The following is a 144,179-nucleotide window of genomic DNA, read 5'->3' on the forward strand; positions in this document are numbered from 1 at the left end:
CACTTGTTCAAATATTCTGTTGGTTGCCTGACCAATTTCATTCCAAAAAGAATTGCAGTTATTTAATTTTTTGTAGTGTTGGTACATAGGCACTATAGATCAACGTCCAAAATATATTCAAAAAAACCAGTTTCTAAAGAGCAATTTAGAGTTATTAACTGTCAAATCCTTCATAAGAGCTAAGTACTTCAGATTTTTTTTTTAATGGAAAGGTTTAAGTAAAGTAAAACAGCTTACATTGCCTACACCACGTGCTCAAAGAAGAGCTGTGGGAAGGAGAAATAATTTGTTTCTTAAATACATTACCACTGTAATTTTGTAAGAACCTATTCAAGGTCATAATCTTCTGGTAAATCGGATAAGGGCCTGCATTTGAGCTCACTCAGTACATACTTCTGTAGAGAAAAACAAGTCATCCCAGATCAGTTGGTAGGCATCTCTATTTTAGAAAAGTGTGTAGCACAGTACCTGAACTTACAGCTACTTAGATACTGTGATTATAATGCATTACTAGATAAGAAAATTTTTCACTACTATAAAGATTTTTCTTAAACATGTTTTAATAATTCTGAATGCTTGGGCTTTTTTTGAGAAGGAAAATTGCAACATGTTAAGTAAACACGTTGCTGTCATCTAGCAACCTGAACTAGGCTTCCCTCCTCAAGAGCTTTTACATCATATTACAAAATTACACTTCTCTCCACTCTGTGGTCAAATACCACTCATTTGACCATAAGCTTCCTATTTGTTTTTCCCTGAAAGGACAAGCTGCTTCCATTGCCCAAGCTTTTTAAGAAGATACAGATTTGTGTGTGTGTGTGTATGTGTGTACACATACACAGATCCAAATTGTTGAAGTTTCTTGGTAATTATCTTTAATAACCTCCTGTCTCAGGAGAAGCCTGTGATCATTCCCAACAACTAAAACATACAACTCACAAAGCAGCAGAAAACTAAAGTTATTCCATTTGGAGGGCCCTCAATACACATACTAACCTGTGATCTGCAAGATCATCCACTGAGATGTAGATTTTATTTCCTGGACTGTGCAGTCAATTATGATTGCTATTAAAAATCATCCCCAACATACATTTACCTTTATAATGGATTGAACAGTCCATACCAGGTGTATTCAGACCTTTAATTAACTGAAGTAGGAGACACAAGGAGACAACCTGATCAGGAAGAAGCAAAGGCCTTCTTCAGAGAGCAGGAAGAAGCCTTATGTGTACAAACCCTAACACTCAAAGAATACACTTTATCCCCACTGGTATCTTCTAAAAGTGCAAAAGCAATCCCAGGGATTTCTACATTGATGAATGCAATTCCTGACACAGGTGATCAACAAGCCAAGGAGGGAAGTTGTTCTGCTGGACCTGATCTCTACAAACAAGAATGAACGTGTCAAGACTGAAGTTCAAGGGCAGTTTTCATTGCAGCAACCATGAAAAGGATAAACTCAACATCCTGAGACAACAGAACAATGCAAAAGTCAAGATCACAATCCCAGACATCAGTAGAGCAGATTTTGTCCTCTTCAGGTACCTGATTGGATGAATCCCATGGCAGGTGACCCTAAAAGGAAGTGAGGTCCAGGAGAACAAGATAATTTTCAAGGATCACCTCATCCAAGCTCAGTATTTGGCCACCCTGATTTCAACAGAAAATCATGCAAAGGCAGTCAAAGGCATGCATGGATGAACAAGGAGTATATTTGACAAAACTCAGACATGAAAGAATATATATAAGTGGAGGAAACAGAGACGTGTCCAGGAGGAACATGGAGACTATTAAGCATGTAGTGATGGTGTCAGGAAAAGCAAAGCCCATGTGCAATTGAATCTAGTGACAGACACAGAGGGTAACAAGAAAGGCTGCTACAGGTATATTAGCTGCAAAAGGAATAGCTTTGGTCCTCCTATGGAGTGTGAAAAGGAAGATGGTGACAAAGGATACAAGGCCAAGGTGCCCAGTACTTTCTTTGCCTTGGCCTTTACTGGTAATACTGGGCCCTTAGGACTTCCAAGCCCCTGAAACAGGTGGAAAAGAAATATTTGGCCTTGGTGGAGGAGGGTCAGTTTAAAAAGCATTTAAACAAACTGGATACGGTGCCCTCTTCTCCCTTCCCAAATTAAAGTCTCCTGGACTTGATGAGATACAGCCATGAGTGCTGAGGGAACTGGCCAATATTATTTTGTGGCCACTCGCAATGCTCTGAAGAATCACAGCAGTTAGGAAAGCTTCTTGAGGGCCGTAAGAAAGGATGTAGTTCCTATCTTCAAGAAAGAAGACCCGACAAATTGCAAGCCAGTCAGCCTCACCTTGATGCCATAAAGGATGATTAATCGGATCCTTCTGGAAAGAATTCACAAACATACAAACGACAAGAAAATTATTTGGAGTAGTCAATAAATTTGTGAAGAGGAAAATTGTGCTTAAATGACCTGGCAGCCTTCTATGAAAAGATGACCATTTTGGAGGATGAGTGCATAGGCTTTAAATAAGGCTTTGACATTGTCTTCCATATCATTATCTCAGACAAAGAGATGAAGAATTGATTGAAGTGAATTGATTGATTAATTCAAGCAAACAGGGAGATGGATCAAAAACTAAGCAAGCCTAGTGAAGGTGAATAATCACCACAAAAATAATCAATGGATGAGAGGATCTAATCTTAAAAGAAAATATTCTGAGAAAGCTGGTTTTGTTCCCCATGAAGAAAAGACAGGGGACAGGGAAGGAAGGGAGAGTATCTTATTAATACGTATAAATACATGGAGGAAGTAAAGATGACATAGCCAGACTCTCCACAGTGGTATCTAGTGAAGTGACAGGCAGTGGACACAAACCAAAGCACGGGTAATTTTATTTAAACATTAGAATTTTCTTTTGCATCTAGTGTGAACGCTAGAATAGGGTCCCAGAGACCTTGTAGAGTCCATTCAAGGTACAGAAGATCAGACTAGAGGAGCTCCAGAGGTGTCTTCCAACATAAGCTTTCTATGTTGCTATGAGCACTTATTGCTTTAATAACAGTAGCACTATAGCAAGAAATAAAAAATTTCCAGTGATCAAGTAGGTTTTGTGCTTTCCTCACTGTGATCATTCAACATAGTTTTAATTCAGTTTCTAAATGCTATCACATGAGCTGTTACTGCCATTAGTTACAAAAACTTGATCTTTCACTGAGGATCCAATAAATTCATATCTCCTATGGACAGTGGTTGAGCCTGCAATGTATGCTTGTCATGAGACTATACACAGAACATCCACCTTTCCTTCCTCCAATTTTATTATTCCCATTTGCATCAGTATACATAGCATCAGCAGAAGTTATGTGTCTTTGGAAACAGTACAAGAGTTAAAAGTAAGCCTAGGTCCTGTCATTTTCAATTTTGCCACGCAGTTCTGTTTGTGTATCATCATTTCCACTACATATCTCCTCTACTTTTCCAGGAGTCCCATGCAACGTTTGAATTAGAGCACGCAAATTCACTTGAAAGGGTAAAACAGCTCAAAGCAATATTACAAGCTAGTTTCTGAATGCTATAATTTCAAAGTACTGTGAGCTCTATTGCATATATACTCATTATTTTAGCAAGATGAGACAAAGAATTTTGCTGCCAATTGCACCTTCAAGGAGGTTAAGATAGAATATTAACACTTTGACCTAGACTAGACCACAAAGCACATTACCCTTAAGTATGCTGGGGCCTCTGATAAACACAGTTGGTCAAACCTATGCTTCTCTGCCAAGAAAGGGCCAGTTTGCCAAAAATAACCATGTAAGGAAAACTGCATCCCACAAGTCGAAGAAACTGCAGGAGTTTGAAATCCTCTCAAGGAAATTTTCCTCCACTAACCTGCTCCCCTTTGTGGCAGGACAAACTGGGTCCATGGTTTTGGGATGTTCCCCCTCCAAGGGAAAAACCCTGATGATAGCAACTCTGAGCAATGTAGGTGACAGTTCTAAAGCAGAGCTGACATACAACACTCTAGGGCCAAGATGTGCCTCAGAAACACTTGCTGTATCCAACAATCCCATTAATTTATGCCCCTAAAAAACTTGAAGAACTTGTCCATAAATAGGAAGATCAGACCATTTTTATGATGCATTTTACCACCATTTCATTTGTCCATACTATACACAGGATAGAAGAAAGCAGAAGGCCCACATAGCCTAAAGCAAGTTATTTATAAGAACATCCTTTAAGCAGATGTGAGCCACTGCATTACTTGAGTCAAATTCCCTCCTTAAGTCAGGCTTCAATGTCTTAAACAAAAAGAAAAGTTACTTTGGGGTTCAGCACAGTACAGCTATCAGTCACTAGGAACAGCAGACTGCTCCTTCTTACTATACCACAACAATAGGACACCAGCTTCATAGAAATGGAAGAGGCTTACAGACTAAGCCAGTAAAGGGCTGAAATAGCATGACAGCAGCAGAGTAAGGAGGAAAGTCAGATTTTCTTGTATTTTTCTGTAGTACTGTGTAATAAACCAACATGGAAAGTGAAGGCTGAGGGTACTTCTACACTGGACAGCGATATTTCACTGTCAGTAATTTGTTAGTGGTCACTGTGCACGTGTTTTATAATGTACAAGGGCTTTTCAATCAGACTTAAGTATGTGCTCCCACTCATCATACACGCACTGCAATCACCTGGCTGAGAAGTAGACACCAGAAACACACACCATTATCAAACTGCAAAATGTAATACTTACATCAGAAAATGAGAACACAGGATTAAGGTTTCTATACAAGTAGGCATTACATGCCATTTTTTCTGTCAAATTTAAACTTCAGAATTATAAGAAGCACCCCTAATGAAAGTTAACTAGCTTAAATTAATTTGGGAAATGAAAGGTGTCTTCACAAAAAAGCCCTCCTAAAACCCACAAACCAGAAATTTGATCTTCAGCCATATCCTCAAAAAAAGTGACGAGCCAAGTTACCTGCCCCTAATTTCATTCCCAAGATTTTTGAGAAGTAATTTATTGCTCTTCTTAAGAAATCGAAAAGGAGGAGAAAACCACATTTGGATATTGTATTCACTTTAGAGATCAAAACTAAAACTTATTGCTCCTTTCTATAATTAAGGGGTTAAAACTATGCCTTCACCATAGTAGAAAGTCACAAAAACACATCCATGCACTGAAAATCAAACATCAAAGTAAGTTTAGTATTTCCAGGAGTAAGAAATATTGGGAAGTTTATCTTGAAAAGGTGGCTTCTTAGACAAGCATCTTTGCAACCCTCCTTCAATCTTGAAGGGGTTCAGTCTCCTTCACTTTTTGACATCAGCAAATGACAAATAATCTTTCAGGCACACCTCGGTTTACTCTACACAAAACAGCAGCACCTTGCACTAACACCTGGGGCCACTGGTAGACAGTTTTACAGTCAAGCTTTGCCCTCAACTAATCATAATAGTGGATGTTAATTTGTTCTCACCTGGATGTTAATTTGTTCTCACCTGTTTTGTATCTTCGTATCACCTTCTATGTCTAAATTGGACATTCAAACACTTTGAGGCAAGACTTACCTTTTCCTGTAGGTTTGGGTTTGTTTTTTCAATTAGCACAATAGCATAATTCTACAGTAATATAAGCAATAGATTAACTTGAAACAAAATGTTAGCTCAGTCCTCCTCTGGTGAAGAGCCAGCCTAGTGGACAAAATGTAATGACTTCGATTTAATAGTCCTTGGAATTAATTTATCAGGCACAATTTACAATACACAAATACTGCTAATATGACAGCTATTCTTTTTGAGGTCATTACAAAATCTTCTCTGCAGGAAAACAATATGCCTCAAGAAGCTGTGTGTTATTTCTTGGAAAAAGCGTACAGACAATACCTGTAAATCAAAATTCCCTAACCTCCAGTTCAACTTTTTTTTTTTTCCACTTGACCTTGTAGTAAGAGATCAAAAATAGGTTAACATCTTCAGAGCTAGAAGCATGTGGAGAAACAGTATCAGAGACATTTTGTTTCCATGAAGGCAGAAGAAGATATAATTGCTTAACATTTGTGTGTTCCACAAATAAGGAGATTTACCTCTTTTACAGGTTCTTCGTCTGGAGCAGCATCTTCCACCACAGTCTGGTGAACAGAGAGGAGAAAAGAGAGGAAAAGTCATGCAAATATAAGTTATCAAGAAAGGCAATTCTGAGCCAAGATACAGCACAAAATGCAGTTTAGTTTTAGGCAGTTAAGTTGCTTTTAGTTTATACCACCACAGAAGGCATGTTTAATCCTTCACACTTAGCACAGTTAAATTAACCTCTGAATCCATGGAGACTTGCTTTCACCAAGATATCTAAAATGCTAAGAGAAGAAAGCAAGATCATACTGGCACTATTAAAATTGCTGATGAATAGTTAAAGACATTTGCCACAGAATGAATAAAGAACAAAACAAGATTATTCATGAAAAAAACTAGAGAACTGGAACTGCATTTCTTGCTTAGAAAAGAGAATATAAGTGTATATATAGGACAACATTTTCTAAATGCACAAGTTCCAATTCAATATTGAGCTCAGCTGAAATCTATTAAGTGATGAACCTTTTGGAAAATAGGTAGAAAAAATTACGTAGAGCTTGATCACACAACCCTTCCTCAGGAAAAATACTCCCAAGGCTGTAATTCACTATCCCCTCTGTCCAGCTTAAATGGGATCAATACTTTGCCTACTCACAAAGAAATTCTAGACCCAGCAAATATCTCAAATTTCTTGCTTACTTGTCAAACACAATTAATGACCTCCTGAGTCAACAGGTGAAGGAAGCAGGATTTCACTCTAATCTTCCTTTATTCAAACATAATATAGAACATGCCCTCAATGCACTCCTCCTTATCAAGTGATTGATTTACTATAAAAGCTGCCTTTAATATCTGCAAGTCATTCACCTGAGTCATGCACAGGCACTCATAAATGCCTCTGTTTTAAAAGGCTTTTTGGCATTAAGGAAGGGAAGGAGAAGGAGGTCCATATGCATCGAAGAATTAAACTGTCTCCCTTCTTGTCTACCAAACTGTGAAAAGCTTCCGTGAAAAAGAACAACTTGCAGACAGTGATGAAAACATTTTATCCCACACAGATTCAGAGACCATGACAGCTCCCTTGAATCAGTGCAATCAGTAGTGTTTAAGCTGCATTCAGCTCATTAAAGAGTAAATGTTTCTGCTGTTTGAAAGTGTCTTCATGGAGAAGAGCCCACAAGAAATTAAATAATTTCTATGTACCTTTACTAGATTTGAGCAAATGGTACTTCAGGAATTCTATCTACAGCATGATCTAAAATGGTTATAAGTTATAGCATATCTTTAATGTGCTTAGAGACAGCAATAAATAGAGATAATAAATGGTGCTTTATCTTTTGTTCTCATCTAAACCACAGGAGTTTATGACTGCAATTCATTAACCCTCTGCACACTTTTTGTGAGTGAAATCTCTGCAAGAGAGTTCTGCAATAAAGCAGTGTAGCTCAGCTATGGTATTCTTTAAAGCAGAAAACAACAACACAAACAAAACAAAACAAACAAAAAACAAAAAAACAAAAAAAAACAAACAAAACCCAAAACAAACTCCCCTCCCCCCCCCCCAAAAAAAAAAAAAAAAAAAAAAAAAAAAAAAAAAAAAAAAAAAAAAAAAAAAAAAAAAAAAAAAAAAAAAAAAAAAAAAAAAAAAAAAAAAAAAAAAAAAAGCCTGCTACCATAACCTACAAACCCGAACCTCTGATCAACCGTAATTGCAATGGGGCAGTTACACCTGGTAAGGAGATCCACATAGTTTTTTCTGGAAGACAGGTCTAAACAGTCCTCTGCCAACAAAAGAGGTGACAATACAAAGATGTCCCAAGCTATGTATATTGGGCTTTAGTGCAGGACTTACCCTATGATCTAGGGAAGTTTTTCCCAGAAGTTGACAGCAGAAAAAGCAATCTAAGCAATAACTGAAATACCTTCTGTCTAAGCCAGAAAGAAAAACACTGGACACACACAAAAGAACCTGATTTTAGGAAGAAGGGACAGAAGAAGAAAAAGAACAAGCATGTATATGCACTTTGAATACTGCAGTCAGTGGAAAGGAAGACTTGGAGGGGAGCACGATTTTTATGATGTTCAGCAGAAAAACGTTCACCATAGGTACAGTTATACAAATCTTGTTGTTAAAGTGATTTAACTAGGAGTCAGCTGACTTCTCAAACAAAATCAGGACTGATACACTGTTTCACAGCTATAATCTGTTTATTAGTACTCAGATTCCCTGCATCACACAAGGGGGAACAAGTGTCAGCATTCAGAAGTGAATTACACCATTTAAACCTCTGTAACTTATCCTTACACCTCACAACTTATCCTTCACCTAGAGACTCCAGAGTGAGCTGTGCTGTGATAATAAATTACAGTATCGCTTCTACTGTATTGTTTATATGTATAAACTAAAACCTTGCATGAAACCTTTTCCACAGGCTAGCAAGTCCTTTTTTGAGGGAGATGCTTTGTATTCCCCAGATCCTGGCTGCCTCTCTCACCAAACTGCTGTTACAATACTTCAATCAAAGAATGGGGCAGGGTGTTAAAAAAAATGCAAAACCTCCACACCTCACAAGTTTCATCTGTTTCTACCATCCCTTACAGATATGCATGATGTGCTGTAAATATTTGACCTGAAATATTTTATTTTTACTACACTACTCAAAAGTCCCAGAAACACTCAGGAATCCCCTTGTCCCGTTACTGTACAAAAATCATAGAATATCTAACTGAAATGGAAGGTGTCCACAAGGATCACTGAGTCTAGCTCCTGTCTCTGCACAGGACAACCCCAAGAATCACACCATGTGCCCGAGAGCACACTCTGAATATCTGAACTTGAATGATCCCTTTCTTGACACAAGATAACCTTACATTGCAGGTAACGAAAATGCTACTAGATAAATCTTGAGAGTACATACAACACAGCAGCCAGGTAGTTACCACAGCACTGGGTTTCCAGTATTATCCTGAAAGCACAGTCTTGTGCTTAGAGGCAACGGGAGAATGGGTAATCAGAACCCAGGTGAGGTCTACGGGCTTACGCGAACCTCAAATTGCAGATGACATAATTCACGTTTAAATGTGAGCCTGAGCCCGACTCAGCCCGCTTTGCTGGTATCTGCTGTATACGCTCTTTCCCTTTCAGCCGCCCTAGCCCGCCGGGGCAGGTTCCGACCCAATCCCCGTGCTGGGCGTGAGGACAGGACAGGACAGCGGACATCCCGCACCGCCGCGGCACCGCGCACCGCGCTCCAAACCGCCCCGCGTGTGGGGCAACAGGTTCCCGAGCCTCGCCTGGATTCCCGCTCTCAGCAGGGAGCGGACAGGGCAAGGTATCCTCATGACACCCCATTTCGCGAGGTTCGGGGCAGAACCGAGGTGGTTTTCCCCGGCGGGAACGGGGTGGGGGGGCCGGCAGTACCGCTGCTGCCGCTCACCTCCGTCTCCATGGGCTCCACCTCTATCCCTTTCCATAGCTCCAGCAAGTGGGCGATCGGCATGCTGGGCGATGCGCGCCGGAGGACGGGATCAAGCAGGAGAAGGAGCGCGCCGTCGGCCGCCGGTGCAAGCGGGAGAGGAGAAACGAAGGTGCCAGCGGACGACGGGACGGCGTGCCCAGCCCAGCCCGGGACCCTCAGCCTGCCCTACCGCCCGGCAATATGGCTCCCCGCCTGCCCGCCGCGCCCCGGGGAGCCCCGCGGGCGGGGCGCCGAGGCACCACAAGACAGGGGCCGCCGCTCCGCAGCCACCGACCGATCCCCGCCGCCCTGTCCCGTCCCTCCCGGCCGCCGCCCCCGCCTCGGCTCGCTTTTATGCCAGCGGGAAAGTTGATCCCGAGGATGCGGCGGCGGGCGCTGCCATGGTAACGGCAGCGCGGTCCCCCCCCCCGCACGGCCCGGCTGAGCCCCCCCCGGCCGTCCCGCAGCGCTCCAAGGAACCCGGGCACTGTGCCCGGCAGGGGAGAAGGGCGCCACGGCTGAACTGGGGGCTGGAGCAAGCAATAGAAAAATTAGGCAGTTTTTTCCCCACAATTCAAAACGTTGGTATCTTGATGGCAAGTGCAGCTAACAGAAGGGTGTTCTAAGGTTTGCCAAGCTCGATATTATTCTTGTCTTAAAAAGAATTATCTCACTTATTTTCTTTATTATTTTATCTCTGAACTATGAAGCCTGTAGTAAAGTTGATCTATTCAGATGCCATTTCCTCCTTCTGTTCTCACAGCCTATTACACCCTTACTATATAACAAGGATGGCACATGTCCAGCTGCAGAGACCGTGATTTATGCAGATGTTGATTTGAATCCTCCTCAAATTGAGGTCAAAGCATGCATGTTAACTTGTTCAGGCAACTTTGTCATGGTCCAAAAGCTTTTACTGTTAAATAAGTCACTGCTCTTCAAAGAGCCATTTTGGAACAAATAGTCAACATGCAGGGTGAATTTTTCTTCTATTCCATGCTCAAAAAACCACAGCTTATTTCCATAAGCAGTGCTGTACAAATTCAGGACAAGTTTTAGTGAAAAATGAAAATTGTTCTACCAGTCTACAAAAGGAACATTTAAGCAGTGTTCCTCCTCCAGTCCCATCCAGCTTCTCCAAACTGTATTCAGCATGAATAAGCTGCCCTGTAAGTCCAAATGCCAAACACAGCTAGGAGAATTAAATTCACTAGCCACAATAAAAGAAAAACAAAACAAACAAACAAAAAAAAACAAAACAAAAAAAAAAAAACCACAAAACCAAACCAAAACAACCACACAAAACCAGACCTTAACTAGAGTCACAAATAGAACCATGCATTCAGATACCACTGCAAGAACTCAGTCCTTTAATTGTGTTGAATATGAACACTTTTCTTGACTTCTGTGACAGCACTTAAGTAACAACTCGTAACACCAATTATGCAGCTTCATCTGCTTTACAGATTGAGCAATTAAGTATCTAGATTGTTGCCTTTACTCATGGCTCACCAAAAAAGTGTAGTGGGAGTGATGTCGATCACATAACAGACACGTAATTGGAATCAGAAGCCATAGAACCTGGCTGCTACATACTCCCTGGCTCTTGTATTCTGTCCCTGCTTCTTCCCCTGCAACATGAGACATAGTTACCACCTTTAACGTGATGTACAGGCTTTCCCAAACAGCCTCATAGCACCAACAAATGCGAGGACAGAGATAGGACCAAATGCAGTAAATTCAGAGCAAAACCACACTTGTTTTAGAAGACCCTCTTATGAAAGAGACATGTGGTCCCAGAGAAGACACAAGAAGATTGCACATGATTATATCATGTCATCTTGATTTTTAAAAAACTGTTTAGCTCTGATTTACAGGACTGTATTTTATCCTCTGAAATGCAAATAGATCTTGGGGGCCATAGGCTGAGAGAAAGACTAAAGTGTCTGTGACAGCAGGAACTGGGGAAATGGGACATGTCAAGATAATCCTAAGGGAGGCAAATCCAAGGTTTAGGATCACTGCACCTGCAGTCAAGTTAAAAATATGTTCATTTAGATCTAATCTTTTTTCACATTTTCCAAGAACTTCACTTAATTCTTGAGACATACAGTTACATGCTTCCTTAAGTAAGTATTAATCTATTACCAAACTGGGATATCAAAAACCACCAGTACATTTCCAGATCAGTTTGGTCAGTCTAAACATGCATAAATTAGAAACAGAGGAAACCAAGCAATGAGATCTTGTTATTGCTTTAGCATATTTACTTCTGTTATAAGCATGATGCATCTATCCTGCAGTGGACTCATTGCACTCTTTCAGCACCAAGATATGAATTGGGCCCAAATTAAGTGTTCAAGTTTATTGGGTTAAGCAAAGCATGCATTTCATACTCCATTTCTTAACCCTACATAAAGAAAAGCAGAAGTTTTCAATCTCAGCTCAAAAGAAATAATGAGGGTTTTGGTAATTCCCTCCACCCCTTTTATTTTGCTGCATTTACTCAGAGTAATCCCACTGAACTCTCCAGGACAATGTTTGACTAGAGATTTTGAAAGAATAGGGTCTCCTTCATTAATAAGGATACCTGATTTTCTTCTTCATGATTTGAGTACTCTATCATAATTTTCATATGTGAAAAAATCATCTCTACTTGTCCACAAGCTTCAGAATTCTAAGTATTTGGCAAACTAAGCTCTTTGGCAAACTTAATTACTGTTGTAATTAAGCAGAATCTGAGACAAAAGATTAATCATGTAATGCTAGAAAAAATTGTGTCACTGCAGAGTGACCAGTCATTTTCATTACAGTAACATGTAAGGGACAACCAGGACAGACATTCTATTATATGAATAGAATAGCAGAAAAAGCCATGCTTCACTCCACATCCCCACACCTCCACTCGATCCACTTAAAGATATTGTGTCAGAAAAAGACTGAATATCACAAAATTGTGAATAGTCCACTTCTAAAAATATCACATTAGGAGTGGAATAAAGAAATAGAAGGGGAAGAGGGGAAGGCATATGTGGGCCATAGAAGCAAATAACACACAATGGAGGAAATAGAAGTTCAAAGCAATTTGTCTCTGAGGACACACAAGAAATCTGGTCAGAGCAGGTAGTAGTTAGAGAATTTTTTTCCTAAGAAAGTTAGCAACTTTCAAATTTTAGCAGAAGTATATTGGCAGATATGCTAACTAGCGCAAGAATTGCAAGAATATTAGTTCTACTTGCATCAAGAATACAAAGAAGCATTTTTATCTACTGTGTAACAAAACACTGGACTACTTGCACGGTGATTTTAATCTATTTTTACCTGTCTCCCGAGAGGTAGATAATGGGTGTAATGGTTGCTACCAGATGCAGACTAGGGAACCAGAGACATCAATATTCTTCTGAGTTATGGCAACTCCTACTCTAGCAAGAGATACCCAAATACAGAAGCAAATTTAAGGACATTGTGTATAAATTACATTTTAAAATACTTTAATAACTTACATGTCAACTGCTTGGTGAAAAAGCAAAGTACTGCTTCCCCATTTGATGCACAAAAGGGAAGAGGCACAAAGAATCACTGTTTCTGTCAGTAGGTCAGCACACCTATAGGTCCGTGACTCCAGTGTTCAGATTAATGTAATCACCTTATGCCAAAACTCAGGCATTCATCAGCACACATCTTCACTCAAAGCTTGAGCTAGATAACTTTCTCCCTGGCCAATAGATGTACTACTGACACAGAACTCAGGAAAAGAAAAAATCCTCTGTCCTTCAAGAGCATTCCTAAGGTCCCACTCTGCACTTAAATGCCTCTTCCTGGTTGCTGCAGTGCAAACATCATCTGGCCCAACTGCCAGATCAGCATCATCTGCCCAACATTTTTTTTTCTTTTCTAAATTTCAGTCAAGCCTCCTTCCCTACACATAACTTTCTAGGACAAGGTTGGCACTTGCCCATCTGTTCAACTGCAGCACTACACAGGCAAAATGTAAGCTCCATATTTGCTATATCTCAGGAAAACAAGAGCTACATGCAACATTGTCTTAAAGGATGGAACCCCCCAAGTGCCATCACTGAGAAAAGATCAGGTCTCTGAAGTATCAATACCACTAGTAAAAGGGGGAGGAAAAAAACCAGCTAGCAGCAAAGGAGTAACACTTCCCTCTCCCTTTCAGATGTTGCACTAGAGAACATCTATCCATTTGACTCTATCATCTATTTGATGTCAGTTTTGGCTGCTAAAGGACTCCTGGAAAGCCTTGAATGCTCAAGTATAGAAGGCCCAACCACTGATCATCCCTTAATGTCCAAAGCAATCAGATTGCACAGGATGGACCTCCTGGGGCAGAAAGAACTCTGCCCTGCAGCACATAAACACACAGATTTCAAGCAAGCAGCCAACTTTTAACCTCTTTATTCTTTTGAATATGTACCTATGGAATAAGCACATGTGTATTGTCCTCTACAACATACAGGTAGATTTGGGAGGAACAGAATCATTTAGGTTGGAAAGACCTCTGAGATAAAGTCCAACCTTTGACCAAGGACCACCTTGTCAACTAGACCATCACATTAAGTGATATGTCTAGTCTTTTCTTAAAGACCTCCAGGAATGGTGACTCCACTACCTCTCTGGGCAGTCTACTCCAATGAAGACTTTTCATGAAGAAATTACTCTTAAAGTCCAAAACACAGAAAGACTGAGACACACTAAAAGAACACTTCAAAATACATCATTTGACAGTATGTGATTAGCATAAACTGAAGGAAAACACCATAGAAATCCTTCTGATAGATAGAGACTATGTAGACAGAGACCCTTCAGCTAACAGATTGTTCATCCCTGTGATGAAGAAAACACTGATGGCAATACAGTGGCTGAAGCCAACACGTACACAGAATCTCAACAGCAAATGGTGAGGTCTGAGCACATCCCAGACCACTATCATCACATGCAGATCCATCAACAGCCACTCTAATTTACCATAAAATGCAGCCTTATGGCAAAGAAGTAGAAAGCATGAGCATAGTCCCGTATTAGCCTCAATCTGTCACTACACCATCCCAAAAATGGAAGAAACATGCTTTGCATGACTAGTTTCCTATAATCTGTGCAATCAAGCTTGTATTAGATGGATGAAATCTGTAGTGAATGGGTACGTGTCAAATGCTAGAAGTAACTAGTAAAAGCAGGGCAGGACTTAAACTGCCCAAGATCCATGCTTCATTTATGGAGCAAAGCCTAAGTTGCCTATCCTGTTTTAGTTTTATACTAAAGTTACCAAAAGCTACTCTTCCTGACTGAAAGCAAGTAAACAAATAAAATCCCCCACATTACTTTTCCTCCATGAGAGCAGACTTTGAAATGCTTTACACTCATTCCTAAAACAAAATGACTAAATTTCCTCAGCAGAAGCTGTCTTTGTTCAGTGCCTCAGTAATAATTTTTTCAAGCTCAGCACTTGAATGTTTCACCACCACTTGTGCAGAACCTGGAGATTAACACAAAACAATACCTACACACTGATTATCGTGCCACTCACAGGGGAAATGTTGTTTACTCCAACAAAAGAAATGTTGCTAGTGCTGCTGAAACAATTTTCTTAGTTTAGCTGTAAAGTACATACCTGAGAAACACAAGAGGAAACAGTGGCAGATAAGGCATTCAGTATGTTATAAGCAGTACTCATAACTTACCATGTTCAAATGAAAACCACGTCTGCTGAGTCCCATGAAATACAAAATGCTCAAAGCTAGATAGAAGGTTGGCTAAATTTTTAACTTTTTCAAAGCTCTGGCTTCACCATTCCTCTTTAATGGGAAGGTCTAGACTGACCATTAAAATCAATATGTTTAGAAAGCAACAATAGTTATTGGACGTCTTCGGTTTAAAGGGTGCAGTGGACAGCTATTATAAGCCAGCCTGTTCTGCCTCTACAGAACAGGGATGAAGGCTATTAGGAGCTGTAGAAAAACAAACACTTTTCTCGTTTGTTAGTTATATGCATCACAGCTGCAGGTACTTAGCATATCCTACATTAATCAGTTCTTACTATTAACGAATAGGTAAATACTGTAAGGATTAACTTGGAAAACAGAAAATCTAGTTCAGATATTTGTGGTAGACTAACTTTATTCAGTACAGACATGGCTTAGCTGATGTCCTCAGTAAGGCTAATTGGCTAGCACAGCAGGGGCCTCACTGTGTTCCTGCACTGAACCATCAGTTCAGCTGAGATACAATGTTGGGTCTGGCTTCATAACCTATGCACCTTGGGGCTAGCGAGCCAGTGCACAAGACTGAAAGCAACACCAAGTGACAATACATGACATCATTCAAGTGCTACAATCTACTTGAGTGCCACCTACACTAAACTAGGTGGTGACTGGTTTTTCTACAAGGCATTTGGATACTTTCGTCATGTTTGCACTGCAAGCCCACACAGCTAGAAAGCCTGAGCTGATTTGCTGAGAGTTTGCCCAATATCCAAAGCCTGCCGTGCAAGACATTAAGCACTCATAGAGCTGAGTTGCCAAACACAGCCTTACCTGCTACATCCTGTACCTAACAAAAAATGAAGACATTTCTTGGGGCAAAGATGCTGACTCTCAGAAGCATTCAGTCAAGTAACCTCTTACACAATTCCCTCTGCAACCTTCTGGGATATTCCTCATTAAGGTGGTAAAATGATAATTCCCCATTACACACTAGTAAACACCAGTTAAAGATGTTCAATAAATATTAGTTCTAGTAAAAGTTTTCCTGAAACACAAGGAAAGTAACTTTTGTGACTTCATATTTTCATCTCACAAGCACAGGAGAAATTGTTTTCCCAAAAATACACTAGATAGCTCTTCAGGGAGCAGCTTACGGTGCACTACAGCAGAGATTCCAAGGACACATTCCCATCTCTGCCCTGTTCCTATTGCAGCAGCAGCACCTTGGCTGAACAAAGAGGCTTTTGTTTGCCTGCTGTACGCAGCCACTTCTGTCAGAGATTGGAGAGGTGAACACAGCAGCTCCAGTCAGGCTGGATCAAGGCTTCTCAGCAGCTGCAGCACAGCTTGAACATTTACTGCAGCCAAAATGAGTGGATGGGAAGAAATAAAAGGACAATCACATTGCCCTTAATTCAGGGCCGGAAAAGCTGAACTGAAGGCAATAAAGCAATTCAAGCGGTAGGGGAGAATGTCTGAGCCTTCATTTACCCTGCCACACTCACTGCATCCAGAGACACCACCCGCCAAAATACTCTCCTTCCCTCCCCAAGGACCAAGGAGTAACCCCTGTCCCCTCAATGCTATAGCAGTGGGGCAGATGGCAAGGCCCCTGAGGCAAAAGGGAGAGAGATGGTAGCTGAAGTCTATTCCCTCTAACTGCTTAAACACTTTCTTACTAAATGAAGCAAGAACAGCTTTGCTACCTCAGTTGGACCATGCAGAAAGGGTCAACTTTGGGCAGAAACACCAAGAGGATGATAAAGTGACAATGCTGTATCTCACTAGGCTGGACGCAGCTGCAGTGAAACATGGTAAGAGCATCTGTCATACTCCAGCATACACAGACGGAATTGTACCCAAGAAATAAATTTCAAGTCTTCATTAACTTTCACTGATGAAACAGTGTATTTTTGAACAGGTCACTGTTTCTGTCAGTAGTTACAATTAGAAATACAAGCAAATCATCATCCTAGTTACATAGTGAAGTTATTATTTTAGATCTAGAACAACATTATTCTGGTTACAGAATATTCAGGAAATTCTTTTAAAAAATTGCAGCTTACTTCCTTAATTTTCTTTCTGTAGTGTAGACTGAAACACTGTGATAGCAGAGAAGGTAAGATTGCTTGGATGCATAGAGAGAGCATAACTTCAAACATAAATCAGTAAGAGTAGCATTAATGTGACATAAGATTACACATCAAGTAATAGAAAACCTCACAGTAACTTATCCAGTGACTGTGACACAGACACTTGGGGTGACTGAGGATCAAGGCACTAGTTCACTTGTGACTTCAAGCTAGATCCTGCTAATGATGCACTCTGCTTAAGTACATCAAATAACTGAATTATAGTGTTCCTAAAAGAAGACCCATTTTTCAATCAACCTTGGGAGAAAAACTCAAAGTGTCAAGAAAATAAACGTTCTAAATTACATTTAAATAGAGCATGTTATATTCGCTAACTGTCCACTTTTCTTTTAGTATGTCAACTCAGACAAAAGGCACTCAAACCTGTACACAGGAAACATACGAGCTTTTCATCAATTGCAATAATACTTGAAGAAATGGTAGAGAAGCAAAACAACACCCGTTGAAAAGATTCCCGGAGAACCCTTCTGGCTTTGACAGAGTGGAAGCCCCACCCTTGAACTGAGGAAAGGACCAGAACATTGGAGGGTTTTGTTTACAATTTTTCAAGGTTTGTGCATGCTGCTTGGTTTTCACTCAGTAAATCATAACCTCACACACTAAGAACAGGAGTGAATGCAGCACTAACTGAAGTCATAGTCACATACTTCAGCTTCATAAATTCCTCTTCAAGGGATCAAACCTACAGTCTGGAAACTAGTCAAGTCTATTCAATGTAAACTGCACCAATCATCTATTATTACAGGAGCTTTGCAACATCAAGTGTTCTTATTTCAAAGGGAATTATTATCTCTCTGGTAGAACAAACATTGAAATCAATAAAGACCACAGAAAGCATGCACAGTAAATTAATAGGAAATAAAGAATTTCTAATCTGAACACAAATATGCATTATGACTTATTGTCCTTCAATCAGTTTGCATTTGTCTTTTTAAAGATGACCTTAGCTTGAAGATGAGAAAGCAAAATAGAGCTACTAAACACTGAAAGTGTTATGTGAATGCCCTTCTGGTTAAAAAAAAAAAAAAAAAAAAAAAAAAAAAAAAAAAAAAAAAAAAAAAAAAAAAAAAAAAAAAAAAAAAAAAAAAAAAGAAAAGAAAAAAAAAAAGAGAGAGAGAGAAGAAAAAACCCCAATCCCAAATTGAATTAATTTCTCCTGTGTTTTGAATTTTAAACAGACAGAACTAACATTTTTTGTAGATTTGGAGTTTTTTTAGTATGTGGCATGCTGTATTTCCATTACGTTTTCCAAATGAATAGCACAGTAGCTGCTTATTTTTGCAGACAAATGCATGATATGACTGAGATACAGACTTGCATATCTGAGCTCAAGAAATGAAGTACATTATGAGCAATGATTAAAGGCTTTTTTGAAGGCTAGCCTGCATTTATCAATTGTGTAATTCCAGGAAGAATTCCCCTTCATCACTGCAGTTGCTATTAGCAAAGGCAAGGACTGAGGGGAGAGCTGAGGGCAGAAAGCCATGGACCAGAGCTAAAATCCTGTCATGCTGTGAGATCCTTGGCTACACAGCACAGCTGTACACCACCTCCACATAATTCACATTTCCTATTTCTTTGAGGAAAAAAGAAAAAAGCCCCAAAAAGCAGCTTGATGGGCAAGTTAAAATTATGCTGCATAAGGGGCCAAACAGTTTCCTACTTCCTGTACCCACTAGCAGAGAGAAAACAGCTATAACATAGTGACTCTCCAAAATAGACATTAAAGGTCAAGCAAATGCTTCCCACAGCAAAATCACCTAGAAGAGTTACATGCCCAAACCAGAATTCCTACCTACTGCTGGGACACAAACACACAAGGCTGGGATGGGGTGCTCACAAATTATGCCAGTTATGCCACGCAGCCAGGCTCCTACCCCACAAGGCACAGCAGAAGGGCCCAGACAGAGACAGCAAGCTTGCTTATATGGGGCATGCATTTTCCACAACCTTTACCACTTTTTAAAGATAGTAAGTCAGGCTAGTACCTTTCTGCCTCGAGATGCCCTTCTTCCCTCTCCTGAGGAGCAGTAGAGAAATGATGCCACTCAAAGCCACTTTCCACCTTCTCAAGGTGCAGCAGTACCACAGCCCAAGAAGCCCATAGGGATGATGCACTTCTCTACCCAACACCAGGCAATGTTGCTTCCCTAGAGTACTGCAGTACCACCACAAACTGCAGAAGAAATCACAACCAGAAAGGCAGGGAGGGTTCCTATATACCCAGCCTGCACTAATTTATAGCTCCTCTTTCATGTAATGAGGGCCACCTGTGGGAGAGCCACTTGCTCCTAGACTCTAGAGGGAAAGAACAGTATTCCTGGTGTTAGTGCTGGGAGCACTTTCAAGGAATGGTTTTCTGGCAAGACTGCAGCAGTTACTTCCCTTGACCTGTTGTTGCAGGTAAGACACACATCCTCCTCATGAGCAAGTGAGAGAGCGTTTGTAAGGGAGGAAACACAGCATGCAGACAGCCATGTAGTCTCAAATCTGACCCCTGGGGCTGTCAGTCAGATGAGTGCTAGCTGACTGTTATTTTGATTCAGATGTGTATTTTATTGAACTGTAGTAACTTACAGTTAGGTTTTAGTTAGAATTAGTTACAGTTAGAATTTCTTGTTGCTAGCAATAATTACTGAGAGAAAGAGGGTACAATAGAATAAATCCCATCTAATTAAACAACCTGATGTTTTACGACATGAATTTCCTGGGTTTTCTTTTGTCATCCTTTTGCTATCTTTACATCTAGAGACTTTGAAAAGGTCTGGAACAAGTATTGTATAACATTTGTTCCAAAATTAATGTCTTTCTTGACATTAAATAAAATAAAACCTGCAGTATAATTTTATATTTTGATTATGTTTGATATCCCCTTATAAATTATGATCCATGTTCTGCTTCAAGAACCATTGTATGTCCCTAACTTGCTTTTGTATTTCTCAAAAAAATGTAATGCACAGTTTGTGAAGCAAGGCTTGAAAAGCAAAAGCTTGCTAAAGTTGGTGTAAAAGTACTGATCAATAAAAATTTACTTGTATTAGAAAAGAAATGCAGCTGTTCTGCAAGAATAGCAGAATTCATTATTATAAAAGTTACTTTTAAAGCTAAAGCAAATTCTAAAGAAGTTTCAAGGCCTCATGCGCAGGTGACCAAATGAACCTCACCACCAACTCACCAAAGGCTCAACAAAAATAGACAAAAAACAGATGGGAATTGTAGCACTTCCATAGCAGTGCTCAACCAGAGGATGCAGGGCAATGGTGACCAGAGGCAAAACAGACATCTTTGCTTTGTGCAAATGAGACAATTTTCCTTGCAGAGAGCAAAATTCTTCAAGAGCAGTCATGCTCCTAGATTTCAAAACAAAGCTCCCTTGTCCTCCTTAGAGCCTTTCAAACAGGCAATAGGGGTATTTGCAGGCTTTGAGCTGCTATTATCCACTAGACTTGCAATTTGCTTTTCAAGCTTTAGCAAACTTTTATAACACTAAGGTCACAGCAGAAAGAATAAAAACAAAAGGTTCAAGCTTAGCTGGATTGCACAGTCACTCTGTCAATTCAAATCTGGAAAAGGGTGGTAAAAGCCCCTCACAGTGTTTTCATCTATCCTCAATAAGCAGTAAAACAAAATGCAAGTGATAATTCCTCCCTCATTTCCCAGCTTCATTTAACATATCCATACTTGTGTTTATTCTCTCAAAGGTCTAGTATTTCTCCACTCTCTATCTTCATCATGCCCATCTGAGTCTTCAGGGTTCAATTAACTTCTACACAGAATGATTGCCTTCAGCTGATTTTCTGAGACTTAGGTTGGGAATTAACCCTAAATGTTCAGCTAACCTGGATCATCCTATGAATGCCTCTCCCTACTTTTTTACCTCTAGCGTATTCTTTTAAATGAAAATGTTTCCTTGGAAGCAATCAGACAGAAATGTGTTGCAGGATTTACATTTCCTTTTCAGCGCTTAAGATCCACTGTCCTCTTTTTGCCCTGGTGACGCTTTAAGCCACACTTCCCTCTCTCCTCCCTACACGTCTTTAACTGTTATTCTCTGGATGGAGAAACATCTCCATCTTGCTTAAAAAGCTGCCTAGCCCTTCACCAAACATCTAAATTTTCACTGAGATGTAGAGGAATGGCAATTCATGATTGAGACCCAATGTTTAAATTGTTTGGAAATAATAGTTTTATCTTAGAATTTTGCTGGTTTTCAAATCCCTAGGTTCCTACCTCACATTTAAAACCTACTGTTTTCAATACTTTCTTCTACTGCTTCTACTTAAAGTACTCCTAAACATGTTTCTACTGCTTAAATGGCTTAAGTAACTGCTGGCTTGAATGTTTGAGAAATAATTATACATTTCTATAGGTCACCAGTAATAACCTGCATGTAGCTCTGAATCTCCACTCAGCTCATTTAATTGGAGTTTGAAAAATGTTATTTTCTCTTGTCAGGATATTCTGACTTGAGTAATTACTGGTATAGTTTCCACTCTAATATCATGAACCTCATTATAAGCAATAATAAAGCTTCACAATAGCCTGCTGAAAGAAAAAAAATTATCCTTTTTGAGCTGAGTATGAGACATAGTATTATTTTCAAACAGTGTCTTAATCACCTGTCTGTTGTTACTGGAGAGGTAAAGGCTTACTTGAGTAACTGAGTTCTCAGTATCACTAAAATCAGAAAAGTGTTGTTTATGACATCCTTGCAAAGCATTCTTACAAGCTTTGCTGCAATTTACCTTGAGACATCACTGTGACACGGTTGACTAGAAATTTCCTACATAAAGCAATTTAAACTACTTCTGTGACTGTATTATCTTGCAATATAACATGACCCACTAGCTGTCAGACAGCTAAAAAGAAAAACCCAGGCAAACAGCTGCCCTGACTTGCATGTATATCTAATTACTAGACCTTTCAGACAGCACCCTCCAAACAGTTTTAACAGAGACAATTCTCTTCCTTTGTCTGCTGCTTTGCTTGCTTCCAGCCAGAGAAATCTGTTCCTGATAAAGACATGTAAATTCCACCATAGATCACTGGTGGAGTCAAGTAACTACTTTAGGTTTTGCCCACCCTATTCGTTCTGGTCATGCCCATTTCACTACACAAGCAAACAGCTATTAAAAATTCCTACAGTTTATTTACTTCTTTCTCTCTGGATATAATTGACCAGATAAATCCCTGTTAATCTGCTACCTGTTTTCAAACCTCTGATGCTCATAGAACCTAGAATCAGGAGGAAAACATCCTCCAGGAAGACTGGTTCCTCCCAGTCTCAAAGCATTCCCCTGCCTCACAGTAGCTCCCAAAGTGCAGAATTTATTTCAAAGAAAACCTCAAACCTCTTGGAAAACTGTAGGGAAAACAACCCACATGCGCATCAGGATTTGCATCCAGAGGCTGCAAGGAGGATCTCAGTTTTTGGAAGAGCCTGATGAAACAGCTTATTTTGCTTGCTGAGGAGAACTTTTCAATCCTGAAAACCCCAAATCAAGCAGTAGGGAAATTTACAGCAGTGTCTCCCACAGGGCAGCACTGTTTGTGAAGTTTAGGAAAGTTTTGTGAGGGGTCAGTGTTCTTAATTGGTGAGTACTTCATAGAAACACATCCTTTGGGATGACTGACAGCACAGCTTTCCACCAGCTCTAGTGTACAGGCTTTCAAGGACAGCAATTATTCATCTCCACATGGACAATGCATGTTGTCTGGGAGAATTGAAAGTCTTATAAGTGTTTCAAAATGCATGCTGGTTTGCCTTAATGTTATAAATTAGTACATTTTAAACTCAGATACATAACACATTATTTTCAGACTGCATATTGTTTTCTCCTGCAGTCATTTTATTTGTAAACCAGCACCTGGAGGAACAAAACATTATTATTTATAACTCTGTGACACAAACAAATCTTTTGGCAAATCCCTTACAATACTGTGCAACAAAACAGAGCAAATAATGCTGCAAATCTAATTTAAGCTAATACATACAGCCTAAATGAGGTTCTGGTCATGGGTGATTTACTTCTCTCTGTAATCTGCAGCAAGTCACTTGGTCTTTCGGTTTCTTTCCCTCTTCTGTAAAATCCAGAATAGGAAGGTTAATGTAAACATAGCAGAAGTTCAGATCACAAGTACAAGTAGACTCAGAATTTCAGAACTGAATTGTCTGGAATGCTGATGTTTTGATCCAGATACAGAATAAAGCATAGCTCTGCACTGTGATACTCCTGGAACTGCAAATATCTTGGCTGCATTAGGAATGCTTTCTGGTGGTTGCTGAAGTCTAGGAAAGGCTCACAGGAAAATAAAATTCAGACTTGTAGAAAATGGTTGGCTTGGGAAGTTCTTCTTCCAAGATAGAAATTAAAATGTAGCAAATAACTGAGATTTAGAATTGTTCTGGATGGATCCTGGAACAAATTGGCTGTTTGGCCAACCTGGACAAGGCTAGCATATCAACTGAACTGATGGCCTTCTCTTCTGACCAAATCCCACTTTTTCTCAAAACTAAAATGTTGCCCAAAAAAACTACAGCTAGTAGAATATGGAACTGCTTATTGTCTCATATAAATGACACCAACTGTACAGTTTTCTCTATTTTATAAACTACCCTGAAACACTTCTGAGACCAAGTCACATGGTAGCTAATATCAGTAAATATATAAAGACCAGAATAAAATTTGGTAATAAACTCTCTGGTGCAGTCAGGCTGCATCATGGCATGTTCACTGTCTCAGTGTCTTTATATAGATTTCTCTGTGTGGAATAAAGAAAATGAAGACTAAACTGCTCCCTTCTTCCTATGGAAACATAATACTTTTCTAAGGTAAAACTACTTCATTAAGGTGTTTTTCTCTGCAAACTTTTCTGCTCCATTACTTGAATACAAATTCCAGATGTCTTGTAATACCAATGTCTCTTAATGAAACTGAAGTTGACTGTAACATTTCAGGAAATGTTCATGTAAATTATATCTTCAAAAAGAGTGACTGCAAAACACAAAATCTCAGTCTAGACACAGTTATTGCCAAATACCCTAGAAGAGAAACATGCTGTTATCAAAAGCAGAGAGTTAAAACAGAAGCTTTACTGTAAATAATTCATGATGCAAAGCTTATTGATTAACAGAGTTTGAGTGTGATTTGTTCAACTGATCTCAAAAATTTACCTTAAAGCAATATGACCCCCTAGTGCTATAGGTGGAGCCAATACCACTGGGCTCCTGTATGTAAAGAAATAAGGGGGAAAAATTGTTAAGCAAGTTTCTGAACAGCAGCCTCAGCCTGGTTTCTGTCTCTAAATCTAGTCTTGGTGCTACTTGCTATTTCATCTGAAATCCTTGGCTAAATGGAAATAATTTTATTCTAATTCCTCTGCTACAAAGTATTAGTATTACCCCAATATTGATAATTGGCTTTTGGCAGCTTATTACAGCTCAGTCAATCTTGTAAAAAAGATAAATATAGTACAAATCTTACAGAGATGGGTGGAATGAACATCATTAAAAATTGCAATCATAAATAATTGAATCTCTGTGTTGTGTATTTAACGAAGTGCTCTTTGTATTACTTGTGTTACTGAGCTCTAAAGTACTGGAAAATTTCCAGCGTTTTCCAAATTAGGCAAACATGACAAACTAAGCATACCAAATCTTACTATTTCTTCCTTTTTGTTTGTTTGTTTGTTGGAGTTTTTCTTCTGTCCAGTTGAGTGACAGTCACTGGCTTCTGAATCAATTCCTATTGCTATTATCTACAGTGAAGTTTTCTCTCATACTAGGCATTACAAAGGTAAAAACCAAAAATAAATTGCTAAGAAATTGCCAGTATAAGACATATTTATCACGTTCCCTCTCTAATTTCACAATGACCTATGGTGACATATACAGTCTGATTACCATAAAACATTAGGATTGGAAAATGATCTCCTTAGAAGTTCTTTATAAAGAAGGCAGAACTTCTACAGAAAAACAGAGCAGCAGCTTTTTCTTTCAAAATTGCTAATAAAATATTCTTTTGAGAAACTGTGATAAATACCAGCAATTTAAGTTTGTGTAATTCTTCCTGATTGACTGTAATGAGTCTCCATTTGTCTTGTAAACTGAATACTTAATTGCTGTGTTCAAAATGACATCAGGTAATTACACCGTTCAGTACATTTAAACCAAAAAGTTATTAACTGGCTGATTTGCAAGCCTGAAGGGACTTTAGAATCTCTATTAGGTAATATATTATTTATATTTCAGGATTATGGAATTAGCTCTGTCTGGCTCTCTGTGGCTTGTAAAATAAGCTGCCAGTAATTAAAACTGCCACCACTGACCACTAGTGGCTTCCAGCAGGATTCAAATGGAGAAGGGGAAAACATGTGGAACGCTGCTTATCAAATTTTAAGAGATGGATGTGAAAAAGCATGTATGCTTCTTATGAGATTTGAGGGAATTTAGGCATGAAAATCATAAAGCCTTGGGTTCTCATTTCTGCTACAAAACCTGCTTCAGCATTTTCTCCAGAGGCCTTTTGTGGGAGCAGAAACCTCTCCAGGGTGACTGAAAGCATGTGACTGTGCCATATGTGACTCATCAGTGTGTATTGGCACTAACCAGTGCTGTCTGGGCTCCTGCCGGGAATGCCATACCTGGTTTATCTCAAAAGGCTTAGAAAGGGCAGCACCAGAGCAGCCAGACACCCCCCTTTGCCAGCCTGGAAAGAGGCTGGATTTAAAACAGTCCAACTATTGCATTAGCCATCTCTGCAGCGCCACATTGTTCCCACCATGTAAGCACACGGAGCTCAGCTGTTTAAACCAGGGTTTTATTTCCATTGTAGGGACCAAATGTTCTAATTATCTCCAAAAGCCGTGATATTTTTAAGCATTTAGACTTTAATTACTTGTCCAGGGCTAGAGCGGATGAAATGCCCTTCTACAGCCAACAAGTGCATGAAAGTCTTAATTTGTGCAGGACTTAAAATTTTCATCACATTTCAAGTTGAATTTCACTTGCAGAAGGATAGTTGCAGAACTGAGTAAGAAAACATACCGCAGTTTCCCTGTTCTCCCATCTGCTGGACAGACCAACCTATCCATGGCATACTTCCGTTTAAGTAATTGTGGAGGTCCCAGACTTATTTAATGACTGATTTAATAAGTTTTGAGACATTGTTCTTGGTCAGGTGTAACAGTAAGCCTGTTAATCAGCCAGAGAGGCCAAAAAAAAAGTGCCAAAGGCATAAAAGATTAGATGCTGTCCCTCAATACGCCTACCTTTCTCCAGAACTCCAATGATCCTTGCAATCAGAATCCCTCAAAATCATAGATGGGTACAATATCTATGCCTAAATAGTTTGGTTACCCTGTGAGATGAAAGAGCATGATCCATTCATCCCTCAAGTCACTGAGGATAATGAAGGGAATCAAAGAGAAAACAGCATGAGGTACTGGAGATGAGAGGGTAGTTTGTGTCCCAGAGCTATTTTGTTACAGTGATTATCATGCAGTAAGCTTCAGAAATGACAAGCTGCTCACTGAATCCCACAGAAACTGTAAGACTGAAATCTCTGAAGACATCCAGGGGCTGAAGGAGAAAAAATAATTGAGGGCCAGCTGTTATGTATAAAACAACTGCCTCAGTAGGATACTAGTATTCTAAGCCTGTAGCATCTGAGAGCCTGGAAGACAACAAAGTGGTTCCCACTTCACGCATTAGTCAGCCAGCCTCCTAGCTAATAAATCCTTGACAAATGCATACCCCAGGCTTTTGGCAAGTATCTGCAAATTGTGGTTTATGAGGTGGGACAGCTCCTTCAAAACGTTCTTTTCAACACAAGCCCACAACAGCCAGGAATGGAAACTGATAGCGCAAGTCATCTGGACATGATCATAACCTGTTAAATCTCGGTGAGGGAGGTGGATCTGTGGAAGGCTGATGGGCTAAAATGACAGCAGTCAGGTGACAATCTCTGCTACAAGTATGCACAGCTTCTCCACCTTCAGCTGAGTACTTCGGAAAGAGAGAAGCCTCTTCAAGGCTGACAGCAGGAAGCTTTACTCAACAATGCTAAGCAGAAATAAGTGATCTAATGTCGGGTAACTGCTGGGATGCATCATGCTTGTTTAGAGAGATTGTAGTTATTACAAGGTAACTGCTGTGCTCTTAGCTCTTGCTAATTTTGTTTTGGCTCGTCTCCTCTGATTTACATGCAGAGTACGGGTCTCTAATGCAAACAGCTGTGTGAGTTATAGAAAAAACTTAAGTGAACAGCCTCTTCTCTGGTAAATGATGCTGTAGTCAGAAAAGTATTTCTTACAGTTAGCACCCTGGTATGCTTCAACTTCCTTAAGAATTTTACGATACTTCCTTAAAATTCTTATCAAATGTGGTAATTTTTCCTTCTTTTTTATAGAAGATTACTAAAATATCAGTCTCAGACTAAGCATTGTGTATGAATGGCAGTGCTGTGATTTTCATGCTGAGTATATTGATAGATTTTGTTCCACCAATCTGTGAGCATGGTTGGGCTTGGCTACTTATCTAATCCTCATCTAGTCTGTGATGCTCCAATGTATTTTGAAGTAAGGAATAATGAAAATCACAGTACACAAACACAAAATACCCTGCCCATCTCCCACATCAGGTCTCACTTAGCCTGTATACTAAAGCTCTTATTCTTTAAAGCACAAGACATTTAAATCCCTTCTAAAACAAATTATTTGCATCAACTCTATAGCAACTCCTTGGAGCAGGGAATACTTAGAAGGATGGGAGGCATGCAGTGACCCTTGTGAAGGAAGCTGCCTTAGCAGCATGACAATCTGAATTTAGGATAACATTCCTCATCATCGATTGCTCCATTCCTAGGAATGCGACTTGCAAAGTCCTGACAATTTACCTTCGCATCATCAGTACCATCATCAGGCATCAATAATGCTGTTAGCAGCATCATTAACCTTCTACGGCCTTGGCTTAATAGTGCTTAGAGACAGATCCAGAACACAGCTGACTGAAGCACCACCACACCAGAACAGAGGTGCCGAAATTCAGGAACCCACTCCTGCCAAAATCCCCCTTCCCCACTATAAAAGTAAAGCACGTGCTGCTGTAGATGCCTAGCCTGTCCCCATTTGTGGAACTTGATTTGCAGTATATTGACATGCTGAGTTGGCACTGCAATCCTGCCACCACTTTCTTCCTTCCAAAGGGCAGTAGCTGGGGCCAGCAGCACAGCCCAGCGCTCTCCAGCCACTGAGGGTGCAGAGCAGGGATACAGACAAGGCCTGTGCCACCTCTGTTTCAGCCTGCAGAGAAAGCTTAGCCTATCAGCTGGGACACAGCAACCCGCTGCTGCCCCCACTAAGAGTGGGAGTGATGGGGAGAAGTCCCCCCGCTTCTCCCATCTCCTGTTGCGGTTGGCAGTGGCAGATCAGGCGGCTGCTGGTAGGAAGAGACAGATGTGCCCTTAAGCGCAATACACACGCATGTGGGTAGCTACCTAATGAAACTCAGGAGAAGCTGAACTTTCCAGTCTGTTCCCCCCCCCCCCCAAAACTTGGCTGAAGCTGGGCTCCTGTGCAACTGAAAAAGGCTCAGTGAGGCCATGAGGAGAGACAGAACAACAGAGAAAAGGACCTGCCCATGTTCCACAAAGAGGGGATGTCCTTGGAGTGCTCTAATCTACATGCCAAGGGATGCTTAAGTATTTTGCATGAGAGAGCAGACGGACAAAGGGTATAAACAAGCTAAGCCCCATTGTGGAGTTGACTTGTGTTTTAAACCACCAAGACTGCGTGAACAATCTTTCTGCTGGAATTTAGTCAATTTATTTAATGATGCAGAAAAGAATATAGGACAAATCACTCCCAGGCTGTGCTGAATTTTCAAGTCTGACGATATTACTTATGGAAGTGAATGACACTTTTAAGAAGTGATTTTTAAGGCTCCCAATATAACTTTGTTTTCTTCTTGTATTTAAACTGTATTAATCCAACTCTTGAAACTATATACATTTTGATGGAAAGTGATTTACAAGGTTAATAACTGGCTGAGAGCCATGGCTAGAGGGAACATAAAGGGCTGGACATGACCTTTGGTCTGACGTGGTGTTAGCATTCATTCATCTGCTCTACTGGTTGTCCACATGCAGACATAGCCCTTGAAGCATCCCTTAAATACATCACTTGAAACATTATAGTGTCTTGGCACATCCCTGTATAAAAATCAGTCAGTAGCTTTTAAAAGACATTTGTATCTTCCTAGAAGTGCTGGTGAGATTGTCAAAACCCAAGCAACGGTAATCATATATAGTATTTTATTACACATTAAATATTTAAATTTTCTATGGTTAATTTCTTAGTAGTAGCAATAATGTTGGCAAAATAAAAAGTGTGTGGGTGTGTTTTTTTTAAGGCAAATGCAGTACTTCAGGTATGTCCCTTTAAACAGAACTTTAGAGTCTGTGAGGTTATTTTTAGCCAACCCTTACTTTTCATCAGTCACTTAGGCAGTTTCAGGCTGTTGTTTAGCATGCTGTCTCCCTCCCTCATTTTGGGTTATGTTCTTTTCTCCTCAAAGTTTTAAAACTTATCAGTTCCCTCACATTTCTTGCATTTGAAAATAAGGCTAAAAAAAAAATGCTTGGAAACCATACTTTCTACTCTTCTGCAGAGGTTGGTCGTTTGTGACTCGTGTGTGAATCTGCTGACTCCCTTTGGCATGAGCCAGCTTTACCTTTGAGCCTCTCACTAAGCAGGCTGTCAGTGTCTGTGTCACTTCCTTGTAAAGTTTGTCCCTGGAGATACTGGCTCTCCTCAATTTAAATTAATGCATACTGTATATTTTATCTCCCTAGGTATTATTTGACATTATAAAACAAAATATATTTTACACTTCAAGTACCAAAGACTAAAAAACTGACAGCATTCTGTAATGGGTAGTTAACAGAGAGTTAAATGAAAGGTGGTAGAGAAATAGGGACAGTAAAAAATGAGAGTAAATGTGAATAATTTCTAAACTCCCCAAAAATTGAAAATTTGTTTCTAAGACTTTCTAAGAAAATTTGTTTCTAAGCATTTCATGTTTTCAAAGTAATATTCTTCTAACAGATGGTTCCTTGAGCCGTGTCTTCCTTCGAAAGACAATTTGAGACAGACAGAACAACACAGCACAGTGTAGAAGATGTCACTGAAGTTTGGTCCCCTTTGGAAACACTCAATTTTGTGTCATGTTACTGATTATTATGGAGTAGAGATGCATTACTGCCAACATTTGTACTTTTTACTGAAAATCCTGTAGTATTTATTGTTTCACCGATAAAAAGCTGTTTCTTGGAACAAAGCAATTACACAGCAATCTCATTTTTATATAAAAGTGCAGACACACTTGTGTATAATGCTAAATATTCAAATACAACAAAAAAGTAATAACAACACATTTCTAGGGCTTAAAATTTTCCTATACTAGCATTAAGTTCTAAGGTTGGTTGTTCCTCAAGACTGTATTGAGCTACTTTGCAAAAATAATCAAAGAATAGTCTTCCTGGGGTCTTTTAGGCAGAAAAGCCCAAACCTGGAGAACTTAACCTCGCTTCACTACAAAGTTATACAAAAGTTGTCTTTGGTCAGCTATGATCCCTGAGTGAGGAAAGGTTTAATACTTCAGAGAACAATGTCTCTGTTCTGCACTTCTGGAAAGCAAATTTATGCAAGGTAGTAGGTATTATGTGTGGGAATGGATCTCCAGACAGGCCTCAAAGTTCTTTTTGTTTACAATATTTTCTTCTCAAGCAATTGTCATCTCATCTCAGAGATGATCATCCTTTCAAAACAAAGAATTACATAATTTCCCTGACTCATTGGTAAATACCAAAAGTGGCTAAAGTGGCAGACTTAACTGCAAGAGGAATAAAGTCACAGTTCTCTTTTGAACATTGATTCAAACCATAAGCAGGCAAAAAAAGCCAGACAAAGCTATAAATCAGATTCTGATTCCATCATGTGGCCCATTCTCATTTAATGGCAAAAGAACTGTGTTTTCCAGCAGAGTCTTCACAGTATGCCTGTGATATGGACACGGGGTTGTAATATTACAATAATTACAATTTTTTGTTGCTGTTTAAAAAGTTTTTCAAACTGTTATGGCTTCATTTGTGATCTTGGACCTCTGAAGGATAATAGGTTGGGAGAGTATCATTGCAAACAGACAACTCCTCAGTTCCAAGCTTCAAGGGAGCCCACATTGCGTTGGATCCACCGTTCAGTGCCGTGCAGTTTCTTAGTTGCAGTTCTTTGGTGAAGCAGAATTCAATCTGGCCAATTGTCTGTGCTTTTTCACCCTACATGAGGGAAACATGAGGGATAAGATCAGTTTCATGGGGAGAAGTGCAGAGAAGCTATTCACCTTAATGATGAGCTCTGTTTCAGCTCCGTGAATATCGAAGGGCACATGGCAGGACAAGAACTGAAACAAATAAAAATTCTCCAAAAGCCAGAAAAGAAACTCAATTTTATAATAGCTTTTACTGAAAAGAATACAAAACCAAGCTGTCAAAAGGAGCAGAAATGTCATTTTTGGACTAAAGGACAGGCTAGGAAGAGAAATACTGTCCATGAATAAAGCAGGAAGGTGCAGTGGCCTCTCATGTGGCAAAAAGATGACATGAAAATCCCCCTAAATGCTCAAGGTATAACAAAGTTTATGTGGAAGAAGAATGGTTTCAAAACAATTTAAGCAGGACAAAATGTATGTAAAAGACAAAACCAACTGTGGTGAGGGTTTTTTTTGTTGTTAGTTTGGGGTAGTGTTTTGGGGTGGTTTTGCTTGTTTGGGGGGGGGGGGGGGGTGTTTTTTTTTTTTTTTTTTTTTTTTAAGAAACTAAGAACAGCAAGGGTGCAATATGTTTAAAACATCAAAGTACCTCCATACTGCACTTGAGGCATGGACAAGGCTGAAACTCTGAAAAGAGTTATCTTTAAATAACTGGGATGTACTTTTTAATTTCTCTTACCCATTACCTTCAGCTGTTAAGCACAGGAGACCCAAGCTGTAAATTACTTTCACATAATTGGGGCAGTATCCCAACTGTACTAAAAGCAACAGCAGAACTGCAGTGAACAGAGCAGGAAACTGAGGTTGGTATTAGCTCTGTATTTCTTTAAAATCAAAAAGCAGGTGATATTCAACTAATATTCCTTTGTTGCTTCAAGTAACACTCTTGTTGGCTTTAGTAATTTGTTATTAAGCTTTAGCAGGTGGAGTGGAAAGTGCTCAGCTACAGCAATACCTCTAGCATGGTGGTTACAGCATTCACAGAGGAGATGTTTAAGTCTTTTAAGACAAAGGGACCTTTAAAACTCAGTGCTCCCACTTTCTGGTTAAGAATCCTAACTGCAAAGGTAGTAGGTAAAGAATGGAGACTTCCTGCAGTAACAATATTTCTGCATTAAGACTGTGGTAACAATAATATAAGCTGAACTCAGTGGTGCCAGTATGTAAGCAACATTTTTATGAACTCAACTCCAAGAACCAAGCAATATCTAAACTGCAAAGAGATGCATACACAAGGAACACCCAGACCTAAGTTTCACCATACTGAAGATTTTTTTTTTACTCTATTTTTGCCTTTTTCTTTTTAATAAAAATGTTTAAAAAAAAATTTTTTTTGGTTTGTTTTTTTTCCATTTCAGAAAGTTTAGTGAGTGTTTGTTTGTTTGGGGTTTTTACCTCTTCTGGAGGAAGGCATTGGATCTTGGGCGTTACACCATAAAATCTTGTAAGGGCTTCCTTTATGGTAGTCATCTGAAAAATTTAAAACCTTATAGAGATTAGTAAATCACAAGCACATCTTCCAACATCTCCCACACCTATTAAGCTCACGTAAACTTTTAGGAAAAGCACAACCTTAAAAAACTATACAATTTTAGAAAGATTAATTGTTCTACAGAAATTTGTTGACTCCTGCCAAAAAAAGTGCAGGCACGTGATTTTGTTCTGCAAAAGATCACCTCTTACCTTGTAAAATGAACTGCTTGGCTTTATCCCGGCTTTCAAGAGACAACTGAAACAAAGATAAAACATTTTTCCATGTTTCCTGCAAACATACCTTCATAATCATTACGTAAACCAGATAAGGAGAATCTGGCATTACAGTGATGTGGAGCAAGAGCAACTTGACTTCCATTCTTTGCCAAGCCTAGGAAAGGTTCCCCTTCTCTAAAAGGTCATTTTCCCCCTAACTCAGCAGAGTCAGGAACAACCCTCTCCCCCATCTGAATCTGAGCAGCTGGGATAGTTGAGCCTTCCGGTATTGCAAGGGACTGGCACAGTGCTCCATTCAATGACAGGTAAGGTAAGGTAATGGCCAGTCTTCGCGAATGAAGAACCGGGGAAGGTCTTTACACCTTCCAGCCTGCGCAGTGAATTTTTTAGGTGAGACACAGTGTGTGTGGAACTGAGCCCACCCTTTAATCCTAAGGTTCACCTGCCAGGGCCAAGCGAGCTTGGACGGTGGCAGCGAGGTCCTCAGGACGTAGATGGATTGCCTTACAGGGCTAACGAGCTCCATCTGCCCGGGGAGTGGCCCCGACCGGGAATCAAACCTGGGTCTTGGCGTTGACAGCGCCGCGGCTTAACCACTTCACCACCAGGGGCACTCAGGGCATGCAGTTTAATTGCCTTCTTTCCCTTGCCTTGAAACAACTCTGTGCTCCTACCACCAGGAGGAGACAGAGGCAGACTAAGTGAGGCTGCTCTGGGCCCCCTCATAATTGAACACTGGGTGGGCTTCCTAGGGTGAGAGGCACAGAGCACACCAGGAGAGGGATATGATGCGTGAATCTGGATCAACATTATTGTCAGGGCAGAAACGTTTCTTAATAAATACGCTTTTGAAAAGTTGTTAACATAAGAGGAACGAGAGAACACTCAAGAACCTTTAGCCTGTATACCCCTTCCTTTGGATTCAGTCCTGAGAGGAGTCCACGTTTCCAAGCTGACAAGACTCAGGACCCAAAATGTGATGAGTCTGTGTCCCAGCTTTTTCTCTAAGGAGCAGCTATGGTCAGTATCTTGCAGACTTTAATTCCTAAGTGCTGATAATGCTCAATCCTTTCAAGGTCAGGTTCAGCAAAGGGAAGATTCTACTCAACAGACTAAAGGACAAGCTGTTTTACGTTGCCATTTTACACTGGATATAAGGAGGTCAATAAAACAGACAATCTTCTGTTACTTCTTACAGAAGCCTGCATGATGTCCTCTTTTTAATAATTTGCTTTTTGGAAACAATTTTTTAAATCACTAACATTTATTTTTCTCATTTAAGTATAAATGAAATACAGTGAGAACGCTGACAGTCTTCATTCTTTACTGAAAAGATAACATTCATTATATTCATTCTTACAATGGATAATAAGCTCTGAGCAATTAATTTCAACACGCTTCAGTCTCTGTTCTTCTGCAGTGTTGCACATGCTGATACAGAGTCAAATAAATGGTCACTGTGCCATCTGTATGTGTTTTAGTCACACCATCACAGCTACTTAGGCAATTGGCTTATCAGATATTATTAACTTTAACACTATATATGACATGCTCTTAAGCACCGTGTCTAGAGAAATCTGCTTCTAAAATAAACCTACAAGAATGGAGGCAGGAGGGAAGAAAGACTTATTTCCTTTGTGCACATGCAAAAGCTAAATGAGACTGGTTAGGAGATTTCTTGGACGAGACACTGACAGAACATAAACAGGATTTTTTTGTTTTGTTGGGTTGTTTTGTTGAATTTTTTTAAGGTATGTTTTTAGATACAAAACACTTTCCTCTCACAGATCCTGGCCACTTATACAGATAGACAATCCATGGCCAACAAATCTAAGTCAAACATTCTCTCATCCATACTAAGCACTGATCAGGAAAAGACTCTTTCTGGCATTCACCTGCAGCCAGAATGCATACCTACAGTACTTGGACAAGCCACAACATTCCCATCAAGATTTTGAATCTGGAATGGCCAGTGCTTTGGAACTATGAGGATGAATCAGCCCCTAGGACAAAGCAAGAGTGTCATATCGGGGTTGTTAGTAAGGACAGCAGAGGGCTGCCTGCAGCAGCTGAACACTGCCCTTCAGATCATCCTCTCTTGCTGTCACATCTCAGCCTTTTTCCAGGATGTTCTGCGCAATTTTGCCTGCAGCTTTTTCTCTTCTCTGAGCAGAGCACTGTCTTAAAAACAAGTGTTTGGGCCTCAGTGTGACTCAGAAGTGTGGGCGGCTTCGTCACTTAATTTAGAAGTCTACAGGTACCTCAGCTTTTGACAGAGAGATACAGCCAACATAACTTCTCAAAAATCTCCTGGCTCACATTGTATAGAATGATGCTGTGGAAGACAGTGCTGGCTTACCAGACTCTGAAGTGACCAGACATGCTTCTCAGAGTACATAACCCTTCTGAATGTCAATACTAAAAATAATTTATACTAATTTTCCTTCTGCCATCAGATTTAGACCTTCATTTTAGGCTAGATTTGAAACTTCTAGAAACTGTTTGAAATAAAAGGCAGACCACCAAGTTCATTTATGTACCTGTTGAGATCAACACGCTGGTAGAGTTCTAAGGTTTTACCAAAGTATTTTTTCTGAGAATTGAGGACCTCAAGTGTGGCTGCACAAGTGCCATGTTTGTCCCACTCATGTTTCCTATAAGATAAAAGCAAAACTTAAATTTTAGAAAACATTATTTGGAGATATATATGCTGTGCAAGCTATTCATTATACTTAAATCAAGTATCTGAAAGGCTACACATGTGAAGTAGACACTGCACAAAAAAATAGCACACATGTAAAAAGCAAAACCAAGAAAGATGACTCCCACCATTTCAATTATAGCAACATCCAAATATTATGAAGTAAATAAGTATCATGCTCTTAGGATACAGTGATCTCCCAGTGTATTTCAAAGAGATGCTTGGAGGTCAGAATGGAAAGAATTTGCCTAGAAAACAAGTATCTCTAAACGTTTTATGTTTCAGTTGAGACTGAGGTCACTCGTCTGTTCAGATTGGAGAAGGGGAGACTGAGAGGAGACCTCATCACAGTTTACAACTTCCTCTTAAGAGAAGAGGAGGGGCAGACTCTGATCTCTTCTCTCCGATGACTAGTGACAAGACCTGAGGAATGGCCTGAAGTGGTGCCATGGGAAGTTTAGGTTGGATATGAGAAAAAGTTCTTTGCTGGAAAAGGCTCCCCAGGGAAGTGGTAACAGCACCAAGCCTGACAGTTCAAGATGCGGTGTGACTCTTAGGGATGGTCCTGTGCAGAGCTACTTGATGATCTTTGTGGGTCCTTTCCAACTTGGCATATTCTGTGATTCTCTGAATCTTTTATGTCAAATGTACTTTCAAAGCACCAAAAATTTTTCAGAACTCAAAGGATTAAGCCTTACTCTGGGTGGAATAGTGAAACTGCAAAAGCTGCTAAGAACAAGACTTTAGCATTAACTTTTACTTTGGCCTGTGGGAGTAATTTTCACAGGCCTGCTCTCAAGTCTTGTTCCTAGTCTATCATCAATTTCTTTAATAGCAAGGAACAGAGCACAAAAGAAAGAAATTCTTACAATTTTATGGCAAACAAATTCAAATAGGACAAAAAATTGGTAAAAGCTAAACACATATTTCTATCAATTCTAAAGTCTACTGAAAGACTAAACAGCATGATCTTTAATAAGATTGCCTAAGGATTTCAGGTGGGTGTCTTTTTTTTTCAGTTCCTCCCTTTCAAATTTCAAATCAATCTTCACAGTGCTACTTTATTTTGCAGCACAGCCATGTAAAAAAAGAATAGAAATAATTATGCAGATGCAGCTAATTCTGACCATTCAGCACAGGCATATGAAATTCCATCCTCACCTCTTCCTTTTAAATGCAAACTGAAGCAGTTAGGAAATGAAGGAGCTGCAGGTACCAGGGAATAACATAAAATAGTTTGTTCAGAAATCAGAAGAATTAATGTCTCAATGTTACTCACTGAGACACACTTAGACGGCAATAAGACCAGCTAATTCTACTTGAGCATCAGCTCACAGCTGCGTGGTATGTGGACACAGAACACAGCTACCAGTGCTCATGTAGGCCACCATCCTTCTGTAACTCTTGCACCTGTGAGACAGGCAGTAGCACAGAGTACATATGCCTACTGTCAGTAACTTCACGTAACATTTCTCCTCCCTGTAGGACACAGATGCTTTGGCAGGTACACAGCAGTGAGGCTTACAGCACTAGATTGGGTTCCACTGTGTTATCATATTTTCTCTGTGGTGCTGCTAAGAATAAGTGTTACACTTGCATTATTTCAGAGATAAAGTTCTACAAATTAAGTCTCAGGGAGCTGAGGAGGTACAAAGGAATGAAACTGGTACAACTCGGCTGTGTGGAAAAGAAGGTGAACTTCAAAGAGATTTTGTTTCCTGTTTTGTACAACAAGGACAGAGCTCCCCGAAGAACAAAGTCATGCAGATGTGACAAAGTCAGGAGCATATCAGGTGGGTCCAAGGATTAGAGAAGCTATCCAGCTTGAAGACTGCCTCATTATTAGAGTAGAAACAAAGAAGGTGTGTAAAACACAGCTACAAGTACTGCCCACAAAGTCTAAAAGACTGGGGACACTCAGCTGTCCAACAGATTCCTTCTTCTATACCATATATCTAAGTATAAACCATCCTGAAGGGAATTCTTTTGCTCCAGAAATTTTTATTTGGTTGAAAAATATTAACTACAATATAAGGGATGGCTTCAGTTAATTACTTTTGAGATACAAAGCACACATTAGTCTTTGTCCTATATTAAGGCATTTTATCCTGCCCAATTCAAACTCTTGGATGACAATTTTCACGGTTTGTAAGCCAACAAGGTGAACAGAGATGTGCCATTACCTTTACAGAAGTACCCACAGCCATCCTCAAATCACCAGGAAGATTCCATTCCTCCCCTTTTAAGCCATGGCTGCAGTTAGAGGTGAAGCCAGGAAGAAACATATTGCACAATTACAGCAGTCTTGGGAAAACCCTCATATGATATGCTAAGATATTCAATACCCATTTTTCTTGTCACTGTTCGTGGCCTTTACCCAATTAAGATGACTTTAGTTTACAAAAATGAAAATCATGAATAGTCAGTTTTACTTTCATATTCTCATTTCTACTGTAGCATGATTTTTACATTATAGAGTTGTTTTGTTTTGGTGGTTTTTTTTTTAATTTCTAAGCAAATACAGTATTTTAACTGAAGAGAGATGTACAATGAGCCCTTACTGGCTTTCAGCTGGTTTAAAAAGCTTGCATTTACAAAATCTGCACTTGTGATAGGGAGTTAATTACTCTGTCAATCAAAATATTTTTCTTATTCTTATTCCAGGAACAGTTTAAAGTGGCATAAATCTGTGCTACCAGAGAGGAGTCATTCCCTCCCAGCGCAGTTTAAGAAGAGAGGACTAGAGGGAAGAAAAAGTGAGATCACCACTTTTGACAGTTGTAACTTTAAGTTGCCATAAGATACTTCTAGGACTAATTTAAGACTCTGAGGACCAGTGTCTTCTGTAGAGCAAGGACAACACTAGAAGAATTGCACATTCCCTTCAAAGCTTTTCCCTAGTGGCATAGGGAAGAAACAGTCATCCAATTAAAAGGAAAACTTACAGGCACTTCTAGTTGAGATGGCTTTAAATGTTACTGCCTCTAGCTATTTGCTCTGCTTCTTATCTGTTGTTACTGCTTTCACTGTAGCTCTGGAAAAACAAATTGCATATCTATACCTTGGCTGATGCAGCTCATGGCTCAGCAAATTAACTTGCATGGCCAGTGATTTTAGTTTAAAACAAAGCACTCGAACCAAAGCCTGTGCAAACTAAAATACACCAATACCACTCTCTGGTCCAAGTGCCTGATTATTCAGAAGCCAAGAGAAAAACAGCAAGAACGGAAAAATCTCCTTCTCCCTTCCCATGAGTCAAGCAGGTTGATCTCCAAATAAATCCCCAGCTCTGATTTTAGGCTGCTAGGAAAGTAAGTAAAAGGAGAGAATTCTGTAGGAATGCAGTTAGAATGATACAGTGCATTCTATTTTTCTATTTCCTCCTCTGTGAGGAAGCCCAGAAGGAAAGCTCTCTCAAGGCCAGCAACACAGTGAATCTAGCTAGGAAAGGAGACCTGGAAGCTTCTCTTGCAGCTAGCTGTGACATCCCAGAGAGCTACTGGTACTCAGATTTATTGTGTTGACAGCAGCTGTTTCTCTTCCCTGGGGACGAAGGGAGGACACATTTCCTCACTAAGTTTCATTTCTCCAAAACCTCTGCCATAGCCCTCGATCTTCAACAGCTGCATTTTACAAGAAAAAAGATTTATATACTAAATGAAACTCAAAAGACACACTGCCTCCTGGACACTGTTTCTTGCACACATCTCACCTGAAGAACTATTCAGATAGATTTTTCATAAAATAATATCCAAAATGCTTTTTAGGTTTGTTTTTTTTTATACTCACCAGAACTGGGTGCGATTCAGTGATGAATGAAGCACATCAGGCCAATAGTGTCTCATGTCTGACATTAGATCCTGAAAAATCAGAATTAATAAAAGCACCTACAGTGTTGAAAAGCTATGTCTTACACAATCTACATGCATTAATAAATTTTCTATAACTGAAGATAACTACCTTCTATAACTACTATAACTACTTTCTGTAACTTATCTTTCAACATCCCCAACTGAAACATTTAGTGCAGAAAAAGAAAAGGTCCTTTTCCCCAGTATTCTGAAAATGCTGTTGTGGGAGAGACAGCAGATAGGTACACCTGCCTAAATATCTGAATGCACTTATACTGACACACAGCCTCAAAGTAAGATTTTCCTTCAACTGTCCCTGCAGAAGTTGTTCAAACATGCAGCTTTTCACATTTGTCAGCTCAAATCTCTTATCTCTGTTTACAACACGTGAGTGAAATCTGGATTTTTTTAATCAGAAAAAGAACCTAAAAGGACTAATTGCCTAGGAGAAGACACACAGAACACGGTACTCTTAACTCTTTTCTAAGTTCTGGCTGTGCAGTAGAAAATGTAAAGAGAGAACATCAACTGACTGTAATCTCTTTCAGAGGTACTTTTTGCCACTGCAGATCCGTTGTGTATGTGGATAAGAGGATATGACTGAATGAGTCAAACCACATGTCCACAAAATCTGAGTAGGCACAGCTGCTAATGATCACAAGCACTGCAACTTCAAGTTGTACCAGAAGCACCTAATGAATTTCTGGAGTCCTTAAAAAAAAAAAAATACCTCTCAGCAAACATTAAGAGTGAAACATTATAAGCTACAGATTTTGCACGTAGGACGTGCAGAAGCAATTGCAGTCAGCTCTGCTTGGTACGTTTGTTTTTGTTTTAACTACACACCTTAATCTCAGTGACATTGAAATGCCATGTCCTATTGCAGTCTTCAGCTTTGTCAGGCCTGGGGAAGTAAAAAATAAAAAAGTAAAAAAAGCTGTCTCCTTACTCACTAAACGTAACTAACGGCATTCTATTTTGTATCATTGGCCAGAATTTTAAATATGCAGGATTACAGCTGGAGAATTTACTTAAAAATACAAGTAACCCATCAGAATCTACAGTGGCTTAGAAATAAAATATTCAAGACATTAATTACGGCCAAAAGATTTCTCATTAAGAAGTTGTTTCTTTGGCCTTCCAGTCCCTCTCCTTCTGCGTACAAGTCAAATTGGTGTGTCAGTGATATGGAGGGACCTTGTATGTGATGTCACTGGTGGCACTAGTCATAGCTTAACAAACTCCTGTACTGATTTTTTACTTATATTTGTCAGGAAAACTTTTGAATTGCTGCCATTGGCACTAAGTCAAGTGACTTGATTCCTTTGAAACAAACTGGTTTTTCCTATACTTTTGCAATACTTGTACTGAGTTAGGATAATTAAAGCCACAAGCAGTCATGAGATATTAACAAATTCTGTGTACTCAGAAAAAAAAAAGAGGGTAAACTATACTTTCCTTTCTGTTTGAAAATATTACTGATCTCATAAGGAGACATATAAATAAAATAATCATGTGGCAAGAGGATTTCAGAAGCTAAGCAAGTCATGAGATACAGAAATGAGTTTCAGTTTTATGTCAAACCACAGGGTTTTGATTTTGTTTCAAGGAATCATAAGAACAGATAGATTAAGACAAAAACAAATGAACAAACAAAATCAAACAAAAACCTAAGCCACCAAACATCCTGGTACAATACTTGATTTTTCTTTTCCCAGCTAAAATAAAAACACTCTATGATCATACCACAGCCCATGGATTGTCCAGTACTTTGGAGGGTCTTCACAATCATTAGCAGTCATCTGCAGAAAACAAAAATACAGAATATTTGTTGTATGTTTAGAGGGAAAAATAAAACCTCATGCACTGATAGTCCAAGGTTCTAGTGAGACACGAGAACTCCTACTATATAACTTTTACATATAAGAAACTGGTGCACCCCATTTACTTGAAGCTGTCATGGCTTATGCCACTTAGAGACCAACTGGCATTAAAATTTTGAAGCAGATCAAGTGAATATCAGGGGGTATCCTGAACAGACAGTATAAAAAGAAGACAAAGGACAGTTCTGAGGTAATAGAGAATAGTCTGATCCATGCCAAATCAATGGAGCTTTATCTGCATTTATCATATTCCAGGTGGCAGCTCCCTGTATTTTTCTTATCACCCAATCTTTTCAAGATGTGCAGTGCTATTAAAATAAAAACTATCAAAATAAAATACAGTATTACAAAAGCACAAAACCTTCTTTAAGCATTCAGGATTAGTTTTATTGTTGTATTAAGAGGAACAAATACAACAAAGAGATAAAATATGTTGCTTATTCCAAGTGAAATGGCTAGAATTTATTTTTTTAAGTGTTTTGACTTGAGGTACAAGAGAATGGAGAGAAGAGGAAAGACTATACACATTCCTACAAAAATAAACAAAAAAGCGCCCCCAATCAAAACTGTTGATAATACACAAGAAATAGCCTACACGTTAAGTATTGTTTAGAGCAGAGACATACTCTTGAACAAAACAAAATAATTCAACTTCAAACATCATAAAATACCATTACTGTATTTTCCCAGATTACTCGGTTTAGTAATTATGGCTCTTTTTAGTAAACATTTTCTGCCATTAACTAACAACCTCCTCAGAATTTCTTTCCCCATAATAATAGCTTTCCTTTTTGGCTCTGCCTCCTGTCTTAATTATGCCACAATGCCTTTTATGTGATGCCAGTGAAAGAGTAGAGTGTACTGAAGAGCAAAGACAGGCCTGTAATCACACTAATTGCCTTCCACATGCCAGAGGCCAGTGGCAGCAAATATGCAAGCTCTGCAAGACAGTCTTGTTCTGTGCCCATTTCCTTCCTCTCCTCTCTTGCCACCAACAGAAGCAATTAAACCCAGCAATAGCTTTTTTTCCTGAAAGGGGTATTTTGAACAAACACACAGTGCAAACTCCTAAACAATATTGCTCCTGTCATGACACAAGCTTTGTGGAGCTGAAAGAGTTTGGCTATCTAGCCCAAAATACAGCACTTTAATAGCCAGCGGCCTGCTCAACTGAGGGTGGCAACAAGAACAAGGCAATTGTGCTCCTTATCCAATCTTTAACTGCAGTTCTCAGGTTTTCTATGCTAATGGAAATCCCAGAGTATTTTAATTTTGGAATTAGTTTTCCCCTGTTCAGGCACTAATTAGCAGTTTTTTCAACACATTTCATCAGGCTCTTGGTGTTATGTTATCCTGTGTGTTGGCAGAACTGAGTGGTCAATGCAACCTAAAAAACATTAGTTCACGCCTCACATGCTTTGGCCGGCTTCATGCATCCTCCTTTCTAATTCTAGCCTTAGTATTTTTCCAGTGTTAATTTTAAATCAATATCATAACTCAAGAAAATGCTAGTCTGAAAAGCTGGTTACCACTGACTGCTTCTGCAAAAACACTTGTCAGTCTTCCTGTTTATCACAGACTGATTGCTGGAGGATTAATTCAAATTCAGGCAACCGTTAATTTGAAACAAGGGTACAAATATGTATTTTCAAGGGGACACTGGACCCCACAAAGCCTTATATATCCAGATTAATTTGAAAAAGGAGCATTGTTTTCTCCTGCTTTTAAGTAATACAATAATCAAATCAATGCAAATTAACTACAGATGATCTAGAAAACTGAGAAAAGTGCCAGTAAGGCTTTACAGCACTCACCATGCTGCGAGGGAATGCTGCAGCAGAGAGATAGCTGATTTGTAACAGCAAGACATTGCACAAACAGCCTGTGCCAGAAGCATGGAAGCTTTTTTCACCTCTGAAATGTGAAAACGTGAAAAACCATTGCACTGTCACAGAAGGGTTACCTGTTGAGCTGCCCAAGTTACAAGTCCCTTGATTCAGAATTTTGTACATACAACAGAGTAGTGCTACTGGATCACATGTGGATACAACAAGTTTAAATGAAAAGTCAGCTTCTGGGAAGTGAAATATTTAATCCTGCTCTCCCTTCCAACCACACCGCTTAACTAAGCTATCCGTTTAATTAAGATAAATTTTAAGTGTTGTTTTGTAATGATACATCACAGCTGCTATGAAAAATCCTTGCTTTTGAAACTGTGGAGAGAGCTCAACTCCTCAATTTCTCTCCTCCAAAGAGTATGTAATTATTCCCCTTCCTCCTTCTCCCCACCCCCAGGGGTAAAACAAATCAACAAATGAACATAAGGGTGCCGAAAAAATTTAGGAAGAGGGAAATAAAACAGATTTACTTCTTATTGAACACATCTCTAGCAGAAGCTGATAAGCTAAAACCTTTCATGTGTTTATCCTCTCAAGAACATAGTACGTAGGAAAGAGTCTATAATCAGATTCCTTTATACAGGAAGCATAAACTAGTAAGTACTTTTAGAAAGGAGTGTCTCAAAAGTTTTTTAAATAAATGATATAATGAGTTTTGCAGTTTGCTTCACACAGCTATTTTTCCTTTCAACTTTGTGTCAACAGTTTTAATAAGAAGAATGACAGTAAAAATATTTACTCCATGAAACAAAACAGTTATCATATATAAATACACCAAACATGCAGAAGGATCTACAGTCCTAAAAAAAAAAAAAAAAAAAATGTCCACAGCTGAATTTAGGAACTGCTTTTATGTAACAAAAAGAAAGCTGTCAAGGGACTACAGTTGAGTTTCTTCATAAGACTCAGTGATGTGAAACTGGGAAAACGCTCACTTACAATTATTTTAGTTTTGCTTTTTCTTTATTTCTTTGAATGGTTCTGTCTACTTCTTACTACAGAAAATCATAAGGAATCAACAAAGTGGAAGAATGCTTACACTTTCTGATGTTCAATATCTTTAATTATTCAATATAATTTCACTGCAAGGTTATAAAGGTCATTTGTCAATTTACCAATAGCACCATCCAGGAATTAAGAGGAGTAGGTGGCATAAATATACAGTGGGAAAACTGATTGGTAGGGGTTTGATTCGTTGGTTGGTGTCTTAATTTGTTGTTTGTTTTTTTTTTAATTGTTCACATCTCATTCACGTAAGCAAGGGTTGGCACTGCTACTGACTGACACCCACTCGTGCCGGGCACTATAAACTCTTGAACACTGACATCTCTGCTTGAAGTCAGTAACTGTGGTGTTTAATCACTGGGAAAATCAGACACAAATTGCATCAAATCGGTCCTTATTTCCCCTCAAAAACAGACAAGCAAAATATAAAAAGAACATTGGTCTTGGTCCTCAGCCTCAGTCAGTCATGCACATCTGAGTTTTGTTGCTGATACTTGCCCTCCACATTTAAGTAATGTAAAGTACATCTACTTTTCCTCAGATATGTAGGCAGCATCTGACTTCTGCTGCTACTGCTTTCATATGTATTTCCAGAAATAGGAAGGAGAAATAAAAAAGTACAAAAAGTACCACAAAAAATAAGACTCTAATATAGTAATAAGACTCTAATAAGCCTTAGACAACTTTTTGGCTCCAGAGACATTTGTCTGAAACTGAAGCATCTCCATTATCCACAAAGTTCTTTATCATTGTGTCATTTACTGAGATCAGTAAATCTGATCATGTCCTTCATTTGGAAGTACAGCATATTTTTAACTTAGCTGTATGAGAAGAGGCCTCTGAGTATTTAGGTAAAAACCTTACTGTGCAGCAGACAGTTCATGTACTGATCTGCTGCCTTCAGTCAAACAAGGCAGGCAAGTCTCCTTACAGCCTGGTAAAAATCTGGGATTAACTTTACAACTAACAAATTATTTAACAAGCTTAGTGTGCAGTATGTCCTACACTCACTACTGTAACGCACCACAATCTCATCCTGTTTACAGTTGCTCTGGAGTGCAGGGTAAGTAGCAAAAGCTGCATCAAGATCAGCCAAAGCCTTTATTAAGATATAAGGGCAAAACCAAGATTAATTGCTTAATAGGATTTATTCATTCTGTTTTCATACATTTATTGTTCAAGGCGACCTTTGTTAGGATAAAAGAGAATAAACTCATGCAAAAAATCTCACCTTGCATACAGTCACTGGCCAATGATGAGCAAGATAAAGCTTTTTCCAGGTATGAGGGTGGTTGTCACTGGAAAAAGACAGATAAATTTATTTTTCCTCAAGCATTTTAAAAAGAACTCCTAACACAAAATAACAAAGCACAAAGAAACATCATAATTAGAAAACTGCTAATACCTCCCATTGTTAAACAAATTCTCCTTCTGGCACTGCATCACCATATGCTTTCCATCTCCTAAATACAGAACAAATACATTGTTCTGTTTTATATTTAGGAGATCACTTACTGGCACACTTTTACAACAATAATTAATACTTTTTTTCTTAAAGGTGTCTTCGTTTAAGATGTTAAGAATCTTTTAGTTCTTCTGGATAATCATATTATCTGAGGAAAAAAAGTATACAACCTTCTTGGAACTGTAACTACTCTTCTAGAAAAGAAAGATTACAACTAACCACAAACAATGTAGTTGACGCCGCAGGAGATGCAACTGGATCTTGTATCTCCACACTTTTAGATTAAAAAAACCCAACAACTCAGAATAAAAGGTAAAGTACAAACCACAAATCTCAAAAATGCTGACTTTCTCAGTTTATAGACACTTAATTCAAATAGTACATTTTTAAAATGCTTACTAAAAATTAAGTAATTTTTAAACATTTAATAAATGATCAAACTATGACAAAGTCTTCAGGTTAGGTTACCTGAGGAAGAACCACAGGAGTATTGTGTATTTTACAAGAGCATGTCTGTTTCAAAACCTCTTAGAATAAGAGATCGATAACTCACAGAGGCACCAGTACTATCTTATTCCCATGCAGAGGTAAAAAAAAAAAAAACCTTCAAAAATTTGTTCAAAAAGTGTTGGAAGCCTATATCATGGCACTTCTACAGAGGCATTTTCCCACAATTTGGAGCAGACCTATTCTGGTTAAACTAGAAGTAAATAAAAAGCCTGCTGCGTCAGACACTAAAGCAAATATAATTAGCTATTAAGCAGCCACACAAAGTGATTAAATAGAACAGCAAATGGTAAAAAAATCAGCAGAACTGTAAATTGTTCAAACTGACAGCATTATGTGCAGAACTGTCAAAATAAATTGTTAGTCTTGGGAAGCTAATAGACACATGTCTGTCATCAATTCTTGCCAGAGGTTATATTACCCAAAAAAAAAAAAAAAAAAAAAAATAGAGAAAGAGAAGGTTACTTCTTAACCTGAGAAAGCAGGGAACATCCTGTGTTACATCATAACTCAATTTTTTTTCCTCTAGTTTTTCTGCTTTGCAATGGACACATCTTCTCTTAAACATTCAGATGTATTTATGTTTCTTAAATAATTTAGGAGAATAGCTCTAGAAATGACCAGGCAGAGCCACAATGAAAACTATTAACACTTCTATCTGGGTCTTTACTGTTGCTGTGGAAACTTGAATAGAAGAATATCTCTACATTGCAGAGCAGTTAGTTTCCTTGCTTTAAAAAAATCCTTGCTTAGGAAAGATCTTTCACTAGATCTTTCACCTGTACTTAAAATAGCAGCTGAACTTCAGCAATTTTATTCATGCCAAAACAAATCTCCTAGAACACACTCAGTTTTTTTGTTATAGATCTCAAAATTACTTCCCATTTTTGCCATTACTACACCACAAGTCTAAATGACTCGTTTAAAACAAGATTACACAAGTTTTAAGTGCAACAAATGTAGTCTAAGTTTCCCTCTTTTCTCATGCTGGCATATTAATAAATGTAAAGGTTTGCTTAGGCATGATCCCTGCTCCTCCAGTTAAGGTAGATGCCTCATTTTTAAAAGTCATTTAAGGGAAGAATAACACATCAAAAATAGCACATAATAAGAAAACTTTACTCATTAGAATTTAAACTATTCTGATCTGCACTTAAGAATGAGCTGTCAGACATTTCTTTTTATAGCATAACTTACCTTTGAGTGAATTTATCTGAAGTACACCAGCAACATAGTGCCATAGAAAACCAACCCAGAATCCAACCGTGCAGTTTTGCAGGTTTCATTTTTTTAATCAGATAGCTGTAAAAAGGTGTTAAAAGAAGAAATCCGTTACTTATCCAATGCACTTTAACATTAAAATGCAGAAAAACACTACTATCTCAGAAACACCAGGTAACGGGGTAACTCTAGGCTAGATTTACAACCCCTGGGTAAAATGAGGATCTCACAGAATCACACAATCACAGAATATGCCAAGTTGGAAGGAACCCACAAGGATCATCAAGTCCAACTCTTAGTGCTGCACAGGACCACCCCCAAGAGTCACACCATGTGCCTGAGGGTATCTTGTTGAAAGCTGTGCCTGATTCACCAGCTTGTACACTAATTTTCATAAACCAATGACATCAAGGTTGAGATACCATTTCTTTTTTTTTCCTTTACTTGCACACAGTCCCAATAGAACCACTTTCCAATAAACAGAGATACATAAATCTTTTATACAACTGCATTTTAATTTAAGACTCTACTTGTGGTCAGCTCAAATGCCCAAAGTGATTCATTAAAGCAATTTTGAACTTAACATTGAATATTCATGTTGGATTGAAAAAGGCTGATCTTAGAAACATACAGGAAGCCAAAGATAATGTCCAAATTCTCTCCAAATATCAGTTTACTACTAAATTGGTATTAAAAAAAATTGCTGCTAAAACCAGATTAGTTTCTGTTCTTGTTATAAATCTGAGATAGCCTCTATGAAACCATGCACAATTTGCCTACTAGTGAACCTTAAAAATCAGGGGATTAAAAAAAAAAAAACAACCTTCAGCAATAGAAGGACTTTCACATGGCACAGGTCAAAAAAACCCAACAGTCTCCTGTATTCATCAGATATTTCACAGTATTTCAAATGTTACCTCGTAGAAACAGCTGTGCATGTGTGTATTTACATGCAGTTATTAAAGCCTCACCAAACCTCCTTTCCAACCTTTGCAAAATGAGAACCCTAAAACAAAAAGCACTATAAGACACTGCATGTAATCTAGGTGATCCTTCTAAGACCACTCACTACTCAAGTCATATTCTTTTTTCTATGAAGATTTTTTTAATTCATCCTTATAATAGCCGAATAAAGCCTGTTTTCTCACCAGTGAAGACAGTGCTGATTCAGCCATTAAAGCTAACTTAGGAAAACTCAGTGTAATTCTGACCCACAGCTCATCGTAAACAAGAGTCCATCCACTGTCCCACCACTGTTGCGTGCCTCTGGACCCACTCTGCAGGGCCCTCCACAAGCCCTACCCCGCAGTTCCTCAAATGCTGTGGCTGAGCTGAAATCAACGAGGCAGCCTCCCAGATCGCAAAATGCGTGATTTCAAAACTCCATGAGGGGTTTGAGCAACAAGGAATAACCATTAACCAATTAAATTTATCAGAAGGTTTTGCTAAATTGTGAAGAAACTAACACTTTTTAAGACATTCTTCTGTTTCATACATTAATGCCTCTCTAATTTATAATGGATACGTTATCTAAGTACTTAGTCTAATAGAAGGTATAAGAAGATAAATATTAGTTGCCAACTGTTAATTTTCTGATCATTTGGAGTGTCCCACTGGAAGAGAAAAGCAATCAATAATGTAGAACTGATCTTGATCAAAGGCTAGCTGAAGCAAGACATATATGTTGTATTAAATAAATTTATACACTCACACAGTGTATAAAAAAAGGTCTCAAATAAGTAATTAACTGCTGGGTATCCAATTTCCCGAGGAGTTCTGCATTTTAGTGTTCTCAAGTCTCATCACTTGAACTGCAGGAATTAATGATGTGAGATTCTCCCTTATAGACCTGTTAAATGAATTCATCTACTGTTATTTTTGACTGAAAACCAACCAAGCAAGACTACTTTTTAGCATGATAAACTAAGCACTCAAGATAAAACACTGAGAGATGTAATGTAATGGCCAGTCTTCGCGAACGAAGAACCGAGGAAGGTCTTTACACCTTCCAGCCTGCGCATTGGATTTTTTAGGTGAGACACAGTGTGCACGGAACTGAGCCCACCCTTTAATCCTAAGGTTCATCTGCCAGGGCCAAGCAAGCTTAGACGGTGGCAGCGAGGTCCTCAGGACATAGATGGATTGCCTTACAGGGCTAACGAGCTCCATCTGCCCGGGAACTGAGAGATGTAAGGAGTGTAAGATTCTGTGAGATTCAAGATTCTGCCCTATCTATAAAAAGCAGAAAGTACCATTTAAAAGACAGTAATGCCACACATCATCAAAAAAAAAAAAAAAAAAGCTGCAGTGTACACAAGTGTGGAAACACCTTAAGGAAATAATTATGAAAGAAAAATAAACTAGCAAGCATGATGCCATTTCTTTTGCAAACTGGTATGAGTTAAGTCAGTAGGAAGGCAGAAACTTTTTTTCCCAGTGACTAAGCTGCAAAAAACCATCAAGGCAATTACCTCTCTTTCTCATAGCACTCTTACACTCGATCAAAAAACGACCTGGAACAAAGGGGGTTTCAAAAAATGCTGCTATCAGAACAATGGAATGTGCTGAATTATTCTGCACATTGCCCTGCACCTTGCAGCCAGAATATAGGGGCAACAGAGACAGTGAGAAAAGTTGGAAGCCCCAATCTGCAACTTTTATTTTTCACTGATAAGCGATAAACTCTAATGTTTTAGCTCGGAAGACAATACTGCACTACTACAACACTATCATGACAAACTGAATGATTTACTCAAGCTGACCTTTTACTGGACTGTGACACTGATGGTGAAAGGTGAGAAGTGCATCAATCTCACCTGAAAAGCACCCAAATGATGCATATTTGAGGAAATACACATCGAAAATAAAACTATGTTAACAACTAAGCTGTATGAACCACATCTGGTTTTAATAAAAGTTGCTTCTGTTTACTAGAAACTCCACTAGGTTACTAATTGCACAAATACAAAAAAGAATTGATTCAGCAAATCTTAGACCAATTCCTCTCTAATAAGAAACTGGGATTTACCAATTCATGTTCATTATGGATAAAAACTAGGCTACCAATTCATGTTCATTGCTCCAAAGACTAAGAATAGCTTTGAGATGACACTTGATTTACAATACCTAGAATAGAAATGCACAAAACGTCCACGTGTGTGTTAGCAAACCTGTCAGAATAAGATCACTTTCAGCTGTGTTAGCATCGTTCTGTGCTGCTATCAAAATTATCTGCCCAGGTTTATCAAAGGCTACAGTGAACTTGTAATAAATAGTGAGGAAATCTTTAACACATTCACCATGGTCTGAACTCTAATAATACCATCTTGAGGAGACTACCAACATAGCACGTGCTACTTTGGCACACGAGTGACACTATATTCTAGTACTGTATTTTCCTTTTTTAACCCCCAAATTTATACAAAATTTCCAGCTCTGCACTTTAATTCAGTAAATAGAACCAGAATAGAAAAGAGGCTGGAGAAGAGCACTCAAGCAATAGCAGAGGGCTCTCACGGCTGCGACAAAGCACAGACGCTGCTAAATGTTGACAACAATGTCCACAGGTAAGATCTAGGACAGCTGGTCTGGAATCTAAAGGCCCAAAAACGAACATCCAAGGTTTTGGTCGCATCCCAAACAAGGCAGCGTGCATTGCTTCTGCCACAGCGAGTTAGACAAGCCGAGCCACAACACTGTATACCAGAAGCATTAATTTAATTTGCAACAATCCTCTTAGCTCCGGCAACTTTTACCTCCACAGTCGATTCCCAGCTAACCATTCGTCCCAAGCACGAGCGACAGCCTCAGTAACTACAAAAAGCACTTTAAAGAAGTAATACTCACGTCCACCGGCACAGCAAGCTTTTTAGTATTACTTCCTCACTACTTGTCTTGCAAAGTACAATTCAAGGCAGAACTCGAGCCGCAGTGGCTGGCTTCCTGGGGAACTCCCGAGGGCGGCCCCACCTCGCCTCCCTGGCCCACCAGCGCACTGCTCTGCTCCGGGCACTGATACGAGACGTAACTTCCCGACGCCGTAAGTGTTTGCTGAAAATCATTACAGAGGCGTTTTCCCAAATTGTAAGAAATGCAAATCACCCGAGCACCGGAAGAGGGATGATCGCAGGCGACAGGTGCATGCCAAAGCTGGTGCCAGGTATAAAAAGAACTATTAACAGTCTCCCCAGCTCTGAGAAATGCTACCACGCCTTTGGCTGACTTTCGATTTGCTACACAGGGAACTTAAAGCACAGAAAATCAAACCTAGCATGATTTGAGCCCGTCCAAGGCCTGCAAGTCCCACCTCACTTCGCGCAAGCCAAGAATCTCACTGGCTTCCACAGGCACACCTCGGGCGGGCCAAACATCACCTGCTCCTGCCCGGCTGCTGCCACGGCCACGCAGCCCCACGGCGGGCAGGGCACGGGAAGGGGGAGCAGCAGGGAGATTCTCACATCCGACCTTCGCTGCCTCTCGTTCAGACCTCACCCCACCTCAGTCCCCGCTGGATAGCCCTGCCCAGGACCCCCGGCCCGCCTTACCTTCCGCCAGCTGCTCCTGCCCTGCCCGCCCGGGCCTCTCTGCGGGCCGCGCACAGCCCCGCCTCGGAGGCGGGCGGGAGGGCGGTGGGAGCGGCACCGCCTCCCTGTGGCCTGCGCCGGGGCTGCCTGCTGCTCCGGATCCCAAGCCGGGGCGCTTGGGGGCCGGGGTGTCCCGGCGGCATTCCCGCGGCATTCCCGGCGGCATTCCCGCGGCCAGCCGGGCGCCCCGGCGAGCGGGCCCATGGGAGCGTGGGCGAGGCAGGAGCGCCGGGGGGCTGCGGAAGACAGAATTGATGTGCGTGGTTTTGCTGCTTTGGTTTGGTTCTTCCTTATCGTATTCTAGGCTTTAATTGTAATTGGTTTCCTACTGAGAATTTGTGTGGCACGGAGGTCTTCGAGGCTGCAACGAGGACTACTGACTAACACGAGCTCAGTAAGGCGAGCAGAGGAATGCTGACACGGGCGACTGTGGCGTGCTTCTTCAAAATAGTGAGGGAAATTTGAGAAGCTAACACTCGTGTTTGAAAACAGTAGGAAGTTTCTGAGGAAGGAGGCCCAAGGGATGAGTCACAAATGTTCCAGGCAGGACTTGGTTCACTGTTTTCTCAGCGCTAAGGTAAACTATGAAACATATCCTGACCCTTCTTTCTCTGCCAATGTGTGAATCATAAATACAAAGCGTGATTATTAATCCATTTGTATAGTTTTGAACGAGGGGGCATATGTCACAGCCATCCTCTATTAATGCACTGGAGAAATATGTGGGCAGATCTGCTTCCACAAGCAAAACATTTGTTTTAAACAGATTAATTACAGTCTTTGTAATAAGGTCTTTGTTCAAAGTCTCGGTTTTATTCACTGGTAAAAAATTTTTAATTATGTTTACACATTTACACCGTAAGAAGGATGAGGCAAAAATAATCTCTTTGCTCACCTTTCTGTGAAACATGAAAATGTTGTGCTGGATGGAATGCGTGATCCATCTGCTGTTGTCTCTGACAGTGTCTAAGAGGTATTTAAAGTTTCAGAAATTTTGTTGAAGAGTTAAAAATAGTGAAGCTGTCCAGATCCTTGTATGCAGCACTGCTCTTCCTGCTGCTGAGGACTCCATCTGACACCGAAATCTTTGTCACTGCCCATGAATAGGCATTAGATAAGGACGCTCAGCCTGATTTTATCTTTGCAGACTTTTGAGAAGTATGAGAAAGACAAGGGAGAGCTATTTTGGACAACTATTTCCTCAAGACTTTCCATTTAATACTTATTTGTGTAGTATGATCTTTTATTTCTTTACTGACTTTTATCTCCTGATGGCTATTAACAATCATGATGCTATGACTAGAAAGCGGTGGGAAAAATTAGGAAATGTCAGAATACTTGAAAAATTTCTTTTAAATTTCATGAAAATAACATTTCCTTCAAAAAGTTATCAACAAATGTAGTGGTATCCTAGATTTCTGTATGTTTATATGCTGAAATGTGTAGCCTTGAAAAAAAACCCGAACAATCCAAAATGAGGTTGGCATGATTCATCTTTCTTAAAGATTTTGTATTAAACCCATCAGAAGAATACATTTTTTCACCTCTCAGCAGTTTACATTTAGATTAGGACTTAAGAATCCAGACAGAGACTTCCAAATTTTGTCTCCCTGACACAATGTGGTTTTTGGCTTTGATTATTTCCATTGCACAAATAGAACAAACAAATCCAGTTAGACTTCTTTCCTAAAAGTGTGTTAAGAAAACATTTATGATACTCTGAGCAGACATACACATTTTGAAATACATGTATATTCTCATGTCCTAATTTTAAGTCAATAGACTTAGTCCATGCATGATTTTGAAAGCTTAAATTTCATTTAAATTGTGTTAAGAGCCTGTGTACCAATGTGTTTCTATGGTTTCCTTAGGGGTTGACTTGGGAATTACATACATTTAAAATGGCAACACTTCCTTCAAACGTGAGACAGCTTGAGGCTACATCGCAATAGGAAGCTGAACTGTGGTTTGCTGCCCTCAAGGTGATGAATATTTACCTAAGTAATAGTCTGGTATTTTCCAGAGCTCGAAAGGGGTTATCAGTTAACTGGATTCAAAATATTCTACATGTATTTGAGAACTTGAAGCCATTGTAACTGAAATGCTGAAATGAATTTTACAAATTATAATCTAAGTCTACTGACCTTTTTTTCCTTTACTCTAGCTTTCCTTTACCTATATCAATTATTGTGTCAAGTCTGTTTTGTCTTTCCATTAAATTTAGAGATCTAGTGAACAAATAAAAAATACAACTCTAATGTCATACATTATGTTTATGCATTTATTATTTGTTTCTGACACGGTTTTGAAAAATTAGATTGAAAGGATTGTTGTCTTAAGAAGTGCAGTTTTGTATTTACTTTAACACAATTTTGTACTGAAGTCGAAGACTGCTAATGTTTCCGAATTTCAGGACTTCAAAATTGCAGCACTATATTCTTTGGGTAGGTATGGGAATAAACCTATAGGAACAAACTCCAGCAGTACCTCCCGTGGGTTCAGCAGAAGCAGGGCAGAGTGATGAGCACCTGCCTGCCCAGGCTAGGCTGAGTATTTAGGGCATCCCTGAAAGAATCGCTGCACACGTTTTAAAAGCAGCCTTCAGCAGTGCCCTGCCCCACCAGGAGGTCTACCTGCTCCCTTGGAGCATTCCTAACTTATGAAATTATTTGTCATATGTTAGACTTCTCTTCAAGAAAAATCACGTAGACTTCTGTGTGAGAGAATGCAACGCGTAGTGCTGCAGATTAAGCATTACAATTTACAGAGCTTTATACTTTTTATTTGAAGCAGCAACCACTAACGTGCTTGTTACAAAACAAGGGCTCCAGAAGCCCCTTTTGATGCTGTTGGGTACCAGGTGCCCGTTGTGTGGCGGAGCAGGCAGGCTCAGCGCCCGAGACTCGCCCGGGATAGTTGCCCTCTACAGAGCCCAGGGACTGCACTCTGCCTCGGAGCAGGAGCTCTTCGCCTCTTAAACCCAGATACAGAGCACCTGTAGCCACTGGGTGTGGGAGAAGGTGGCTTGATTTGGCGTTCAGAATCACAGAATATTCAGAGTTGGAAGGGACCCATAAGGATTGTGTCCGACTCCTGCCCCTGCACAGGACACCCCAAAAGTCACATCACATGCCTGAGAGTATCGTCCAAATGCTTCTTGAACTCTGGAAGACTTGGTGCTGTGACCTGGGGCGCCTGTTCCAGTGAAGAACCTTTTTCTAATCTCCAGCCTAGACTTCCTCTAGCACAACTTCAGACCATTCCCTCAGGTCCTGTCACTGGTCACCAGAGAGGAGAGATCAGTGTCTGCCCCTCCTCTTCCCCTCGTGAGGGACTTGTACAGTGGGATAAGGTCTCTCTTCAGTCTCCTCCAGGCTGAGATGGCTCAGCCGCTCCTCGTATGGTTCGTTGGGTTCGAGCCTTGAGGGAAGGAGGGAGGGTCAGAGGGGCCCCTGGCCGGGCCGGGCGGTCGACCAGTTCAGCCGTTACCGCCGCCCCCCTTTGAACTTCCCGCCCGCCGCTCTGCGCGTTCGCCGCCGCAGTTTCCAGGCTCTGCGGGCGGCGGCAGCGCTGGATGGCCGTGGCCTCTCTGCGTTCCCTCTCGGGCTGGTGTCGAGGGGGGCCGCTGGCCCGGTGCGCCCCACTTTCTCGGGTCCGCCCTCGGCTGGTGTCGCCGGCAGCGGCGGAGGCGAATCTGCCGGCTCCGTCCTGCCGCTAGCGCGGTTTGGGCGGTTGTCAGGGAGAAGCAAGATGGCGGCCGCGGCGGCGGAGGAGGACACGGAGCTGCGGGACCTGCTGGTGCAGACGCTGGAGAGCAGCGGGGTGCTCAATAAGATTAAGGTTGGGGAAGGAGAGCTTCCCGCCCGGCGGGGAGCGGGGAGCGGTGGCTGGCGCTGCCTGCGGCTCGCGTCCCTGCGGAGTGTTGGGGGGGGCTGAGGCTTCCCGGGCTTCGTCCCTTTTCGCTCCCGCTTCCAGCCGGTGTTCCCGGCTGGGGCGCTCCCTCGGCGTCGCGGCCTGGCGGTGGCGCCTGCTTTCTCCGTGGTGCTCCCTGGCCACTCGTGGTTAGCTGGTACGAGGGCCCCGGGCCTGAGCGCCGCACGGGCTGTGCCCCTCGGGAATGCGGGATGCCCCGGGCGGGCGCAGGGACGGGAGCGCGGGGAGCCCGCCCCCGGTTGTGCGGGTTTGCCCTCGTAGGTACCGTGTGGCTCAAGAGCCCCCTTGCTGCCGCTAAACTTAGGGCTGGGAGCGTTCTGCTGCCGGGTGGTGCGGGACGGAGTGGATAGAGTTTATCCTTGCTTCGATGCGGAAAGCCCCTCTTGAAAATTTCAAGCGAGCTACTGTGAGTCTCTGTTTAAACGCTTTGTCTTGAGTATGCGTTGCTTGAGCTGTGCCTTGAAGACTTGCTAAATCTGGAGGCTCTCTGGAGATGCTACCTGCCTATAGCGAACAAATAATGCCATGTTAAGAAAATATACAGAAGATGGCGAAGTGTACACTATTTCAAGTCTGTAGTGTAGCCTAAACTTAGGTCAGAAAGGGTATGAAAGTTGTTTCCATGGATTCTTGTTCAAATTAGGAGCTTCCAACAATAACTAGTGTATAGTAGACAGCAGTGCAGGTAAGGAAGCCTAAAAATAGGTGGGTTCCCTTCCATGCTAAAGGAAAAATGAAGTGTAGATTTCACATCGAGGATAGTGGTATTTGTCCACAGTGCTCTGTTTTAAGCCTTCAGAGGTGGATGGTCGTTTCTGATATTTTAGGAATAGTTCAATAACTGAAATGGTTAATGGGAATGAGAGCATATTTGTGTGTGTGCTTTGAAGTCTCTTGCATTTTGGGCTAGTCGTACTTTTCAACAAAAATATTAAAAACAGTGTTGTTCTTTCCTTTCAAATGGACAATCCTTATTTAAACTGCCTAAGTGGATGTGAGGGTTCTAGTTCATATAACTGCATTTTGAGTAGGGAGACCTTTTTCTGACTAAAGTCATACAGGCCTTTTGGGCCACCTGTTAACTACTCACATAGTGTTAAACAATGAAAGTATGATGATAATAAAATTGTAATTAAAAAAGGAATCACAAGGCAATTGGGTCATATGTAGCTCCTGATCTGTAGTTTCTTAGTTCTTGCCTTTGTGTAATGTGTAAATTATTATACTACACTTGCCAGGTCATTGAGTTTTGTGTAAATATATTTATTGTGGTTCACTATTCTATAATGCCAAAAGTGTGTGGCATCCAATACTGTGCAAGGTATTCTTAAGGCAAACTAGCAAATGACTCAGGAAAATACAACTGGATTATGGCTCTTTTTAATAGTAGGAGTTACTGTTTATTAACTGGTATGCTTATGGTTAAGGCTGTTGATTGGAGGAATTTGTGGTGTTTTTTTTTTCTTAGCTGTAAACCCTAACTGGTATGCGAGTTTAATGTCCGTGTTGATTGATAGTGTTAGTGACTTACAGAATTTGTTCTGCTAGTATCTGACAAAAAGTCCATTGCTGGAAGAATTAAGTTTGAACAAGTCTTCTTAAATTGTCATCTTTTAATTGAAATTAGATTATACAATCCATTAAAAAAATTGCAGTCATCCTTTCATTAAAATGAATTAAACATAATTTTGATCAAAAGTGTTTATCTGTCGTGTTTCAATATTTTTTTATTATGTGGTGAACTGAATGTTTACATCTTATCAAAACAGTTGTTTATCTTATACTTCAGAATGAGTACTGACCATTTAGGGGGCGGTTATTGAAGTAGCTATATTAAAGAGAAAAATGTGGCCAGTGGTATGTATTGGTATGAAGCACTGTAGGTAATGCCAGCTCTGGAAGGATTAGAATTTAAGGGGAATTATTTCAAGGGATAGAATGTATCAGGCTGCCAGCTAATACATTTTGTAACATAATGACTGAGTAATTTTTAGAAAGAAACTTATTATGATACCTTTGTTCTCTAATAAAGCGTGATTTGATAATGGATTCCAGTTTATTAGTTTATTCTTATTTTGAGATTAATTTCTGGTGAGCATTGGTGTTGATGTAAATTATTTAGCTGAAAAGAAATGTTACTTATGTGACATTTTAAAAATATGTTCAGGATTTTTGATTTTATATTAGAGTTTGAGCACCTAGAGTATTTAATGAAGTAATGTTGTGAAAACTGGAAGATGTGTAAATGTATTTGCCACTTATAGTTAAGAATTTCCGGTATTCTTTAAGCTGCAACATGAGTATATATATATATATATATATATATATATATATATAGTTTGTTAATCATTGGAATTAGTCTAATGGATAAGACAGCTTTCTAATGAATTCTGTAAACATACAGAATATGACTGTGGATATTTGAATATTTGTACTTCAGTGAAAATCATAATGGTTCTATGAGATAGTATACAAATAGGGGTGTTGTGTCTTGAAGAGAAAGTGATCTTTCTCCTGGGGAAGCTGTCATCGTCAGAGCAAGGAGGGGCCATTATGCTTTTTACTGTGCTGCTTTGTTATCTTATTTTGGTTTGGTTTGCATCTTTTAATCTCTTTTGTTTTGGAAAAATTAAGTTTATATTACCTATATTTTGCATCTTCTCTGGAACTTGCTGTTGCTGCAGATGTGAGGGAGGTTAGAATCATAAATGTCATATGCCTAGTAAAGCTTTTGGCCAGCTGATGCTGCTAATTTCTTACTAATTTGCTTCGAAACCTAGACAACTGAGGTACTGGATATTTTGATGCTAGATAAGATAAAAATACTATTTGTTAGAATGAGATGTTAACTGCATACGTACAGGTCAGTTAAAATTGTCCTATTTGCTTTTATATCATTTATCATAATGACCAATGCATTTAAATGTCTTAGAATTATAAGCTGTCATGATGAACGTGCTGTACAGTACATTGTCATCTTTCTGCATGTTGTGATTGGCTGCTTGTTTTAAAGCTATTCATACCGGAGAGTCAACTCATTTCTTGTAATCAGGGAGAATGATGAATTTTTTTTTATGTAGCACCTATTTCTTTTTAGTTTTATAAGTTAAGTAAAATATAATTATCTATAATTATTTCAGGTAAACTAACTGAAATTCAATGTCTAAATGTCAGTATGGTCCTCATAATATCATGCATGTATCCTTCTTTGGGAACATGAGAACGGGAACTTTTTGTGATATGCATCTGATAAATGTAGCTGTGGATATTTAGGGTTTAGGGTTTTAAGTGTTTACTACTTCCACTGTGTTAGGAATTCTTCCTTTTCCCAGCATTTTTCATCTTTAGGTTTACATTACCAGCAAGTTTAACTTTCTTAACCAATTAATGCTGCTGACAAAAAATGATCAGAAAGGGCTTTATGAACTCCTTCTCTGAGAGGAGTCTAGGTACAATATGATTCCACATTAGTCACAGACTTGGTCACCACTTTATGTCTAAAGGATTATGTATGCACAATCAATTCTTTATGTCACTTAGCCAAGGTTTCAAAATGTAGCATGTGGGGCGGAGAGCACACCACCTCATGCTCAAGGATGAGAAACTCACAAATATTGCAGATGGAGGGACAGGGTGGATACTGAGTAATATTCATAGGGAAGTTGCTGGTTATGGTTTGGCACCAGCTTTGGATTTGTGATACGTATCTGGCATGTATAAGACCGGTGCAGGCTTTTTAGCCTGATACACACAGGGTTTTAGCCTGGGGTGATCACCAGAGATTAAACAGCTTCATGTGTTACCGTTGCTCTTTCCAGAGCAATGCATCTGCTCTATATCTACCAAGGTACATGACAGCTGTTTTGGAGTTAGGAAGTGGAGGTGCTGAAAGTTGTGCAGGAAGCTGCCCATGTGCCACTAATTTTTATATATGCCGGAGGTGTCTTGGAGTCTGCAAGTGGGAGGTAGTTCTGGGCTATAGGTCATCGTTCATTCCTGGATGGTCTCTGATCTTTTTACTTCTCATCCAGTGTCTGCTATTTAAGCTGCTGTGGATGGCTTTTACAAGCATACTGAATCAGACTAATAACCTTGTTAAGGTGGGTTCTTGTTGTCCTTGTATTAAGAGCATATTTCCAAATTAGATTGGCATTTTTGAGATGCCACCTCAAAAATGTGTTTGGGGACCTCTTGAGATAGTAAGAACTGGTTTCCCTTGTTCCAGGGAACTGCAGGTTGAGAGATCTGTTTTCCTGGACAGTACTTAGGATACCTGCAAAAGGCTCTGTATTTAAAATGGGGTTAACTTCTCCAGATTCTGAAGAGGGATACTACAGTACAGTGCAGAAAAGATACTTTCTTTCATGTACTACAAGTTTCTGATTTATAGTAAACGGCGATCAGTAAAAAACAGTGTTGTCTGATGAGCTGCAAATGCCCGTGAAGGAAAAGGGGAAACATTCTTTTGTTTCAAAACACTGACCCATATTTTTCTGGGATACAGGCAGTAGTTGTTACATGTTACAGTGTTAGCCCTACTCGTTTTAGCTAAGTTCAGTGAAATCAAATTGCTGTCCCACTGACATGAGCTCTTGCCTGATAAAACTACTTAGAACGGGCATCTTCCAGGGGATGAGAAAGCAGTCTGTAGGCTTGATGGATGGTAGACACTGCCACCTACCTTACTCATCAATATCTGTCTCTGTTGACATAACCCTTTTTTATTGAAACCTTAGGAAGGATATGGGTGGGGATTTTGATTATCAAGCTTTGCTCTGCTCTACTACTAGACTGTGAATAAAATTCTTAACGATATATTTGTATTATGTTGAAAACTGCTATCAGAATGAGGCAGTGTGGAATAGGGACATGTGGAAAATGGCAAGAGCAGATTTTAACAGTGTGTGGAACACAATTTGGGCTGGTGCCAAAGGATACCAGAGCAAAGACAAATGCAAACTGTTCACACTTACTAAAAACAAAAGAGGTGTGAGAAGAATGATGTAAATGGATTAATCTATATATAAGCCTTCATATCTGCTGGTGGGAGCAAAGAAAAGAATACCTGATCTCAATTGCTGATGTTCAAATTCTCTGTGACTGGTCTCAGATCCTGAAAAGCCTATATGACATTATCCATCCTACTGGTTATTATGATTCATCTTGTATTAGGGTGATTATTACTCTGTTCTCAACTTTGTTATTGTATTGCTTTCTACTTTCTTCTGCATGAGCTTGAGGATTTCTGCCTTAACCTCACACAGATTCTAGTGTATGTTTCCATGTTTAAATTTATCAAGATGATATTTTGAGAATATCCTACTGTAATTGAGCAGATCATCCTACTATGATCCACCTCAAAGGATGAACATCAGTGTGTTGTAGTGGTGCAAACCTTCCTTTTGGAGATAGTACAGGAGTGTGTAACTTCAATTCTGTGATGCTTGCAGGATTGAAGGGTCGATTGTGGGGCTGCATATCTGTGGAAAGGCTTTAGGGTGGTGTTCTAGATGATGCAGGTAAGATAAAATGGAGATGTTGTAAATACCAGTGCTGTTATTTTCTAGAGATGAGCTCCTGACCTTAAGTTTATTAATTGGGCACTAAAATAAATAAAGGTGAACCAGCTATTAATGGGGAATGACAACATTTGGGAGAAATTGACCCTGTGCCATTAAATAAATAAGAAGAAAAGCACCTCAATTTGTAATTAAAAGCCTCTGGATTGGACCTAGAGGAGTGGAGCAGGCAAACAATCCCAGTTATGTGGAAAAAAAAAAAAAAGACAGCTGTAATATTGTTCCAAAATCTTAAACGGGTCAGACTCTGGATCAGCTGATGTATTGGCAACTACTTTCAGATGACAACTGTGTTATACAGTCCCATGATCCAGACCCTTAAGGGGGTTTACCCCTATCTACATGTAATGGCTGGTGTGTTTTGAACAATTGTAGTAGCCACTCAGGAATGCTTTGTTATTTTTATTGCCCTCTTATGTTAGTATATTTGGTTTCTATGGCATAAGTGACAAAGAAAGCCTCAGAAGCATATTAAGTTCATCATACTGGCATAAAACTCAATCAACAAGTTTTTAGCTGTTAGTGGGAAAGTTAAATGTAAACTGATTTTGTAAGAATAATATTTAAATGAATGAGTTGTAAGATTGCTGATTACCTGCTATACCCTAGCACTTGAAAAAAAAGGTAAGAATAATAAATAAATTAATTGCTTGTAAGAGAATTTTCTGATTGAATGCTATATGCCAGCAACTGAAAAAAAATGTGACTGCAGTATGACCATTGCGTACAGTTGTGGTAAGCATTTTACACTTATTTTGATGAGAAATTCTTTAGACCTTTTTGCATTACTTTTTGCCCTTTGAAAAGGTGTCCAAAGAGTGTTTTGCTTAAAAAGGAAGTGTTTGTTCTTCACATGAAAAGATGATTTTTTTTTTTTTTTTTTTGGTGGGAGGGAACAGTTACAGGGTAATCGGTGTTTAGTTACCTCTTGTAATATACATGAGAAAGACCAGACACTATTCATACTGATTTTATTCTTAGTTATGGAAATAGATCTTTCTTTAAAACCCTGCCTTCTAGTTTGCTTTTGAGAAAACTTTCATACACTGTCTTTTATAGTTTATTACTGCAGTGTTGTCTAATGACTGAGTTACTTCAAAATGTCAGATTAAGAGTTGATTAAGGTGGCAAACTACTTCATCAAATGTATGTTATCCATTAGGTGCGTTCAATAAAAGAAGTAGAGAAACTGTAGTGCTTACAAAAATTAAGTATGCAAGGCTTAAACTTAAATATTAAAAGTAGTCCTTAGAAGAGTTCTGATTCTTGATAGTAATATATTTAGGATTAGTTAGGTAAAACATTACTACAGGAGTGTTTGAATGACTGGAATTCTCTTTTCCTTGAGAACTTCTGTGTTTTTGCACATAATCTGAGAAGAAATAATAGGAATTTGTATATCTTAATGTTAGCTCTTTAAATGGGCTATTATAAGCTATTTGTTCATGTTTCCTGAATGAATTGTAAATGAAGGGTATGTAAATGAAGGTGTTTCAAAGCTGCCTGAAAGAGCTGAACGTTTAACTCTCGGAAGATACTAATAGGAGATAATGTAGGTACTTTGGAATATTTTTATGAACAAAGAAATAATTTACGAAGTCTTCTATGAAATTCCGCTTCCCTCGCCTTGCTCTCCCCTCCCACCTTGTTCTCAGACTGGAAACTATTATTTCTCTGCCTCAAGTCACATTACCTGTAATCTTATGTGTTTTAATTGCACTGATGTGGATTACAGTCCATTCCAAGTTGCTTGAGGAGAAGCAAATAGCTGTTAAGCTACTTGCTAGCTCTTTGCATTCTATTTGCATAGGGAAAACAGTGCTTATAGAAATGCTGTTTGTTTTGTTTTTTACTCGGCAGGCAGAGTTACGAGCAGCTGTGTTTTTGGCATTAGAAGAACAAGAGAAAGTAGAGGTAAGAGAATCTTAAAAAATAAATCAGACAGAAAAAAACATCCTGATAGTTCTTCATGTAGAATTAAATATAATTGCTTTAATACTTTCTATTTGTGACATGTAAGAAGATAAATATATATATTTCTGCTTAAGAGCATGATGCATAAAGAACACAAAACAGGATTGTCAGGGTATTTCTTGATGTTTAAAAATAGGAATTGTTAAATAGGCTTTTGAAATTGTAGTTTTAAGTAACTGTGTCTTCTGGGTTTATATTGCTTCTGTCAAATTGACCAGAATAACTAAATGTATTCTCTATCAAATACTTAATTAAAAAAAGATATCTAGTTGACTGATCAAGATTTTCTCAAATCAGAATAATGTCTTTAGAAATTTAAAATATTATAGTGGGGAGGTTTTGACAAGTGTATCGTGAAAGTAATTTAATGCTGTAAAATGCTGATGCTTTTGGTATTTCCCGTAAGGATGTTGTAGGTTTGTTTCAGGATAATTTACTTTAATACTTAAGCATGAATTCTTAATTAGCAGATGGACTATGTATTGATACTTTGACAATATAATAATTTTAAGGGAATGAGATGCTATCAAGATGATGTAACAATACTGCTGTGGTATACAGACACTGGTCTTATGACCTCTTCTGCTGCCGACATTGCTCCATTTCCTGTGTATATCCATTTTCTGGAACTGTAGAGTTGAGAGTACTGTATGTCCATCTTCTGTTTCAAAAACAGAGGAATCGAAAACTGTTCTATTTCTCTACTGGTTAGATGGTTGTGCTTTTTACTGAAACAGACAGTATTGTGACATAAATAAGGAGAAAAAGTAGTTATTCTATGATATGAGATTGCATATTCCAGAAATTTAGTGTAAAATTGTGGAAGAAGACATGATGGAAGAGTGATATAGCAGAACAGTGCCATCTCTTATGGGAAGCTGCAGCATATTATGGAGTACCCAGAGAACAACCTCCCACACTATCTTTAGAGTAACAGCACTGAAGAGAAATTTGCTACAGTAGATTTCAGCTCACCATTTCTCAAGCAGCTTATCATGATATTTTATATTTACACTATAGATGCTGGAAGTATGTTAATACTCCTCTGAATTCCTAAATATTCAATTTTCAGGCAGCGCTTTCTTGTGTGTGTGTTAGCATTTAAAATTGTAGTAATAAATACATATAAAGGATCCTTTTCTTACCCAGGACATTTTGATATGTTAGGAGTGGCATTTAGAATTTGTTTTGAAAAATCCCTGAACAGTTCTGACAAACCCAAGCATAGCACATTGATTTATTTCAGTTTAAAAGTTAAAGTTGAAAAGAACAAATCTAACAAGGGAGAAAAAAACATTTTCATAATATCTTGGAGAGTCTTTTAATTAATAGAAGAGTAGTATTCGTTTGTGTACTAGTTATTAGCATGGTCCATACTTTGTCTAGAAGATTTGTAAATTTCCATTTTGTAAAAGGCTGGACTGAATTTCTTTAAACAAACTTCACACTATATTAGAGGAGCAACCTGGGAAGTTAACTGCTCACCTTGCCTTTTTAGTCATTAAGTAAAAAAAAAATTAGTATGCTAGTAAGAATTTTGGTGAAATTACTTCAGCTCTGAGACAAATTTAATTTTCCTAAATAAAGATAGCTTTTACTTGTAGTTAGTCGAATTAATACAAAGGTAGATTTTGAAGAAGTGAATTACATATGTGAGGCACCATTGTGGAACAGAGTACAACAAAATATCTTGCTGTGGTTTTCAATTTCTTTCTAGCACAAAGATGATGTTAATTACTGTTTGGTTTTTGCTTTTTGACAGAACAAAACACCTCTGGTAAATGAAAGCTTGAAAACTTTTTTAGGTACAAAAGATGGTAAGTTCTTTTTTTAATATATACTTCCCAAAATAATAAAGATAGGAAACAAAGTATTAAATCTTTGAATCATATTAACAGCACAGTCTTCATGACATGTTTTTGTTACTTTCAGATGTCAAAATTACATTTCATTTGGAATAGAACTCAATCTATAATATTTGAAGTTAATGTTGTTGAAATTACATTTTTAACTAAGATGATTAATGCATTTAAATTCATATTTTGTTATAACTTATGGTTGTGCTAACTCTGAGACATTCTAGAACAATAGAAACAGTAATCAGTGAAAACTAACTGTAGAGGTGCAGGAGTGAATAAACACATAGGAGAGAAGTTAAAATTATGTTTTTAAAACAGCGGAATAGTTTAAAAAATAATCTTACACATGAATTTTGTAGGCAATCTCTATGCTCTTGCAGTATTATTGACTTAAATGATTTTGATGTAGTGGCTGAGTTAAATAATTTTGGGAGTTGGTATACAAATTTGTCATGTGGTACTAGTTTGCTGAATGTCTAAATTATGTTCACGCTGGAACCACATCAGTGTTAAATCTCTGAAGTAAGAATTCTGTCTGGTGTATTTTTACTTTTATTTCCTTTTTAGGTCGCTTGGTAGCAGGTCTTGTTGCAGAATTTCTGCGGTTTTTCAATCTTGATTTTACGTTGGCTGTTTTTCAGCCTGAATCAAGCACAGTAAGATATACTGATTTTATTTGTATGCTATCCTGACTGTTCGGACTGCATGGCAATAAATAGAAAAACTGTATCAGATTTATTTAAGCCACTTGCTTCTTTTTATAATAAATAAATCTTTTTTATGTTTAGTCTTTAAAAAGTACTATTGTCACAAAGACACATTGTTCAGAGAAGTGTGTTAATATGAGTATTTCCCTTTATTAAGAATCAATGCTTGATAATCATGAATTATCAAGTTAACAGTTTTTGTGGAATCATATAATAGTGTACGCAACAGAACATTCCTGTGACATTTTTTGCCACTAACTTTACTATGTCATAATATTAAGTAAGTATTGTTGCATGAAAGTTAAAATAATGTCAGTAATGTATTACAAAAGAAATTTCAATGAAACAAAGTACTTTGTGCAGATATACTTGACAAAAAGTATAGTTCAGTTGTGACGGACCAACAGTGACAGCGTGCTAATGACAGATTCTTGCATATTTAAAACAATTTTGCATGATCTGTGATGAGTTCAGGTACAGATCAGAAGTAAATTATGCGATAGGTGGTATCTAATAGATGTGTACATATGGCACTTAGGGATATGGTTTAGTGGTGGACCTGATGATATTAAGGGTCTTTCCCAACCTACGTGATTCTATAATTTTGTTACTTTAGTCCCCATGCAATATGAAGTCTTAAATAAAATCAGTGATAGTCAAAATATAAGCTGTGTTAGATAAGACCAAAAAGTGTTTTTTATATTACAATATATATTTTGTTTTCTGACAGTTATTTCTATGTCGTGATTCTTTTTTTAATTCTCCTTCAGCTAAATGGCCTTGATGGTCGAGAAAACTTAGCTCGAGATTTAGGAATTACAGAAGCAGACGGTACTGCAGGTGGTCCCCTGTTGTTGGAGGTTGTTAGGAAGTGTCAGCAGAAAAAGATTTCAGGCGATGGAGAAGTAAGTAGTATTAACATGTAATTTTTTTCTTTCTTTGTAATTATTTATTAATTTTCATTTCAATGATGAAAAATAAACTGAAATTAAGAACACCTGGCTATTGTTATATTACACTGTTTCAGGTTGTTACTGTATGATGCCTTCAACTTTATTTATCAGAGAGATAAGAGATAAACATCATGACTATTCTATTACTTTTAATGCCACCCTAGTACTCTTTACTAATATTCTGCTAAAACATAGTTGCACAGAGTGGATCCAAGAGGAACCAGGGGAGTATCAGTCTCTTCTTCCAGGCAACCAGCTGTAGGACAAGAGGGTACAGTCTTAAACTGCTCCAGGGGAGGTTTAGACATTAGAAAGAAGTTCTTTACAAAGAGAGTGATCAGGCATTGGAATGGGCTGCCCAGGGAGGTGGTGGAGTCACTGTCCCTGGAGGTATTTAAGAAGAGATTGGATGTGGCACTTGGTGCTGGTCTAGTAGACAAGGTGGGGTTGAGTCAAAAGTTGGACTTGATCTCAGGGGTCTTTTCAAATCTAGTTGATTCTGTAATTCTGTGATTCAGATAAATGATACAAAACACTGTGTCACTTATTTTCTAGTTTCTAGTGTGATTTGATAACACTTCTATCTGTACCTATTTTCTTTGGCATACTTCTAATTTTAATATGACCTGAAAAGCCTACCTTCAGGTTCCCCTCCCCTCAAGGGTTACAACAGAGCTTGACCACAGCATCTCCACTCTGCTGCACCCTCCATTTCATCCCTCTTAGCGTGCACTTGGGGTTGCAGGCTGTGTCATGTGGGCAATCATTGTGCAATGTATTTTGTGCACACCAACTGCATCTCACCCTTTAATTTCCATACCGTTGTAACTTCTGTTAGAATGTGGAGATAACTTCCCAATTTTCTCTTATTTTACGCCAAGTCATCTTCCCACAGGCAATGTCACAGTTTGCATACTGTGCAAGTGAGGATGGTAGCCTTGTTTCTCGTTGGATGAAATTATGACAAAATTAAATACATTTTTAATAAATGTTTATGTGAAACTTCTAGGTGGCTCCAGTTCTGAGTGATAGCCAGTGCCCCACATCAAAATCATCTGATGGAAGGTCAAGTACACATTCTATACCAAATAAGGTAGGATTGTTTACATATAATGAAAAGCTCCATGACATACATGAGAAGTAAAAGAGAGAACTCCTATGAAACTGCAGATATGATGGCATTCACTTAAATCATCTGCAATTTGAAAGTATTTATTTCACTTTAGCAAAACTTTTATCTATGAATTCAAGCAAAGACCAACTGTTGTGCTTGCAGGTTCTCAGATGACGTAGTAGCAACTTGCTTCCTCGGGGCCCACAACAGAGAAGTAGCTGTAGCTTCCCTTTTATTCTAGTCAGGCTATCATTAAGCTCTTAATTTTCAACAACAATTATGTTCCTTAAGGATACAAAATTAAAATATTGTTGTTACTACCACTGATAGGTTTGAGTACTTCTTGCCCTAGAAAAACTGAGCCAGCAATTGAATGTCATTCTGTCGCTGAGATAAAATGGCCTTGGGATGAAAAAGACCTACCAAGATAATTTTAACTCCCATGGCCTATAATTTGAAAATTTTACTTCGGTCTTCTGAATGGAAGTTAATGACTGATAAAGAAACACTTGGGACTTTACAACTTACGTACATGTTGAGTATCTGCATTAAACAATACTGTTGGTTTTGTTTCAAAACTGTGCTGTTTTTAGTGTGCAAAAATTAATGAATCTTTTTACTGGTTTAATTTTAGTCTAGGAAAAGATAAAAATAGTATTCCTTGCTAGGTAGAAAAATACTATTTAAAAACCAAAATCTTTTTCTGTTACAGCAGCTTGATTACCTAGGTAGATCTGAATATTGTTCTTTGGGCCACAAAGCCTTGCAAAGTTACAACTTGAGTTGTATGACTTGATGTTAAAGTTAGCTTATGGAATTGTTGTTACATTGCTGACTGTAGGTCTGAGCCATAAGCATGATACAAAGACTGGAAGTTATGTACTTTTGAAGTATCTCATTTGTGTCATTTTTGTTTTTAGTATTTGAAAGGAAAATGTATCAGTAACTGCAGTTTTCTTATGCTTATCACTTTAAAACCAAATAATATATTGCAGAGATTACTATTTAATATGGAAGTTAGAGTAGTTTGCATTTCTTTTGAAGACAGTGGCTGTAACTAAGAATATTTGCTTAGAGACAAGTTGAAAAATAACATGAATAAAGCATAAGTCAGTCAGTCTGTAGATGTATTTGAAATTGTTATAAAATTTTAATTTTTTTAAAATTGTTTACTTTTATAGTAGGAGTGATCTAGATATAGCATAGCAATGCAAAGGATGGAACAGAAGTTTTTTTATGGCAGCAAGAATAAAGAACACTTTCTAAAGTGATAAAACAACTTTTTTCTCCTGTATGATTCTTGATGATACTAATAAATTTATTAGTACTTCTCAGGAATTTGAGCTAACTTTTAAAAAGTGATGGTGGTTATATATTATGTGTTGTGTGTTTATATTACCACTTAGAGTATTATAAGACATAAATACTTATTCCTTTAATTCTTTATCTTCCAAGGCTACTGAAAACACTCAGAGTGATACCAGTGTCTCATCAGGGGAAGCAAGCAAAAGAAGCATTCATTTTCTGCCTAACGAAGCAAAACTAGATCCTCAACTAGAAAACAAAGACTTGAATACCAAAGAAAAGAGTGATGCAGCTGTGGATGAAGATGATGTAGAAGGAGACTCTTTCTTTGATGATCCTATACCCAAACCAGAAAGAACTTATGGCTGGTAGGTAACATGAATGTTCTACATAATACCGGTTTTGTTTTGTCCTCACTGTACTTGCAGACCTTTGAGAGCTAGTTGTTATTTGATCATTTGCACTTGTAAGTGCAAGTGTTTAGATCTATTCTGTAACATTTGATTTCTGAAATTTGCATTTCTCTGACTATTCTTTGAAATGCACAGTGTCCTCTGGGATCTCTTGGGATGTACCTTGAGTGGAAAAACCTGTATTGCTTCAGGCTGTAAAATGTTCACAGCCAATTTCTTTGGTGGAATAAACATATATGAGGCACAGTGAGCAGTGTTTCTTCTTGCAACAGAGCTGCAGTGGTGATCTGGACTAAAAGAAGTGGATAGTGACAGGGATAGTGGTTTAAATATCTGTGTATGGCTTTGTAAGGGGGACAAAAATCAGTATAAACTGGCTCCAAAAAATGTAATAATAGGAAGAGTTTTCTCACAGCTGAGGGTTTCCTCTTCACGTTACAACACCTTTTGTGTGCAGTAAAGTTTTCAGTGAAGTGTTTTTTCTTCTGCTTATGCCGATTTTGCAGATGCATCTGAAGCATATTTTTTGTTGTTCATCTGTGGAGTTTGATGACTGAAAAATATCGTTTGAAACAGGAACTATACAACAGCTTTGTTATAAAACTGAAAAACCTATCTTTGTGTTATCATGTTGAGTTATCTTGAAGCCTAGTTTAGATATCACTATTAAGAAATGCTGCAGGATTATTTCATGGTTTTCTTTTTGCTGTGCTCAAGTAATCAGGGAATTGCTCCACCTCAGAGATTAAGAAGACATTGCAGAATTATTTGTAAGTCAGTTTGGAAGTAACTCCCCTCATGTTGGCTTTCGTTCCCCAACTATAGTGATAGTGGGCAGAGCACCGTAAGCTTTTTCATATTACTACTTCAGTAGATGTTTACTCTTAAAATGGGATCCTTCTGGTACAGCACAAAGCAATTATCCCAGGTAAACCAGGTCTCTTTCTAGTAAATTAATGGACTCTTTGAGGAAGATTATTTATAATACAGCTTTAGTTAAAGCAATTTTTTTTCCTCAAAGAGCAATGATTTTTGTTTGGAAAATATTTTGTGGTATTCATTTTCTCTTTTTCTTATTGTTAATATAAAGATTACAGCTGTATCTGATTGCATTTACTCCTCCTTACTCAAGAGCTCATTTAACTAGCCTTTAACTAAAGTAAGCATCATAGCAGGTGGTTTAAATGATAAGTTGGGACAATTAAAAAAGTCTGGAAAAACTCCTGCATAATAATATTTATTAATTTCTTATTGTTTGAGCATTTTCATATGACAAGAAGGAAAATTCACTTTGAAACTGTGTGAACTGGATTTCTTTTAAAAGACCATCCAAGAAAGAGACTCTTGATTATTTTGTAGAGTAAGGAATGTTTTTCCTAGTAGGAAAATTCCCTACAGAAAAAATTATTTCCGAATTTTGTGTGTCTGTGGTAGAGTCACAGTCCACCAAGTAGTAATTTGTAATCCATGATGTTATTGTGATGTATGTATTCTAGTAAGGTCCCATAATAAGGCTTGCTGAATATGTTAATAACAAATGAGCTAGAATCTGACTGTAACTAAGCTGTCTCTGCTGAATCTTTTGCTTCTACTCTCCTGACAACCCCTCTAGAGTAGAAAAAAGAACATACTCTTCAGGTGAAATTCTTCTGTGGTATCTTGTGCTGGTGTGCCCAAGTCCCAAGGGGTGAAATAAGTAGGAGAGGCACCAGCATCCCTTGGTTTGCAATAAGGTAATTTCCTCCTGAGAGCTTTGCCCATTCCTGTAAGATGAGTGTACTGGAGAGGAAGGGAGCAAGCAGTTACTAATGAGAGTGTGAGAGATGATCCAAGTACTCAGTGGCTCTAGATCTCTGACCCGTGGTTCAAACTTTTGAACCATTTTAATGTGTGATGTTACACGTGATGTTTTGGTGCTCTAGATACAACGAGTGATTCAAATGTTGTCCATTATTATAGGAATGGAATCACAGTAGCAATGTTCTGGCAATACTAAATGTGAAAATCTTGTGTTTCTTCATCCTTTGCTTGCAAGTAAGATTTGAAGTAGGTAGTAACCAAGTGAACTTATACATGTGATAATGAGATCTGTCTTCCTATAAGTGAGAGGTTTTCATTCCTGTGAACTGATTGTCTTAGAATTAATATCTTTATCAGCCATAGTATCTTTTAGATGTAAAACAAATTAAAGTAAGTTCTGATTTAAACCTGAATCTTTCTTCTTTTGGCTGCATTTACATGTGGGAATACTGAAAGGTCCCTTGATAAAAATAGTGATGCTGATGAAGGTGCAGGAGCTCTGTCTGTGAGAGAAGATAGGAGGAAGTCTTTGCGTGGGTGAGAAAGTGACTTTCTTAGTGGATGTTGTGCTTGGCACTTGTGCCAGTAAATGGCTTACTGTTTTTAAGATTGCAGAATGAATAGTCCTGTCCCCTTGCTCTTTTTTTTTTGCTGTAATATTGCTGTTCTAGTTTTATGACAATTTAATAATAGAAAAGAAATTAACTGTGCACATTTTACAGCTCTGTGGAGTACTTATTTATTTGGTTTGTTTTAGGAAAACGGAAACCAGTAAAGCAGGAGGTCTAGCATCTCTTTCTGATGCACCGCCTCTAAAAAGTGGGTTAAGCTCCCTGACTGGTGCACCTTTGATAAAGGAGTCTGATAGTAAGTTTTCATGTTTTTGTCTTTTGATGATTGTAGAAGATATTTCCTATAATGAGTGAGCTACACATTCAGATGGAAATGTGATAGAGTATGTGGCCCCCTTCTGTTTGTAATGTGCTTTATAGTAATGCTTTCTTTACTGAGTGATCGCACACTGGTTTTGATATATTATGCTACCACTGGGGCGTTTTGTATTTTGGAGCATGAAATACTTTTCTACATTCCTTTTATTGTGTGTATATAAAGCAGTTTTTATGAGTATGTAATTCTACTTCTCAGTTGTTAACTGAAATTGACTTACTCCTCTGTATTGTTATCTGACATTATTTGCACCAATGCTTTAGGGGTATTTCCTTTCATGTTGTAAAGCCTGATCTCGAGTAGTGGGAGATTATTCCTGTTTATGACTCATGTTTTTAAATGTTATGAGTTCACACCTGAAAATTTAGTATAATGTTGCTGTATTATACTATTATAGTACATAAGGTTGTTATAAAAGAAAGTTGTTATAAGTGGTTGATTGATAAGTTTAAGTGGGATCTTATTGAAGAGTTACAAGTCAGATTTCTCATATAAATGCTTTTGTTTACAGATTTGAATAAAAACTCCGTTTTGAAAGACCTGCGGTTGGTGAATGCAAAACTGGGATCACTAGAATTAGGTAAGTAACTGATAAACATTAGGAAGCTCTGATATTTTTAATTGTAAATTCTGACCCGGAAACTGAAATACACATTGGATTTTAATTCATCTTTTACTTCTGACATTCTGTTTGACACCATTGTGAAGCTGACTGGAGTTAAGAGCAAGATGTATCTTGTGGATTATTAGTATTCTGCACATAGAACAAAAATTTGATTCATTCTGTGAAAACATTTGCTACTATCAAGTGATAAATTTTGTTGTCTAGGTTTCTGCAAAAAGAGGGGGTTTATATTTGTGGTAAAAGATAGCCTGATAAGTACTACTGGTTTTCAGTTGCATATTTATTTGCCCTCCACATCTTTAAAAGTTGCCTTGTTAGCTTTAGGTGCAATATGAAGAAGATGTGATAGAAGAACAGTCAGCATTCTTTCAAAATAGAGCTGCCAAGTATTTAAGTTTTGTATTCAGCAATGTAGTCAGCACCCTGAAAAATGTATGTTCAGTTTTGAAACAGTTTGTGTTAACAGTACGGCGATCAATTAAGGACAAACATAACTCATCTTTCTGATCTGTACAAGTAATTTAATCTACTCCCACTTTTGCTGGTCATTAAACCATGTATTTTGGTGCAGGAATAGATTCTTTTTTTTGCATTTCCCAAAAAGAAAACTTGTTTGATTAATAGCTTTTAAAACTTATTTAGGAAACGGAGATGATGATGAATATGCTGATGACTTCAACAGGTAAGAGAAGGATGATACCTCAGCAGCATTAAGCATATCCACCGGTAATTTGAATTATTTCATAATATTTCAGACAGTCACCATTGCTGGAACCTTTAAACTTCAATTGCTATTTTAATAGATTTAATTACAAGTTCAGAAATCAACAAACAGGTCCCTTTCTGTATAGGGGTAACAAGTTCCTTAAAAACCTATTGTTAACTTTAAGGTGATACGTTGTTCATCTTCTGGGAAAGGGATTTGAGACTTTTTTTTCCTCAACCATGCACTTAACAATGTTTTAACACTTTAATTAATGCTATTTATCAATGATTTTGTTATATGCTGAAATATTTAACTGGAAAGTAAAGCATCGTGGGTGCTCAGTAATAAACACTTAGCAACCTCATCCTGTTTATCATAGTTTCATTGAGATAAAAAGCCATTAGTTGTTATGGGGTTTTAAGTAACTACACATTTAACTTGCTAGGAAATGAAATCTCAACCAAGTGTCAGGTATGAAGTGAATGTCACACGTGGATGTTTGAAAAGGATGTCTTATTTCTATGATAATGGGTTTTTTTTCTTTCTCTTTAGTACTAGTCACCGCTCAGAAAAAAGTGATATCAGTATCGGTGAAGAAATAGACGAAATTTCTGTGGGAACAGAAGGGTCAAATGCCAGTGATAAAGTATGATTATTTTTAAATTGTTGTTCTTGATAGTCTTCTTATCTTGTCTTGAATTTATTTTTAACCTTTTGTGAAGTAATATGCCATTATCCTGTGTTCCTAGGTAACATGTTAAGGTTGTATTATTTGTTGCATTCTGTATTTTTACAGCTAGTATCCCTGCCAAGTTAGATATTATAGTGATTAAAAAAAAAACAACAAAACAAAATCCCCACATAGTTGTTCGGCAGCACAATTCACTGTCTCTTTCTAGGCTTATAAAATGTATTTGAGGTTGGTTTAGTACCCAGCATACAAAAGTCTTAACCCCGTTATCTCATGATCTGTCTGAGCACCTCCTAAAGGATTCTGAAATCTCGCTGAAAGAGCTTGAGGCCCAGAGGAGGGGTTGCTCTATGAAGGCCTACACAACATAATACTGGTTTTGTGGTTTCTGAGTTTGCAATTTTATTTGTTTTCTAGCTCGAAAGCATCACACAAGACCTTACCATTTCTCAGTTAAGTGACGTTGCAGATTATCTAGAAGATGTGGCATAGAACTGGACAGCAAGAAATCTTTCATTGTGCTGGACTAGAAAGAAGACTGCTGTGGACTAATAATTTCAGACAATCACTTTTTGCTGGAATGTCCACTCCCTACTTGTGCCTTGTGTTTCAAAAAGACTGTAGGTGGAGAAGGCATTTAAATATTCTTTACAAGAACTAAATGAAACAGTGTATTCCCATTTGAGTCTGATATCAGAATTACTTTCTTCATTTGGTTCAACCAAACCTTTTACAACAGGAAGTGGATTTTCCAAGCCAAATGTCCATTGCTGGCAGTGGGCATAATAAAAACCAGTTGATAAGAGAACATCAAGAAAGAGGCATGTGGCTTTACAGTGAACTTGCACTGTTATTTTAACAGCTCGATTTTTTTTTTTTTTTTTAAGATAACCAAAGCAAGAACCTTCAAAGACAGTGGTTCAACTCACACATCGTTTAACACAATTTTATCAAGTCAGCATGTAGTACGTATTTATGGTAACTCTAGCCACAGTACCTAATTACTCCAGACTTACTTGAAACTGCTGTTTTACAGATTCCTCTGAAAGTTGGACTTTATCTTTTGTAAAGGCATATCAAATTGAGAGTATCTAAACTCTTAAATCTAAATTTAGCCATATTTAGGAGCTAAATTTAGCACTAGGCTTAACTCAGAATATTCTTGTTTAAATGTTTGTCAGACCATTGATGTTAAGACCTAAGCTGTTTTTATGTATCAATGTTATCTGTTGTTAAATCACGAGAAATAATTTTATAAGTATTCACAAATCATTAACTAAATCTTAATGGGTTTTCATAAGTTTTTTATGGGTTTTCTTAAGTTTTTAACAGTGTGGTAATGCTTTGTGGAGCTTTTATTATTGAGGGCTCTTCATATGCTGTAAGTTTACTTTCATTCTTGAAAATCCTTGTTAAGTAAATGAGCGCCAAAAAGTGAAACCACTAACCCTCTTCTATTCAGATTCTGAGTGCTGTACAGAAAAAATTGCAAATATTTAAAAATACCATATTGAAAACATTACGGACACTAAGTTCTAGCTAAGAGCAAATTCTTGTATTTTCACGATACTCTTGCAAAACAGGGTCAGTAATGGAAACGTTGACAGTTCTTTAACAATACTGTACATGGCGCTGCTATAATATATAGGTCATGGACATTTGTAATACTGAAACAAGACTTCAAAATGTGCACTTTCTGAATATTGTGAACACATTTGGAAACTAGACATGTAACTGAATATAAATAATTTAATTTTAACTTTTTTCTTTTTTTAGACTTTGTAATTTTTTTTTTTCAGGAACACTGTTGGCCTGTCATCAGTGATCACCACAGTGGAAGTAGCATGCTAAACTAAAGCCATTGGTTAAGCATATAAAGCTGCTACTAGCACTGGAAGCTGACTTAAATCTTTTTTTGCACTGGGCCAGCAGGCCTGGAGCAGTGCTGGGAACTTAGGCTTGTACATTACATAAATGATTTGAGAGGAGAGAAAAAGTGTGCCTTTTATTTATGTGCACCCCAAAATAGCCAGCAAAAAAGCATCAGAATATGTGGTCATGGTGTTAACTTTTAACTTTGTGCCATATTGTAGCAGCTGAACACAGAGGAGAATTTTTTTCACCCCAAAAAGTCAATGTGCCATAGACTTCAGATAGCAACAATGCTGTATGATACAGCCTGTGTAAAAAGTTCCTTTATGGATAGGGGAACCTGTGCCTCAAGATACTATATATGAAAAGTTTGATTTGGGATTTTTTTTCCCTTTTTTTTTCTTTTTTTTTTTTTTTTTTAAATTTTATTTTTTTAAGAGCAACAGCATATCTGAAGGAAGTAAAATTTCACATGAACACCTGGGAACAATTGTTTTCTGGCATTCTTTTTTAAGGTGTATGGAATAAAGCAGAGACAGTGTTGTTTGGATTTTTTACGTCTCTTGGAAAACATGATGTACCATTCCCTGTTAGCTGTAGGATATGTGGCAATTTATCATACCAAACGAAACAAAAAGTTTATTAAATTATTTCTAATTGCATTTGAAGATGTGGCCTTTTCAAAAACAAAAGATATTTTAAGTGTTAACATGACTTTTGTTAACAGCTGTGTTCTCTTACTTTGGAAGTTAACGGCAGGCCTTGCACTTTGGCTCTAATTAAAGGAAATACCAAAAAGTGGTAAGTCTCTGTTCTCTTCCTCCTGTGAGCTTTTACTGAATTGTGTATAATAATTCAAATTGTAAAATAAAGCTATTGTGCTGGCTGAATTGTGTCTTTAAACTTCTTGAACCAGAAATCTTAACAATTAAACAAATTCAGGAAACTCTGTGGGGTTTTCATGAAAAATGATTTTTTTCAGTTAGTCCAATCTGCAGTTGAGAATTCTTCTAAGCCCAGAAGAACTTGCAATTCCTGATGATGAATCCTAAAGTCTAAGACTTGACTGAATTAGGTTACTGAATGTCAACCCAAGTTGTCAAATGGTTTATGATTCAACAAAGGAAAAAAAAATAAGTCTTGATTACTCTTTTGTCTTTGTCAAAATTTTGTCTTGTTTTCCATTGTTAGAGGTATTTAAATATAACTGACAAGTTAAGCTCCCTTGAATTCTTGTTTCACTGTACAGTTCCAACCCTACTGTTTAGTATTTCACATTAGGCTTCTCCCTGAAAGACCTAATGCAGCGGAGTACCTCACCTCAGATGTCTGTTAGAATTAACAATCAGAGCCCTGTCTGGGAACATTTTTGTGAGCCATCATGGCTCTGAGGGCAATAGTGGGTGTAACTTTCTTTGGCTTTAGCCAAAGTCTCTCAAAGCATCTATGTAACCAAACTGAGGGCAGATAGGCCGGATAAAAAGAAACTTTGCAGAAAAGGGCCTAAGGGCAGCTCTGAAAAGTGAAAATCTGGAAGCATGAGTCAGTGTGCAGACTGAGAGAAGTGGTTGGTTCCCCTCCTGGAGTACTGTATTCAGCTTGGGCTCCCATGGTACAAGAGATGCCAAGAAAATACAGTCCAGTGGAGGGGCTAGAGGATGGTGATGAGGCTGGAGCATGTCATCTGCGAAGAGCTGGGACTATTCTCCCTATAGAAGAGAAGGTAAAGGTGGGTGGTTAAGCTGTGGACTTCCATGCCCGTGATGGACCACATGAAAAAGAGATCTGGACTCTTCCTAGAGGTGCCCAGTGAAAGAACAGTCAAATTGCATTGAGAGAAATTCCAGCTGCGTACATGAAATAAAATCTCAAAAAAATCACCATGAAAATGGTCCAAGACTTAGACCAGGTCCCAAAGAGATTGTGAACTCTCCATCACTGGAAGTTTTCAAAACTCAAATGGACAGAACAAGAACCACTTGATTGAGCTTTGAAGTTAGATCTGCTTTGAGCAGGAGGCTGGACCTCCAGAGAGCCCTTTCAATCCAAATTATTTTATGATTCTACCTTTATATGGGAGATTAGTTATTATGGGGATAGATGGGCTTCATCTGGCTGCCTCTGTGTGCAAACTACCTTGTTTGCCTGTAGAAACAGTTTTACTGCAGTAAAACCGATAAGGTTTAAACCTTATATCTTTAAAGAAATCTCTGGGAAAATGTGGACTTAAAAAGTAATCGAATAGTGCACCATATGAGTAACTGCAGCTGATCCTTACACTTGGGTCTATCTAAGTTTAAAAACAAGCCGTAAGTTGTTTTTCAATTTCTTAACAGCTTTAGGTGTTTCGTTTCAATTGCTCAGTGCTGTGGGGAAACCACAACAGATACAAGGTAGTAAAATCAGGTCATTCGCACAGTTCCCCTGTAAAAGTATCACATGCACCTTCATAGCAAGAAAATGCTTCAGCAGTGCCAAGTACCACTTTGAAGGAACCCAAGCTAATCCAGTTTATACAAAGAAAATTAAATCAAGCACATATGCATGAACTGAGAACAGTGAAGCTGAGAAGGCAATGGGTGGTAGCAGAGAGCAAGTTATCTAAAATTGACTGAAACAGTAAGTGCTGGCAGCCAGCACCAGAGTGGTGTCTTGGTGCAGGAAACTCCCTTTGCATTGACAAAAGAATGACTGAAGCTGTTCTTCCTTCCCTGGGGCATGTGGCAATGTTCTTGGTAGTGAAGCAGATACCAGTTTGGGCAGTTTAGAGCAGGGAGAAGCAGCTGCAAGGATTTATTTGAGTTAAAAAAATTTAAAAATCTGAAGAAATAACAGTACCATGTTAGAGATTAACTTTGAGGAGCACTTTGGTTTTGAAGAAGGAAGTCATAATCCCATTTGTAAAGAAGAGTTTGGAAGGTGGACTTTAAGTTTGGCTGGGGTCTGGTGTTGAAGGGAATGTGCTAGAAAATCTGATTTTTGGGGAAAGGTTAAGAGATGGGTGTGTGTAGTAGCTCTTATAGACTATATGATCTCACAGCTCTGGTCTACTGTTTTTTGTGTAACAGAAGTACCTTGTAACAGCTCTAGCAGTGCACAAAGCAGGTGCAGCTTATTTCAGTACAAACCATGTAAAAAGCCTGTGAAACACATGGTTTTTAGAGGGAGCTTCATAACTGTCAGTCACTCCCCTCTCCCTTTTTAATGGGTGGGAGTAGAACCGCAGAGGTCCTCTTGCTGTGCCACAGCTTGTTCACCACCACAGCCAGTAACAGCCTGTCCCACCCTGCCCTGGGCTCTGGCTGTGCCAGGCAGCTCAGGTTTGAGTGCAGTGCACAAAGAGGTGCCTGAGGGAGCAAGGCTGTCTGTCTCTTTCTGTGTCTTCTTTGGTGAAGAGCAGCATTTAAGGTTTGGTTCAAGCTTAAGGCTTGAAGGTAGAAAGCGTGCACATTAGGGAGTCATTCACCTCATTCAAGGCTCAGTCTGTACCCAGCATTGGCCATTCCCGCTCCTTCAGACTTTCAGTCAAAGGATAGAGTCTCTGCAGTACAGCTACAAACCTGAAAGAAAAATGGGGTCACAAATATAGGTCAATTACCCATGCATCACGGAACAGGAAATCTTGCAGAACAGCCTTTTTTGTTTGCTCATCTCCCAATGTAGATTGTTCTTATGGACTTTGAATTAAAAGAAAAAAAAAAAAAAAGAAGAATGCGTCTTAACTCATGCTGTTGTATACCAATACTCCTACTGGTCACCAAGGATCTGTTGGTCATGGGAAGCAAACTAAGCACTGTCCAGTTGCATGGTCTTTTACAATAAATAGCATGTATACGTTTACTTGACACTACTGCACTTTTGCTCAGGTTGACTACTTTTTTTTTTTTTTTTTCTGTACAGTAGAACCAAATTCTGCTAATGAATCATTTTATTGTTACTTCCTCCTCTCTGTACTGCCTTGAGGGGTCGGAGAAGGGAATTGAAACAAACTTTCAACAGGCACAAACGTATAAAAGACTTCATAAGATCAAGGAAGAATAATCGTTTGGATCTTATTTTCTCCCTTCATGGTCCCAATAGTATAGGAGTTCAGACAGTGAGCTGTGAGAAGCTGACACATAGCTAAAGACAAACTCCTTTCTTGAGTACAGCTACCCCTTCCCTTCCCTGGCTTTTGTTCTTAAAATGAGGGTTTAATCTAAAACCACAGTAGTTTGTTTTTTGCTAACAACCAGGGGCACACAGATCTTCGGAATGGTTTTCAGTGAACTGTGATCTTTAATAAATATGATATTTCTTGGAATTTAAGGCTCCAATTCAAAAATGTGGCAATTCAGAAAAATCTTGTGGTGTAGAATTTGCCAGTGCTTGGGGGAAAGCAGAAATTTTGCCATTCAAGGTATTGCCCACCAGTGCAAGGTGCTAAGAGGATGCTCCCTACTGAGCTTTCTGTCTGGGAAAAGGCAGTGCCTTCTCTGTGTATAAGATTTCACCGGGGAGTGGCATTTCATGCTGTGATGTTAACCCTACTGAAGTGAGTAAGTACAGGGGCACTGATGCCTCTTAAGCCCTTGTCTTAACCTCTACCTGCAGAAAACTCCACGTGTAGATAAAACTACATGAGCATAGATTTGTATCTAGTCTCAGACATAGAAAGGAGGGGAATGAAGGACAGTGGAGGATCCTCTGCTGTATATTTGGAGTCTGAGCTGTCAGTGGTGGGGCAGTGTGGGACCAGTACTGAAGTCTTGGTGGAGTAGGGTGAGGCACGCTCAGACTATGTGGTGCAGAGCCATCCTCACTCCCAGATTTGTACAGTGATGTTTGCAAGAGGTTGGCTATTCTTCCTCCCCATAAGTTTGATGGTTTGTGAGAAGGTAAAAAACCTCTGGTCTTGGAGAAACCCACTTTGTTCTTTAGTCCTGAGGCCTGTCAGACTGGAAGCTCAGCCACTCTAAGCACAGCATAGGTAGCCACGAGATGGTTGCTTAAAAAAACCCTTGACTGATTGTTTCAAGCTCCTTCACTTTCTATATGGTTTGTTTCCTCTTTGGTTTCCTTTCTGGCTTTCCTCCGTCATTGCCTTTATTCCCGTGTCCCCTACTTAATTTTTCTCCCTCTGTTGTCCCTGAATTGCCCCTGCTTGTCACATCTCTGTCTCAGCTCCCAGAGGCACTTGTTTCCTGCAGAGTGACACCATGAACCTGACTGACATAATTTTGCTCCCACCAGCCACCCTGCTCACAGCACCACAGGAAATTACTTTTGTCTGATCATGTTCCAAGAAGGGGCCATCTAGCCCTTGTGGCACCAACCTCTCCCAAAGTATGTTCACAGGTCTGCCACAGGCTTCACAGGTGACTTTGGCCAAGCTGCTTAGTGTTTCAGTGCGTCACATCCTCAGCTGTAAAATGTGAGTGAATGGACCTGCTGCAATTTGACAGTTTGTCAACCTGCAGCTCGTGAAATTCATTACACATCCCCAAGCACCACCAGTGTCTGTGTGGATTCCCTCCCATGCTGGTCCAGTCACTTTCTTCCTCCCTGACCTGAGACAATGACCTGCCATTGCAACTCAACTCTCTGCTGAAAGTGAGATGGTTTGCAAGTGACTGACTGTTTCAGTATGGGATGGGTCTGAGGTGATGGCAATGTCGTTGCTCAGAAGGAAACAAAACCCACACTGGTGTTGATCTGAGCTTTTAGAGCGAAATCGGAGGGGAGAAAGAGACAGCAGGCCTCACAAATATATCTACTTGTCTTTGCAGAGACCTGGAAGAAAACCCTTGAACTGTCTTCAAATGAGGCAGATGTGGTTTTCCCCTTACAAACACTCTAGTTCAGCGATGGAGACCTGCACTGTGGTGGTACATTAAAGCTACTGTGTAGTGGGAAGAGATGCTGGAACCAGGCAGACTGAGAGGTTATTCAGGAGGGGCTGTGTGGCAGAACTGGGCACCCAGAGGCCTGCTTAAATGTCCTAGTGCAGGGACAGTGCTTCAAACTCCAGTCTGAAGTTCAAAGCCTTTAAGTGGTATGGGGACAAAGAGTTCCTTTTTGAGAGAGCAGGTTGTCAACTGTCCCAAGTAGAAACTGCTGTCAAAAATGAGCTTCAAAGCTGCAATGTGAGTTGGGTGCTAAGATACTCCAATACAGACTGAAAACCACCCTGGGCCCTGCAGGAGTGCAGAAAGAGAAGATGAAAAACATTTAAAGTAGGATGTTGCCACCACAGATATAACAAGATAAAACTGTAGGCAGTGAGAAATCTCTGCATTTATGACTATTAAGAGAAACAAGTCTGACTCTTGTATTTTCCAATGAGTAGAATAATAAGATTTCAACTTCTTCAAAAATTATCTTAAGCCCTGTCTAAAACAAAGCACCCTTAGTACACAGCTTACAGCAAACTGAACTCTAGCAAAGGTACTTTCTTATTCAAACAGCAGCTTTTTAATTAACTTATAATCAGAGGGGAGCTTTTAAGGTTAAAACCTTGTGCTGCCTTCAGTGAGGGGGCATCTTCCTCAGTAGTAGCTCAAAATAACTTTTAACCACAAATCTCCTGTTGCTTCTAAAAATCTTTCAGTCTAATGTTCTGTCTTGCCTTTTACAGTCTTTGTTTTTCTTAGCTGTGATGGAAAAGGAAAATTAGTGTTAAGAAAAGTTACTTCAAAGTCATAAAAAGACCTTCAGGGAGAACTGCAAAAATACTGGCTCTTTTCATCTCAGGCTGGACCAGCCTCACATTCACCTTACACTTTGCTTAACCAGGCAGGATCTATGTAGTGTGCTTGAGGGTTTCTCTCTGGCTACTGGCATAGCATCACTCTCAGCCTCATAGGGTGGCACATCTGAGCAGAAGGGGAGGTTTTCAAGTTCAGCCTTTCCCTTACTTACCAGCTCCTTGCACTGAGAAGTGTCTACCTGAGTACTGAAACTTCATGAGAAATCCACAAGGAAATAAATTACTATTGCAATGCCGTACCATAACAAGTATTTGGTTTTTGAGTCATTAATTCTGCCATTGGTTCCACTTCTGTAGAGCCGGGAGAACTTCAGAATTCTGAGGTGTAGTTCATGGTTATCAGGCAATAGCATCTGAGCAACATGAATCTAATAATTGTAGTGTAGGTGTTTTCATAGTTACTCTTCAGTAATACTATTAAGTGAGGCATCACAGTGCAAGCTCTTTTGTTGTATTTGTTTGGATTAAATTTTTAAGAGACCACACATTATCACTTCAGGATGTCCAGGAGCCTTCTGGCAGAGCTCAGCTGGTAGGAGTCCCTCCCTTTCTCCAGCACAGCTAAGGCATGGTGTTAATCACATAAAATTTATGGAAAAGGTGCAGTAAAAAATCTATATTAGTGGAAGCTACTTGCCTGTTTTAGCCCCACTGAAGTATGAACAGCAAGGATTCTCTGACAAGGGTACAATCCAACTTAAAGCCAGAGCTTGTTGGACAGGTCTGGCAGTATCTAAAGGAGAACACCTCTGGCCCTGCTGTCTGCATTTGCTGTGTGAAGTGGCATGATAACTTTCTCTTTTGCAGCCATGAAAGCTGAAACTCTGGTGACAGGGAAGCAGATTTTCCCTCCATCCTCACAAAAGACAGTAAGTAAAGTTGGTGTCATGTAACACCTATATATATGAAAACGGAAAAAGTAAAACAACTCCCTGGACACACCCTGGCTGACAGTAGGTTGCTGTGTGATCTTGAACATGAGGAACATACCCTGTTGTAGAGCTGGGTGATGAAGATATCCTCAGAGACCTGGCTTGGCAGTGAATGCCAGTCTTGATGTCAATGTAATAGAATTTTCTTTCTGTTGGACAGGCTGAAGGGCATTCCTGAAAGACCGGCTGCTCCATGTGCCAGTGACAGCAGGGTGACCCAGGCATAACTGCCACACACGACACATCATGTCCTGACAGGAAGGCATTGTCTTACCTCTAAAACCAGGTCAATATGAGGCTTAAGGAATCCTTTCAAGAGTTCACATGTCACTGTGGGTTAGTGTGGACAAACCTCAACTGTGTGGGTGAGACCTTTCCTCTTGGTTACAGATGGGAGTTACAATTCTCACCAAGAAGAACCCTTGTCCCACAAGCAGAGGAAGGGGAATTAAACTAGACCTAACTGTATTTAGGAGCAAGGTCTGTGCTCTTCTTGATGGCTTTTTCCTGAACCCTAAAAGAGTTGGTTCTCTGTGCTAAACACAGGAGAAATTCCTCACTTGAAAAATAAAAAAAAAAAACAAAAACAAAACCAAAAAACCAGCAGAAAACAACAAAGAAAGAGGATGAACACTTTTCAGTTGTTTTGGCAAACTAAGACAGTCACCAGGAGAGAAAGGCAGGTGCCAGAGCCCAGGAGAAGGTAGGGGACAGGAGGTCAGTTGCCTATGGCAGCTGACATGTTGGCCCAATTGTCTCTTAAAACCAGACTGAAAAACACCTTTGAGACTATCCAGATGATTAGAAGTAATCAGGTCTAAACACCTCACTAGACTCAGGCCTTCCCTAATTCAGAAGGGGCTGAAGAGTCAGTGCTGCAGTGTTAAATGAAATGCAGTGTTTAGCTGTAGGCACGCTGAGCCCATGACTTTGCTTTACACTGACATTGAGAAGTCAAGGAACAGATTATACGAACCCAATGTAATCAGCATTGCTTTGAGAATCCAGTTATCATTTTGGATTCTGGTTTTTTTTACATTTGATATTAAGGTAGTCTGATCAGTGGTTCTTGTGATGTGTGCCTTAAGTCAGGACACTTAGTCCTGCCACTGGATTGAACAGGGAGCAGATATGTTTGAGATGAATGGACAAAAGGTGCAGAGGAGCAGCATCCCTGCTGTTATGACTTACAGCAGGTAAAGGGAAAGGACTAGCTGGGCCAGATCTCATCTCAGCATTTCAGGTAGCAATGGTCAGAGGTATTTTGGGAGAAACTGAGCTTGGAAATAGGAAAAGGAATATTGTGTTTGTGAAGTTATGAAAGAACAAGACTGCTGGCCCAAATATTACCATCCGAGTTCTGATCCTGTCTCCAAACACAGACTAGTGAGGCTAGTTGGATGTGAACAGAAAGAACACTTTGAGGGTGAGAGAAGGAAGCACATCTGTAAGATGGTCCCCTCTGAAGGGAAGGACTATGCTGGGGCATGTAAAGGTCAGTTCCTCCTTGTCCCTCTTTGTAGGAGGAAGCAGATAGAGCTAAGACTGCTTTATGTGGGGCCACAGAGAACAGCCACAGGGAGCAGCTGGAGATCTTGATGAGGGCGTCCCTGCTAGCATCTAGCTGATGATTCCTGGACTGGGCACTAAAGCTTCAGAGCAGGAAGAGCCCACTAGGGATGTGTGATGACCCAGTGCAAATTTAGATGTCTGCCAAGCCTGGTCAGTGAAGTGGGAGGAAGATGCAATGAAGCATGAAGTGGTTAATACTAGCTCACTTTCCCAAATCTTGGCAGTGGAGGAAACCAAAACATCCTGGGGAGAAAGGACCATGGGTAGCTATCAATTGCCAGCTTTCTCCAGTGAGTCCTCACAGACACACATGCTTTCCCCATCAGTAAAGAACACGTTTGTGCTGCACAACACAATCATATAATCATGGAACAGTTTGGGTTGAAAGGGGCCTTTAAAGGTCATCTAGTCCAATCCCCCTGCAATGAGCAGGGACAATACCATTAAGATTTGAGTTAGATGCCACAGACATCAAAATCAAAATAACTTACAGCAAGATAAATGGATATTTGGGGGCTGTACTGAGTCTGCCACCTGAACTATCTGGCATAGCTTTGCACTAGGTAAGGATGAAACACTGAGAGATCTGTTAAAAAGTCTTGGCTTGCTGCAGATGGAGAAGTTTCCTTTACTAGGCTAAGAGAAGTAACCAAATTTCTGCTTTTCCAGGTTGTATTGGGTTTGTGTGGCAAGGTTTTGACAGTGGGGGTGCTACAGCTTCCCCTGTATCTAATAGAACCAATGACAGTTGGGTCCAAGACAGGCATGCTGCTGGTCAAGGCCAAGCCTATCAGCGATGGTGGTAGAGCCTCTGGGATAACACAGCTAAGAAGTGGGGAAAAAAAACCTTCACAAGAACCACTGCAGACAAAGATGAGAGAAACAGCTCTGCAGATACCCAGGTCATGGAAGAAGGAGGGGGAGAAGGTGCTCCAGGTGCTAGAGCAGAGAATCCACTGCAGCCTGTGGTGCAGACCATGGTGAGGCAGGATATGCCTCTGCAGACCATGGAGGCCCCTAGGGGAGCAGAGATCCATCTGCAGCCCCTCAAGGACCCCATACAAGAGCAGTGGGATACCTGAGGGAGACTGTGATGCTATGGGAAGCCTGCACTTGAGCACAATCCTGGCAGGACCTGTGGCCTTGTGGAGAGAGGAGCTCACTCTGTAGCATGTTTGCTGGCAGGACTTGTGACCCCGAGTGGGACCCATACTGGAGCAACCTGTTCCTGAGGGACTGCACTGTGTGGAAGGAACCCACTTTGAAGCATTTCATGAAGAATTGCAGCCCCTTGGGAAGGATTTATGCTGGAGAATTTCATAGATAGACCACATGCCGGAGGAGTGGTAGGAGTCCTCTCCTTGAGAAGGAAGCAGCAGCAGAAACAACCTGTGATGAACTGACCATAATCCCTTTTCCCTGCAACGCCGAGGGGGAAGAGGTAGAGAATTGGGACTAAAGTTAAACTCTGGAAGGAGAGAGGGGTGGGGGGAAGGTGTTTGTAAGATTTGTTTTCCTTTAATTACCCTACTCTGATTTTGATTGGTAATAAATAAGTTAACTTCTCCAAGTCAAGTCTGTTTTGCCCGCAATAGTAATTGGTGAATGTCTCGCTGTCCGTATCTGAACTCATGAGCCTTTCCTTGTATTTCCTCTCTGCTGTCCAGTTAAGGAGGGGAATGATAAATTGGCTTTATCATGTGACCCTGTTAACTGGCCAAGGTCAACACACCGCGCAGCTGTAAAGTTCAAATCAATGCCAGAATTGATCTGTGGAACTGGTTGAACTGACCTGTCCCTTTGTGCTATTGGTGCTGCCTGGCAGGAGAGTTATACCTGGTTGGGCTAACCATCTACTGTTCTTCACTATTAAGGCTCTTTCCCTATAGTATCATTTCAGTAGGTTTAGCTGTGCTGCTTGGTTCTCGGACATATATGCCCCACAGCATTTGCAAGTTCCTGTCTTAGTGTGGGCTAGATTATATTTGTGGAAACAAAACCATCATCTCTCAGAAGTGAGATATAAGAACATGCTTGCATTCTCTGTGCAGCACAGAATTAATCAACAGCAATTGCCAACTTGCGGCTCCTGTGAGGAAATGATCAGTAATGTGATTTGTGCTACTTTTTTTTTTTTTTCTTTTTTACCGCCTCTAAAATCACAGTGGAAAAATCAATTTTATCAAAGCACTAACTACCAGCAAGTGACTGCATGCATAAAGACCTAGAGATCAAATGATAACAGTGGCTGCCCACTTTTAGAAGGGAAGTGAAAGAGTAACTATCTGCTGCACCACAAATTCAGAGAGATGTGTTAGCTGTGCACAGCAGAGGATCCTGTGTCAGCAACCACTCTGCCTGTCATCTGCTTGGCACAACACCCCAGTGTGCACTTCCCCTCCCTCCTAATCCACATAGAAATGCATGGGTATTTTCAACTCTCTAAAGGAACCAAGGTACAACTGTTCTGCAGTAAGAGTTAAGTGCTCAAAACATTTAAAGCTTATTAAAAACAAAATGATTTAAACATGTCCTTGATTATGTCACTGACCAACACTCGACCAGAGAGAGGATCTGGGATTAGGACACAACTTCCTTCCTTCACCAGCCTGCACAAGTGCTATCTCTGTGGTGACTGTTTAGGAACAGTAATTTCTGCTGTGCAGAAGACCTGGAAGGAGATTTTCCTCCTTGCAAGGCAATCTCCTGTGACAGTTTTTCTTTGGGTAGCCTCAGATCATTGGTGTGGTTAGTGGTTACAGCCTACACTATAGTATAGAAGTAAAATGAGGGAGTCATTGTCTTGTTGAAGTGGCCAAACAACACCTTCAGTTCATCTTTACAATTGGTAAAGTCACAGTCCATGTGCTAAAAAGCACATGCTGGCCATGTCTGATCTGTATCCAGCCAAGGTAGCAACTGCATACTATGCAGACAAAAGTTCAAATTTCATTCTTCCATTTCATCATTTGTGGTTTTAGGTGGGAGCCAGGATCCCATATGACCTAACATTTCCATGCTAAGCAACCAATTGCATCATTAGCTATACAAGTACTTTTAAAACTGTCTTTTAACTCTTAGGCCATGAAGCTTACTGCTGGAGAGATGGGATTGGGGCATTCCATGGTTTGGACCTCTTGTAAAAATAGTCATATAAAGAAAGTACAGTTTTGAAAAGAAATCAGGTCAATGAATTCAGCATTCTCAGGTTAAAATGTAAATGCTTGGGAGTAGAGATTGATGACAGGCTTTGAGAAACTACTTTGGTAATTATTTCAATGAGATATGAAACAGTGAGTGACTGAGTAAGCAAGACAAAAATATTACCACAGTGGGTATGGTCTGACTACAGGATCAAAACCATAGAAATTGTTTCAGCAATTGCATACTTAATTCTGCTTGTATCTTTGCCTTGTGATTGCAGCATTTCTGAGATGGAAATTCACTTGTCCTCTACAACCTAGTGTAAATGAGTCATACATTGGCAGACAGTTCAGCAGAACTTCCTTGCAGTAGACCATTGACTTCAGAAAGCAGTAGTTATTTGGAAATATTTTGCAATATTTTGCCTTCTTTGTTCTGATATACTTAATTAGAAAAACAATTTAGATCCACTTTAACAAGAATCTGATTTTAAGCTTTTTAGTGTAGCTACTATGTTAAGCTTGGTCTCATTTTGCCAAATTGTGTAAATATTGCAGTAACATGGACGTGGTTCCATGGATTCATTGCCCTAAATGAGATCAAGGAATACTGTACTAGGTACTTCTGAAATACAGATCTGCACTGGGCTGGAATGCTCAGGAATGAAACCATTTTCCCCCTCAGAAAGGACATTTACAATGAGAGCAATCTTCTGAGAAAAGAAAATGTCTGGGTGATGCACAGTTGTATGCAAAGAATTTCTCAGGTAGTACAAAATAAGGGACTGAGACTTGTGTTATGCATTCTTTTTTGGGATTTCAGAAACAAACATGCATTTTCTGCTCTATAAAACAATTTCTTGTGGGCAGAGAAAGTAGATAAGTGACATTACAGCCTGGCATCTCGTAGTGGGTTTGAGTCTAGGCCTTCTTTGGTGACCAGGTTGCAACCAAGGAACCAAGGCCATGTTCCCAGTATTCCATATGATTTTTACGTAAGCAAGAGTATAAATAAGAAGAGAGAGGAAGCTCTCATTCCTCTTTCTTCTGGTAGACTGAAGGTGAAGGTTCTTTGCTGTCTCTCTGTCCGGGTGAAGAAGTAAGGCCTGGTGTGCCTACTTGGCCTTGAGGGGCAGAGAGTGCCAGTGGTTGTTTGGTGCGGTTTGCTGCTCTCTTGAGGGAAGTACTTGCTTTTTATCCCTTTTCCCTTTTCCCTTTCCCTTCCTTTTCCCTTTTGGGGGGGTTCCCTGTGGGTGTTATATTGTATATAATTCTATTTATATATAAAAATGTGTTTCACTTGAAATTCAGTTTGGTTTGGGTTCTTTTGATTTTTTCGTGATCTTTTCGGTCTGCTGTGAGAGAGGGAGACGGAGGGGGAAGGTTTTGTCCCTGTGGTCCAAGCGTTTGGCTGGGAGCCAAGTCCAACCTGAGACACATCTTCATTCAGTTGGCCCTTGGCAGTACAGGCTTTGTATCATTTTGTTAATCACTGCAGAGGTTCATTGCTTCTGGCATAACCTTGGGATATACTTTCATTGGAAATGGTTCTTAAATCTCTTTAACTTAAGCAGCTGAAGGGTTATCTGTAGGAAACAAACCAGGTGCAGTGTAATCAGACAAAAGCTGTTTCTTAAAATAAAAACCCAGTAAAACAGATTTTTCCTTCAGAATGCCTTTAGGTATCCCAGAAACATTTTAATGAAAAGTTTAAATGTGTTGATTGGAAAAGCTGGTCTTATGTCTCATGGAAGTTGTTGTTTCTTACGAATTCCAATCCTTTTCCTGTCTAAGCTCCTGTGAGACCTTAGACCATGGAATGACTTTACTCACTGTCTACTTTTTCTGTCCAAAGCTGGGAAACCTAGTCTGATTGATAAGCTCAGACTGCAAAAGAGAATAAAAGCATAAACAACCACATAATAACTCAGGTGTGCATTTTGGTGTGTTTTATAAACTGTCATTCTTGCTATAACAATTTCCATCAAAAATATGACAGTTTTTTGTTTAAAACTTTGGTTTATCAACATTTTCTCCAAGACAATAAAATATTTTTAATCAGTTATTCTGAAGTCAATGATTATCAGTGGAAGGATACATTTACTGCTCTTTATGCTTCTTTCTGGAAGTCAGACCAGCTACAAGAAGTGATTCTGCAGTGAAGCAGAGGAGTGCTCTGAGTATTACTGTGCTCCTTCTTCAAAAATTCTTTGTTTAGTCTGACAAGAAATCACCTCTGAATCTTTACCATGACCAGCAAACTGTTTACCATAAATTTGTTTTGGTTTCCTTTTATTTTCAAATTAAATAGCAAGTGCATTGGTGGAAGAAAACTGATGGACAGTGATATCTTACAAATGCAATCATATCTTGGGCTAGAGGGGAGACCTAAGCACTGATTATGCAGGTCCCCTCCTTCCCAAGTGCTCTCTTTACAACCACTTCCCATTTAATATCCTGAGCACTATTTGCGCCTGTGGAAAAAAAAAAAAAACAAACAAACCTGTAGAAGGCCTTTAGGAGGCCTAAAATGTTTGACAGAGTTGATTGAGTAATTACAACTTTTATGGGTGCTAGTAAATGTGGGATGGATATCAATCATTGACACCTCAAAATGTGCATTATGAGGAGGGCTGCACACAAGAGGATAATGGAATCAGGTGGAAGGGGGGTTGAAAATGGCAACAAATAAAGATCAAAGGGGAAGCAAGAGAGCGGTGCTACAAAATGTATTGTTGGAAAGAAATTATGAAGACAACAGGAGATGGTAATAAGACAAATCTAGAAAAGCTGAACAAAGAAAGAGGAAGAAATAGGGAGAACAAAAAACTAGATACGGAACTACCAAAACCAAACAGGATTTTGACATGTTTGAAAGGGAGTGAAAAGCCAGATACAAACAGAAAGAAGGAAAATTTGATAGAATTAAAGCAAGAAATAAATATTGACAATGTAAGATGGTCATGTTAAAAAAATTAAACAGGTAACATTAACAACTTGAATGTAAATACACAGTTTACATATTATAGTCCAAAGTAATGATGAAGAGATCAGAACCTCAGCTGAGGCCAGATTTTTGAGTCAGATTAGACTAATCTAAATTTAACCAAAAGAACATGAAAGCAGGATGGAACAGCATGGGGGGTGCATGCTGCCTTTCTTTTAGACTCAAAAAAGGCAACATACTGAGTCATTCCAGAAGAAACATGTGGATTCTGGAATAACTCAGACAATGGTTTTGTTTTATTTATCTTTAAATATTTTCTTTCCTTAATTAGTGGTGGCAGAAAACTAACATGTGGTGAGATTTGAGAAACCGCAATAACCATATTAACTAAATGAGAGTAGATTTCCTTTCTGAGCTTTAACATATGAACAAAACCTAGCTACATGTGAGGACTTCATTTGCATAACATGCAGATTATCAAATAGTTGTGTTAAAGAGAAAAAACTTTCCACTTGCCACAGTGTGAAGGTGAAGCACAAAGCATCTGTAAAGAAGGCTGGCTGGACTTTGTAACTGGATTAAAGGAAAATGTGTTGAGAAGGTAAGTTTGACTAGTTACCTTGTATTAATTTTGACATTCACCAAGTGGTGAATTCTTCATCTTCTGAAAGACTGTTATTCATGATGGATATTGAATATACTGCAGGGTAAAAGCACAAGATACATTTAAATTAGAAAGCACCTAAATATGGAATAAGATGAGCAATAGTTTTTGTAATGGATAAGCTAAAACTCTGATTTAGCTTTTAATTAGCTAATAAAGTTCTGATTTATATTTTGATGGCTCCCATTCCATGAAATATTGTTGATAATATTCTACTGCTTTGCAGACTAATCTGTTGGTATTCCAAAAGTAGGTTGTTGTCTGAGAGAGATGTTGCAAGCTGTTACTAGCAGTAGAAGTACTTGTTTGAATATGGATTAAAGTCATCATGGACTTGATGATTTGAAGTGACATATGCTTTTGTAATAGAAAGAGATTTTCTACTTCTATTACTCCTTACATGACTGCCGTGGGTTAGGTTTGTCTTTGTGTAATGAAGTTTGCTTTGCAAGACATAGATCCATCTCAGATCCATCTCTTCACTCTCAAAGTTATAAGAAAGAAGCACTTAAGGTTCATTCACTGGGTATGGTCAGTGGAAAACAGCACCATACTTAAGCTTCTAGGGAGCCACTGCTATTGTGATATGCTCAGTTTTGAAAAGAAGATGAGTGAGCAAAACATTTATCAACCTGCATTTCTTTAGATCCAGTATTCTATCAATGTAATCAGATCTAACAATATTACAAGGTTGTCTGTATTTATGACAACTGGTGTCTCTAATGGGATCACAAACAAAATTTCTAAAATAAATAAGGAGTTTGAAGGGGTTTTTTTGATAGTTTCTTTTTTCTTTTTTCTTCCCCCCTACCCCTCCCTACTGCTAATGCAAACATGTAAGTTGCCATCAGAAGTCAAGTTCTGGAAAAGAACTATTTATAGGTTTTAAAATTCAGGAAACATAAAATGAAATATTTTCATGTCTAGTTACAATTAACTTTGACAGTAGACCTGAGCAGCATGCACATGAATAGCAAATGCGTGTGCTAAACAGGCAAATACAATCGCATTTTACTTTACCTGGGCATTTACATTTAGTGTTAGCAGTTCAGGTCAAAAATTTGGATTATGTGCACCTTGATATATAACAAATTACTATTTTTTCTTCTAGAACAGCTATGAATCAATTCAGTAATTATTACTTTACTCAATTTCACAGTTTTACTCTAAGTGATCTTGTTGATTTAAATGATTCATGTTGAAACTACTCATCTGCATAACATTAAGTCCACCCTTTGCAAAAACAGGTCGTCATTCAGGATATGTTCTGAGCACAGTGGCAATTAACACCCTACCTTTTATGATTCTAATTCCAGCTTGATCATTTTAAAAATAATATCATTATAGAGGTAGCCTAATTAGTAAATTAATAAAATATTTGCCTCCAGCTTGCATGTTTTCAGCACAGAAACATTTTCCTTTACATAAAAAAGCAGGTTATTTTTACTGCTTGTCAGAAGGAAGTGGTGATTATTTCAGCTTGACTCTATACCTTTAACTAATGTTGTTATTTCTTGTTTTTCAAATTAGAGTGTTGAGGCTGATGGTAAATGTGCTTGAGGCAGCCACAATAGAATGTAACAGAATCATACATCCTCTTTTGCCTGGCATACAGAAAATTATTTTTCTGGTAAGTACTAAAATAAAATAGGTAATATATAATGCATGTATGTGTGATGAGTGTAGCAAAATGAATATGTAAGTAGGATTGTACTTACAAAGGTGGACTATTCTTGAAAGTACTTATTGACTGAATTTTTTTCCTCACAGAAAAATTTCTTTTTTCTTGTGTCTGTCTTTATTCATTGTATTTTGCTTGTATACCTCAAATAATATTTTAAATAATTCTTAAGATTGTGGTTTGGTCTTACCTTGAGTACTCTCATGCTGCTTTCATAATAAAAAGAAATGTGATAATGTGGATGAAGGGGAAAAAAATAAGCTAAAAAATGCAAGGTTTTTATATTTAATATTCAGAACGTAAGTGTTTTTGAGGGCACATGCATAGACATTGTCCATATGTAGTGCATAAGTGAGGCTAAAACACACACAACACCTTACATACATGGAAATCTATTTTTTAATATTTACCTAAGACGTTAATGCTAACCAAAGACATAAATGTGAAGATTACAAATTATAAAGATGCCTATTGAAAGAATGTTAGAAAGATTTAAGTCAAAAAGAAATTATGTTTATAAGAATTCTGATTCAGCTTCCTCAGCAACCAGTGCATCTTCTTAATAACTTCAGCGAATGCCACCTCAAATTCAAAAAAGGAAGTCAGCTCAATAGATTTAAATCACGTTTGAATCTGATTTCTGCAGTTCTGATTTCAGTTTGAGTCCTTTGCTACTACTCTCATACCAACCATCCTCAGGAATCTTTTGCTGGACAGTGGATGTAATTTTCTGAAAAAATGTGTGGCTGGAGGTGCCTTTGTGAATTCCTGTAGAGTCAGGGAGACTATGCAGCTCTCCTGTAATGAATAGTTGCTGTTCCCTATAGGCTCTCTGCTGAGCTCTTCTGAGAACTAAACAGCCTTTTCTCTATTCTAATTTGAAAAGCCTTCTTAGCCCTCCTTGTAGGCTGCAGGAAATACCTGTGCTGACTTTATTCTCAATGCCTTCAACCAGTAATCTTCCTTCTATACATTATCCTAATGTTTGGGAGTGACTTTGTCTAAGTGGAATGAAGAGTGACTTTTACAGAGAAGACATGTTGTCAGGCTCTCTTGGTATATTTTAACCATGTAGGTCTTAAAAAGATACGAATGGCAGATACCTAGAATAGTGTTTTGCTTGCAACAATAAAATACCAGTTTCTAAAATAATAACCTAGACAGGTACCCCTTTAATGCCGTCTAACTGAAGAGTTATTGCAGCTGCAGCTAAGTGCAATGTCAGTGTCCGGCCAGATGAGAGCAGAGACTGTAAAGCAGCAGATGGTAACTAGAGTTGTACAGAGATGGGCTAGAGGACCACAGCCCAAGGTGAACCGCACAACTTACCTGCTTGTCTTTTGCATCTCTGTAAGTCTGAGAGACACCTTAAGTTGCTGAAAATTTGTTTCAGAAGGTGTTCAAGTACTTTCAGGCTATCATATTCCTGCGGCTTTTAAAAATCAGTTTCAAAAAGCCAGCAGAGGAAGCTGGAGAGGTGGTTAAAGATTTGTCTAAAGGACAGGAAATTCAGAGAAGTTGTGATGCCTTAGCAACATTGGATAGTATAGGTCTTTACCCATCTGCAGCCCTCTGTTGTAAGCCAGCATCCCCACATGAGTCATTCTCATTATGGTTTTGGAGACTCTTCTGTCCTTTCCCTCCTGCAACTTCCCAGTTATATCTGGACTTCATCTGTCCCACTTTTACAGATTGTCTGTCTCCCTCTTTCAAAATTAGGTAATTCCCAAACAGGAAGGTTTTACTTGTCTAGACTTAAAGTTGACCTATGTGCTCCTCCTAATTAGTAGCACAATTGGCAAAAACCAGGTAAACTCTAGACAAAACTGCCATTTAAAGCCTTAGCATGGGACCTCATGTCATCCAGTCCTTGAAATTACTTAATTGCTGATAGGTGCAGTTCTCACAGAACAGCTGATGGGAAAAACAGAAGGACTGAACTCATGCAGGGGAATGCTGAGGAATTAAATCTCCTACCAACAGGTTCCTGCATGAGGTCAAACAAGTCATTTAAGCCCAGCTTCGCACATGTGGCCACCACTGGCATGTTCCCCATTTTATTTTTCTATGACTTTAGACTCTGATCTGATTTGCAGGAGTCTGAGCTTGCATGCAATCAGTCAATGGATTTAATTCTTAATGTAACTGAAGTCCTTTGTAATTCTAAGCACTCTTAAAAGTGAGGTTGAGAGGGGTAGGTGTCTCAAACTGAACATCTCAAGTAGATACTTATTCTATGACTCAGTGCTCAAGTTCTTTCCTTGTAAATAAAGGTAGTAATAGCTTCTCACCACAAGGTGTGCAATTCAATTAACATTTGTAAAACAGGTATCACAGCGATAATAGAGAAAACAAATTAATTTTGTGTAGTGCAGTCTATAACACTGCACACTGAACACTGCACTCTCAATCTGTGCACCAAAGACAAAACACTAGTGTTTAGTCTGTTCATCCGTTGTGTACTATCTTAAACACTATCAGAAGATATTATTTTGGCACTCTTCATTTACCTCACTAGTGTAATAAAAAAAGAGCAAGTAACGTGATATTAAAAGTGTGGAGTTGCACTGATAAAATGCCAGAGTGGAAAAAAAAAAGTCAAAGTCTCATATTACTGTTATGAAGTATACTAAGGTATACTGAAGTATACTGTTTATTTGTTCCATATTTCCCTCAATACACTGATTGCCATTGTCACAGAATTTCTGAAAGTAAAATTTTATTTACTCTAATTTTTTTGGTGCAAATTCAATGGGAAGTAAGAGTCACATATTCTCATATATCATTTATTAGCCTATGAATAAACATAATGATACTGAGACAAACCATCCTTTTTCTACAACTGTACATTCTGCTGCAGAGATGTGTGATTTACGGAGATGCTCCCGTGAATTGTTGATATAGTTGACATGATGAGATTGTGTTTAGACTAAATGTTTTGTTTTCGATTGTGTTTTTCTGCTTGCTCACATTTCTTGTGCTGGTTTACCAATCCAATCTATTTCACTTTCCTTTCAGAAATCCTTGGGAAAGTATTTTGAAGTTCTTCTCAGCATATTTTTCTGTGAAGTGTACTGCCAAAATGAATTCTGTAAGCACTTAATTGATAAACTGTATTAGTACATCAATAAAGCAATTAATTTGGAAGTCCCAGTTCTTTGAGACTGCAGATCCAAACACCCTAATTTCAGGTGTTAATATATATGTTAATATGTTAAATATATGTTAATAACTTCTAAGCTGAAGCAGTTTCTGACAGCAGAGTTCACTGTCAAAGACCACTTTTTTTGGGGGTTGCACACTTTTAATGTAACTACAGGTTTGGTGTTTGTGGTGCAGGTAACTCTGTCTCAGGCTAGTTATCCTGGCTTGCCTTTCAAGCTGAGTAGAGAAGTACTCATTTTTGGGCTTGATTTAGTCAAGCTTCATTATTATGGTGAGAATAATATACTAGAAAGATCTGTTCCCCTTCCCTGATGGTAAAGGAAGACTAGACCCCTACTTCAACTTCAGACTTTTACATTGTAGAGTCTTCTGTGACTTTTGTGACAGCTGACTAATCCTTTATGCATAATATATTTAAATATGGAGACCTTTGGGACATTCAAAAAGATTACTTCCATGTTCATATTTTAAGTATGAGTTTATGAAATGTCCTAGACAGTTCTTACAAGTCTAGTCTACAGCATTAAATGCATTTGTAATTTTGGTGTGTGGTTGGTCATCTATCGTGTTTCTACTACATAAGAATTAAAGGTTAATATCTGCATGTTAACTATTGATCTCCTTTTTTACAGACAGGCCTTGGTACCACAGAATATCCTGATTACCCAGACTATTCAGGCTATGGTTTGCTAATCATGTCACCTTGCTCTAAGTCGGAAGTCAGGAAGTTCACAAAAGTATTTCTCCCAGTTGCATATTCATTGATTTGTGTTGTTGGCCTCGTTGGTAACATCTTCGTAGTGATGACCTTTGCTTTATATAAAAGAACCAAGTCCATGACAGATGTGTACCTCTTCAACATGGCCATAGCAGACATACTGTTTGTTCTCACTCTTCCACTGTGGGCAGTGAATTACGCTGCTAATGAATGGATTTTCGGTGATTTCATTTGCAAAATTACTAGAGGTATCTATGCAATCAACTTCAGCTGTGGCATGCTGCTTTTGGCCTTTATCAGTGTGGACCGGTACATTGCTATCGTACAGGCTACGAAGTCATTTAAACTCAGGGCAAGGACGCTCGCGTATAGTAATCTCATCTGTTTGGCTGTGTGGGTATTGTCAATTTTAGTCTCTAGTTCCTCTTTTATTTACAGTGAAAGTTACAGCTTCTCCATCAATGAAACCAAAGAGGTTTGTGATAACAGATTTGACAAAAGGTCTGAAAGCAAGATGCTGAAATCAGTGCTGTTGTGGTTACAAGTTGGATTTGGATTTTTTATACCTTTCATATTCATGATTTTTTGCTATACCTCCATCATCAAATCCTTGCAGCAAGCTCAGAATTCCAAAAGAAACAAAGCAATCCATGTCATCATATTAATTGTAGCTGTTTTTCTAGTTTGCCAAGTACCTTATAATATTATTCTTCTTGTGACAGCTGTAAACATGGGCAAGATAGACAAATCTTGTGAAAATGACAATATATTGGCTTATGCAAAATACACCACTGAAGCCATAGCATTTTTACACTGTTGTGTGAACCCAGTGCTCTATGCATTTATTGGAGTGAAGTTCAGAAGTTATTTTGTGAAGCTAATGAAGGACCTATGGTGCATGAGATACAAGAAATACAATAAGCGTAGTTCGAAGACAAGCTCTGATACTTACCATTCAAGACAGACTAGTGAAATTCTGACTGACACTGGATCTTCTTTTACTATATAATAGACTTTGAACAATGTTATTACTGAAGGATTCTTCTCACTGAGCAAGCCAAACCAGTGTCACTGTGCATGTGACTGCAAGCTGTTTGAGCTTCTCTGTGCTTCTAAGAGAGCTCCCATGATCCACAACTCCTTTCAGGAAACCAATTAAGATAAAAGAATAACACTTTCCTGCTTAAAACTGAAATCTTACTCACTTCTCTTAATACTTTTCTGAAGTATATTCTCTTAAAATTTTAGGGAAAGTGAAGTTTACAGAGGAAGTCTCCTCATTTTGTAAGGGAAAAATTGCATCTCATCTGTCCTGCAACACTGAAATGTCCCCAAAGTAATAAGTAAGTGAATAAAGTTATGTCCAGGCTCATTCTTACATTTATGTTGTTTGTCTTAATAACTTCTACCTGTAAATCCTATTTAAGTGTAGATCTCCACTTAAATTGCTTATATTGCAAACAAGTCATGTTGTGACAATACTAACCCATTTTGAGCAAAGCTGGGCAGGAAACCAAGCAGAGAAATTAAAAAAGAGGTTTGAGGCTGCTGTCAGAGCTGGGCTTAAGTGCTTGGTCTTGTAAATCTTTAACCAGTTCTATACTCCACCTGCTCATAAGGACTTGCTTATATCAAGGCTGAGGCTGTTCAAAGCCAACAGTGACACATCTTCTAAAGAGAACATTAGAAAAAGAAGAAATTTATTATTTAAAGAGAATACTGAAATACCATCAGAAAGGTTTTCTGACATCTCCTGATATTCTCTCTGAACAGAGAATGGAGTTTTGCTTAAGAGTTTCTTTTTTTTGTTTGGCACAGGATTCAGGTGCTACAATCCAACAATGCTGATAATCTGGAGAATGCCTCTCTGTGAAAAGTTGTCTCTTTCTAGCTGAAATTCACATTCCACTTTTTAAAATGTGGCAAACTGTCTGGAAATGCAATTTTTCCAACACTTTTTGTTGCAACAATATATGATTAATTTCTTTGTATTTAGCTACTGTTAGCGAAGTTTCCTTGTGAATAGATTTACTAGCTCAAATATGCATACATATAGCTTCAGAAATTATTAAGGACCATATGTAAATAAAGGACCAGAATCTGACTTAATTCAGCCAGAATTTTTACTGAGTCAGCATCTGACTCACTATGAATATAGAAATATTTATGAATATAATGAATGCAATTAGTTTTACCCAGCCATGACTTTTCAGCAAATCCTTAGTGGATCTTGGTCAATCTTCTGCTCATTGAATGAGTGTCACCACACAGTAGCAGTCATGGTGGGATAGTGAAGTAGATAGGAGCAGGAGCTGAAGGACATGGGGGCAGGAAGGAGGACAGAAGATGATAAAGACACCTTGAGGAAACACATTGATGTGGCACACAAAGCTAATACTGCTTTGGCTGGTGGAAGCCATACTTCTTTCCACTGCAGTGTAAAGTTTTTTAATATCAGTGTCAAATATGGTAAAGATTGCATAAATTTATCATTACCAAATAGCAATTTAGGCAAGAATATAATAGAAAATAATGTAATTACATATGCATGTATTTTCTGTACATAGAAGTTATGATTTTCTGGAAGAGAATTCAGCAAATAAAATATGTTACTGAAAAGGGAAAAATCGCCTCAGCTTTAAGAGTTTTTTTCTACATGTAATACCACGAAACATTCTCTTATTCAGTGCAAAATCTCTCATATCTGAATGGTGCAGTGTCTGTCCATCTGAGGCTGCCTGAGGGATCGTGCCCTAGAGCAGGAAGTCCAGGGCTGAAGCAGCTAATGGCAGCTCTTGGGCAATGCCTTGCAAGGCTCAAAAGCATATTCGCCATTTGCAGTCCTGCTTCCATGCAGTGGCCTTCACCCACTGACCAACCCAATACTGTCCCAATGGGGTTTTGGGGCAAGGCAGCAGCCAACAGGCAGTCACTGACCCTGTCATTGCCCCTGTCCCACCAGACGAGGCTCGCTGATGGAACATTGGAGAGGGCAGGGCAGCTGTGCCATAACCTTTGTGAAATGTTTCCTGGCTGAAAGATCATCTTCCCTCGGGGGTGAGGGAGGCAGGGGAAGAGAGCAAAGCTGGGTCCCACAGACTGGAGCCTTCCCCAGAGAGAGGGGTCTCTCACCCCGCAACCTCTGGTAGCTGTGAGGGACCCAGGAGAATTGAAAGCGGTGGCAGAACATCTGCCTCAGGCGGGAGCAGGTGCAACCTCCCAGATGTTGAATTGTATGAGGGGGAAATGCTCACTGAAAATGATGCTGAAATGTAGAAAATGTACCTAGCCACTCTCTGATGTTTAGGGGAGAGAAGTGCTGCTGAGGGAAGAGAAATGTGGTACCCAGGTGCAACTAAAAGAGCTCTTGGGGAACAAATTGTTTTAGTGTCATGGCCTTGACAAAAGTCCTGCTTGAGGTGCAGATGAAATCTTGATTGCCATGACTGACCACTCTGTCTCTGGGAAAGATGGGGATAAAGGACAGTGTGGACTCCTGTGGTGGTTTGACGTGGATAACTGCCAAGTACCCATCACTTTATCATTCCCCTCCTCCACTGGACAGGGGAGAGAAAATATAATGAAAGGCTCAGGAGTTCAGATAAGTGCACGGAGACTTCTCTCACAGGTTGCTATCATGGAACTTTGGCAAATTAGTTGAATTTATTACCAGTCAATTTCAGGGCAGGATAATGAAAAGTAAAACAAATCTTAAAAACACCTTACTCCCAACCCTTCCTCCTTCCCAGGCTTCATGCTGTTCCCAATTCTTTACTTCCTCCCCTGTAGCAGTGCAGGGAGACAGGGAATGGGGATTACAATCAGTTCATCATATGTTTTTACTGCCACTGCTTTCTCCTCAGGGAGAGGAATTACTCCCCTGCTCCAGCATGGAGTCCCTCCCACAAGAGACAGTCCTCCATGAACTTCTTCAACATGAGTTCTTCCCACAGGCTGCAGTTCTTCATGACCTGCTCCAGCATGGGTCCCTTTCTGTGGGTTGCAGTCCTACAAGCAAAGGTTGCTCCAGTGTGGGTCCCCCACAAGGTCACAGTTCCAACCAGGAAACCTTCTCTAGCGTGGGCTCTGCTCTCCCTGCGTCCTGCCAGGACCCTGCTCCATCGCTGGCTTCCCATGGGGTCACAACTTTTTTTGGACATTCACCTGCTCTGGTCTGGGACTTATCCAGGGACTGCAGAGCAGAGTGGATCTCTGCTCCACTATGGACCTCTGTGGGCTGCAGGGCAACAACCTGCCTCACCATGGTCTTCATCATGAGCAGCAAGGAAATCTTAGCTCCAGTGCCTGGGGCATCTCCAACATTGCTGACCTTGGTCTCTGCAGCACTGATTCTCTTGTATATTCTCATTCCTGTTTTCTCTGTCTGCAATTACTTCTTCACAATAACTTTTTTTTCCTACTTAACTTTGTTATCCTTCTTAACTATGTTATCAGAGAGGCATTGCTGCCATCAACCCTGGCCAACAGTGGATCCAATCTTGGAGGAGCCAATTGGCACTGGCTGTGTCAAGACATGGGGGAAGTTTCTAGCAGTTTCTCAGAAAAGCCACCCTTACAGCTCCCCCAGCAACCAGAACCTTTCTCTGCAGTGGAGGAGAAGAGTCCTACTGCTTGATGTCCAGCAGCAGGTGGTTGTAGTGGCAGACTGGCCAGCAGATGTGGCTGATGGGCCCTCAGATATTGTCATTAATTTGGTGGCCACGTCAGCAGAACCAACATGTGAGCTAGGGCTGATGCTGGTAGTTCAGGGCATGAAAAGAGTACAGATTTAGAGAAGCCTGGGAGCTTGGGAAGCTTGTGTTACTTTTACTGCTTGTGGAGAAATGCTGCTATTGTAAAATTGCTATATATACTGCCTTTTATTATGATTTTCACATTGTGGCAACTGTGCATAACAAACACATGGTAAAATTTTCTTTTTTGTTGAAAGTATTCCATCTGGGATTTTTTGAAAGAAAAGACTTGGTTTCACAGAGTTTCTCACTTCTCATCATATTTAAAGTGAGAAGGATACATACAGTGTTGCATCATGTCTTACACACAGAAGATGTGGCTGATAAACTTCGAGAAGTCGATTTGTATCTTCCTCCAACTGGGAACTGGGGCTGAGTTGTGGTATTGCCTGCACATACAAGGTCTGCTTGTTAGTGGGTTCCATTCTGCTTTTGGTGGGTCCATGGCAGCCCTGCTTTACACTTTCCATTCTAGCAGTTCAGAAGGAGGTAGGTCATCAGTGTAAGCTGCTAAATAAAGGCACAACATCTCAGTGCAGACAGTCTAAAGCTAAATCTGTTTTCTGACATATATAGTCTTCACTTAAGAGTTGGACTTGATGATCTTATGAGTCCTTTCCAATTCAGAATATTCTGTGAAACTTGCCATATGAAAATCTTTAAAATGGACCTGAATTATTATTCATCTCCCCACAAAAAATGGCAACTTTCTTCCCATGGTATTTAAATTTCATGTTCTATCTTTTCTATTTGCATAATAATTTTCTTAGAAGTGTGATCACTACAAGCTGGTGAGCCTACAAGAGAGTCACAGTGGACAGACAAGATCAAAGTCATTTGGGCCTTGCAACTAGCAAGGAGAGGCAAAGGAAAGAAAACGAAAATTATATGCAAAAGTAGGTAGGTAATAGTTAGAGATTGTGAGTGGTGACTGGAAGAAACAGTCTAGAGAGGAATATTTTTGTTGTGGAAGGTTATTAATAATGATTAAGTACATAACAGATATAACTCTGCTTTGAATCTTTGTAGGGCAATCTTGTTATTTACAATTTTGGAAAGTTTGGGGAAATTTTCTTGTGACTGAAGCTTTAAAAATGGTACTTGAAGCTTTAAAAATTTGGACACAGTTGGGAAAATAGTTTTAGATTAAGTGAAAAAGATAATAGTTTCAAAATGTCAGAACAGTTTGTCTCATGAAGCATCAAAAATATTTTGAGATTTCTGATTATTTTTCAGAAACTATAATAAATGCCAAGGAAATGATTTCACAAAACCACTGAAAGTGGTTCATAATCTGCTTTTTTATGTTGCTGACAAGTAATCAGGTTATTCCCTCCAACCACCTCCTGTGGTAGCAGGCATCAAGCCCTTGCCATCACTTCTGAGTTAAGAGCTCATGCCCTCTTTGAAACAGTCTATCCAAAGTACAGCTAAAAAAAAAAATAAAATGCAAAAAAAAAAAAGAGGGAGAATTTCACCCTTAAATTGTCCAACACCAATAGATTTTATTTCTGTTCTGGACAGTATAAGTTGCAGGTCCTTCAGGTTGAAGAGGGAATTAAATGACATCTCTTCTACTGTGGGTGAATGACTCGAGCTGGTGGTAATGATGTGACCACTAAGAAGAGTGTTGTTCTCTGGGCTGCTTCAAGCATAGTTCAGTTCCTTGTAGGATGAGTTCCTCAAAAAAATTCTTCATTTTTGATTGGCTGAACTCCGCGACCTAACCTGAGTTGAAAAGTGTCTAGGTTTTAATTACTCAAGAAAACAAAACCTAGTAGTTAAAAAGATATTTTGATGGTGAAAATTTTTATCCACCGAGTCAGGATTCCTTTCTCCACAAACCGAAAAACCCATTGTCTGTACAGTTTTCTAGGTTATATCCATAATTAGTTTTCTTTGGATTGATGGTATCTTGTAACCCAGTTGTATATCCTGATGCATCATTCATATTTCTAATGAAATCTTCATATTTCATTTATTTTCATTGCCTTTTTGCTAGAAATATATTGAATATATAGAAATATATAGAATATGTATTATTCTATATATAAATATATAGAATATGTACTCTATATTCTATATAAATATATATATATTCTATATAAATATATAGAATATATGTATAAATATATTGAATTACTGCATTAGCAATTTGGTCTGTATGTATTAGACTGAGCTAAACCAGTCAAATTAATATTCTTCCATCGAAACTTTCCAAAGCTCTTATTCCATTTAATGTTGTTCCTAAGCACTTGTTTTAGTTAATACAAGTTAGTGTACTAATATGTATTCAATCTGTACTAACTGGAATAAATTTATAAATTTTTAATTCACCGAGGCTTAGGAGAAGTAGAGAATACTCAGCTTCTTCCATCAGAAATAGTTGCTGAACACTGAAGTAAAAATTTTTCTTTAAAATAGAAAATATATGAACTTGATTTATGCCAACCACAGACAGCCATGATGCTTCAGTAAAAAATACAGTAGTATTATTTGTGAGGAATCTGTGCTTAGTCCTAACTAGTGGTTAGGAATTATAAAGTAAAAAAAAATACAATTTCCAGAAAATTTTTTTGTTTGAATTCCTTTTTGTTTGTTTCTTATCCTGCGTTGGATCATTCAGCCATGGTTTTATTGTGGTTTATTGTCCCATTTCTGAAAAACTTTTACAGAAATATGGAGCCATTAAAGCAGTTACAAATGGAACTCTACTTGCTATCACTGATTTTCTTCACTCATCTTTTTGCTATTCAGATTCAAACCTATTAATTTCTTGTAGGTATCAGATCAAGCTTTGCTTCTATTCCATGTAATTTGTCATTATTTTTTGCTAGTATCAAGTATGTTTTTATAAAAATGATTTCTAGGTTCTGTATTCAACTACAGAAATACAGAATGGAAGTGAAAAAGAAATACCATGATACAGAAAATGTACTGTTGGGTAGAATGCATGAATGCTGTGTATTTATAGTAGATGGTTTGATTTCCAAGACAGACCCATTTATTAAACTTGAAAGAGTCTTATTAATATATCTCAGGTAAATGATGATGTATTTTAATCATCTGTCTCATAAAATTATAATACAAAAATGTAAACACCTTCGTATTTATTTTTCTGATTCAGATTCAAAACAGATTCAGCTCGTAACTACAGTGGTAAAAATAGTACTGTTTTCAGAGGCTTTTCCCAGTTTATGTAATTTTCAGATGAGTGGTTATATATGTTGGTTTTACACTTCAAAAGCAAGTGCTAGTAATAAAGGACAGTATCAGCAGGGACAGAAATAGTCAAAACAGATATTGAAGAACCTGTTGTCCCTTTTACATTGTAGTTAATTTGGCATAAACACAGTGTTCCTTATGTGTTCTCTGGGATTTTCAGAAAAAGAGGGTTTTAAAACAATTACCAATGCAGGAAACCTTTTCTGCCTTGTTTTCATTAACCTCTTTTGTTCCTGTAGGCTGTGTGAAGAGGGATTCATTAAAATTTATTAAATTTTATTAAATTAAAATTTATTTCTAGCTGCTGTTGTGCTCTCAACAATTTTCACATTTTCCCTCTCAAGTTTTCTATAAATATCTGTTGATTTGTAATTTCAGTTTAAAATATGTTACTGAAGAAAGCCATGGAAATCATGGTTTTAGGATGGTTTTATATCTCAGACTAGGGGATTTAATTCCTTTTCACTATTTTGGTTCTTTGTATTTATTTCTGTAAAGGTACAAATTGTTGTTTTGTACTAATGATACAACTCTGCAGAAATATGATAACTTGCATAAAATTTTTACTAAATTTGCAAAATATTAGACATAAAACCTGAATGATAGCTAATTCTATCATTTGGTTTTTGTGTGAAATGCTATCTAAAATGTTTGTTCATTTGAATTTGAGCCACATTTAAAATATTCATGCTCAGATTATCCTACATTAATGTTCTGTATCTTAAATCTCTATAGATTTAAGGCCCAAAGACATGCTTTTAATTGCTTAGTTTAATCTTATAAAAACATCCTATAATATCCCTAATATTCTGTATAACCAGGCATCAGAAAAATCTCATGGGAAAAATGCAAAAATATCAGTTGTTATAGGATCTGACATCAACTGAGACACACTCACATTTACAGGGTTCTGTAGAGAGGTTTGTGCTCCCAGATATGGATGGTCACTATGAGAGATGCATATTCTCTGGGTGGGGAAGTTTATGCAGAAGAACTGTGGACGAAAAGAAGTTAGAGCAAGATTCTAAAATACCCTTAATTAATCAGGAGACAAATGTCCAGCTTTCAAAATAACATTGCTCATGGAAATGTTAAGGTTAACGTTAAGGAAGTAAAGGTTAGTGATAAGTGGCAGGAAGTCAGTTTTGTTGGTGTAAGTTGTATCCCCATTATTGCTGTCATAGTCTGTTATAGCCAGTGTAGCTCCACTGACAAAGTGCTCTTCTTGGGAACTTCACTCAAGGTGGGCTGGGGTAGTTCCAGAGGAAAAAGTGGATGTCATGGCATAAACAGACTGAGTCAATTTTGTGGTATCACCTAGTTCCAACTTAAAAACTGTCTGCAAATCTTTGTTACTGACTTCTTGACACAAGTATGGAGGCTTGGGTGTATTCGGAAACTGTTTGGGCTTTTCATCAGTCTGAGTCTAGTAGCTAGTAGAATATACAAAAGTGCCACTCTTCACTGATTAAAAATTTTAGAAATTTCACACTTAATATCACCACATGTTGTGAGACATTGCTACTTTCCTAAGAATCCCTGGAGATTACTTCAGAGATCATGTAGTTCTTATATGCTTAAAATTATTTTCATTGTTACATTTTTGAAAATCACCTCTGTGCTTCGATTTTAGTCTCTTTGCACATTCAGACTGGGGCAAGATTTCCCTCTAGTGGTTAAAACACGTACGAAGTGTCTGAAAGAGTAATCTTGGGGGGAATCATATTACAGAGCACAATGTAGTCCCACGTTTTACCTTTTCCCCAAGTCAGATCTTTTATCATTGTGGGCTTGAGCTGACTTTGTGTAACAGAGATCTGTACCCATTTATGTCAGTACACATTACCAGTTACTTTTGCTGGGGGAGTACTGTCCAGTTAGCAGAAATATTTTTTTTTCTCACTCTACCTGTGAATTTCTCTTCTAAGATACAGTAACGTATAATCAAAGGGACAAAGCATTACAAGTCCAATTCAGGCACACTTGCTGGGAGCTATTTGGTGAATTGTTCTCCTGTTTAGGGATTAGTTTATTGAAATCAACAACAGGAGAGAAAGTTTGAAATCCATTCTCAAGTTGCTTTTAATTACTATTACCTTTTGAGGTTAAATTATAGTTAGTTAACAATGCCTACTTGTTTTGTCTTAGGGAGTTACTGGTTTTGCTGCACTTGCCAACAGGCAAATTGATCCCAGTTCCACCCAGAAAATTCCACATATAGTTTATTGCCAGGGATTAAGCAGAACAACTGAAAAGGATTGTGCTGACCTTGTAGCAGTTCCTTGCAAAATCAAATGTTTCTCTCCATATTCAGTTGTACTAATAGCTTCTTCATAAACTCTAGGTAACATATTAGGAAGTGTGTTTATGTATATATTTGTACATATGTAAATATTATTTATATATATATTTATATATTTTGTATATATTTATAGACTTGTATAGTGCTTCCTAGTTTGTGAACTTTCAGGTCTCACTTTCATCCAACTTTTATCTTCCTTAAATTGCTTGTCAACAGTCTCTGCATTCTAAGCATCCTGAAGCTTTATATTTATCTGGTTTACAGATCACTTCGGGATCACTTCCTCTGCTAGACAGCCCCTGACTAACTGTACAGCAGGGCAGACTTCAAGTGGTTTGAAACTAAGTTTTATTCCCATTATATTTGCACCCATTATATTTTCTACTTGAATATGAGTTTATTTGGACACCAGAGGAGTCCCAACATCTCACCGTGTTAGTACCATGGATGCTGAGGATGTGGCAGCTCAGTCACTGCTCCACCCTGGGACAAAAGGTTGGTATCAGATGCTTGGATAAGAGATGAGCAGAGAGAAATGTAGCGTATGTATAATAGGAGATCATACAAAAATGTGCTTTTTCATATCCAAAGAAACCTTTATTAGGACATGCTGACTGATCTTGTTTAGCTTCGTGTAATTTATGACTTCCTTCTGTTTGATTTCAATTCCAGACTAGCCTTTTTTTTTGGGTAGGGGAAAGGCACAGAGGGAGATAAGAATAATCAAGACTGCTTTGAGTTGCATTTTCAGAAAATTGATTGTATTTAACTGTAACAGGTGGCTAAACTATCCTATATTTAACAGAGGCCTTTTTCTATATGGCATGGTGTACAAATGAGAAAAAAAAAAGAAGCTCCAAACCAAGCTTATTTGGAAGTTTTCCACTGTCACAATAATTCTGCTGTGGTGAAAGTTGAATGGTCAACGTACAAGGCAACAGAAATCTCTCCTGGGAAGCTTTTACAGAGGTGAAGATAAATGACATGTAATTCAAGCACCCTGGAGTATTCTAAATGGTGCATAGTCAATGAGCTGTGCTTAAATGAGGGTAACTCATATCAACTAGATTATTACACTGAACTGTGGATACTGTTACTAAGTTGCTAGTAGTGTACACTCAAAACTAAACAAATCACACTAGCAAGTTACTAATTCAGGAAGAGCAAGCCCTCGGGTTGTGCTATTGCAGCTGGGGGAAGTCACGAACTTAGTCTGGAACTGCTTATCCAAAAGAACAGGAGCAAGTACCATAACGCTGAATTTGGAGGTTACACTGCTGTAACATGCTTCCATGATGCAGCGTAGACTGTTTAGGGCAAATGACTGCCCACGCTGCCAGTATGTGAGTAAAAAAAGTAGGGATTTTAAAAATTAAACTGGCTGCTTCTAAAGATCCTAGTTTGCTAGCTAGGCAGCTGGCAGCATCTTGCCAAGAGGAGACCTGCCATCCACTTTCAGACAGTGCTATGGGAAGGGGATTCCCCTGGATGCCCCTATCACTGGCAACTCTTTTGCAGGGTTGTGAGCCTGGCTGTGAGACTTCGGTTGAGGTCTGCAGGCCCCTGTACATGTGGGGACCTGAGTAAAACTGTCAGACCTTTCAGTTAGGTTTCTGCTTATTTTCAGTGGAATTTGTGAGGATTTAGCAGTGTTAAAAGGTCAGGTCACGCATGCATAGAAATTCTGACTTCATGTAAGCAGTTAACATGTCGAGTGTTTTAAAATTACATGGGTAAGGCCTGTGAAAGTGTAAAGTGTTTTATTTATTTACTTTGTCTAATATTTATTAGGTCTGAGATAAAACATGAGGTAAGACCTGAGATAAAACATTTTACTCTTTATGATAGCTTTTAAATGAAAAAATTCTGCTAAAACCGAGACTCCTCACAAACCCTTCATGAGACAATCATCAATCTGTACTGGTTTTCCTTGTTTGCTTCTGCAATGCTGCCAAGGTGCTGGTGCAAAGGTACTTCTGCCTCATATGGAGAAGTTTTGATTTATTTAGCTGTATTTACTGAGGAACTACTGTGTTGCCAGGAGCAGGAGTGGCTTCATGTGGTTTTGAATGAGAGGTGCAGACGAGGAAGAACTGCAGGGATTAGGGCTGCGGGTGAGAGCTTCTGTTTACTCCGTAATTCCCTGGCAATCAACAGCAATAACAAAGCAAACACGGAAAAGGTACATAATAGAAAAAGTTTTAGTGTTCAGTTTCTTATCCAAACTCAAGTCAGTTACTAGCCTAGGCAGTGTAAACTTTCATAAACGATTTCTCACCTGTGAAACCTCATGCATTAAAATACAACCCCTGAACTTACTGTATATTAAAATGATGAAGAAAATAAATTATGATGGACATTCCTTTTTATTTTTGATGGGATAAAAGCTGACACTGTCATGTTTGCCATGCATAGACTTCCTTATTAGTGCCAAGTTTGGAATATCTTTTCCTTGCTGGTGATGTCACGAAGGTTTCCTCACAAAATCCAATTCCTCATAATGCCTTACTTTTGCTGCCTAAAGCAAAGTATTTGTTCAGAGAGACCCTTGGCAAATATTGCCTGTTTCCAGATCCTACCATTCTTAGTCTGGAGATGATATATCCTTCATTTGTATTTTGGAGAAAGCATGACCAGGACATGGAGTCTCCATGCACCTGGTACAAAATGTGATGTCAGTGGGACAGGCCATTAAGAGCTTTTGTTTTGCCTCTTGCTCTTGAGAGTAGCCTTTACAAAGCTTAGCTTTTGAACTTTATACCCTATGAACAGTTCACTGATTTTTTGAGGGTGTTGTTTCCTATGCTTAAAAAAAAAAATGACAAACAAACCCACAACCAACTTGCATACAGCCTTATACTCTGAAAAATCACTTTCTGGCTGGAGCTTTCAGCTCTAGTTGAGCTTGACCTCTGTAGAAGCAAATTGTCATATCCTGGTGAATATCAGGGCACAACCAATACTGCCACAGACAGCAGAAGAATGGGATGAATCAGGAATTTGGTGTTCCCTCTTAAGCTTCAGAGAGAATTGCAATATAGGGTCATGGGCTTTACTTCTTCTTTAAATGAAATTATTTAGCCCATCCTTTCTGACCTCTCCCTGTCCATTCTTTTGTCTTCACTACATCTGCTTCCTTTTTCTTTTCAGTCTTATTGAAGATCCATTCTGTAGGATTCTTATTTTAGCATATGAGCATCTGCCAGACAGTCTCGACTTCTGTTGTTTTAGATTTGTAGATTTACGAAGAGTTTGCAGAGGAGCTACTGGTCACTCTAAAGGGACTTTAAAACTGTGAACAACATAATGTTTCCTAGTTACACATGATGGATCTGTCAAAGCAGGTAACAAAGCTGGTAGGGTGTGTAAACATCTTATGCAAACCACTTACATTAGGGTAGGAAGAAGGTATTAAATAATTTTCTTGTGACTGAACAAAGTTCGTGGAGACTTCACATTTCTCAAAGAGTGCAAATAAGCTACTCAGCAGCAGACAAGGTGCAAATGCTTACCAGCTTCAGCTGCTGAAATATATAACGCCTCCCCAGTTTTTCAAGGTAAGTAACAAATGTCTGATCCTTGTCCTGGAAGAACTGGAGTGAAGAACCTAAAGATGAAGCAGACTTTGTATTTTTACAGCTATCTCAGCCATTCCAGTCTCAGAGAGAACCATGCAGTCTGTAGTAGTGTTATTTTATCTTTTTGAAATAAACACTTCTGAGCTACTTAAACATCAAGTGTTTTTTTAGCAATCTTTTTGTTTGGGTTTTTTCCCTATGCCATTTGTTTTCTCCTTTTTCCTTCTGTTATCTTCATTTCCTGCTTTCTGCAGTCATCTTTGATCATGAAGCACTTTCTCTGAATTTAAAGGCTGAAGATTTAGCTGAAAGACAAATATATTGACAAATGCTTCTAGATGGGAATGGGTTTGGGGTTTTATTGTAATCTGTTCCTGTTTGTCTGAGACTTTATTGTGAGAGAGCAGGCAGTACATCTAAGCCCTTTTAGCTGTCAAAAATATTGTGATTTCGTAGGGGTGTTGTATTTCATGTATCCTAACAGTATTTTATAAGCATATTTATGTATATTTAGATATTCTTTTACATATATAATAATACATAAAAATATATATGCATGTTTTACAGTTTCTGAAATCTGAAGATACTCTGCATTCAGCCTGGGCTAAAGGAGAATCTATTGGATGAAAAGGAAACAAAGAAAGAAAATAAACTACAGGATTTCCTACGTCAGTATGACACATGTGTTCATGGTGGTTTTTATCACACGTCACTGACCAGGATTTTGGAATGGAGGGCATGGAAGCAGACACTTTAAAGGAGGAAGACCATATGACATAGAAGATTATCAGGGAGTATTAGCATCTTCCAGTATAATTGAGAAGGTCACACCTTCTTTATACCTGGGTTGGGTTGACAGTATGAGTGAGTCTTCCAGCAAGAACTCTCCACTTTCCTGCAGTGAAGCCAGTGGTACAGTGCACAACAGTAATGTCTCAACAGATAACTTGGGCCACAATCAAGCTTTTCAGCAAACAAGGCAACTATATTATTCAACCAGCTCTGATTTTTTTCCTCAGAAGTTGAATCCCAGTGTAATCCAGGCTGGGATTCATGATGCAAATGACACTTCAGAAACATTCACTCCTCCTTTGCTCCCTACTTCAGAGCCTGGGGTGAGCCATTGTGCTCCCACATACAAAACCATGGAACAGGTCAGTTTGCTTTAAATAATCACTGAAGTCATAACTGCGTATTTGACATTTCACTATGTGAATTACTTGAACTGTTCTTAAAGATTGTGGTTTAAAAAAAAGTGACCTTGGGCTTTGCTTTGTTATGTGATGCTTCTCAAGTAATACCAGACAGAGAGACAGTAGAATGAAAATGCTGCTTACAGGTAGACTGCTGAGAAGCTCCTGTCACAGCAACAACATGGGGCTGTCTTTATGCTATAAATTTTAGTTCTGGGACAGATCTGGTAGTTCACAATAAATAAATAGAAGAGAAAAAAAAAGCCTATCACTTGCACTACCGATCTCTGGCAGTTCTTCTCAGTGGACAGGACAGAAGACATAGATGACTGAAAGAAGGAGTCAAACAGATGTAAACTAGGAAACTCAGAAAGTCAAGGCAAGTTGGATAGGTGTGTCCCTGTGGGGAGGCAAGGGGCCTGCAAAAGGACTGAGTTATTTAGTCAATCATTCTTCCATCCTTTTGACCCTAATTTCAAACCAGGCTTATATTTACTCCTAATTGCATCTGTGCTTTGTAGATATTAACTTTTGAAAGCTCCTATTCATCAATGATACTAGTAATTTCCATTTATTGTATAGTTCAGCAATGAAATGTTGAACATTGACATATTTTTAAGTTTTACAGTGAAGCTTGACCTGAGGGTATCATCTGCTCTGATGCTGTTCTAACACCTTCTTGGTGCGAAACACAAGTGGACACCTCCCTCTTGTTCTTTAGCTTCTGTGAGAAGGAAATCCCAGCACATAGACCAAAAGAAAATGCTGGCTGATGTGAGACTGAGTAGCAAAATCTGACAAGGCACATGCTGCCTGCACAGTGTCAGTGTACTAATTAATTCTGAGCTTTAAAATGGTGAAAGAGTTTTACATATAGATGTCTATTAAAAGTAATACAGACTTTAGGAAATACCTAACCCAAAAGTTCAGAGATGCTAATTCTTTCTAATTAAAAACCATTCAGATGTGTAATTTGATACTGTATCCTCATGATATTTTCAGGCTCCAGGGCAGCAGGACCAGTTGATTAAGCAGCAGATGGAGCAGTTGCAAAGGCTGGTGGCTGAACAGCAGAAAATCATTGCACTTTACAACCCAGGTAATAGGGGCATCCCTCCTGACACTGGTATCTGCACCTGCTGATGCTTGCACTCCAGCAGAGAAAAGCAGTAGTTCTTTAAAGAAAGAGAAGGTTTAATAGTTGTTTTAAATGGCTGGGGGCTCCTCCTCTGGCACTTGGGCTAAAACATTTGCTTCTTTATGCACGTTGCACACAAGCTGTAAACTCCAGAAAACACTTTCCCACTTTTTTACATTAAAATTTCAGGACAACCTTTAGGTTTAATAACAGACCTCCTGTACAGACTTCTATTGAAATATAGTCTTGAATGGTGGTACATAAAATTACAGTATAGTGGTAAGAAGTACAGAAAAGATGAAATATCCTTTTTCTTCTGTACCTATAAATGAAAGTTCCGGATTCTCATGGATAAAAACAGAGGAAGAAAGTCAACACACCATGCTTCCATTAATCGACTCTTACCTTTAATAGTGCAGCCTGTTCCTAACAGCATGACACAACTCACTGAACAATTTCATCTGACCAGTGGCACTGCTGGAAAACACCATCTACTCAGCAAGTAGAAAAGGAGAACCCTCACTCCTTCCCATGGTTCCCACAGTAGTGGCACGTTCTCCTCAGTGTGTGACCTCAAAGTGAAAGAAGAATTTAGGGAAATCATGTAGACTTGTGACAGCACTGTCCTGGCTTTAGTAGTGCTGCTTGTGCATCAGGCAGCGAGCATCTGTAATGGTATAGGAAGGCCAGATGATCCTTGGATTGCTCCTGCTTCTCAGATAACTTTCTGTGGAGGCAGCTTCACCTAATCCATGTTCTAGGAGCCTAAGCAGCCTAAGGCATGCCCAGCCTCCATCTGTGCATTGATCTGGCATCAGTTTCTCAATCTAATTTCAAACTTCTTTGCCCAGTTGAGGACTGCAAGAATCTCATGCTAAGACTTCAGAGGAGAGTTGGAAGAACCAGGTAATGCCACCTTGCTAGAGTTCAGTATAGCCTGATGAGGTCTTACAAAGAGCTTTTTAGAACTGAAAACCTACATTTTTTTTCAAATATTTTTTTACCATTTTCTAACCATACATGTTATGACTCTTAGACAGCTATGTTTTTGCTGTTCATCCATGCACATAAAAAAACCCTCACAGGACATCTACCTTGACCAGTTCGAACAGAATCATTTGTAATCAAAGTTCTATTTATTTCAGTTGCCGTAGGAGGAACATCTGCTTGCAAAGGCAGCACATCTTTCACTTAAAGCAAAAGGCATTACTTTAGGCAAAGTAATAATAATAAAACCACTAAGAATTTGTGGCCTCTTGCCTTCTCCTCGACCCCTATCTCAGAGATTCCTGGAGCTGGCACTTGCTGGTGGCTTTACGGAAATAGGACCTTACATTACTGCTTCTGTAAAAGAAAATGAAATTTTAGCAAGTTTACCTCACAAATGAATATAATAACTGTTGTTAGCTAACAAAATAAAGGGGGCTTTTCTTCATTCCCTCTCAGCATCGTGGGTTCAGAAAACCTTCTCTAGGAATGACAAAATGTTGGGTTGGATAAACAATGGACATCTGGATCCATTACACCATTGAGGTGCAGCAGGTGCTGACACTGAACATGTTAACAGCAACCTGAAAAGCTGTATGGCTGTCAGAGCTGCAGAGCATGTATGGAAGCAGGCGGTGTACGCTGGGGTAGATGCACCAGGTAGGAAGGAAGGGCCAAACACTGGCTGCACAGTGCCCACCAAAAGCCTGGCTTTCTGCAGCTTGGGTTGTCTGTTTGTGTTGTGAGGTCCTTTCTGAGCTTCTTGATGATGCCAGCAGTGCAAAGCAATATGAGACTGAAGGGAGTAAGACACTTGAGAAATAACACAGTGTCAGATCTGTTTGAAGGTCTTGTTTTCAAACTTGATGATGTGTGACGATCAGGTTTTTTGTTTGGGGGGATAAGTAGGATCTCAACCATCGACCCTACAGCCAGAAGCTAACCACACCAGCAGTGATACCAGCAGGCTTGGCTGTTGTTGTACTGATTTTCCTGATGGAGCTATGCCACTGTGAAATAGCTTCCAGGAGCAACTGCTGTATACTAGGGAGACAGCCTGAGAATGAGAGAGAATGTAGTCTATGGATGAGTAAATGAAATCTTTATCATTCTGTTCTTTTAGCCTCAGAGAAATGTCTGATTGAAATGATAGGCAAATGCTCATCAAGCTGTCTGTGGTGACCAGTGGAATAAGTACACAGTCCGCGGTTTCCAAGTTTTCTAATTAAAGTAGAACATCCACAGAGAAATTATACTGCTCATTAATCCCTGCCCAAATGCCACAATTAACAGGGTGTTTGTCGTTACTTCCATCAGTTCACCAGGAGCAGAACTGTTAGGCTGCACCACTTTTTTTGGATTCTCAGGAAGGACTGAAGTGTGAGAAGGAAAGTGCCTTGAGCCTGCTACGGTTCATCATTCAAACTTTTCTTCCCCCTGCCCCAGTGCTGTAAATCACTTGACACATTTCTGAAGAAAGTAAGCACAGTTAGTACCATGAATTCAAGACCAAGCTCATACAGTAAGAAATATATTTATAGGGTGCTATATGGGTGTATTTGCATATCCAGCTACATTTAGCTAATATATAAAGCCATAGATGAAATGCCTACTTGAATGAAAAGCTGACCAAAATCTGCACTGGAAGCTCTTAGTAACAAACTAGAGGCAGTGTAGATTAAGGGTAGCAAAAGACAAAAGCATGATTTTGCCCAATTAAGCTTTAAAGAAGTAAAATATGAAGAACTAGTAGGGCTATGGTTTGTCTTATTGCAGTAAAGGTAGTCGCTTTAATATTGTCATGCATTTAAACTAATACAGTGATCAACAGTAAAATCTAAACTTCATTGAACTACAGGTTGTCATTTTATTCTCACATGGAACACAGACAGAAGTGGCACTGCCCACCTGCTAGCTGCATGAATAAAGCATCTGCCCAGAAGCAGCGAGTTGGGATCTTCCTGAGTCTATGCCAGACAGGATTCAAATTCACAGATCAACTTTTTTGCAAAAAATGCCTTAACTAGGGGTGAGGCATTTTCAGTCTCAGCCATTCTTTTTCTACTTGTTGAAGTCAGGTCACAGGCCAGAGAGGAATCATGGTGTGAAGAAAGAAAATTAGAAGCAAAGGTGATTTTGTAACCTTAAAAAGGAGTTTCTTTCCCAGAAGAGGTGAACTTGGACTTTGTTCCCAGTGCAGAACTGCTTATGTCTTTTCCATGTAGTCTTCTAATACAACGTGTAACCAGCCACCCAGACCTAAAAGGAAAACTTTCCCCTCTTTTGCATTATGGTTGGGCTCAGAGATACTTTATAATATCTAGCTTTTACCTCCTAATGGACTTAAGGATCCTAAGGGAAATGTTGGGGTTTTTTACATGCTCATGAGTACTTTGTATATTCTATTTAATTCACCATCCCTGTAGCATATGATAACTTTGGTTACGACTGATGGTTGCAACAAGCAGGTTTTACAATTTAAACAGAATAACATAAACAGAATTTCATTATTTCATCCTGAACATGTAGACCACTGGGGAACATGAAAGAAACACTGGTTTTATGCAATAACAGTTTAGCAAGAGATTTTTGGTTCAATGCAAAATATTTTTCTTATCTTCTCTAATTTTGTTTCTCTGGCAACTATTTTTAGGCTTTTCTGTTTCTCCTGGGATACCTTCTCACCTAGCTGCCACAACGCCACCCCTTCCATGCTTTCCAGCTACTTTCATTCCTGCCCAGCTCCCATCGGGAAATTCTTGCCAAGCTGAGAGCCCGGAATTCTCACAGACCTCTCTCTTGGCAATGCACTCTGCTTGGCAAAGCGGGTCCCCAGTGTTCATGCCAAATGAGAGCAGTTCAGAAATCTCAGGAGAACATGTGCAGCTTTCAGATTCAGGTGGGTAAAAAGTGCTGGAATTCTGAACCTAAGGCTATTGTGCAGCTCCTGTGAATTTTTGTCCTTACTAGTGATTGTTACTGGTTTTATTGTGGGTCGGGGAAGGTGCTTTGTTTTTCTGGTGGCTTGTTATAAAAGCTTTTAAAGCATTTTAAACTTGACTATTTTTATTTTTTGAATCACAGTCATCCAATCTCTCATACTGAATGAAATTGGACCTTGCAGATGTAAATGGAATTACATTGGAAAAGCTAGGTTACATGAAGTAGGGAGTATGTTGTGTTCAGAGGGAGACACATAAGAAGTAGGATGTAGATATAGTTTCCAAAGGTGTGAGAATGTGTTTCTTTAGCTAAGAAGGCCTGGTCTTTTTTAGCAATCTTGATGTTTCTCACACTGGTATGAAATCACATCGTTCAGAGTTAAAACGATGTAAGCTTCTACTTGGCATCTTCTCTTTGTTACACTTTGCCAGCCTTGTCTTCTGTGGGAAGATACCAAAGGGTTAGAAGGAATAAAAGAACAATTTGCAAGAAATCAAAAACTGATTTCAAAATGGAGGGAAGAGAAACAAAAAGAAGTCAGAATAAAACACCCTAAAAGGGAAGAGAATGTAAATTAGACATGTATCATGGATTCATTTGAACTTGCGTAACAACACCTGACTGTGATGCTGTGAGACAGTCCCACAGTGCAACTGAAATTTTAATTTCATATTTTCCAAGACAGCTCAGGACAAGTACTCTCACGGAAAGAGTCTTGTCTCCTTCTTGTGCCTGAAACTATTATTTTATTGCTAGGTTAAACTGAATGTGTTTTAATTGCCCAGTGAAGTTTATCAGAGAGCTTCAGAAATACTTCTGTCAGTACAAATGAGGGGGGTGAAGGGGTGGTCTGTGGGTGGATGAATCACAGATCCACAGAACAGTTAGTTTATGTCCCTTACTCCCTGTCCTATCACTTGGCACCACTGAAAAGAGTCTGGCATCATCCTCTTGATACCCACCTTTCAGATATTTGTATGTACTGGTGAGATCTCCTCTCAATCTTCTCTAAATCAAACAGGCCAAACTCCTGCAGTCTCTCCTCAGAAGAGAGATGCTCCAGACTCCTAATCATCTTTGTGGCCTTCTTCTGGACCCTCTCCAATAGCTCCTTGTCTTTCTTAAACTGTGAAGACCAGCCACTGAACACAATATTCCAGATGTGGCCTCACAAGGGCTGAATAGAAGGGGAGGATCCACCAACCTGGTGGCCACACTTCCTGATGTACCTCAGGATTCCATTGGCCCTCTTGTACTCGAGGGCACACTGCCACGTCGTGGTCAGTTTGTCATCCACCAATACTCCCAGGCCCCTTCAGAGCTGCTCTCTAGATGGTCAACCCCCAACCTCAACTGATTCTGGGGTTATTCTTCCCCAGGTGCAATATCCTACACTTGCCTTTGTTGAACCTAATTGGGTTTCTATATGCTCAGCTCTCCAGCCTATTAAGGTCCCCTGAATGTCAGCATGGCCTTCAGATGCATCAGTCACTTCCCCAATTTTGTATCATCAGTAGATTTGCTTAGAGTGCATTCTATCCCTTCCTCCAGGTTGTTGATAAACAAGTTGAATAAGACTGGACCAGGAACACACTGGGAAAGGGGGAGGTATGACTGCAATTTTTTAAAGCAGTGCTAACTTCGACCTGTCTGTGTAAAACTAAGGCTTGAAGGTGCAAAGACCTTAGTTTGTCAGGGTAACTTCCCACTGGAAGCTGGTCCATGCAGTTGTCTTTGAGATATTCTTCAGTTAAATATGTGCTTGAGGACTAGGCTGAGATGACCCTTTTCCAGCTGTTGTGATGAGTCTGGGTTTTTATTGCTGGAAACAAGAGCATAAGCATATCAACAGTTTGTATAACGCTTTACATTCTTATTTAAAGGTATAAGCACTGAGCCGTTGCTTCAGTCTACAGAGAACCCCACAAAAAACCTTTCCAGACAAGATGCTCCAGAAGAGAACAGAAAAGAAAAGAGAGGTGAATTAAAAAGCTGCTTGGGCACATTGTTCTTGCCTTGCACTGGGAAGCACAAGTTGAAAATTACAGAGCTTAGGCACCTCTTCACATTAAAGCATTCTGGAGACAGCACAGCCCCATACCTAAGACTGTGGGAAGGAACACATGGGTTCTGCATCCCTTGCTGCTGTCAACCTACTGAGTCATCTCTGACCCCTCAGTCATATTCTGGTGCAAGACAGGCAAGCAGGCTGCAGAAACTGCACTGCTTGTCTGCCGTTGGACTGGAGATGTTTGATGTATAGCTGAGAAAGACTGAGGGATGAGTATAAAACTTCTGTATTCCTCTTGTTGGACCAGAAAGTCCTTTCAGCATGTTGCAGAGGACTTCAGTAGCTCTGCTTGCATTTATATGATGAAGTGAGCTATATAGTTCCTGCCTACAGCAACAGTGCATAGTATGAATGAGCAAATAAAGGCTTTCTGTTCCAGTTGCCAGTCCTAGCTCGATCTGAAGGAGAAACTCAACACTAGGTGACACTCAGAAAAAAATTAATTGAAATGGGAGCTGCCTGCTTGGGATGAACATACCCAGCTTCAATAGGAAGATGCACAAATTTGTGCTTTTGTGAAACAGAATAGAAAATACCTGATTAGAAAGTCTCATATGTACAAATACTGATTGTTAAACTGTTAATGAACTGGTTTGCAAGTCACATAATTACAGATACATAAATAATTCAGTACTGTCTAGCAGTGCCTACACTGCCACATTTTGCAGCAAACACATTAAGCAAGCATTACAAACCTCTAGAGGCAAGGAGCACAAAGCATACCATTTGTCCTTTCCATGTTTCCAGCACTAGACGAGGATGAGAAGCCTCTTCTTTTCACAGATTGCATCCTTTCACCTATGTAATTCAATTATATTCTGTAAAATGTTTTCAAAAATCAAAACCTTGCCTATGCTATTGAAAATACAAATATTTCTAATTATTTTATGATATTTATTTTTCATGTATTTATTCTGTGAAGACTTTGTTTACGTTGACTTTCGTCTTGCTGCTTAGATAGCAGTCAGTTAAAGGAAGGTTTCTCTGAAGGTTTTTCTGCTGCCAAAAAAGAACAAAGAGAACAACTAAAGGAGGAGATTCCTTCATCTCTCTTTGGCATAGAGGGGAAGATGAAGACTGGAAACATAGAAGATAGGTGAGAAATTATCTCAGTCAGTCCATCAAGCTGCAAAAGCATGTTTTTCTTGATTATATAAATAATGTATGCGTTAAATTTGTGTGTGATAACAGAGACAGACTGACAAATGTAAAGATCATCCATAGTACAGTGGTGTTAGGTAGAGGTGGGGTATAGAAAGAACAGTGATGTGCTGCATAACCAGCGCCTCTATTAAACCCATAATTTTTAATATTCAGCAGAAATTATTAGTAAGTGACTAAATTTAGGCTCAAGCACATTTCCTATTACATACATTCATATATGCTGTATTATGTTTCATTTTGAGTCAGCCCTCATTTTGGCCCCCTATAACATTACAGATATTATTTTTTCTACTCTATCACCCTTCACCATCTAATTCAAACCACTCTATCCGAAAGATAGTGAGTTCCTTCTGATTGTCATCAGCTCTAGTCTGGAGAAATGACTGAAATATTTTTCTTTTTAACTACTGTCTATTTTTAAGGAAAGACTGATACCAACCAAAAAATGTTGCTTGCTAAAAGTACAACTAATGCTTAGGTTGGATGGGATGTTTTAAAGTGAGACTTAGATTCACATAGCAGTGAGATTTTACTAACATTCTTCACAGTTTAATAAAATTGTAGAGAACACCTAAAGTTCTAAACTCCACATCAGCTCCAAAAGAATTATCAAAAGACAACTAATTGGAGAACCTTACAAATAAAAACCTTCTTATTACTTGCCTAGGCCAGTCACATCAGCAGCTGGCATTAGACAGAAGACTTCTGAAATATTTGTTGAAGAGCAACTTAAAGCAGACAATCATCTCACAGAGAAACAACACAAGGAGCAAGAGGTACTGTTGCCACTGGTTCATTCACTCAGATTTTGACAAATTCTCATAGAAAAAAAAACTCCTTTATTACTCAGTCACAATCCTATTCCCCTACTGTTTTCCACTGAATTCCTCTCTCTCCATGTATTTTTGGGGTCATAGTTCATGCCTGAGTCTCAAGATACTTAGCTAAATTAAACATCAAAATTGATTCTGTTAGTTTGTTCCATAAGGGTTGGACTTGATGATCTCAGAGGTCCTTTCCAACCTGACTGATTCTATGATTCTATGATAATAAATGGTCTCTCATGTGTCACTAATGTGAGAATGAGGGCATCTCCAAATACAGTTTTTGTACCAGGGCCAAGTACAGTAACACTGTTCTGCTTTGTGCCACGCATGCAGTTTGAGATGAGCTTATCCCTGACACCTCTAGGTGTCAGACTCAGCATTTTGTTAGGCTTGGTGAGTTGGAAGATGCACATCTCATCACTCAGGAATATTCTTTATGTCTCCCTGGCAAAATAACATCTCAAACTGATGCATTTCTATATTTCTGTGTCACTTGAACTTCCTTTGAAATCAAACGACAGAACTTTTATCATCTTCTATCATATAGTTATTTAGCACCATCTTAACCCTTTAACTCTACTACCGAATGAATGGAGGTGTAACATAGTGTCTGCTTCTAAAAGTTGTCATGCCTTTCCTGTAGCCTCAGGGCTGTGTCTTATCTACTCAGTTACCCATAGTCAGTGCCTTTAAGACTTCTAATATCTCAGATTTTTCAGTAATGTTGAATATCTTCCTTTCTGGAGAAAGATTCTCAGACTGATTCTCAAGATTTTACTTTTTTTCTTTTTCCAGAACAAGGCAAAAATAACACCTCTAAAGGTTTCTCTGAAACGAAGAGAAGTTATGGCAAGGCTCAAAAAAATTAAACAGAAGACTGTAAAAGAACACAGCAAGCATTCAAGAAGGGCTGGTTTGAATCACTGGGGTCATTTCTTCCAGTCTGGCCAAGTGAACACAGGCATACTGCAGAGGGGGGAATGCCCTCAGTTAAATCTGCAGGTCAGTAGCTCCATGCAGATGCATACACATGAAAAAAAAGCAGACTGTTCTTTAGCTGAGTGGGAAATAAGGACTGACTGCGAACCAAAAGTAGTTCAGCAAAGCGCAGAAGAAAAAGAAGTCATTGGGAGAGATGAAGACTCAAAGGGAAATCTTGTTGACTCATCACAGAGAGGATGGCCTGAAATCCTGCAAGCATGTCCTGAAACAATGACAGGCATGAACCTACAAGTGAGTGAGGAAAGGGAAACTCATCGTATGGATTCTCTAGGACAAGCAGGCAGAACTGATGGAAGACCTTTGGAGAGTACCCTGACAAAGGACCGAGGTAGGGTGGATCAGACTGTGAAGGATCATCTCATAGCTGGAGCAAAAATTCCCTTGAAATTCCTGCAAAGGCATCCACTTCAGGATTTAGAAACAGATCACACAAAGGAGGCAGAGTGCAGTGGGGGCCCTGCATTCACACAGGGTCAGAAGTGGGTTCAGGTATGCCCACAGGAACTTGTTTTGGGGAACCAGAACTCAGAAAGTGAAAGACAAATCCATACTGGGTTTAAGATGGTCAATGACAAGATAATAAAAATTACATGTAATCCACCTGAGGCTACGGAGAAGGGAGGCTCATCTTCAGCTTTGCAGCGAGAGTGGCAAAGGAAAGGAACAGCTGCCTCAACGTGGCAAGTTGCATCTTCGTCCTGTGAGTCAAACTGCTTATCTCGCAATAGTGACGATGACCCCAAATCTTACCATGTTCAACATCCCTCCCAGCATGTGCCTCAGAGAGTAGATCAAACTGACAGACATTTGGATCTCTCTGATGGTGACTATGCTAGTGATGAGCCCAGTGGAACAGAAAAAATGTCTGCTAAAATGTACAGCAGATCACCACCAAGAAAACAAGATATTCAAGCAATCTCAGGACAGCAAGATCTCTCCTGCAGCACAAGCAGCAGTGATTCTAGTATTGGGGCTGCCTGTTTGAAAGGGAGCAAGGCTCGCTCTTCTCTTCAGCAGCCCCTATTTCATCTTACAAGATTGAAAAGGAAAGAGCATGAGCCTGAATCAAAGAACGAGAATAGGGACAGTGGTATTAAAAGCCTACATCTGCCATCCTCAAAAGCGGCTCATGAGATTCCTATTTTCAAGATTAAAGAAATCCCTGAAGTGGAGGAACTACAGAAAAAACTCTTTACAAACACATTAGGTAAAAGCTACCCAAGTTTAGATTTACATTTATTTTTCATAGGGGAAGAAAATTTCTCTTGGATTTATGACTCATTCTACCTGTGCTCCCTAGATATATGCCCTCCTTTGTTAATATTTCTCAGGCCTAAACTGGAGAAAAAAAAAAAAGAGAAACGGGAAGAGATAAATCTGCAAGCCCATTGTTTTGCTTAGTGCTTCATCATCAGTAGTCATTTTCCCTAAGTCTGTTGTTTAAGGTGCACTTTCAGATAAAGACTTTTGGTCCCATGAGATGGGTGGAAGGTTCAGTGAGTCCCTGAAGTCATTGCTAGAATTCTCTGTGGTGCTTAGGTATGACTGACTACTTGACATCAAGATGTTCACATTCTTTTTTTAATTTCCTCAGAGAATACAATACATGATTTTTTTAAAAGTGAGCAAAATAATTTCTCAGATTTGTGTGTTTTGTTCCTAAGACACAGAGAGCCTCACATCAGTGGCAAATCATAATTTCCTAAGAACATCTTCACTCAGTTTGTCCTGAATGTGGCCCTACTTTTTTGGTCAACCAATATTTCTTGCTTTTTGGCCCAGTGATCTTACTTCTGGTAATGAAATGGCAACCTGCTTAAGCAGGATTTTGTTCTTTTATTTAACAATTTTTTTGACTTTTCTCTTAGTTTCCACTGAAGGACTTCCCCCACATTGACTCCTCATTCCAAACCCATTAACTGTTTCTTTGCGCAGGATCAGCCAAATTCAGTTGTCCTGTCTTGAGTAATCATCCGGGTAGAAATACTCACTTTTCATGGTTCTCAATTGCTATGTCACAATTTAGTAAGCACACTCTGCTCTGTGTCATTCTGACGTCAAAAGTGAGTTCCTGAGGCCTCTTTGAAAGTTACACTCAAACTAAGGTTGAACTATCATTGGCATTCACGTTCCTGAAAAGGAATTCAGCTACTGACACTAATACATCCCAAATCTGTTTCACTTTCTTGATTTGTAGGGCTTGAGTTGCACTACTAAGAGATATGCTGGGAATGGAATACTTGCATAATTAATCAAAAATACATTAATTCTTCTTGATAGATTAAGCAATTAAACTTATGGCACTTATGCAGTCTGTGGTTTTAAATATGCAGAGAGGGTTCATAAACATTCACAAAGTTCTGTGTACTAACATAGATGTCTTTACAGAAGAAACCCAGAACATCCTTAGCAGAGGATTAGAGGCTGGTAATAACAGTGGAACCCCTTCACTGACTGCAGTGAAAGAAAGGCATGAGAAAGCAGTGCATTTTCACAGGTAAATCTATATACACCAGAAATTGATTTGTGTGTGCAGTGAGGCAAATATTTCCTTTACAATCCTTAAAATCAGGCTGCTAAATTCTTACTTATCAGCTGGCTTCTTTTCAAGAGCATCTGTATTGTTTCAGAACTGAAACACTAATTTAGCTGTCTAGATTCATAGTAAAACACCTAACTGAAGGAGGCCAGCTCTGAAATCACTGGTGCAGTTTGGGTTTTAAAGCTGAATAACAACAAATGCTTTTCATAAGCTGCTAAATATCTTCAGATTACAGTGAAATCAGTACAACGTCAAGATAATTTTTGAATGCTGAAAAGGTTTTAGTTTGCAGTTTGGTTTGGTATTTGTTTACTTCTTCATAGAAGAAAAATAAGTTCTTGCCACAAAATCCTGGCAATAAATAACTTTTGAACTATGGGGTTTGCAATGGAGATGTCTCTAGTAAAATTTGAGGTTGCTTGCAATCTAATCAAATACATATTTTTAATGTGATGAAATCTGCTAGAAGTTACTAGATACCATCTACTGAAACCCAGAAAAGATTCTTTTCCTCTTTGCTTTTCAAGCCTATTCTTAACTGGTATGAAATGAACATAATCTATTGATTTGAACGTTTTAATATATAATGCAAAATAAGAAGTTATTTTTCACATCTGTTTGTCCATTCCTCCTAATTTCAAGGACCATGGGATAAGTGCAAAAAGAGATAGAATTATATTTATTGGTTTGTATAATTTCCTCCTATAGCTGTCTTCCAGCAAAATACTTTCAGTGTCTTCTTAAAAAATGGTTTCATTAAAGATCCTTCTTGCTTGTGACCTTACAAACATATTGGAAGATCATATCTGGCTGACTGTGATAGTTGTTCTGGATGTGAATATTTGTGGGATTTGACATTTTGTAAACCTGTTAATGAAACTAGGTTCTGCTTTTACTTTTGCCAATGTAAATTTTGACTCTGGAGTGATGTACTGGTGCAGAATCACTGCAGCGCTAGACTCTGCCAGCACTGCGTTCTCTGCCTGCTGACAGTGCTGCCTTACAGGTGAAATTACTTTGATTTTCTTATAATAATGCAGGTTTTTAAAAGAGATTTCCATGGATTTATGCATGTCACTAGCCATAGTAGCCCCTAGCATTTCCACACAGATGTTTATCCAAAAATGTCAGCCTAGTACAATATATACATATTTTCTTTTTTTTTTTTAATTTAAGAGAGAAAACTAAATGCAAAAGGCAGCTTATCCTCCCTGGCTGTGTTTGCCCTGTGCTGATTTATGCAATCAGAGAATCTGCTTTGCATTTTTAAATCAGTAACCCCATTAGGAATCAGTTCCCTATTAGGAACACAAGATGACTGCCACATTGAGAGCAGTCCACTTGTGCCGTGTCGACAACTTATGCTCACTGGAATCAATGAAAATCTTTTTGAGAGCAGCATGACATGCCTGAACCTTCCCAATATATCCATTCTTTTATTTCCAAGTACTTTGTTTTCAGACCTTTTGAGGTAGAAATAATATAAGCAAAAGAGTAAAAACAGTTGGGATACAGCATGTTGTTTGTATCTGGTGTCTAACAGAGCCTGGACAGCACTCAAGGCATCAGCCTGTGGGGTCCACCCCTGCAGCACTGAGATGGCACAGCTGCTGATGGCATTTGTCATCAGCCAGAGTATTCAGTGATGGTTATTTTTTGTTCCTTCAACAAGGACTACTTATTTGCCATTTTTAATGCTAATTTCCTTATAGTATGGAATCGGGATGCTTTCTGGACCAACAGCAGTAGCCAACATGTGGTTGGTTTATTTTTTCTGACTTGATTTTCACTGAAAAACTTTTTCTTGGAGAAAAAGTGCTTTTGCTTCACGTGTGTTTTCTTCCTCCCAGACAGCTTGCTGCGATGTACCTCATGCAGAGGTGTGCCTGGGATGAAAGCAAAAATTTGAGTTTGCACAAAGTGTTTAGGCTTTTCTAATATATTTTCTATATGTGTTCTGCACCTGTCTCCTATTTGTAATTTATAGCTGGGTTTTGAACTGTTTGTCAGAAGCTCCAAAGAAGTTTTGTGAGTTCTCCTGATGTTGTTGGTTATTACATTACCTCAGGTCAGGATCTGTTTTCTAGCCTTGACTTAAAACTGTACTGTTCAGTCTTCAGAGGAAAATGTTACACATAGATCTTGTATCTTGCTTTTCTTCTAGTATATTGTGTTTCAGAGTTACTAGGCTGGATATGGAGCAGTGGTGGGCTGGACATATCACACAGGGGCTAATTTAATTGGATTGATTTGAGGGGAATTAATAGTTCTACTGACTATTGCTGAGACTTTCTTTAGCATGCCTTTAACCAGAATATTAGTGAGGCTTAATTAGAATAGAAAACAACAAAAAAAATTAGGTAATGCATTATAAAGAACAGCAGGATATGGGGAGTTTGTTTTTCTCTTAGTATCTTTGAGAACTTTTATATTTTGCTCCTGAGGTGCTAAATTCCATTACTGAGAGGGAAACATGAAGTCATGGCTGCCTCCTGTATCTTGCATTGCTTTTCAAGTAATAGTGATAGATAGATGGTGGCTGTAGGTCACAAAGTGAGCTGGGAGCTCACTTTTTATTTGTCAGCAGGAAAATAACAAATAATTTAAAGAATCACAAAATATCCTGAGTTGGAAGGGACCCACAAGGGCCCTGCACAGGACCATCCCCAACAGTCACACCATGTGCCTGAGAATATCATCCAAACTCTTCTTGAACTCTGTCAGACTTGGTGCTGTGACCACTTCCCTGGGGAGCCTGTTCCAGTGCCCAATCATCCTCTGAGTGAAGAACATTTTTCTAATATCCAACCTAAACCTCCTCTGACACAACTTCAGGCCATTCCCTTGGGTCCTCACACTGGTCACCACAGAGATGAGATCAGTGCTTGCCCCTCCTCTTTCCCTGATGAGGAAGTTGTTAAACTGCAATGAGGTCTCCCCTCAGTCTCCTTTTCTCCAGGCTGAACAGACCAAGTCACCTCATATTAGAAGTGAACTAAGCAGTTAGTTCAGTCATATAAATAAACTCTGTTTAAGGATATGTAATGATTTGTACTCTCCCCTCTCGTTGAGCTTTTAAGCGTACTTCCAGGTCACTCATGCCTTGAGACAGTAAGTTCAAAGGCAACATCTCTTCTGGGTGCTAAACTCCCACATTTAACTTGGAGTGTATTTACCTGTAAAAAAGTGAAGTACCTTATCCCCTTTCATTCAAGTCCATGGCTAATCCGATTTGTAGTTATGACTGGGCTGCTGGAAATACAGCTCAGTCCCCAGTCTTGCATGATGCAGTGCTTCACAGATGCAATGACAGGGAACAAGCTGTGCCTTCTGCAGGTCTGCCCTAATTTAGCAACCTGTCTGAATAGAAAATGTGTTTAAAAGCCTCTAAGTTCATGGTCATTATGTTGTCAAAAATTTCAATTAGAATTGTTTCCAGCTGGTAAATAGAATAAATTTTCTAGCTGAATGCATGCATGAGTGTTCCCAGTGAGGAAGCACCTCAATTTTGACAAGTGCTGATAACTGGTTGCCACTCCCAGCAATACCAGCATATAAGGGACATGCCCAAGCCCTCCAAAAATCATGCCTGAAGAAGGTACATCTAATAAAAGTCCTTCATTACAGTCTTGTATGCCAACTTCATATCCTTTGTTTACCTTCTGAACAGAACACGAATAGACCAGCCCAAGACTGTCAGGAGCCAGGAGCTGACTCACACCTTGGAATACAATAGAGATCAAACTCACCTACTGCAGAAAGAAAAAATTGGCCAGAGCAAGTTCAGAAGAACAGCTAGAGTCACTGAAGAAAATGTGAAACCAGAAGAAATACAAGTAAGCTGTCTTCTGTAGAATAAATATGCAGTTTATATCAATTAGTATCCTTGCATGCAGACATCTTAAGGTTGTATCTGAATCCTTCCATTTGCCACACATGGCAAATTATTCATGCCACATCTTGAGGACAGTTGTGTGTACAGTGAGGATTTTTGATATTAATGGGACATTTTTTGGTTTGTATTTTAAATATACATCTGGGTTTTTTTTATATAAGAAAAAAATAGGTTGCGCCTTCCATTTCTTAAGGAAAGCTGGGAGGTTCCCATGTTCCTTATACTTCCTTGTACTGATTTGCCCAGCTGAGCTGATTCTTGAAAAATTTCCAACTCCTGCCATAGTGGGCTTTGCATCTTGTTGATATTAGGAGCCATTGTGCCAAGTGCAACAGAGTTAATGGCCTTCATTCTCTATTCTCATCCCTGAGGTGACTGTTCGTTTTTTCCTTGAAGCATCCTGATCTTTGGTTTTGAGGTATTTTATGATATCTAGATGTGTGTCTAACAGTCTAACCTGCCTAATAACATCACTAAATCATTTATTATAGTTTCTTCTAAGTTCCTTTAGGGAATTCTGTTTGAATCCTCTGTTTCAACCTTCCTAGTGATAAAGTCATCTCTGATTATCTGTGGCCATTCTCCCTGTTAAAACCAGCTAGACATAATATGACCTGAGGGGCAATTTTCTGGAAGAGTCGCTGATAAGGAGAGAAAAAAATGGTGAGCTATGTGAAACAAATAAAGGAGTTGGGGCAGCTAAAAGCTCTAATTTTATGGGAGAGAACAGTAGGCAGTGGTAATGCTCAGAAATGTCTGGAACAATGTTCTGCTGCAAAAGGATGTCTAAACCAAACTGATATATTTGACAGCAAACTGACAATTTCAATTTTTTTCTTAACCAGAAATGCTTGAGAAGACTCTCAGGCACACGGTGTGACTCTCAGGGATGGTCCTGTGCAGAGCTAAGGGTTGGACTCAATGATCTTTGTGGACCTCTTTAAACTCTGCATATTCTGTGATTCTGTGAACAATTAAAACTGGCAAGATAGTACTTTGTTCAAACTTTCTGTACCTTCTTTATTTTTCATTTTTACATTTTTTAAATACTTATTTTTGTACTATACACATAGTGAATATTTTCTCTGCTTACGTTCCATATTTCTCTAGAGGTAACATCTACAAAAGGAAATGTTTCAGTGAGGATACTTTAGTATTTTGAATAAAAATATTTTGAATGTCCTCTCTGTGAAATATTTTAAAATATCAGCCTTCTTTCCACCTGGGATTTAAGAAAAAAAAATCTTAGAATTTCTACCAGGGAATAATTGTGTTTCCTGACTAGGTCTAGCCCTAGAGATGAAGTCTGATAGAATTGTTTTAATCTTTTGTGCTGACCTGATATCATGAGTGCAGGTTCAAAAATTTAATCTTCCACAAAACAAACCCAAAACATTCTCTGAGTCACTTATCTGTGTGATTCTCAAGTTCTCAGTCTGCTGATTCTTGGAAATGGCTGGTGGATGTGCCAAATTCAGAGCAGGGAGCTCACAACAAAGAAAGAATGGTGATTAGGAAATAAATGGGTAGACATACAAGTGCAAGGGAAGTAGGAAAGGGTTGCATATGAAAATTGGTTGACTGCAGGGCAAACTGCGCATTTCTATCTTGCTTCCACCAATATTCTATTTGCGGTATTCAGCATGAGTGCCCTGAAGGAAGGAGACTCAGTGTTTGTATCAGCATGGGGAAGGGAAGAAAGGGCAAGGGAAAATTATTAGAGATGAATGTATCTGGAAAAGTCCTCTCCAAATTTCATTATTTTCATTTTCAACTCTCTTGAAAATTATGGCTTTGCAATCCCTTGCTGTTTGTAAGAAGCATTTTAACTATTCTTTGTCACCATATGAAGATCTGAACTGACATTTATGTCATTAAAATATACCTTGTATTCTAGCCTTTTAGAAAAGACTTTTTTTGTTTGTTTTTTGTTGATAGATACTAAAACAGCAGATTGCCAGACTGCAGGAGGAGTTCAAGAGAAGCGAGTCCTGCTGGTGTGCTGCCTACAGCAAGCTGAGAGACCAGGTTGAGCTGCTGACCAGGCAGAACATGGAGCTTCGAGATGAGCTCAGAATTTCAGAACTACAGAGATGGAAAGTAGAAAAAAACCCAAAAGTTGTGAATTTTTTGGACAGAAAATCAGTGACCCCGGTACTGGAAGATATTATCTGCTTAATAGTGTCTGAAAAAGAAAAATTCAAGAGTAGTTTTGTTTTGGAGCTGTCATGTGTGAATACTGGCCCTCCATTCCTCCCCTGCTTAGCCTGAAGGGGGAAAGTCTGTTCTTTCGTAAGCCATGTTAAAATATATGCTTTGTTAATATATTCTTTGTGATTCTCCTCACCTTAGCCTTACTTGTCCATGAGGTGGGCAGTTTTACCAGGTGATATAGCTAGCCTATCTTAGATACTTTTATCAGGTCAGATGTCTTCCTCCCCTAACTAGGAAGGGATAACTAATTTACTCTCAGTGCCTAAATTAGCCATCTAAAGTCTCCTGAAAATAATTTTACTCTTTATATATATAATGCCATTCATCTTCTTAATAAAACATCACTTCAGCCAGGTTCAGGCTTGTTTCTGGCAACACATACAGCGGGATCTTTTAATAAACCTTATTTCAGTTCTTATTTTATGGTGCAAACTTTCTGGGAAGGAAACACTGTCAGTGGCGTGCCTTTCAAAGGTACCAGTTGCATTCTTGAATAGGAGTTACGCTGGGATGGAACAGGAAGAACAATCAGGGTGGAAAATATAGCTTGCTAGTGTAAATGTCTTTGCTGATCTCCTAAAATCAAAACGGTGTAATCATACGTTTGCAGGGTGTTGTGTAATTTTTTTATTCAGTATCCTCCTTGTTTAGTATACTTGTAGGGTTACTTGTTCCCTTACTATATAACTGAATAACTTCTTGTAAGGGATTTAAAGGAAGTTAAAGTTGCCCACTCCTTACAGAGCAGACAACAAGTCTTGGTGAAATTAAATGGTTCAGACTAGAATTCAAACCACAGAAATTTGGTTTAAGTGGATCATTTAATTTTCTTGTGCATTCAAGATAGGCAAATACATGCTTTGAGGAATCACTTTCATCCTATGTGTGTCAAGGCAGCTAGAACAAATAATTATCTTCTAGATGGTACAGTCTGGTGAGATAAATCCTACTCTTCCACAGAATGGCTGAACTTAGAAGAAAATAAAATCAAGCCATTTACTCCTAGGCATTTCCCTAATTTTTGAATCTAATTTCTAGTAATGCATCTTCAAAAGATGTTAGAACCACCAATTAACCTGCCCTTTGCTTTATGGAGTGTAGAAATTTTGGTCTCTCTTGTTATTTGATTTTAATGTACTTGTTAATGAGATTTTTCACCTAATACTATTAAGATCCATTGCAAATGTCATTTGAAGTGATATTTCACTTTATTTTTAATTTTCCTAAATGTACTTGATCATATGACTCATCCTTTTATAGGTTTTGAAGGTCAGGGAAAAAAAATCAGTCACAGGTACAGAATCAGAATGTAAAAAAATTCCAATAAAAGCAAGGATAAGAAAAAGCTAATTGACTTCTGGTATAGGCCAGTTTTCTGTTTTATTTCTATTGCTTTTGGATATTTGGGGATGTAGGGCTTCTACTCAAGCCACTGAATATTTTTGTTGTGTGAGAGTAACATTAGGGTGATGTATATTAAGATGCTAGGATGGCATCTACAAAGGTTTTGTCTTATATTGGGAAGTTTCAGTCCCTAGCAGAACATCATGTGGAATTTCATTAATTGTATTTAAATATCATAATTTTTCTTACAACAGAAAGCCAGATGGGTTTGAATGTTGTTTGATTCTGCTAGCTGTGCCTTGAACTTAAAGTTATACATTTACTACAAATTCTCCACTAGGTTGCAGAAGCTATTCTGCAAGAGACAGCATCTTCATCCAAACAAGCAGAAAGTTCATGGAGAGATAATCACAAGAGCCTCAGCACCTCTCACATAGGGCTGAAGGTATGTTTGCAAAGACACTTAATTAGACCTGTGAGTACCAAAGTATGCATTCCTACTGCCAGTAGTCTCTTTTCCACAGTTCCAAATATGTACTAAAATATTATGCATGTACTTAGAATATTCTTTAAAATCAAAATTTATGCAAACAGAAGGGTGTATAAGCATGCTCTCATTTTCTTGCAGTCGACTTGTGCTCTCATTCTACAGGACTTTATTTGTAGGTTTTCTTCTGATTTTGCAGTAGGAAAAACTTTTTTTTTTTTTTTTTTTTTTTGGAGCAAATTGAATTGCCTGTTGTTTTCAGCTATGTTCCGAATTCTTTGTACCCGCCACTTTACAGACTTGTTTTACAAGTAATCTCCTTACCTTGCCTCAGCAAACCATAAATCTAGTATTTTGCCATTCAAGGCTTTACTTGCCAATATGTACTAGTGGCCTCCATGGTAATGTCAGTGGAAAAATCACTTAGCTTTTTACAAGTTAGGACAAGTTAACTAAGTATGTCAATTGAGATGCTTGTTTCTGGCTGGTGTGTTCAAGACTGCTTCTCCGCAGCCAGCTTACCATATTTCTTACACATGTAATTATTTAGAATATATATATCTAAATAGCTCATCATGCTTTTCTTTCTCTTGGCTTTTGTATTTTTTGCTTCTATTATGAACACCTTGATTGTTACAAATCTCCTTTCTTACTTTTGCTCACATTTAGTTGAAACCTTTGCTTTATTCAAGTGAAATTCACCTGAAATTCCTCCTACCTGCTGGAAGCTTCCACTGGCTAAAGCAAAACTTAGATTGTCCAACACACCCTGCACTCTGCCTGTCTAGGGACTGAAATAAAATGCAAAAGATGTCAGGTGAGAAGGGAGGCATCTATTCCACTGTAGTGAGCATGACAGCATGTTTTTGAAAGTCACTAGACAGCAACTCTAGTGAATGCTATACAGTGCCAGATATGAAAAGAGGCAATAATAAGAACAACTTTAAACTGAATATGCTTAAAAGAGCAGAATCAGTCATGTGTGAAACAGTTGCTTTGAAGAGGATGCAGAGATTATGTGCCCGCCTTCAAGATTGTATTTCTAAGCAATATATGTTGATCATGAGTCAGAAAGTAGAGGGTAGGACTTGTGGGAAGGATTCCTCTCCCTGAGCAGCAGCAGAAACAACTGACCATAATCCCCATTCCCTGTTCCTCTGCACTGCAGGGAGGAAGAGGGAGAACATGGAAGGAAGGAGGGGTGGGGGGAAGTTGGTTTTTTTAAGGTTATTTTATTTCTCACTCTTTTGCTCTTATCTTTTTAGTAATAAATTTATCTACTATCCCCACTATGAGTCTGTTTTGCCTGTGAAGGTAATCAGTAAGTGACCTCTCCCAGCTCTTATCTCAACTCATGAATCCTTCACTGTTTTTTTTTTTCCTCTCCTCTGTCCAATTGCAGAGGGAGAGAGAGTGGCTTTAGTGAGTACCTGACATCTGGCCAGGGTCAGTCCACTACAGCATAACATATTTAATTTAAAACTAGCTTGGACTAGAGAGTTTCATCAGCTGGAACCAAGAAGGCAAAATAACAATTACTGTCTGACTTGTTTCTGTCAAAGCTAACAGAACTCGAGGATACATACCAAAACATTTTAACTGCTTAATGATGCACCTGTTGTAGAAGGACTTCTAATGCTATTTGAAGATGTCCATATTAACTTAATAAAAATGTATTCAAAATTTTTAGGCAACAGATAGCCCTGTGCAAAGAGCTGATCCTTTGAGATCAGTGACAAAAGAACGTCAAGAAAAGAAACCATCTAACTACTCCACTGGTAGAAGCACACCAACTTGCAGGAGAACTCTTAACCAGGGAAGACTGACACCTTTAGAACCAGAAAAAGTAAGTCAATAGCAAGGTCTATTTAAACTGCCTTTATTTTCTTTTTATAGAATCTTTCAGAAGCTATATCAGCATCCTGATCCTCACACTACTGCTGCTTGGTCTTCTTTCCCTGGAACTGAAGGTTTTTTTGTCAGAAATTATCTTAGAGACTGTTCATACTTTGAGCTATTCAAATACCTGAATAGGCAGGCCAGAGTGTGGGTGAATGCTTTGAAACCTCCCCTCTTGCCTCAGAAAAGGTTCAGAGTTGACCACGTGCACCAAGCATTGGGGCATTGCATGGGCTAGTGGCTCCCAGGAAGGCCATGGGCTTGGACCATCAGGAGCAGCTCATGGAGTCCAGCAGGGCAGTGCCCGTGACCCAGATCCAGACAAGAAGGAGGGCAGGCTGGGGATGGAAGTGAGGGTTAGACCAAAATCTCAATTGTCAAAGCCTGTAGTAATGAGACAGGCCTGGGGTCATGATAGGAAGTCATCCTATGGGTCACGACTGGGATTTGGATCAATGAGGTGCATGCACAGACAACTGCAGTGCAAATCAACATGGACCAAATGAAGTGCAGCTTCCAAGAGAAGGGACGTGGTGGGCGGGGCGATGGGCATGGCTTTATCTGACGCTTCTTCCAGTTCTTCTACCTTCCTTTCTCTACAACAGTCTGAACTAAGGTTAGACCCATGCACGATATCTGAACACAGACAGTTAAACTCCTAGGAAGGGGAAGTGCACTCCGGCCATGTCACTGACAGCTCCCATCTTACAGTGAAGCATGACTGTAGGCCAGGCTCTCTCCATTTTTCTTCAGGTTGTACATTGGCCCTCTCCTACTGGAGGAAAAACAGATAGCAGAAAGTCACCTGGAGCTGTCCCACATGTATGCGGTCATTTCAAGGAGCCTAACTCATCTTCCTGTGTAAAAGGTAAGATATGTGGAAACTTTCTACCTGCTTAAAATGGTCTGCAGATGGTTTGGAGGTGCTGGTCTCTAACTCTTGACTTGCAGACGATGTTATCACTAGAACACTCCTATTATTCTTAGACGAATTATCAAATTTATATTTTACAAGGGAGGGAGAGCAGATTGTGCTGTCACCTGCTTACTCACTGAGTTTGTTGTCCTGGAAGTTTAAAGGTGGGAGAATAGATGTGGACTGCACTTCATTTTGGTCCAGGACAAAGCACCTTTGGAAGGATAGAAAGATGTTAGCAAACATTACCTGTGTAAGAAGCAATGTGTTGCCAGACTCTGAGACATCTTTAAAAAACCTGAGATAGGTAGGAAAATGTGATTCAGCAATTTGCATATGCTTTCAATGAGACCTTTTACTTTGCTTTTTCTTACAGGCAGTCCTTTGCCAATTTCGGACAGCTCAGAAGATGTGCTCCTCTCACTTAACCATAGCAATGACACTTGCAGCTTTATACCCTGCAATAACAATGAAGAAAGAGAGGTATTTCACCACGTAACTCTATAAAATAGAATTTCAGTGAGTCCATGGTCTTAGTTTTCATATACATCACGCTAATTTCCATTCAGTTAGAAACAATACTCTCCTGGCTTAATTTTTTTAGCTCTACTCTACTGTGATATAAGTACAGTCTTTAAAAAAAATATTGTAATGGTTTTCAAATAATAAATTAGATTTCTTTATCAATATATTCCTGCACAGCTGTTGAATATTAATAGACTTATGTTGTTAGTTATCATTTTAATTTTGGCTCAGGAAGAAAAAAGTCTTAAAAAGACAGCAAAACTGCCGAAACCTCAGAATGAAGTGTCTTTAGTGACCACACACAGGAGAATTGTCATAACCACATATGACAATGAAGTATTTACAGACAGATCTGCTTTTCTAGATGCTTAAGCAAAGGTTGGAGCTACTTATGATTCTGGTTCTTATGCAATCAGCAACCGCCTTCTTTCCACTTGTGAACAGAAATAAAACACCCAAAGAAAAGGAAAACACTCCATTCCCACCTTCTAGGCTATGCAGTGGACAGAGCATTAGGGATGTATCTGACAACTTCAAGCACGGTGTTTATAGCCAGTTACTGAAGCATATCATTGCCCCACAGGGAGCAGTATTCCCTGTTCCTTTGGATCCCATAATTCAAACTTTCACCACATCTTCAGAAGTAATTAACATTCTCTAGTAACTGCCCTGGACGCTATGTACCAGATGTCAATTAATTTAAGGCTCCTTTATGCTGTCAGACTGCAAAGAGCACTCATGGCAACGGTAAATTGGAATTGCAACATCCAGAATAGCCCTCAGTTACATAGATAGCATTGACTAAGAGCTAAAGGCCATGCAATTTGTTTTGGAAGAGCGACTTTAGCTAATATAGGTACCTTTCTTTGTAAATGAGTAACCCAATATTCAGAGATAGTTCTGCTCTGTGTTCTTGTGTTTGTTGTCTCCATTTTTTACAGTGTAATTTTGCCAGAATATGCTCTTGCCACCTCATTTTTGCATTTTGCTACCCTTAGCTTTGCAAACTGAAGATAATTTGAGTTAATGTGCAACATCTCTAGTTACAACTAAAACATAAAAATTCATTGCAAATGCAAGGCAATATCCAAAAGGACATCTTTCCTCTGCATATGTGAAAGTAAATATGGGGTTTGCACTGTTGATTAAAATGAATGAAAATATTTTAAAAACATTTATGTTTATATAACAGTGACTGTGATGTTTTCATAACACAGCCTCCAAAATCAATATTATCTAGAAGGTCAATATTGAATCAAGAAAGAAGAAACAGTGAGGAAGAGGTGCAGGAAAAAATAGAGTATCGTGATGGAAAGGTGAGAGAAAATAGGATTTTAAAATTTTTTTTTGGTTGGGAGGCATTCCGTTTTTGTGAATATTCTGATTGTTGGAAACAAATGGCAAAGCTGTAGTGTATCTTCTGGTTGTCTTCTTTTTTGGACTTCAAATGAATTATATTGTGAAATTTGATATATGATGAACAGAACCAACTGCCATAGTAATACCAGGAAAATTAATTAACTGGAGGCTATGCTAGGTATGAAGTCTTCTCTGACCAGTATATTCTTTGTAGAAGAGCACACTGATGGCATTATTGCCCGCTGTGGTTAAGAAGTTTTGAGCAATTTTTCTGCATGCAGCCACAATTAATTCTGTAGTACTGAATGTCCATGCAGGATTATTTGGAAAAAAGTGATTGTTAACCTGTCATGTCAGCAATCTGTGTTAATACATCAAATTCAATTTTGACTCATATAAGCCAGAACCAGGGTCTCTCAAGTGACCTGTGTGGAAGATGTACAAGCATATATGAGATGAGTCCAGGCAATAATTCACTGAAGTTGATCAAGGAAAAACCTGACTGGCTTCCCTACTGCCACAGGGCTGTGCACCTTACCTCCCTTAAAAGAAAAGCAAGGTGATAGGGTGAGAATTTATTTGTGATGTGTGACACAAGTAAGTTCACCCTGTGAAAAGAGAATTTCTTTTGGCCTCTTTTACACAAAAATGAAAAAAAAAAAAACAAACCAAGGCTTGTTCTGCAGTAATAACATCTGAAATACAAAGGCATAGAATGACTTGCTTCAAGCTCCAGTTTAATTGAAGGCAGTGCAATGCTACTCATTTCCTTTGACTTCAATTAGATGTTTTATGTGTTTGAAGGTAGAAGAGGTGCTTACCGACGGACGCCGAATCCTCACTTTCCGCAATGGTACTAAAAAGGAGATTAGTGTTGATAAAAGGACGACAACAATTAGCTTTTCCAATGGAGATGTAAAGAAGATCATGCCAGATCAGACAGTGGTGTGTAACCTTTTTTTTCTTGATGGAAAATAAAATGATTAATTGATTTTCCAACAAGGTCCTATCATTTGTCTTGATCTATCAATTCTGAGAGAAATTGATAAGAAAGGGTGTTGGTTTAACAACTCTGAGCAGTGAAACTTCATCTACAAGGACAAAAGCAGAAAGGCACGAAGGTAACAGTCAAAGAAGGAAAAAAAATGTGTGGTTGGCCTAGCAGGAGAGTGAACAAAGGCAAGGGGCAGAAGTAGCCATATGAAGCAAGGACTTGTTTTTATCCATCTGTAGAGTAGGTAATTCCTCTTGGCATTATATAAATATAAATAATTAATAATAATGTGAGCTAGAGTGGAAATAAGTGAGGCCTTGTAGGCCAGTAGGGTTATTTTAAATTAATAGTTCATGGATGAGATTCAAAGCAAAGAGGTGGGAGGATGACTTTCATGTACACACTCTTCTTCTGTATGCTACAGAGATGAAAGTAGCATCATCTAGACACAGCCATAAGGAGGAGAGTGAATGAGAGGAAGGAACAGTAATGTGAACATAGCTACTTTTATGGATGGCAGATGCAGAAAATGACCTTGAAATTACTTTTTAAAGATAGTTTACTTCTAAGCGCATTGTTACGGTTAATTCTGCTTATGCAAATATTGTGAACAAGTGCTGCTAAAGCTTCACTTTCCTTCCAGATTTATTATTATGCAGATGCACAGACAATCCACACTGCTTATCCAGATGGCCTGGAGGTGCTGCAGTTCCCTAATAATCAGATAGGTATGCAAGAACTCATAAGCGTGAACAGTATGTGCAGATTTATTTCTATTATGAAAGTGTGGTCTGCGTTCTGACTCCAACAGATTAAGTATTTTCTTGCGATTTCATATTGTCTTTGCATTTCATTTCCAGTATATTCCATCACTTCACTGCTCAGTTTCCTCCTACAAAGCAAATATAATAATGGAATGTAAATGTAGCTCTTCTAATTTTGATTATCTGATTATGTGATTCTTTAATTTCTTTAGCCATACTGTGCATATAATTTCCATCCTCACTGCAATGTCTAAAGAAAAATCCTGTCCTAGCTCTATGTAAAGAGACATGAATAAATACTAGGTAGACTTTTTACATCTTCTTTTCCACAGAAAAACATTATCCTGATGGCACACAAGAAATTGTGTTCCCAGATCACACAGTGAAGTGCCTCTATAGTGACGGCCTGAAGGAAACCTTTTTCCCAGATGGCACAGTAGTAAAAGTAGAAAAGTAAGTCTTGTACAAATGAAAGGATCTAGGCATTGGACACAGGTACAATGATATTGACATTTAGAACTGTGGCTGGATTTTGCATAGCTAGGAAATTTCCAGATGAAGGGAGAAAGAATTTTGAAGACAGCAAGAGTTTTGCTACAGTGTAGCACTGAAAACTGTTCGTTTCCACCTTGAGTGATAGGTGACCATTGATCCCTGGCAAAATAACTGTGAAATATTCCTCATTTGGTTCCTTGTAACTTTACACTGGCCAGAGTTGCTGGAACATCACCAGTTGTCTGTGTTAAAAATGTGGGTGCTAAAGGACTCAGGATGAGGGCTCCCGAGCTGTACTCCTACCTGTTTGGCTCCCTTTCTAATCTTAGGCAAAGCATTTCATGTATTTTCTCTCTATTCCTCCATGCAAAATGAGAAATACAACAACAGGAATCTCTTATTCATGTCTCTTCTGGGCTTAGAAAGGTTCCTGTTGTTAAAATACATTTTCTGCCTGTAAAAAGCCTTGAGATCTCTGCATGAGGTCATGTAAAAGACAGATCTCCCTTGGCTATTATACTATGTATTGAAATCTTTTTGTAAGATAAAATCTCTAATGCCATTCTGTGTTAATTCTGACATTATTCTCCACTTTCATTGAGTCACATTAGACAGCTCAGCGAGACAGGTTAATAACAGACAATGCCTTCTCATTACTTCATTCATTGTCACTTCTTTCAGGAATGGAGATAAAATAGTGATATTCCGTAACGGCCAGAAGGAGATTCACACTGCACAGTTCAAGAGACGGGAGTACCCAGATGGCACTGTGAAAACTGTGTACTGCAACGGCAGACGGGAAACCAAGTACTCCACTGGACGAGTTCAAATCAAAGATGAGGAGGGTAATCTCATCCTAGATAAGAAGTAATTCCTCCCCACAAAGGGCTGCACTGTACGTATGTAGCTCAACCCATTTTCTTGGCAGGTCAGAACTGTTAGGAAGATTTAACTTGTGAAAAGGACTGGATGGATCCATAAGGCTGAAAATTACTGTGGCTGAGTGACTGGCTTAGATTGGAATAACCTTATCTGAATGTAATGTCTCTTGAGTGAGACCTGAATGAGACGCGGTCATGCGCTCTTTGTATATGCAGCATTAAAATAAATGCCGACAGTACTGCTCATTGAAGTCTTTGTTTCATGATACTGATCACACTTTCCCTTATTTTTCTGCAATTTGGTTTTGAAAGTGACTACAATTATGGACCATGGCATAAGAGACTCAAATATACAGTTCAGTGTTGTCTTACGCTGACTAGAGCAGATTGCTCGAAGCCCAATCCAGCCTGGCCTTGAACACTTCCAGGGAAGTGAATTTTTTGAAATTACTGAAACATTTCTCCTGGAGAGCTCAGTTCATTACCTGCCTGTTGACTGAGATGTCCAATTATCTTCTTATGCCTTCCAAATTCCTGTAACACCAAATACATCTTCATAGCATGCTGCTTTAGCCTTTTCTCACCCCTAAGCATAAAATAATTGCAACATTACAGAATTGCTCTTTCTTCTGTTTAGTTTTCAGGGACTCAGACTATTAAAAAATCACCATTCAAATTACACAGTATTTTTGAAAGAAAGAGCAAGAAGCATTGCTGATGTTGATCATACACATACTTCAATTTATCAGCTTAATTATGATGCTGTGAACATCCATGCAGTTTGATATTGGCTAGTGTAATGAGAAAATTGCATTGTTTCCTCTTTACTCCTGCGTAACTCTCCTTTTCAGCTTTTCCCTGCTGAAATAGCGTATTTTATTTGTTTTGTAAAAGGAAACTCTAACCAAAATAAATCCAAGATATCATTCTTTTCCATGTGTTTCACTAAGAATTTCAGTTTATGCTTCCTTACACTGAACAAAACAAACGTATGTTTGATTTTTTTTCTCAATTAGGCATCATAAAAAAGTGAATGGGGGTAATGTTTTCAGTTTAGCTGGGAAACTAAATATGATACCAATGTTTTATAAAGGATCATTGTTTTTATTCCCACTAATTCCTTTAACAAAAGGTCCCTGTTCTCCAGTTAAAATGCTGGCATTCTCTTTGTTTCTGTAATAATTCAGAAAACAGTCTTTGTTTGCAGCCTTTAGCCCTAAATCGCTATTTACTATTCAATAAATTGTGTGTCACAGAATCACAGAACCCTGTAGATATGTGATCCTTGTAATTGTAAATCAAATAAGGAACAATTTTGTTACTGCGCTCCTTACTCCTTGCTTCAGTCTACTCACAGAAGGCATTTTGACTGTGGAATAATTTGGCCTGTGGTGCTGCAAGTGTGTAACACATGGGGAATATGTGCAAACCAGTCTCTAAAACTGTACATGCAACAATGCATATGTGCAAACACCTTGCTGACATATGTATTCACTGTGCTGATATGTACATTCACCTTGTTAGCACCAGCTTTCAGGGTGGTTGTAATGATATATAAGCATGGGCCTGGTTCCACTTTCTGGCAAACCCATGGCAAACTTATTGGTGAAATCAAGGGTGAAACTACTGAAGGTTTCACAGCACTTTTGCCAACCCATGTCTGACCATCGTTCTAGCAGGGCATGCTTTTCAGGTGCTATTTATATTTTATAATATAAATAGCAAAGGAATTACTGAAATAAGGGGCACACATTGGGTTTGAAAAGGAGGAGGCAGAAAAGCACCTACCTGAATGACAATCTCTGTCAATCTGAGTCCTTCACAGACAAGTTATGACACATACCACTTTGTTTTTCACAGACTATTCTCATGTTCCCTCTCCTCCACCTTCCACTCACATTAGTTAAGCAGAAGCATTGGTTCTACCATCAAGGGTTTATAGTTGTAGGAATACGAATAACCCAAATCAAGTGTGACTGTATATTGTGCTTTAACTGTAGCAACACACATACCTATTTCACTATGCCTTTTGTCCTAGAGGATTTATAATGAACAAATTTTTGTGAATCCTACAGGGAGATGAAACACATTTGGGAAACCCCA

The 144,179-nt window shown here is 38.9% G+C and overlaps 4 protein-coding genes across 6 annotated transcripts in view; 2 read left to right on the forward strand and 2 right to left on the reverse strand.

Moving 5' to 3' along the window:
• Positions 1–9,729, reverse strand: part of LOC114060001 (ribosomal protein S6 kinase alpha-2-like) — a 187,559-nt gene extending 177,830 nt beyond the window's left edge. The window contains exons 1-2 of the mRNA XM_027889102.1: positions 9,485–9,729; positions 6,062–6,106 (exon numbers count right to left, since the gene is read on the reverse strand). Coding sequence (XP_027744903.1) covers positions 6,062–6,106; positions 9,485–9,547 — 108 coding nt within the window. The 5' untranslated portion in view covers positions 9,548–9,729. The remainder of the gene's footprint in view (positions 1–6,061; positions 6,107–9,484) is intronic.
• Positions 9,730–31,353: 21,624 nt separating this feature from the next.
• RNASET2 (ribonuclease T2) lies at positions 31,354–52,533 on the reverse strand. 2 transcript variants are annotated; one of them, XM_027889134.1, is made up of 10 exons: positions 52,490–52,533; positions 47,922–48,026; positions 45,984–46,050; positions 41,713–41,768; positions 40,813–40,870; positions 39,905–39,975; positions 35,955–36,068; positions 33,388–33,433; positions 33,100–33,174; positions 31,354–31,711 (listed from the first exon to the last, which is right to left on the reverse strand). In XM_027889134.1, the coding sequence occupies exons 2-10, from the start codon at positions 48,008–48,010 to the stop codon at positions 31,520–31,522; spliced, it is 768 nt and encodes a 255-aa protein (XP_027744935.1). In that variant the 5' UTR covers positions 48,011–48,026; positions 52,490–52,533; the 3' UTR covers positions 31,354–31,519. The 2 variants fall into 2 exon arrangements, with proteins under 2 accessions (XP_027744935.1, XP_027744936.1); XM_027889135.1 differs by lacking the exon at positions 52,490–52,533 and adding an exon at positions 51,792–51,814.
• Positions 52,534–56,059: 3,526 nt separating this feature from the next.
• On the forward strand, positions 56,060–77,894 carry FGFR1OP (FGFR1 oncogene partner). Of its 2 annotated transcripts, XM_027889106.1 has the most exons (13): positions 56,060–56,368; positions 63,901–63,954; positions 65,777–65,831; positions 66,441–66,529; positions 67,351–67,485; positions 68,543–68,626; positions 70,103–70,320; positions 72,622–72,702; positions 72,923–73,032; positions 73,625–73,693; positions 74,381–74,420; positions 74,997–75,090; positions 75,553–77,894. In XM_027889106.1, the coding sequence occupies exons 1-13, from the start codon at positions 56,279–56,281 to the stop codon at positions 75,625–75,627; spliced, it is 1,194 nt and encodes a 397-aa protein (XP_027744907.1). In that variant the 5' UTR covers positions 56,060–56,278; the 3' UTR covers positions 75,628–77,894. The 2 variants fall into 2 exon arrangements, with proteins under 2 accessions (XP_027744907.1, XP_027744908.1); XM_027889107.1 differs by lacking the exon at positions 72,622–72,702 and having other exon boundaries at positions 56,070–56,368.
• An 18,036-nt stretch (positions 77,895–95,930) lies between these two features.
• Positions 95,931–99,586, forward strand: CCR6 (C-C motif chemokine receptor 6). Its single transcript, XM_027889143.1, has 2 exons — positions 95,931–95,960; positions 98,492–99,586. The coding sequence occupies exons 1-2, from the start codon at positions 95,931–95,933 to the stop codon at positions 99,584–99,586; spliced, it is 1,125 nt and encodes a 374-aa protein (XP_027744944.1).
• Positions 99,587–144,179: the final 44,593 nt, after the last annotated feature.

The sequence above is a fragment of the Empidonax traillii genome, unplaced genomic scaffold, assembly GCF_003031625.1.
Source record: "Empidonax traillii isolate 1590-97213 ecotype Southwest subspecies unplaced genomic scaffold, ASM303162v1 scaffold254:size1037790, whole genome shotgun sequence".
Classification (NCBI taxonomy): Eukaryota; Metazoa; Chordata; class Aves; order Passeriformes; family Tyrannidae; genus Empidonax; species Empidonax traillii.

Coding starts and splice junctions, on each gene's coding strand:
- CCR6 (XM_027889143.1), top strand. CDS start 95,931: ATGAGAGCAGAGACTGTAAAGCAGCAGATG. Junction 95,961..98,491: donor AGACTGTAAAGCAGCAGATG/GTAACTAGAGTT, acceptor CCTTTTTTACAG/ACAGGCCTTGGTACCACAGA.
- RNASET2 (XM_027889134.1), bottom strand. CDS start 48,010: ATGAAACCTGCAAAACTGCACGGTTGGATTCTGGGTTGGTTTTCTATG. Junction 36,069..39,904: donor CTGAATCGCACCCAGTTCTG/GTGAGTATAAAA, acceptor TTTATCTTATAG/GAAACATGAGTGGGACAAAC. Junction 31,712..33,099: donor AATGCCTTCCTCCAGAAGAG/GTAAAAACCCCA, acceptor TCCCTCATGTAG/GGTGAAAAAGCACAGACAAT.
- FGFR1OP (XM_027889106.1), top strand. CDS start 56,279: ATGGCGGCCGCGGCGGCGGAGGAGGACACGGAGCTGCGGGACCTGCTG. Junction 65,832..66,440: donor TTTTTTAGGTACAAAAGATG/GTAAGTTCTTTT, acceptor TTTCCTTTTTAG/GTCGCTTGGTAGCAGGTCTT. Junction 67,486..68,542: donor AGATTTCAGGCGATGGAGAA/GTAAGTAGTATT, acceptor TGAAACTTCTAG/GTGGCTCCAGTTCTGAGTGA.